A 144,179-nucleotide genomic window follows, 5' to 3' on the forward strand; every position below is an offset into this window, starting at 1 on the left:
CATCTCCTACATCTTAAATACTGAACCACCTTTAATCACCTAAATTAAAACACACTTTTTGCAACCTGTCCTCATGATTTAATCCTTCTTCCCCTTTATCATTAAGAACCCCCCCTTCTTAGAGGCATAAAGCAAAACAATACTGGAGATACCTGTGATGGTATTGATGTGCTTTTGGAGAATACTGAAGCCGTAGGCAACAGAAGCAGCACATCAGCTCACAATTATGGTGGAGTCCACAGTTGCTACAATGGCCTCATTGGCCCGCTTGGAACACTCAAATCAGAGTGGCAGTAAATCACTCTCCACCATCAATCGCTTGGACCAACCTGCACAACCCCAAACCTACCTCAGCAATGGAACACAGTGGACTATCTCTTGGATTTCCATGGACTTGTCTCTGATTGTGTAAAACAAGACATTAGTGCAAAAAAAAATCTATTCCCTTCACGGACTTGTATAATTTATATTGTGTGCTATCTGTACAGATGTGCTTCTGGTGCTTATTCCAATCTGACTCAATACACTCAGTATTGAGGATTGGAGACAAGGTCTTCACATGCATGTTGGCATATACCACTCAGGTTATTCCCCAAAATGTTCCATAAACATCATTCTGAGACACTGCCAGTCAGAAGCACGAGGGTTCCAGCCCCAGTTCTGAAGACGAACAGCACCACTGAGTGGAGCAACTGGGAACAGCAGGTGTCGTTGTTGCTAACCCCTGATTGGAAGGGGCACGATTCCACTGCAACCTTCCCCACATCAACTCCCCAGCAGATCCATCAAACAGAGGGAGAAACCTTGGGCAGATGTTCAGACACATCAAAATCAGAAGTATCCTGAAGAAGAAAAGGCAAAGAGGTTCCAAAGCTGAATTCAACCAGAGGCACAATTAAATTCCAGGCTCCAGACACTGAACCGCATCTGGGACACAATAGAGAAGATGGCCAAGGACAGACAGAGATGTTGGTCCTTCATTAATATCCTAAGCGCCAGCGGCATAAAGGGCAGTAACTAACTAACTAACTCAAGAATTACAGCATTCTGAGAGGCTTGCAAGGCTGGAGGTAATCATAGATGTAGAACACTTAATGATTTGACAAGAATGAAAATAGTAAAATTAAATCACTGCCAAATGCAAGGTTGGGGGGGAGTTGTGGGTGACGAGTGAACAGGATCCTTCATTTCCTCAAAGCACCAGCAGTTTCACAGTAAATTAATTACTTTTGAAAGGTAGGCACATTGCCAGTTCCCGAGACAGCAATGTGATAATGTGCAGTTATTTGTTTAGGTGCTGTTGGCTGAGGGATAAATATTGACCCTGAAATGTCAGGGAGAATTCCCCGGTCATCTTCTTTGAATTCTCCATACTAATCCCAAACTTACCATCAAACCTGCAGACAACAGGGGTGCCACTGAACTGCACAGTACTGACCTCTACCTTGTTTAGGTGAGATGGCAACTCTCAGACACCTCCTCATACCTACCCCTTGAAGAGGACCCCACTCCACACCATCAGAAAACTATCTCCGACACCATCACTAACCACATCAACTCTGGAGAACTCACATCCACTGCCACCAAACTCGAGAGTACCCTTACCCCGCACTGCTTGCTTCTACCTCCTACCCAAATCCACAAACCTGACTGTCCAGGTAGGCCCATTGTCTCTGCCTGCTCCTGCCCCACTGAACTTGTCATCATACCTCGACTCCATTCTACCCCCCTTGGCTCCATCCCCTTCCCATCTACATCCACGACAATTCTCCTGACTAACTTTCAACTCCCTGGCCTTGACTGCCTCATTTTCTCCATCGATGTCCAGGCAAGATACACTTCTGTCCCCTATCAAGGAGGTCTTAAAATTCTCTGGTTCTTTCTCAATAAAAGAATCAACCAGTTCCCCTCCATCACCACCCTCTTCCATCTGGCAGAAATGGTTCTTAACCTCAACAATTCTTCCTTTGGCTCCTCCAACCTTCTCCGAGGGGTAGCCTCAGGGACCTGCATGGGCCCCAGCTGTGGCTGCTTCTTCATTGGCTATGTAGAATAGGTCATGTTCCAAGCCTTCCCTGGTAATACTCCCCAGCTCTTCCTCTGCTACATTGATGACCGCATTGGTGCTGCTTTATGCACCAATGCTGAGCTCATCAATTTCATCAACTTTCCCTGGAGCTTCCACCCGCCCTTAAATTCACTCAGTCCATTTTGTTGGTCAGCAGATTCTGGTGATCCAGAGCAACACACACAAAATGCTGGAGGAACTCATCAGGTCAGGCAGTGTCTATGGAAATGAATAAACAGTCGAAGTTTTGGGCCGAGACCCTTCTTCAGCTGGAACTTATTTGCCATTTGCTGTTCTGTAACCTCCTTCATATTTTAAATTCAAGATCAAGTTCAATTTTGTTGTTATCTGACTGACATGTATACAACCAAACGAAACAATGTTCCTCTGGACCACGGTGCACCTGCAAAACATATCACAGAGAATAAAATATTACCAGAAATGAGTTTATAAAATATAATTTAATGTGCATGTAGTGTGCAGCATAGGTAAATAGTCAACAGGTTGCTGTCCTGGTGATGAGACCTCAGTGGTAGCTGGGTATTCATTAGTCTCACAGACAGAGGAAAGAAGCTGTTACCCAGTCTGGCAGTCCTAGATCTGATGTTTCTATCTCACCTTCCTCTTGGTAGTGGATCAAAGGGATTGTAGGACGGGTGGTAGGGATCCTCAAAATGCTTCAAGCCTTTCGCACTCTGTGTGTAGGAGCCATGTATCTATTTTCTATCTGTATTGTATTTTCTGGTGCATTTATGATGGTAAACTGTCACGACGGTTGGGGCGTGGTAGAAGCAAATGAGTATAGTTATGTATTCACATCTTGGCTTAGTTAGGTTAGTTTGCAAACAAGAGAAAATCTGCAGATGCTGGAAATCTGAGCGATAGACACAAAAATACTGGAGGAACTCAGCAGACAAGGCAGTATCTATGGAAAAAAAGTACAGTCGACGTTTCGGGCTGGAACCCTTCGGCAGAACTCATTTTAGTTTAGTCAGGTGGACAGGGAGTGAGCAAGCCATGGAGAATGTATTTTAGTTGACAGCTATTTTAGTTCAGCTGCTAATATCACTAATTGGAATGTTATTAGACCATTATATTGATAATTTAGCTTTGTTAGTTTTTTTTAATCATTGCAAGATTGTTCTTTTTTTGCTAGTTCCATAATAAAGGATTGAACTCACTTTTGTCAATTTGGAACTTCATTATTTGGAAGTGTCGATTACTCTGGCTTATTCTCTCAGTAGTTTTCATTTGTTTCCAGGCATCTGCTTCAGGATGGAACACTCCTGGTAAATATCACACATGGGGGCAGGGGGAGAGAGGGAGACCCCGGTGATCATTTCATTAGTTTTCACTATCCTCTGTGGGGTCATGTGATCCAATGCCTTGTAGCTTCTGTACCACATGAGCTAATGAAACAAAGGTATCTTGCAGCCAGACATGGTGCTACTGTAGAAAGTTGTTAGAATGAGACGTACAAAGCTTTCCAGAATAAGTAGGCACTGCTGTGCATTCTTGAGTAATGAGGAGACATTGGGGTCCAGGTTAGATCTTCTGTTGTGTACACAACAAAGAACTTTGTGTCCTTCACTTTCTCCATGCAGAGCCAATGATATGAAATGAGATGGCTGGCCTGTGCCTTCCTGAAGTCCACAATCATCTCTTTTGTCTTGTCCACATTGAGACTCAGGTTGTTGCTCTCACACCATTTCACAAGCCTCTCTACCTCCTCTCTGTATGCTAACTCATCATTTCATGACCGGACCAACCGTATCATCTAGCAGTGCAATTGTAGTTTAGCAGCAGCCTGAGCACTCAGCCCTGGGAGGGGTGCACCAGTGCTCAGCATGATGGAGCTTGTTCTATGGGTAGAACTCAAAAATACAAAGGGTGAAATCAGTGTGATGGAATTATATCACAGATTCCACACCCCCCCTCCCCAAGTAGGCACCAGGACATCGAGGAACAGAGGTGCAGGCAGATTAAGGAAAAGTGTAAAAACAATAGGGCTGTTGTCATGGGGACTTTTTAAACTTCCCTGATGTAAACTGCGACCTCCTTCTCGCAAGAGGTTTAGATGGGACAGCATTTGTTCGGTTCATCCAGGAGAATTTCTTAAATAAATGTGTAGATAGACCAACAGGAGGAGGCGCTGTACTGGATACGGTATTGAATAATGAGCCTGGGAGGTGACCAACCTTTCAGAGGGGGAGCAGTTAAGAACAGTGACCACAACTCCTTAAGTTTTAAGATAGTTATAGATAAAAATAAGTATGGACCTTGTGGGAGAGTATTAAACAGGAGTAGGGTAAATTGCAAGAGCGTTAGCCAAGAACTAGGGAGAGTTAATTGAGAAAAGCTGTTTATGGGCAAGTCCACATCCAGTATGTAGAGGGTGTTTAATTACCAATTGTACAGTTTTACAGGACAGGTACTTTCCAATCCAAAGGAAGGTTATGGATGGCAAAGTAAGATAACATTGGATGTCAAGGGAAGTGATGAATTTAGTCAAGAAAAAGGAAAGATATTTACCTAGGAGAGAGGCATGGATGATAGGTAGATCAATGCCAAGAGCATGAATCTGTTATAGCATTTCGAAGTAAATGAGGAGGTAGTGTTGGGTCTCTTAAAGAGCATTAAGGTAGGTAAGTCCCCAGGGCCTGATGGGATATACCCCAGGTTATCGTGAGAGGCAAGTGCAGAGGTTGCTGGAGCCTTGACCAATATCTTCGTGTCCTTTCTAGCCATTCCTGGAAGACTGGCAAGTAGCTAATATTGTTCCGTTGTTCAAGGAGGGAACCAGGGATAATCTTGGAAACTATAGACCGGTGAGTCTGTCAGTGGCAGAGCAGTTACCCGAGTGAATCTTAGGGATAGGATTTATGAACATTTAGAAAACCATGACCTAATTAGGGAGAGGCACCATGGCTTTGTGTGGGGCAAATCGTGTTTTACTAATTTGATTGAGTTTTTTGACAAGGTGATGGGAGTGACTGTTGAAGGTAGAAGTGGATATTGTCCACATGGATTTGACAAGTTCTCTTAGGGAAAGATCATCCAGCAGATTAAGATCATGGTGAATTGTGAATTGGGTTTGGATTCAGAACTGGTTTGCCCATAGAAGACTGGTAGTGACTGAAGGGACTTATTCTAGCTGGAGAACTGTGATTAGTGGCATTTGGCAGGGATCTGTACTGTAGCCTCTGCTGTTAGTGATGTAAATGACCTGAATGAAAATATAGAAGGATGGGTTAGCAAGTTTGCAGATGACATGAAGATTGGTGGTGTTGTGGAGAGTGTAGACGACTGGCAAAGAGTACAGTGGGATATAGATCAGATGCAGATTTGAGCAGAGAGATGGCAGGTGGAGTTTAACCTGGCCAGATGTGAAGTGTTGTACCTTGGTCAGTCAAATGTAAAGAGAGAGGACACTTATGGGCAAGACCCTCAACAGTGTTGACGAGCAGAGGAATCTTGGAGTCCAAGTTGACAGCTCCCTGTAAGTAGCAACACAAGTTGATTGGATGGTTAAAAAGGCATACGGCATGCTTGCCTTTATTAGTCGAGGCACTGAGTTCAAAAGTCATAGTTCGGCTGTATCTGGAGTATTGCATCCCGTTCTGGTCGCCCCGTTACAGGAAGGATGTTGTGGCTTTGAAGACAGTGCAGAAGACTTACCAGGATGCCGCCTGTAACAGAGGCAAGTGCTAAAATGAGAGGTGCTGCAGAGGCCGAGGGGAGATCTGACAAGACAGTGAGAGGAGATAATGAGATAGAGGAGACAGACAGCATCTTTTCCCCAGGGTTGAAATGTCTAATACCAGAGGGTATACCTTTAAGGTGGGGGAGGGGTAATTTCAAAGGATATGCAAGGGACAAGTTTTTTTTAAATATACATAGTAGTGGATGGTAGAATGCACTGTCTGAGGTGGTGGTAGAGGCAGATACATTAGGGACATTTAAGAGGTGTTTAGATAGGCACATGAATGTGGAAGGATATGGACATTGTGTAGGCAGAAGGGATTAGTCGGCCATTTGATTTACCTGCTTCAGCACAACATTGTGGGCTGAAGGGCCTGCTCCTGTTCTATGCTCCGCATACAAGGCAATCTGAAAGCAAATACATGGGTTAATACCAGTGGCTGTCATGAATCAATCATGAAAGCCACTTTCAGCAAATACACCCCCCACCCCCCACAAGGACCTCCAATGAATCTGTATGCAAAGCCTTCAAGTGCAAAAACAAAGATCCTGGAACTTGCAGCAAAACCTTGCAGAAGAATCAGATACATGCGAGCAGAAATTGATGCGAAGTTGCCTTGCCTTCAAAAAAAAAAATCACAGGCTTTATGGATGTTAGCAGTCTTTAAGCTGTATATAGCAACCGTGACTCAGTGAGTAGAATGAACTGTCAGCCTAGATTTGTGCACTCCCAATGAACTGTACACAAAAATCTAGTGCAGTACAGTACTCAAAGAGTACTCAATTATGCATCATCTGTACCCTGCTGCTTACAATAATACTTCAAAAAGCAGAGAAATTTTTCATAGTGCTATAGGGCCCATTAATCCTACAATCAATATTTCTGAAGCAGATTATCCACTCTTTATTACATTGTTGCTTTTCCTACAACAGCAGTGTCTTAATCACAATCATCCTCCCAACTGCCTCTATCTTCACACCGCCCTGGATCCATCTGCTTCTCATTTCGTTTGACTGCCTTCATCTATCATCCACTTGTCCTCACGTCTCCACTCCATCCCCTTTCCCACTCCTGGCTCAATACGCTCACCGTCCGTCACCCCTCCTTGGTTCACCAATCACCTCCGGACCTGCCCCCCTCCTCTTTATCCTGGCCATTGCCCCTCTGTCCTCGACCCAAAATATCAGCAACTCCTCCCACCTTCCCACCACAGATGGTGTTCAACCCACAGGTCCTCTAACAAATTGTTTGTGGCTCTCAAATATTCTATTGGTTGCAATACTTTTTGCAAGATATGGAAGATACTGTGGAAAAAGTCTTTTTATTCACTTAATACTTGCGGCTGCTCCCTCTGTTTTGAGTCCCATATCTGTGCCCAATACAAGCAACTCCTCCCTTGCATCTCATCCACAGTATCAGTGTGGAAAGCATGCATTGCATAATACACACTCAGCCCCATCTTTCTTTCCTCCCAGAGGCAGCATACTTCGGCATTGCAGAATGGGTGGGCCATCAGGTTGGCACCCAGAGTGAACTCCAAGGTCAGGGTGGCTGTAGTATCTTCCTTTGGGCGTGTCGGAAGTGTTCCATGTTAAAACAATTTTCATCACATGGAAAACATCATGGCTGTAATTACTGAGCAGGCCGAAGCTTGCAAGGATACGGTTTCAAGTGTTCTCTCACTTATGCCAAACTACTTTCACTTTAAAGAGGCCAATAGCTTAGAATAGCCAAAGAATTAGGAAGACAGGCTTATTCATTTTCCTTCAACATTTTCTATTATAAAAGATATTTCATTCTTTTCTGTCTTTTTGCTCAGCAGGAGTAGCAAATGAGAGCAGCCGAGTGTGGAGAATAGAGTTTTCTTCTCCACGTAACTGGTTAGTATGTCATTATCACTTGTATACACGCTGGTTGGGCACTATTTCAACTTCCTACTGATGCTGAGGGCAGAAAGCCAAGCTGTCATATCTTTTTTATCATTTTGAATAATACATTTGTCTGCTACTTGGGCTTACATGCACATCTTTGCTTTATTTGCACTCAACGAAAAGCACCAGATCAACTGCTCCATTCTTGCTGGAAGGGGTCTGAAATCCATCCCATTCAACTTACGGTGCTCAGAGCTTTTCTAAAAACATTTCCCTTCTTTAGGGTCATATAAGGTAAGTAAAGGCATCCATTAGTCTTGCAAGATCATGGATCTGCACCTGGAAAGTCTTCACTCTCCAGGGCGCAGGCCCATGCTGCAAGTCTCCCCTCTCCACGACACCAATGTTGTCCAAGGGAAGGGCATTAGGACCCATACAGCTTGGCACCGGTGTCGTTGCAGAGCAATGTGTGGTTAAGTGCCTTGCTCAAGGACACAACACGTTGCCTCGGGTGGGGCTCAAACTCACGACCTTCAGGACGCTAGTCCAATGCCTTAACCACTTGGCCACGTGCCCACACGTGGGTCATATATTAGAATGGATATTTAAAGATTAGAGAGAATTAGAGCACTGTGCAAGAATGGTTCATACAAAGTTAGAACTGATAGTTTAAGGACAGGAGAAGTCAGTATTTAGGAGCCACAATTTGTCAGAGGAACTGTGGGTTGAACACCATCTGTGGTGGGGAGGTGGGAGAGGTTGTCATTTTGGGTCAAAGCAATACATCAGGACAGAGGGTGATGACCAGTTTAAAGAGGGGAGCAGATCCGGAGGTGATCGGTGAACCAAGGAGGGGTGATGGATGAAGCATATTGAGCCAAGAGTGGGAAAGGGGATGGAGTGGAGACGTGGGGACAGGTGGGTGATTGATGAAGGCAGTCAAAAGAAATGAGAAGCAGGTGGATCCAGGGTGGTGTGAAGATAGAGGCAGTTGGGAGGATGATTGTGATCGAGTATTTAAGACGCTACTATTGTAGGAAATTACATGTACGAGGTTGTTAGGGGTGTGTGGTTGGAGTACTGTGGCACCATGGTAGTGCAACAGCCAGCGCGACGCTGTGACAGCTCAGGGTGTCAGAGTTCAGGGTTCAAATCCACAAGTCCTCTGTAAGCAAGTTTGTACGATCCTTCCCATGCTCAAGGGTTTCCTCCGGGTGCTCCAGTTTCCTCCCACAGTCCAAAGATGTACCGGTTAGTAGGTTAATCGGTCATTGTAAATTGTCCCATTATTGGCTAGGGTTGTTGGGTGGCTCGGTTTGAAGTGTCTGAAGGGCCTATTCCGTGTTGTATCTCTAAATAAGATAAAAGAGAAACAAGATAGACTCTGGAATAAGGATTGTTGTTCCGACCGTCAGTCTCTGCTCAATCCCGAGTTGTACAACATGCCGCTCAGATACACAAACCCCAGGAGGGAGGGAGAAGATGGCGGCATGACGCAGCGTGCACGGCCGTTCCGAATGATATCGATTATGTGTTAACTAGGGGGCCGTGCACAATTCTGATTTGATGGAGACAGATGCAAGAAGTATGGAGGAACACCTGGAGTAACTTCTGTAATGCCCGCTTCGCTGCCACTGCTACTGTGCAATTGAGAATCTCCGGAGGGGAAGACCCCAAATCCTCGGCTTTGCCTATTGCCAGGGCCGGGGTCAAAGCGCTCAGCAGAGATGGTGCTCGGTGTCGGAGAGCTGGTCGGAGGCTCGGAGTTTTTCGGACGGACTCGGACTGTGGTCGGATGCTTCCAGGATGCTGCATCGGCAAGTTTGGCGGCACTGGATGTTTACCGTCTGTGTGAGATGATGGGACTTTCGAGAGACTTTGACTGTGCCCATGGTCTGTTCTTATCAAATTACAGTATTGCTTTACACTGTTGTAACATATGTTATAATTATGTGGTTTTTGTCAGTTTTTTAAGTCGGTTTGTCATGTGTTTCTGTGATATCATTCTGGAAAAACATTGTATCATTTCTTAATGCATGCATTACCAAATGACAATAAAGAGGACTGTGTGTCCTCATAATCTAAATAAGGAGACAATATGGTTGTCTGGAATGGATGATCTGGGCAATGCAGCACAGGCAGAAAATACTGGCCTTGGACATCTCTCCCAAAACAAGAGGTTCAGTTTTAAATCATGCAAGCAAAGGTATCATGTATTCAGAAGGGCAAAAGATAAACAGCTAGTAGAGTTTTAATGAGCAAGGTTATTAAGTGGAAGCTGGAATACCAATCACTATAATCAAACTGAACTAGATCAAGTGCCGAATGGTGTCTTCCAATCCTAATGTTCCTACAAAAACATTTCATCTTCATACATCGAAAGTGAGGCAATCAAAGAAACACAGCTATATACATCCAAAAAGCAGTAAGTTCACAACCAAAACTATCAGTGAATGAACAGAATGCAGAATTTACATTTGTTCTTTATTCACAATCAGAGTCAACTATGCTTCCAAAATATCATTTCATTTGCAATGTTTAAGAGTACCCGTGTTTGACCAGGCAGTTTGTGATATATTGGAACCTTACCCTCTTGATCTAATATCACCAGTGGGCTTCTGACTGTAGGCAGGATTCATGAGCCACAACAGCTTCAGATTGCAGCTTGTTCTGATATCAATTAGACCTGATAAGTGGGTTGGGATGCTGCTCTTGGTAGGTTCTGAAGCAATGCTGTCTAACTGAACGCAAACAGCTGAACTTAGCTTCAGCACTGAAAATTACACATTGGGAAAATTATCGTGGCCAAGGAGCTCTCTGAGAAAATCAAATGATGTCCTCCCCCTATATTGCTTCCAAACACTAAGCCATCGAGTCTGTGCCAGCTGCCTGCAGGTGTAATCTAGTCAGTTCCTAATCCCAGCTCTTTCCGGTGGCTCTGCATTTTCTACACCTTGATTCCCTTTCTCCCTGCTCTCTCAGAATCCTTTGACAGCCACGCTGGAAATTGGTAAAGTAAGTGAAGAGAGAGCACATTTCATTTTGGTTCCTTTTACGAATTCCTGGATCAAAAATTCATGACAATGCCTTCTTCATTTATTAATCTGATAAATTTCAATATTTTATTTTTTACAAGTTTCTTTCTCTAGGCTTCTTTACATGGTATATTTCCAGAAAGAAAAAGTAGTTACTGCTGAAAAGCAGCAAGAAATGAAGGCCAGGTAAAACACTATTTACAAAATGTCACTGGCTTGATTAAGACAGGACTTCAACTAGTTAGTAAAACTCACATTAGAACATCTGTGATACTCAAGGAAATTGCATTCCTAAAGATATTCTATAGTACCTCAAATGTTCAGCCTCCCCTCTTCTCGTTGTTTACTAAGCTCAGGCAGATAACATCACTAACTTTAGAAGGTGAACCAAGAGGATTTGTAAAATTCTGCTTAGTGGCAAGAATAGTTCCATCATTTTAATTTTGCTAATTGTACTTCCAGAATCAAACTCAATCAGCAATTCCATGACAGTTCAATTAACAGGCAAGATGTTGAGAAGAATTTTATAACATATGCACCATATGAGATGGACAACTAAATTGTCATATGAAAGTGTTCTTTAGCATATAAGGTTTTCATTGGATTACTTTAATTGCTGCTAATATAACAGGAAACACATCTGTTCAGCTATAAATACTGCAGTTACAAACCATTATCATAAAACAAAATATTAAAAACTTGATAAACCTCCAAATTCCAGAAACACACAGAAACTGTGCATGTTTTTACCTTCAGTGAGCATTTGAGTCCAAGGTTGATCAACCCTATACTGACTGGTTCTTGTATCCCTAGCACTGGATGTTCAAAAAATTCCTCTTCTCCATCGTTGGATGGCTGAGAGCTGCAGTGCTTTGTGGGTTTTCCCCTGCAACCCGAGCCTCTTGCCCAGCACGGGAACAGTCCTGAAGGCAGCAAATGGATCTTAGTACCGCAGACTCACTTCCGCTGGACAGTGCTGAATGGTGGTGGCTGCACGGTCTGGATGGACTGAAACACCGGCTTCTTCTTCACATCTGAATTCAGGGATTTCACCGAGGGCAGTAACTGATTCCTTTTGATGATCTGTAGTGCCAACTGCGTGTTGCCTGCACCCACCAACCGAAGAAAAAAGAAAGCAAAATGTACTGACTGGTGGAATTGTTCCCAAACACAACTGCATATTCATTGTAGGCAGAGACAAGATGTAAGCAGTATTAACAGAAAATGTAAACTTACAGCAAATTAATACAATGGTCAAAGCAAGGACTACTACATCTGTACATGAGAGCAAGGCGTTAAAACTTAGAAGGCCATTCAGCCCCTTGAGCTGCTTCTGTCATTCAATGAGATCATAGCTGATACCTTAACACACCATTTTCCTGGAACCCTTCTCTGACATGAAGCTATAAATCTGTTTGAAATGGAGTTGCAGATTTTCACTGCCTGCTAAATAGGGAAATGCTTCCAAACAAAGTTCTTGAAGAGCGCGATAATGTCAAGGCAATGCTCCTTTGTTGGAGAATCGCCTGAGGTGATAATTTCTCTCTCTACTGCTTCAACCTTAAGCATTTTAATCAGATTTTCCTTAATCTTACATCCTCAAGGGAACGTAAAACTTATCTTGCCTTTCAAATCCTTTTGTAGTCTCACTCTTCTTTATCTTTGCAATCACATCCAGCCCCCTTCTGAGACCTATGCCCCAACAATTCTGTTCTCTTGAACATCTCCAGTTTTAATTGTTGCACTACTGGTAGGAGCGTTTACAACTGCCAAGACGATGTCTGGAATCACTTTCCAAAACCCTTCTCTCCTCATTTATGACATTCCTTGAAACTATCCCTTTTGGCTAGTTCCTGCCCATAGCCTTGACATCTCAATATTAATCATTTTTAGCTTTTACTCATGAAGTATATTTGATCTGTTTTTCATTCAAAACCTATTATATACTGGATATGACATTAATCTGACCAGAGACCCCGAGAAAAGTACCCATATAATGGGAAATTCATCCATGGAAAAGAGGAACACTGACAAATATGGGCTCAGTGAACCTTCGTAATTCAGAAATATGATACAGCAATTGACAATTAGACCATAAGATCAAAGGAGCAGGATTAGGCCATTCAGCCCATCGAGTCTGCTCCGCCAATCTATCATGGCTGATCTCAGATCCCACTCAACCCCACACGCCTGCCTTCTTGCCATATTCTTTGATGCCCTGACCAATCAGAAAACAATCAACTTCCACCTTAAATACACCCGTGGACTTGGCCTCCACTGCAGTCTGTGGCAGAACATTCCACAGATTCACTTCCCTCTGGCTAAAAAAAAAAATCCTCCTCACCTTTGTTCTAAAAGGTCGTCACTCAATTTTGAGGCTGTGCGCTCCAGTTCTGGATACCCCTACCATAGGAAACATCCTCTCCATATCCACCCTATCTAGTCCTTTTAACATTCAGTAGGTTTCAATGAGATCCCAGCACATTCTTCTAAATTCCAGTGAGTACAGGCCCAAACATACGCTCCTCATATGTTAACTAATTCATTTCCAGAATCATCCTTGTAAACCTCCTCTGGAACCTCTCCAATGACAACACATCCTTTGAGATACAGGGTCCAAAAATGTTGACAATACTCCAAGTACGGCCTGAGTAGTGTCTTATAAAGCCTCAGCATTATCTCCTTGCCTTTATATTCTACTCCCCTTGAAATAAATGCCAACATTGTATTTGCCTTCTTTACCACAGAGTGAATCTGTAAGTAACCTTCTGAAAGTCTTACATGAGGATTCCCAAGTCCCTCTGCACCTCTGATGTTTGAACCTTCTCCTCATTTAGATAAGAGTCCACACTACTGTTCTTTTTACCAAAATATATCATACATTTCCCAACATTGTATTCCATCTGTTATTTTTTTGGCCCAATATTCCAATTTGTCGAAGTCCTGCTGCAATCACATTGCTTCCCCAGCACTACCTACCTCTCCATCCATATTTGTATCATCTGCAAACTTTACCACAAAGCCATCAATTCCATTATCCAAATCATTGACAAACAATGTCAAAAGTAGTGATCCCAATATTGACTCCTGAGGAACACCGATAGTCACTGGCAGCCAACCAGAAAAGGCCCTCTTTATTCCAGCTCACTGCCTCCTGCTTGTCAGCCATTCCTCTATCCATGCCAATATCTTTTTTGTAACACCACAGGATTTTATCTTGTTAAGCAGCCTCATGTGTGGAACCTTATCATATGCCTTCTGAAAATCCAAGTAAATGACATCCACTGCCTCTCCTTTGTCCACCTTGCTTGTTATTTCCTCGAAGAACTCTTAACAGATCTATCAGGGAAGATTTCCTTTTACAGAAACCATGCTGACTTTGACTTATTTTATCATTAGTCTCAAAATACCCTGAAACCACATCCTTAATAAATGGACTCCAACACTTTCCCAACCACTGAGGTTGGGTTAATTGGCCTATAATTTCTCTTTTGCCTTCCTCCCTTCTTAAAGAGTGGAATGACATTTGCAATCTTCCAGTCCTCTGGGACCATGCCAGAATCAAGTGACTCTTGAAAGATCATGATTAATGCATCCATTATCCGTTCAGCAACCTCTCTCAGGACTCTGGGATGTAGTCCATCTGGTCCAGGTGACTTATCCACCTGAAGACCTTTGAGTCTGCCTAGCACTTCTTCCTTTGTAATGGCAAAAGCACTCTCTCCTGTTACCTGACACTCCTGGACCTCTGGCACACGGTTGGTGTCTTCCACAGTGAAGACTGATACAAAGTACCCAATAAGCTCATCTGCATTTCTTCGTCCCCCATTACTACCTCACCAGCATCATTTTCCTGCGGTCCAATATCAACTCTCACCTCCCTTTTACTCTTTATATAACTGAAAAAACTTCTAGTATCCTGCTTTATATTATTGGCTAGTTCGCCCTCGTATTTAATCTTTTCCTTTCTCTTAGCTTTTTCAGTTGCCTTTTTTGGATTTTAAAAGCTTCCCAATCATCCAACTTCCACTCAGTTTTGCTACCTTATATGTCCTTTCCTTGGCTTTTATGCAGTCCTTAACTTCCCTTGTCAGCCATGGTTGCCTACCCATGCCAATTGAAAACTACTTCTTCTGTGGGATATATCTATCCTGCGCCTTGTGAACTATTCCCAGAAACCTCAGCCATCTCTGCTCTGCTATCATCCCTGCCAGTATCCTCCTCCGGGCAGGATCCTCTCTCATGCCTCTTTAATTCCCTTTATTCTATTGTGATACTGATACATGTGACTTATGCTTGTCCCTCTCAAATTTCAGTATGAATTCAATCATATTATGATCACTGCCTCCTAAGGGTTCTGTTACATTAAGTTCCTAATAAGATCTGGGTTATTATATAAAACCCAATCAAAGAAAGCCTTTCTCCAAGTAGGCTCAAGTACGAGCTGCTCTAAAAAGCCACTTCATAGGCATTCAACAAATTCCCTCTGTTGCGATTTGAAACCAACCTGATTTTCCCAATCCCCTTGCATCTCGAAGTCCCCTATTACAATTGTGACATTACCCTTATTACACGCTTTTTCCAGCTCCCTGTGCAATCTCAACCCCACATCTTGGCTACTATTTGGAGGCATATATATGATTCCCATAATGCTTTTTTTTTTTAACCCTTGCCATTTCTTAACCCCACCCACAAAGATTTAACATTCTTTGACACTATGTGTCCTCTTTCTAAAGATGTAATTCCACCTCTTACCTACGGAGCCAAACCACTGCCCATGCCTACCCATCTGTCCTATCCATACAAAGTATATCTTTTGATGTTAAGCTCCCGACTATGGCTTTCTTTCAGCCATGACTCAGATGCCTATAATGTCATATCGACCAATCTCTAATGTGCCACGAGCTCATCCACCTTATTATGAATGCCACGTGCATTTAGATACTGCACTTTTAGTCCTGTATTCTTTGCCCTTTTGAATCTTGCCTTTGTGGTACAATTTAACTCTTTGCTCTGTCTGCATCTGTACCCAATCATTGGCTTGTCCTTCCTTACATTCATGTCACACCCATCATCTACTTGTAAACATAGTGGCTCATCCTCAGCTCCATCATCCTGGTTCCCATCCCCCTGCCAGATTAGTTTTGTGCCAAGAGGCCAGGGAATGAATGCGTTAAGTTTAACTTGCATTGGGAATCATACATTGGTGAACTTAAAATGAAAATTCATGTGCTTAGACAAGTCAAGAAATAGTTGCATCAAACTATTTCTCTGGCACTTCTCTCCCCAGAGAATTTATTACTGTGCATAAGCAAAGAACCAAAATTTGCTATTGAAAGATCATCCAGAGGAAAAAAAAACACTCACAACACACTGGAGGAACTCAGCAGGTCAGGCAGCATCCTTGGAAAAGATCGGTCGACGTTTCGGGCTGGAACCCTTCGTCAGGACTGTAGAGGGAAGGGGCAGAGGCCCTATAAAGAAGGTGGGGGGAGGGTGGGAAGGAGAAGGCTGGTAGGTTCCAGGTGAAAAACCAGTAAGGGGAAAGATAAAGGGGTGGGGGAGGGGAAGCAGGGAGGTGATAGGCAGGAAAGGTGAAGAAAGAATAGGGGAAAACAATGGGTAGTGGCAGGAGGAGGAACCATGAGGGAGCTGGGGGAGGGGGCATAGGGATAGAGGAAGGGAGGGGGAGGGAATTACCGGAAGTTGGAGAATTCTATGTTCATACCAAGGGGCTGGAGACTACCTAGACGGTTTATGAGGTGTTGCTCCTCCAACCTGAGTTTAGCCTCATCATGGCAGTAGAGGAGGCCATGTATGGACATATCTGAATGGGAGTGGGAAGCAGAGTTGAAGTGGGTGGCTACTGGGAGATCCTGTCTGTTGTGGCGGACTGAGCGGAGGTGCTCAACGAAGCGGTCCCCCAATCTGCGTCAGGTTTCACCGATGTAGAGGAGGCCGCACCAGGAGTACCGGATGCAATAGATGACCCAAACAGACTCACAAGTGAAGTGTTGCACAATAAAAAAGTTACTCCAATTTCTACACACTGCAACCTTAGAGATCATTATCAAACACAAACTTACCATTCTGTAGCTCAAGATAAACAGCCAGTAAGATGCCTTCTGGTGGAATCTCTTTGGGACTAATCATTGATGCAGCCTTCAATTGATAAAGGAAAACACAAATGAGCTAGTGCCCAATTACAATGTTGACAGACTTGCTTAGAAAAGGATATATTAAAACTGAAGCACTTCATTAAGGACTTCCTGAAAGCTCAAACAGTAAATACTTTGAGTCATGTTAGTACATTTGCAATGCTCTTAAAAAAAAAGCACAAGAAACATTTACAAGTAGAAAATTTGAGATCAGTGGGAAGATGAATATGAGATGGAAAAGACAAAAAACTGCCAAATGAATTAAAAAATTATCAACTTCATTAAATAAAGCAGTATATTCAAAAGTGAACAAATTACAATAGTGCAGTAGGAGAATACGTTACAGTCGGCCCTCCTTACCCGCGAGGGATTGGTTCCAGGACCCCTCACGGATACCAAAAAACAAGGATGCTCAAGTCCCTTATTCAACCTGTCTAAATGTGGTGGACCTTAGGACCCAGTGGAACCCCGGACCTTATTTAACATGTCTCAGTGAAGTGGACTTTAGGACCCGGCGGTGGAGCTCTGAATCCACAGTGTTTCTGTTCACGAAAATAATCACAATCACCATTTAAAATAAAGTGGAAATAACAAAAGCGATCGGAAAGAGATGAAATGCCATCGGTCATTGGAAAAGTCTTAGGCTACAGTCGGTCAACGATTGGAACAACTTTAAAGGATAAAGTGAGAAAGGCCCTGCCCCGATGAAAGCTACAATTATTACTAAGCAACGCAGTGGTTTAATTATTGGGTTTTGGGTTTTTGATCCTGCACATCAACCAACCCAGCACAGATGGAGAGCGTGCTCAGAAGCGGTCTGTCACTGGATCGAACTTGGGAATTTCCGTTCCTGAGCCCGGCACTGAAACATACGTTTAAGTGTTTTATATGCATGGAAAGGTAAAATATATACTATATACTAAGACAAATATTTGACTAACTGACGCTAATTAATATTGGATGTACCTGTTCCGACTTACTTAGTAAAAGGGAACTTGTGGGGTTTTTTTTCTCGATCCCGATGGATAACCTACGCACATCCTCCCGTATACTTTAACTCATCTCTAGATTACTCATAATACCTAATACAATGTAAATGCCATGTAAAATAGTTGTTTTACTGCATTGTTTAGGGAATAATGACAAGAAAAAAAAGTCCGTACATGTTCGAACAACAAGTGCTGGAACAGCATTTCCGGGTTTTCTCGATTCGTGGTTGGTTGAATTCGCGCATGCGGAACTCATGGATAAGGAGGGCCGACTGTATTTGTTCATTCAGACAAGACTATTTTCATTGGGTTCCACTGATCAGCACAAGGCCGACACGGTAGTCCAGCGGTTAATGTAACACTGTAAGAGCGCCAATTCTGCCACTGTCCGCAAAGAGTTTGTACATTCTCCCTGTGAATGCGTGGGTTTCCTCCAGGTGCTCTGGTTTCCTCCCACGTTCCATGTTAATGGGTTAACTGGTCACATGGATGTAACTGGATAGTGCGGGCTTATTGTGGCAGAAAGGCCTGCTACTATACTGCATTTCTAAACAAGTCAGTCTAAACAAGGATCAAGCTTCAAACATCCATGTACAAATAGTATGCAGCCCAGAATTCCAAAAGGCCAGTGAAACAGAGACTGAACATTATATTTAAAAATTCAATTGACAAAAAGTATGCAAAAGATTTGAGGGTAGTTAAATATTAAAAGCTCTCGTTACATGCACTTGCAGTTCAACTCTTTGAGTGATTAAACACCGAGAAGCTAATTGTGTGTCAATTGTCATAAACCTTATTCGATAAAATCAAAACACTGAGAAAGACGCTGATCAAAAAAACAAAATAGATAAGATCTAAATATTCTAAAGTTACTGAAATATACTGAGGAAATAGTGAAAATTACAAATTAAATAGGTAATATGGTTCATACAGACATCTGATAAAATATCATACAAATTAGATGGGAAGTTGCCAGCCCATGATATAAACAAGTGGAGAAGTAGCTGAAATCCAGAAAGCAAAGAATTACGCTAAACTTAAGTTTCTCAGATTGGCAGACAGCAGCTATTGGGAAACCACAGGGATAAGGATTTGTATCACCAGAGGTTAACACACATACAATTCATTCCAGGATTTTTTTTTACTGACTAGTGTCTATCTGACTAGGAATCCAATACCACAAGCCTGTTTGTTATCCGATGAATGATGTAAAGAAATGAGATGATTTTATCTGTTATTTTAATTTAAATGGGATTTAATTTGCTTTCTTTCCCCCACAGCAGGGAAAACATAGAAAATTGTTGTGTGAGATATACCAGTTCAATGTAGGTAATGCTATATTTGGAGAAATGGGCTGCAGCAACAAGCCTGGGCTTTAGTGACCAACAAGACAGTCCTAACATTTGGCAGAGCCTGGGTACACATGCTGCAGTTTGGTCACGAGCGCGTTGTAGTGATCTGTGACTGTTGTGGAGGGACATTCAAATGCCGCACATCTTGAAGTTATCTCAAACGAAGGTTAAACAACATTTTCCTCCAATGTCAATCATTAGGATTTAGAATGATTGGCTGGAAATTGAAAATAAATTCAAGTGGATAAAGATTGAAGAAAGGAAAACTAATTTTCAAATCACAGAATTTCCATCCAAAAGCAGAGTAGGAGACCGAGCAATTCACTCAGATAATCAGTAAAAGCATAAAGGACCACACAACCACTTACTATTATCCTTGACAGAAACTGTACGTATTAGTATGCTCAAATGGGATATCAGTCATCAGATAGCAGAATCAAAACACTGGGTTAAAGTGCAGGAGCAAAGTTTTCAGGAAGGCAGATCCTCAACTCCCCGAGTAGATGGGCAGTTAACAAAAATGAAACATGCAGATATAAAATGAGATTATAGTCAGTAAGGAAACAAATACATTTTACTGAAGAACAAGATTAACAAATATATCAAACTTTATTCAGGAGTGCCCAGTACAAGTGGTGACTAATCTTAAATCCTTTGCAACCTTCATGAAGGCAATGAGCTAAAGAACACTAATTTCTTTCTTGTGGAATGCAAAAAAAAATCTTAAAAGAGAATCAAAGTTCAAAATGAGGATTGAAACGTATCTCCACACCCCACTACCTCCCCCCGCTTCACACCAGCAGTCTGGTGACAACCATACAGGAACTTTTCCAGCAAGTAAAAGAACGACCTCTCAGACCACAGCTTCCACTTAAGGATTTGGATGGCGCAGTTAAAAAAAAAATGACACGCTCTTGCTTTCTCACCTGATGAAGACACTTGCGTGCCTTGTCATATTCACTGCGTAGACAATATGCACTGCCAAGGTTAAACAGCATCATTGCACGAGCTGATGTAACGGAATTAGGGTAACACTGCAGTATCTGTTTCCCAGCTGGTGAATGCACAAAATTTAGAAGAGCACGTTAGCTTCTAATCTGTTTGTTGACGACTGTCTGTAAATCATTACTTAAATCATTTCAGAAAAATCAGAATCTGGCTAGAAAGTATAGAATCAATAGAATGCAACAAAGATTTAATCTCATTGGAAGTATTCTGGTAATCACTCAGTGGAGGGAAAATACAAATTTAAGTGTTCAGAAAGATATAATTTCTGCCAACTATAGTATGTACAGTAACAAGCATACTAATGTATGAATCGAGATTCTGACTATTACGCGACACGCAGCCTGGCTTAGTTGGAGAAATATATACATTGCTTAATGGAGCAGGAAGTCTGGAAGAATACAGAGAGAGTCAGAACAAAAATTAAGTGGAAAGAATGAAATCAAAGAGTCTTTAGAAAAGTAACAGCTGAAGGCTTTTTTTAAATTACATTATATGCAACGGGACAATAAATGAAAGATTAAGGCCCATTAGGAACCAATCAATCAATAAAGTGTGGAGGTAGGGGAACGTGAACAAGGTGCTAAATGAATATTTTGCAAACGCTTTAATGAGGAATTGTCAGTGATGTTGTTATGCATTACTGAATATGATAAACACCTAAAGATGAAGACTAAGCAGTTTACATAGTCGTTAAATGGACAAACTACTAGGTTGGGATTCATGTATCTGTTAAAAACAGCGAGAGAAGAAATTGAAAAGACTAATTCAAAATTTTTTTCAATTCTCTTTGGCCAATTTAAGCAATGCCAGAGGAACTGACAACTGCTGATGTGGACATTGCTAATAAAGTTTGTTAAAGGAAGGTTAGGTGTGACTAATTTGATTCTTTGAAAAGGTAACAACAAAGAAATAGCATAGTAAAATTTGACTTTATCAACATGGATTCTAATCCATGACTGTTTCTAATACCATAACTGTTCAATAAGTAAATTCCATGGGATTCAAATGAGGGGCAAATTGGATCTGAACTTGGTTGAGGACAGGAATAGGACTGATTGATAGGTGTGTATGACTGGAAGCCTGACACCATTGGAATTCTGCAATGCTCTATTCACCAACCATGTCTATTGTGATATATATCAATTGGTAGGGGTCTAGAACTCTCTGTCCAAAGGAATGGGAGATAGAGAAGCCCTTATCACATTAAAACTGTACTCTAACATGTATTTGAACAGTTGCAGCCTGCAGGTCTGATGGCAGAGGTAGGATTAATTTAGCTATGTGCCTGCTCATTCATGAATTTATTAAATACAGTGGATTCTGGTAAATTGAGACACATCACAACCACCACATTTTGGCCAGCTTCCCCAATTTAGCCAAAGTTTCATGGAAATAGTTAAAAAGGTATAAAACAGACAAACTGAGTAACAAATTGTGTATTTAATTGAAATACAGAACAAGTTAGAACATTACCAATAGAACTGTACACTATAAAACCCTGTATTAGTTCCTAATAGTAACTGATGGAGAAATTCATCCAGTGTATGCAATGAACAAAACCAGTGCAGCTAATGGACTGCTTTCATACAATGCTATCACCGATTGCAACCTCCAGATCTTCATTTCCATTGTAATATTAAATATATTGTCGATACCTTCAAAGTCTTTGTAGTTCCTAATTTGCTGAAGTAGTGAAATTGTTTCATTTTCACTCTTGGCCGTTTCTGACATCTCCAAGCCTGAATGCTTGAAACCACAGTGAGCAAAACCATTCTCAATTGTCTAATTGCTTATTCCTCACCGACTATCAGTGACAAACATCACTGCTTTATGAACACAAACGCAGATGTAACTGATGCTATTTAAAAACTGATTGCTCTAAGCACAGTGTAATGCCCAGCAGCCACACAGATGGGTGTGACTGTTAGAACTTGTTCGGTAACAGTCTCCTGCCCAATTAAGCGGCATAGTGTCCCAAATTAACAAAGGGAATCCCGGCAATTTTCTCTTTAAATTTCTGTCCTTTAAGAGTTGTCCCAAATAAGTGGCTGCCCTGATTAACCGGAATCCACAGCCTTCAGCTGTAATATTCTCCATTGCACTGTATCAAACTAAATAAAACCTGATGAACAACTAGATGAGCCTACTAGAGATATGTCCTTAAGCATTCAACACTTGCATTCCTATATTTCTTTAATCTCTTAAACCAAATCTGAGACTGAGCCACTTCTACAAGGTAGATATTCAAATACTTGGGGTTGCGCAGTGTTTGAAGGAAAAAGTGCTGTGGGGAAGTCTTCCATAGTTTGGGGCTAAAATAACTGGAGGTAAGAGGGTCAGTGGCAGAGAGATTAAAGTCAGAATGCACAAGAGAGAAGTGCAGAGATCAGAGATTGGAGAGCAGAGGAGGTCCAAAGATTGGAAAAGTTGAAGTCATTAAGGATTTGATCAAAAGAATGAAATTATAAACCAAGGGACAGAAAAACTGGAAGCCAGATAGATCAGTCAGCAAGTGATTGTGTAAACCAAACATTAACATATTTATAAGCACTTAAATTATACGGTTGCTACCTGATAATGCAAGAAATCCAACATACAAAATCAATTACAGGCATTTTATGCTTCACACAATCACCCATTTTATATATTACACCAATGCAGGTAGCTCAAGATATTCCTAGTTAGTATTTAAAAGCCGCAACACTCAAAGCCTTTGAGCCATAAAATGCTTTAGCATTTTCTTTTTAAGAATCAGACTATTTAGAATCATTTTCTATTTTCTGATTTTCCAACACAGAGACTTCTGCAATTATTCTTCCTTTACTGCTTCACATCAGCTCTGAGACACTACTCTTAACCTGGCTCTACACTCAAAAACTGGAAAATCTCTGACCATCCTCCGATTCGGATGGGAGGTCACCAACACAAAACATCAGCTCTGCTTTACTCTACAAATAATGTCTGACGGGGTGAATGGTTTCAGCAGTTTCTAATTTTATTTCTGATTCTAACAATGGCAGTCATGTTTCTAGATGTGAATTTTTTTTTTATTAATGTACACTTACAGCTTTCCATCTGTTCATTTTCTCCTCGGTCAGAACCTGAAAAGAAATGCCAAAATGTCTCAATTCACGTCTCCTTTCAAGCAAACAGAATTTGTGTCAATTTAATTGCTGCAATGCCATTCTTCAAACTGAAGATTATTCTAGTCTTGACACAAAATGTGGTGAATTATAAACTTACGTATCACCTCCCAGCAAGGCAGTACACCCAGAAGATCCTCAGAATCAGAACCATTACAACCTGGACAAATGTCTGCCCTCAACTTCATTACTGGAATATGCTCCCCAATATTGAGAGAGCACCGTCCCCAGATGAACTTCAGCAACTCCTGAAAATTCATTTTAGAAAATAATATGGAGAAGAGAATTTAGACTTGGCTATAACTGGAGGAAGGTGAGGAGTGTGGAAAAGGAAGAGAAGTTCATTTTTAGTCACTGGGACTAAACTCATGACATCTAGTTGAACGACTGCCTGGGGATACGTCAATGGAAACAGATGTCATGCAGCAACTAACAGCCACATAAAAATTTAACATTAGAGGCCAAAGACCAATTACTCGGATGAAGCATGAGTGTCCTAGGGTTACCAGTGTCAGAAGACGGAGAGGACTACTAGGATCACTGGGAAGACATAGTTGTAACTTTTGTATCTGGGTATGTCACATTTGGAACCATGTCTAAAACTAGGAGTAATCACAACAGATTTGCAATTTCTGAAGTCAGAGGTGCAGGCCCTAGAAACACGAAATATATCAGAGCTCTTGTAAGAGAAATGGGAGTAGACAGGAGGTGAGAGAGTGTGAAGTGAAGACGGAGTACCAGAAGCATGATAAGAGGACATGTAGATTTATTTGCTAAAATCAGAGAGGAGCTAGTCACTAAACGGGTACCCTGGTTAGGGATCAGCTGCTGATATCTGCAGTTACTGAACATGAACCATTGATTCAGGGCAAATTGCTCCATTCCAAAAACCTCCAACAATAATCAACTCCATAAGCTTGTAAAATACATTTCAGACAGCATTTTAGGGAAATTCAGACAATTTTAGGGAAAATTATACTCATTTTTTTCAATTTTTAAAAAATCTTTTACATGCTACCTTTTGTTGAAAAAAACTACATATCAAAGAGAAATAACAGATGGAAAGTATTTTCAGGAAGTGTTTGAATAACGGTGAAAGCTTGCTTCAACTACTCCCAAGAAATCAATTAATTTAAGTCTCAACCTACACTTTAGGAAGAATGGCAATGCTTTGGAAGGGATGCAGACTAGATTACAGAAATTGCCCCCAGAATGATGGACTTTAGTCGTCTAGAGACTAGAGAAGCTGGAGTTGTTCTTCCTGGAGTAGGTGAGATCAAGGGGAGATTAGATCGGATTGAAAATTACTTCAAATGGCATAAAGACGGATTTCAGTGAAGTGGAATAAAAAGGGTATAAGATTTATCTTTTTATTTAAAACAGTGACTTGCAAACTGAAACTTCCTGCCAAGTAAGGAAGTAGAATATTCTTTTTAGAATTTCTCAGAAGAGAGCTGGAAAAATACTTGTAACAGAGGAAGGAAGAATGCAGGACTATGGGGAAAGAGCAGGGATTGCTGTTAATCAATAGTTCATTCCAGTATTCTGTGTGGTACCATTCCAAAACTCTACTGGATGAGGAGGGGAATAAAGGCCTTAAAATGCAATACTTCACAAGAGCATCTGATATAATATGTTCCCAAGTGGGTAAATATTTAAAACTTGAAATTATTTACCTTGGTCCTGTTCATTTGAAGAAACTCCCAAGAACACATCAGTAACATTTTCAGGATTCAAATGAGTGATGGCATCAGAGATTCTGTCCAGCGAGATGAGGGATTCTGCTGCATACAAGTGACCTAGAAACCTAAACAAAATTACACATTAGAGAATGGCTGCACAACACAGGGGAATTTCTTCCTTCCTCGCCAATCAGTCAACACCCTCCTGATTCTCCCCTGTCTGTTTATGGGTTGTGGATGTCATTGGTAGACCAGCATTTATTGCCAACCTTCATTAGTCCTTTTTCCAGTGGCTTGGCAGGTTATTCAAAGACCGGTTTAGGAATCAACCCCACAGTTGCGGATTAGTATGGCAAACTTTACTTTAAGACACTTGCAAATTCTATGATCTTGGTTGCATTTTGATCATGATACATTTTCACTCTGGATTATAACCATTTAAAATTCTCCAGCTGCTGATGTGGGACCTCATTAGTTTACCTCTCTGCAATGCTATCTATTAACTTAACCAATATGCTATTGACTTTACATTCCACCTCAACATCACCGTGTCTCTATTTTCACCTCTAAAGTTACTGAATCTTAAATGCCCATTGTCATTTCCAATTTCAACAGCAGCTTTCCTTTTTTGTCTAAAGTAATTCCCTTTTTAAAAATAGTCAGAGCTATGGGGAAAGACTAAGACTATTTGAAAATGGGCTGTTGTTTCTTTTCAAGTGAATGCCCAAGAGGCAAAGTTTAAGGAAGCACTTTTCTCATAAGGCTCAATCAATCCTGTTTTAATAATAACCACCTGGTTGCATATCTCCTGTTACTTACTTCAGAGATCCAGACAATTTGGGCTGCTGTAGAAGATTCTCTGCATGATTTAAGGCCATGAGGTTGTCACCGAGTGCAAGGGCAACATATGCACTACCAGCCAGAATGGAGCACCTGAGAAAACAGAATGCACTTGTGAAATAATCAGCCTGCAACAATATTCCATCTTTGGAGTTAAAATCTGTCCAAAACCTTATGTTGTTAATTCCACTTGGATTCCCACTATTTGGGATATATTCTATGTTTTCTCACCCCAGTAACAATTTGGTTTCCACTGCAGGGCACAAACCCTTCAGATTTATACAAAACATTGTACGAAATAACGTTAAAGAAATGGATTAGATATTGAAAAAAAAATCATCACCTCAAATTGTCTAACTCCTGCTTCCTTAATGGAGATGACGGTGGGCCTGGAACCAAGTATTTCTCCCCTTCATGAGGCTTGCCACTTGAGGATGGAATAAAATAATTTTAGCATGTTATCTGAGCTTTCTCTGGCCACAAGGCTCAAGTGTGATGGAATTCTCTTCATTTACATGGGCAGTGCACCAGTTCGATACTGTCCACGACAAAGCAGTTGTGCTTAAATGTCATCCTATCCACCACCCTAAACTTTCTCTTCCCACCCCCACCAACTTCAGTGGCTGCAGCGTACGCCACTTTCAAAATGCTTGTCAGTACGGCTGCTTCCATAACCGTCCTGCCTATAACCTCCAACACTTACAAGCATTTGGCCAGTTGTGTTTGCGGACTCTACCACTGGCAGGCTCTCTTCCAATTTACTCTAAATGTTTTTTTGCAAATATATCACTCCTGGGTGCCACAAATGAATTCTACAATTCCCTTCCCAACAACATTGTAGAAGCACATTCACTAGAAGGTCTAGTGGTTCAAGGAAGCTTCTCAAGGGCAATAGAAGTAAAAGGAAAGGGATGAAGTGCTGTTACATTAAAACAGTAGGGAAAGGATTAATATGCTTGTTCCTGTGGAGGGAGGTGAATGGAGTGGCAACGGAACAGGGTTTCTGGTGAAATCATGACAACTTGGGTCTTACTGATTCTTAACTTAAGACACTGTTCATCCATCTCGGAGTTCAGCAAAGCAGCAGCGGAAGAGAGTCAAATGGGGAAAATGGGAAATTGAAATGACAGGTTGAACACACGAATACACACACACTTTCTACCTCCTTCCTCTATCCACCTATTAGACACAACACACTGCACATTAATATTTCCAACCTTGTTTGTGATAGACACTATTGTGTGTCCACTCAATATGGGGTGTTGAGGTACAGAAACAATGGGTCTATGTATTAGCTTCTGATATTTTTAATCTAAACACATGTACTGATCCTTTTGGGAAGGGGGGCACGGGTGCTCACCAAATCTATGTGCATTAAATTCCACTCTACTCATCCACTGACCTATAAACACATCTTCCATTGTGCTGTACCTGCATGTCTCACCACTTTCATTGTTAGTTTCACTACTGCCTGACTGATTGAAATTTCTTAATCCATTATCTTTCTTCATCTCTTGTTGATCTTCAGGGAGCAGAAGCAATGCATTTCTTAGACAGATGGCCGCAAACTCCATGCTGGCTACGGGAATGGCTGAAGACTGCCCGTCACTGTGGGAAACATTAAAGGAAGCCAAGTGAATTACAGGATTCCTATTTTCACTGTCCATATTTAAATATTAATCTTAAAGGTATCCTTCACTATTCCCAACACCTGCCATAGCCTTTATATTCGGACTCCCAAGGTTCATCGCCCATTATCACGAAGTCACCCTCAGCTGAGAGAAGGAAGAATCAAAGTGATACTGCAGAACGAGCTCTTTGAGGGAGCTATTCAGTCAGTCCCATTCCCTCCCAAATAGCCCCATAGACTTCTTAAGCATTTACCGAATTCCATTTTGACAGTACTGTTTAATTTGCTTCCACCTTATTTTCAGGCAGCACAGTGCAGAGGACAACTTGAAGTACTAAATACTCGTTCCCCCATGATAGCTGTTTTCAGTCATTTTGTTAAAGTCACAATTTTGAACCAGGAAACCACAGCCAACCTCCAAAGGAAACTGAAGACAAATTTAGCTGTGATGACCGTTGCAGATGAGTGGCTCCACTCCCATCTCTCACTTAATCTCCCTCAACCACCAGAAACATGCAACACTATGCTTCCATAAAATTCTAGCAAGGTGCCCAAACCCAATAGCTCAGCAGCAGCTCTTTCTAGGATGCTCATGAAACAGTAGGAAGTAATAGTTAGATTTTTAGAAAAAAAATTTTGATGGAAGCTGGTGCAAAATACCACTTAAACTGTGTGGTCTCCGATTACAGGAAACTTCATATTTCCAATAAACAAGTCTGTTGAGCATTTCATTGTCCAATTTTTCTAATTTAAAACAAGAGAACATAAAAATTACAACCCAGAGTCCAGCATCAAGAACACAGTTGATCACTTACTCCAGTGTCATTTTCCTACACTAATTCCACCTCAACAATCTATTGACCCAACATACAAGTCAGAACCACTGCATCTACCTAGAACACAGACCATCATGTTACAAAGTTAACTTCACTAAAATCTTAAGTTTTAAAGTTTCCATGGCGATAGACTGCATACTTTAAAAATATCTAAACATTGTGTAAGTTTAATCATTTATATACTGAGATGCACGTTCACTGTTGAATCACTTATATCTGATTGCAATATAGAAATAACATTGCCCATGTACATGCTGTGATCACCCACTTGTACACAGTGTTCTGCATGGACTGTGATGCCAATACTATCTTTCGATGATAGCCTTGACCTAGAATCGATTGTACAATCCCTTTTTTACTTGGCAGCCCTCTGGTCTCTTGTTCTGACGTCTGCAGAAAAACAATGGTGAAGTTTAATTTAACAAGATGATTCAGGTATAAGGGAAGAGCTTTGGAGAAAATAAAATAGTTAGCATCTGAAGTAATCCACTCACCCCCTTGTTGGCAGCAATGCAACACTCTGCCAGCCTTAACCAAAGACGTGGGTTGGAATGGTACACCTGAACTGCCTCCATCAGGCACTCAAAAGCTGCCAAGGGCCTGCCTATGTGCAACAGTTGGATTCCACAGTTGTGCAACAATTCATAACGCTTGTTCGTCAGTAGGGAACTCATTGGTCTCCCTGAAAACTTCTTCCCTAAATCACCAACCAAACGTGAAGAAAAAGCCACAAAAAGCAAAATTTAAAAAGTTGCACTGTTCAATAAAAACATCTGAAAAACTTGCAAGTTGCAGCAAAATTGACCACCTTCATTGTGAGCTATTTCACTGTTATTTCATCAAACCACGACCAGCTAAATGGAAAGTGACTTCAAAGCCACCTTCCAAAACAAAACCAGACTGAAGTTGAAGTTCTAAAGTTCTTACTTTACTCTTGAACTTGCAAAAAGCAGTCTGCTTTGCTACAAGATTTTCTACACAAAACTGTTGAGCACAAATGAGATCAAACATCTATAGGGGAAGTATACACAAAAGAATCAGATTTATTAGCACTGACTTAGATTTGTGAAATTAAATGACCTGACATGAGATAACACTAGTCTCAACGAAGGTTCTCAGCCCAAAATGTCTGTTTATTCCCCTACCTGCCTGGCCTGAGTTCCTCCAGCATTTTGTGCCTGTTGCTCTAGATTTCCAACATCTGTTGAATCTCTTGCATCTCTAAGGTGAAATTTGTGGTTTTGTGGAAGCAGTACAGCGCAAAGATAAATAAATTACAGAGATGAATAGTGTGGGAAAAAAAGGAATAACAAGGTACTGTTCATGGACCTTTCAGAAACCTGATAGCGGAAGTGCACAATAGTAGATTATTAATTTATTTTTTAAAAAACAATGGCTGCATTTTTCACAATAGCAGGATGCCCTAAAGAAAGTTCATGCAAAGTACTGTTGAAGTGGGATCACTGCTGTAATGTAGGAAACACAACTAACTATGAACATTGCACAATTTCCCGAAAATGACCACGTAATAACAGACAGATAGTTTCTGGAAAGGCGAATATTGGACACCAGAGGGAATGAACCTTCAATTCCTACATGATGTGTGAAATCTTAAATCTGTTTGAAGTCTGAAGTACCTCGGTTTAATGTCTCTTTCGAAAGATTCTTTATTTGTTACATGCACATCGAAACATACAATGAGATGCATTGTTTGCGTCAGTGACCAACACAGTCCAAGGATGTGCTGAGGCAGCCCACTAGTGTTGCCGTGCTTCCAGCACTGACATAGCATGCCCACAAGTTACCACTCATACATATGTCTTTGGAATGTATGTGGGAAGAAACCCATGTGGTCATGGGAAGAACATACAAATTCCTTACAGATAGCGACAGAAATTGAACTCCAACTGCCAGCGTTGTAAGCGTTATGTTACCCGCTATGCTTCTGTGCTGGCAAGAAGACTGAAGTACCTTACTTTAACAACCCTCATGAAAGACAAGAATTTCTTTGATACATCACTAAGGTGGCAACCTGAATATTATGCTTGAGTTTGGGAGTGAAGTTACACCAAAATACTGACAAAAGCAAAATAGCACCACTTATTGACCAACAAGAAATATATCACAAAAGTGAGCACTAGGTGGTACAAAAAAACCTTCAACAATCTGCAGCTGGACTGCACAAGCAACAAATCAGTATCCACCAGTTGCATGCATATTTAAATTCAATTCATTGATAAAGAAATCAGTTTGATGATTTGTGTTAATTGTTTAGAGCCTTTAATGAGAAGAAACCCACCATGATCTGTGCTCGACCCTGTCAACCGCACACAGGCAACGTCATTCTCCTGCAATGCCTTTTTAAAGTAGAAAATTCCTAGATTGTGTTTTCCCATGGCAAAATGGATGCAACCAAGATTATTCCAGAACATGCACCGAATGCATTCACCTGTGGGTAAAGATTTTTAAAAGGAAAAATGTTAAAGGTGGCACTGTACAAAAAAGCAACAAATTCAACATGACAGTATTTTGGCATAAGATTTCAAGTAAATATTAAATTACTGACAGAAGGAAAAAACATATTAAACATTTTACTGGCAGGAAGCTCAGTAATCAAGAAGATGGATTCATGGAAAATAGACAACTTTTTGGCACAGTAAGGCAATCAGGAGGATTCAGCATGAAAAGGAAACTTTAAAAAAGGGGAATAGGTACATATTTGAAATTTGCAAGAAACACAAAGAATGAGGGTGTGAGGCCAATTGCAGTGATTTTTCAAGAGCTAGCAGCAGCACAAAATGTGAACTTTTGTGCTGCAACTTTCTGAAAACTAAATAAGAGTGAGCACTACTGAGGTCAATAAAAAGCATGTAAGAAAATTAATGTATTCAGTAAAAGTCACTTTCAAATGAAATGAAAAAGTCTGTGCAAATCTTAGGTAGCACTTACTGGAGATTTATTTCAATATTTCAAACATGTCTAGACTGAAATTCATATAAATAACCAGACAAGATTTTTCCCCACGTGGATGAGTAACATACTTTGGCCAAAGGGCCACATGAAGGTGGTCATGGAAACCCAACATGATGTAACCTAAAAGACGTTGTACGATACTTCAGTGACACTGAATAATGAATGAGAAAGATAAATAACTATGTTAGTTAGAAAGAAGATCCAAAATTACCTGCTACACCCACATTCAAACTTAAGTTGTAATAAGTCCCGAAACTTGCAGATGATTTTGAAATTTTCACCCTATAACCCGAGTGGTTCTCCTTCCACTCTAACACCACTAGCAGTTTATCTTTGGCCCATCTGTTTCTCATCGATATCCCAACCGCAGGGATACCATCCTGACAATATCCATTTCACAGCTCCACATCACCTCCATTTCTCCAACCTTCTGGCCATTACATACACACTAGACCAGTATGGATTATTTAGGCTACACTTTTCACAATAGTTCAACCAGTGATGACTGGAGCTCAATTCCCACTGTTGCCTGTAAGGAGTTTGTCCGTTATGCCCATGACCATGTGGGTTTTCTCACGATGCTCCAGTTTCTAAACATGTACGATTAGGACTAGTGAATTGTGGACATGCTATGCTGCCCCCACAACCCTTGATGACTGGATTTGACACAAATGTCACATTTCACTGCATGTTTTGATGTACATGTGACAAAAAATTCTAATCTTAAAAAAAAACAGAATTTCTTAAAGAAAGTTCCCGAAGTAGCGTGATCACTGATGTAATGCAGAAAATACAACAGACTGTGCATATTGCACAATTTGTCAGAAATGACCATGTGATAATAAACTGATAATTTCTTCAGAAGTGAATACTGGACACCAGAAAGACCAGGCATACAATTCACACATGAAGCTATGAAATCTTAAATATGATTCAAGACTGAAAAACCTTGATTTAATGTCCCTTATGAAAGATGGAGCTTTATTTGTCACATGTACATCAAAACACAGTGAAATGCATAATTTGCATTGATGACCAATATAGTCTGAGGATGTTCTGAGGGCAGTCACATGTGTCACTATTATCCTGCCTTGAGACACGGCTCTTTCTGTATAAGTATCACTTCCTGCTCATAAACTTTCCTTTACATCACTTTCTGCACAATTTGGATTTCAACTTGCAACAAACATGGCTGAAAGACATCCATCTCCATCCACTCTTTATTTGCCCGTGAAACAGCAAAACACTCACAGATAAAGCTTTCTTAATATTGGTAAACACTTAGTAGATGGACTTTGAAGGAAGTATTGTTTATTGTTCATCACTATTAAGCTACCATTGCAGCACGAGCTCAATCCAGACCACAATATAACTACAGAATGTTGCTTGGTGTATTACCTTGCTTAATGTCGATCAGGAGAATAATCGATAATATTAGTATATTCAAGTGCATGACTATTCTGCATTGAATCTAATAACTCATACCTAACTTCCTGCAGATTCACTATGTTTTCATATTTAAAAACGCTGAAGAAAGCTTCCGGCTTGGGTGATTTTTGAAAAGATGTTTAACTCCCTACCTAGCTTTGCACATAATGCACTGAGAGGGCTGTAGAGTGAAAAGAAATAGCTCATCTTCAAAGGCATTGCCGCAGATAGGAGATGCGTCTGAATGCCGTACGCTGCAATGTCAGCTTCTGTCTCTAACAATGTCAATTGACTAGCCCTGGAAATGAGGTCTGAATGTGGCACGTCGATTGCATCTTCGTAACACTCTAGCAAAACCACATTTAGCATAGCTGCTGCATGAGGCAGTGCCAGAAGTGAAGCAGCAAGAATGGGAACAGCACAAAGCTGAAATGCTAATTGAAAAAGCAAGCACAGACATGAAGAAAGCTCACGTAGAAGCTACACTGAACGTGCTCAACAGGAGGGTGAAGCTGCAGCTTCGGCTGCCTGTGCAGAGGCAAAGGCGTATGAAGCAGCTGCTGACTTGGACAGTGGTGGTCACGTCGATAGGAAGAGGACTGAATAACCAACCAGTGGGGCAAGTCCTTTATTATGACATGGTTACTCAGAGGATGGAATCAAAGCAGCAGACAGACAGGAACCAGTTTCCTGTCATAGTTCACATCAAATTTTTACCCAGTCCTCCTCCTGAACTTGTATCCGCTGCCTCAGATTCAAACCCAAAGAAAGATGAACCCTCATTTAAGGTATAGGTGCTCAAAGTCACCCAACTTGGAAACACATGAGTGTTCACCACTTAATAAGAGCACACAAGGGCTGAAAGTGCACCGAGTGCATCAGTGGCTCACCTTTCAACAGAAGCTACCACAGAACCAACTGCACAGCCCTCACCGACTGCACCATGCTGTGGTGATACACTCTAAAGACATGTTCAGAAGTCAACTTAAGCAGAGCCAGTGGATCTGTTGCAGAGTGAACAGAAGACATCTGCTTAATCCTGCCAGCTCTTATTGACTGGACCATATTCTCAGCAGGGACAAAAACTCAACTCCTGAAGCAGTGCACGGTCGTTCACATCCAATGGTTATAGATGACAAGATCCCCCCACTCAACTCTTCCCCTGAGATTCTCCCGTTGCTTGGCAGAGACACTATCGGTGCACACAAGTGTATGCAGAGGAAGTGCAGTTCATCACAAAGCAGGAACTTCTTCCAATCCAAAGCTACCTCAGTGAACCTGTCCCTTTCTTGACTCTGAGGGGCTGCAGCGAACTGGAAGACTTATTAAGAAGGCACAACTCACTTCACAGATACGACACATATTCGTCATTCTGGGTGAGCACCGTGTCACCGGTACGCTCATCAGATAATACCACGAGCAAGTACAGTGGATCAGCAAGGACGACATTTTCGAAGTGAGAACAGCAAGACTGCTTCAAGACTAGTCTCTGAGACTGTTCTTCTTTTGATAGACTTAACGAAATGATCATTTGAAATTTAGTTTCAGTAGTTAAGTTTGACATCATGGATGTCAGGTAGAGAGTGTTCTGTCTCTAGAAACACTATTTGTTTTGTATGCAGTTCACTTTGTACAAACATCACCTCCTGTTTGTAAGTTGAATTTTTTTTTAAAACATCATTTCCTGCAGGGGTTAATTTGAATTTTGACTTGGAGCAAAAATGGTAGAAAGATATCCATCCCCAGCAATTCCTTATTTCCCCTTGAAGCAGCAATATCTGAGAGACTTCGGCTTTCTTAATATCGATAAACATTTAGCAGATGTACTTCAAAGAAATATAATGTTTTTTGTCGTTCACTATTAAGCTATCATTGCACCACAAGTTGACTCTAGTTCATGGCGTAGCTATAGTATGTTGCACATGAGTACTACCTTACTTAATACTGATTATAAGAATAATCGATAATGTTATGTATTCAGGGCATGGCTATTCTGTATTGAATCTAATACGCATTTTGCTTAACTTGCTGCAATTTCACAAAGTTGTCTCATTAAAAACCCTGAAGAAAGTTTCCTACTTTGGTGATTTTTTGAGAGGACATTTAACTTCCTACCTAGCTTTGTACACAATGCACTTGAGGGCAGCAGTGTGTTGTTTCCAGTGGCAACACAGCATGCCCACAACTTACAACCGTACGTCTGTGGGAGGAAACGAACATCCACAGGAAACCCACATGATCACGGGAAGAACGTACAAACTCCTTACAGACAGCAGCAGTAATCAATAATGCTGTAAATCATTACACTAACCACTGCCAAGACACGAGTTTCCTTGGTATACCACTGAAGTGGTAGCCTGAATATTGTGCTATATTCCATAAAGACTAAATGAGTAAATATTCCCTGCAGCAAAATCCTATGAAGACTACAGCTTTGTCTGTAGATCTAATTCCCTAGCTCCAATCTCTAGATACCTAGCTGATCCTCTACACAGCATCATTCTGAAAATAAACTTGTTAATTCACAAATATGGGTGCCCATACAGAAATGAGCTTAAGACCCAACATGTTCACCTCCAGACAGAGACCACCTGTTTCCACTTTGCTCATCTCCATCCACATCAGCTAAACAGCTGCTGAAACAAGATTCATGCCTTTGCTAACCGAGCTGGACTAATCCAATATTATTATTCTTCCCCTCTACAAACCCGGGATCATTCCAAACTAGAGTCTGTATGCTAACTTGCAGTAAGTCCCGCTCACCCAGAAATACTGCTTTCTTTATTTATTGGGTAACATCCAACCCAACAAACCACAGGAAGGTGAAGTGAACAAGTTTTGTGAAAACAGATTAAGAAAAACACAAAAGTAGTTGATAGCTGGAACATGTCAGGGAAGGCAGTGAAACCAGAATCAATTATTACATTTATGAGGCTTTGAGACAGACACTTAAATTGTCAAGACATAGACGGACACAGTGCTAATGAAGGCAAAAGTGATTAGAGTTGATGGGGAAAGGTTTAACATGGATGTGGTAGGCTGGACAGTCATAGAGCTCATACAACATATCTCAGCACCCTTGATTTACAGACTCTCCCACTCTTTCCTAAACTCCTCCAGCCTGTAAACTCTGTCTTTCTTCCTTCAGTTCAGTCCCCTCACACATCTCCAATTTAAACTGTACACCACAGACAATAATCAACTGTCCAAACCCCAAAGCAATAGAATTACACCCATAAACACCACGATTACACTTCTTTATGTAGCTCGGTGACTTTGTCTAATGACCTGTCTCTGCAATGCCTTCAAATGGCTTGTTATGCTGAAATTACTATATCACCGCCTGCTAGCATCGGAAAGGACATCTTCTATTCAACCACTGACTGTAGAATAATAGTAACAAGGATGAACAGAACAAGCATATCTTAAGAGCTCTGGAACAAGATAGAAAGGAAATCTGTTTCCCAGAAAGCAGTTTAGGGTTTTTTTTTTCATTCCCTGGAGAACTGAAGAAAATCGACCAATCAAAATTTAGGAGCACTGTCAAGCTCTTGATTACAAATTCCATTTACCAATAATTAATTCAATGTAAAACTTGTGTTCTTTGGATTCTTACCTGTGCTGAGAAACCCAGGATGATCTGTGATGTTGGCACTGTTCAATAGTTTCACTGCTTTTCGATAATTCCCCCTTAAATATTCAAAATTGCTCTTCAGAAACAGCGATGGAGCCGACTGCAAGAGAATAAATAAAATAGATAGGTACGTACATCCACAGGCATTGTACATGTACAAATGATAAATCAAAGCCCGATTATGATAATCCACCAAAATCTACAATGATAATCCTACTGTATACACTAACTTCAAGTTTGGAAAAAAATCTATTGAATGATGCCAATTGCCAGGCACACAAAGATTACATTTCTCACAAACCTGTTCACTTATATACAAATACATCATGATTCTACTGAACACAGTCCTGTAAAATTCAAAAAGTTCTCTAAAGATTGAAATAGAAAATCTCAGTCGTCACACCCAGTATAGCACCTTTTCACATGAGCATGGAACATGTTAAAGAAGAGCAGTGGGATCTTTGCTATCTTAAAAAATATTCAGAAGATCAAAGTTGAGTTTATTGTCAAATGCACAAGTACACGTAAGCACAGATACAATGAAAAGTTTACTTGTAGTAACATCACAAGTACATAGCATTAGGGGCACCATATTCACAAGAAAAAACAAATTATGCAGAAAAGAACACAATTAGAACAATAAAAAGTCACTTGAACCTGTAATTACTGTACATAAAATCTGGGATATGGAAATATGCTGGATGGCTGTTCTTCAACATGTGAGGACAAGTTGGACCATAGGATCTTTCTGTGCCTCAAATTCCAAAGATGAGATGAACAGCCTCTGCCTGTGTTTACTTGCATTACGGTTAGTAAACAACCCAGAAAACGAGTCACTAGATACAAAGAAACTGAATATTCTGGAGGAGAGCCCAAGAAAGAGTTTGATGTGTTATCAACAACACAGGTATAGTTGAATTAAAAGCTGCATGCTCAATGCTCTGTATATTCATATTTCACAGGGGCACAGCAGCAAGTTGAACTTCACAATGAAACTGTTTGTACTGGCAGGTAGATCAGTAACCACAAGACAGACTTACAGAACAAGAAGGGCAATGGGGAATTTTAAATGCACTGATTATTATGACCCAGTTAAACTATCAGAAAGGGAAAAACAAATTCCAGAACAGCCATTTAAAAAGGAAAATTGATACTTTTATACAGCTGCAGGATGAGAGTAGGAAACTAGGATTGATTTGATAGTCCTTACAAAGAGCTGGCACAGGCACATGGGTCAAATTCCTCCTTATGGTGCGACATTTAAGGTTTTCAGATTGCCATAAAGCTCCATCCACCCATACCCAGATTTATATCAGGCAGTGAAGGAAGGAAAATGCACACAGATTGAAAGATTCCCAAGATTTATAACAGATTTGCAGAGCAGAAACAGTTATGCCTGATTTACTTACATTTCCAGCTGTATTCATAACAGATTTGATTTCTCGTTTACAAGCCTTCAAAGATTTCATCTGGACGTAAGCTCTTACTTTACACTGCAAAATGAAATGGAGATGGCCTTTGTAAACCATAAGCATTATAAATGGCATACATTTGGTCTGTTGCAGAGCATCCTGGTGTGCTTACACAAAGATGGCATTGGGTCAACCTCTCACTCTCTATCAAACAAAGATGATGCTTTCAATTGGGAAAAGATAGAAAATTACAAGCATGACAAGATAAATATACCATACCTGGTTAAGCATACACATCACATTTGCACCATCGTGAGCACAATAAATGCAAGAGAAGCTCCATTTTCTCACACCTACTTTGAACCAAGTTGGGCCAATGTCCAATTCTTACCCAATGATGAATAAAAGACTAATCTTATGGTGTGAATACACCAACTTGTTCTGGTACAATCACACAGACGCTATGGCTAAGAGAGCAAGCCAATGCCCCTGCTTCCTTAAGGCTAAGATAGTTCATCATGTCCCATGTCCATAATGACACACAGCAATTTTTTTTTACATATGCACAAATGAAAGCATCGTATCTGGTTGGTATGGCAACCAGTCTGCCCATGACCTCAAGAAATTGAGAGTTGTGAATGCAGTGAAGTCCAACACACAAACCAGCATCCCCTCTAATAACGTCACCATTCTGTCTGCAGCTCCCGCTGCCTTGGAAAGGAGTCAACACCTGACCTCTCACACCGGTCATTCCCTCTTCTGCCTCCATTGGGAAGATACAGAAGCTTGAGAGCATTATACCAGGCTGAAAGAGAGCTTCTGTCTCACCAATATCACACCCTTGATTGGACTTTTTATATGCTGAAGGTGAACTCCTGATCTCACAATCTACCTCATCGCAGCCCTTGAACTTTATCTGTCTGCCTGATCTGCACTTTCTCGTAGCTGTATTATTAAATTTTGCCTTGTTATTGCTTTTTCCTTTGTACAACTTCATTGTACTTATATTTTCAAATGATCTGTCTAGGATGGCAAACAAAAGCTTTTCACTATATCTTAGTACATGACAACAACAAATCAATTACCACTTTACAGCAAAGGCCATTCAGTCCATCATTCCCTTTACAACTACATCCCCATGGCTCTGCCTTCGTTTCCTTTAACTTTTGAGGCTTATTTTTGAAACTACTTTCACCAGCATTTCAAACACAGCTTTCAAGAAAATTAAGTCAGCTTTGGTTCTTATATTCTTCATTTTAAATCAGTGTCCTTCAACACAGTCTCACCTGCCACTGAAAACAGTGTCATAACCCTTTATCATAACCCTTCAATTTTGTTCACTTTATACATCCTGACTAATCCCCCACCACACACCACTTATATTTGAACAAAAGGAAGACCCGCTGAAGATAAGTTATTCACATACCTGATGAATTTTAGACTTGGCAGCTTCCACCATAACTCCGGCATCAACCTTCTGACTGGCGGCATCTTTGCAAGCCTTTGTTCAAATCATACAGATCAGAATCAGCTTTAATATCACCCACATATACGGTGAAACTTAACTTAGCAGCAGCAGTACAATGCAATACAGAAAAATAATAGTGTGTGTGCATGTGCGTTATAATAGTTAAATCAAAAATGGTGCAAAAACAGGGGGGAAAATTATGGCAGAGGTGAAGATGCTGTCCCTGAATTGCTGAATCTGTGCCTTCAGGCTTCTGTACCTCCTTCCTGACAGTAACAATGAGAAGAGGGTATGTCCAGGGTCTTGGGGGTCCTTAATAATGAATGCCTGAGGCACTGCTCCTTAAAGATACCTTGCCTACTGCAGAGGCTAGTACCCATGAGGAGGCTGACTAGTTTTACAATCTTCTGTAGTTTCTTACGATCCCATGCGGTAACTCCCCCAACCCTACCATACCAGACAGTGATGTAGCCTGCCAGAATGCTCTCCACATTACATCTGTAGAAGTTTGTGTTTTAGGTGACGATGTCCAAATGAAATATATACAACAGTGAGAAGTGACTAGCAAACTTTGTATTGACGCATACCACAATGAGCACACTTTGCAGGTAAGATTTAATTGAAAAAATTATTTAAAATGTTTGAAATACTTAGCAAGTCTGTGGAGAGAGGAGTTAACATTTCAGGCCGATGACCCGGTATGAGACAGGGCTGAGTACTTTTAGCATCCTGTTTTTATTTCATATTTCTTTTCATCTTGGCTGCTTTTTGACTATCTAATGCCTAATTTATTTCCTGTAACACAGCAATAAATGTCAGAACACATTCCTCCGATTCTGCTGTTCCTTAGATTTGGTCTACATTTAATTTAATTTCTGTGGACGTGAATGGGACACCCAGATGGCATGTTGCCTCCCAGGTTCCTAGGTAAGGGACACAGCATTTTAGAGAGGGAGGGACAGCAGCCAGATGTCTTGCTGCATATTGGTACCAATGACATAGGAAGAAAAACCAATGAAGACCTGAAGAGAGAATTTAGAAAGCTGGGCAGAAAGCTGAGAAGCAGCTGAGGGATGTGATGCTGAGGCTTTATAAGGCACTGGTGAGGCCTCACCTTGAGTACTGTTAACAGTTCTGGCCTCACCTTAGAAAAGATGTGCTAGCATTGGAGAGGGTTTAGAGGAGGTTCACAAGGATGATTCTGGGAATGAAAGGGTTATCATCTGAGGAACATTTGATGGCTCTGGGTCTGTACTCACAAGAATTTAGAAGGATGGGGTGGGGGAAGATCTCCCTTTCGAATATTTAAAGACCTAGACAGAGTAGAAGTGAAATGGATGTCTAATGAATGTTTCCCATGGTGGGGGAGTCTAGAACAAGAGGGCACAGCCTCAGGATAGAGGGGCATCCATTTAAAACAGAGATGGGGAGAAATTTCTTTAGCCAGAGGACAATGAATTTGTGGAATTTGTTACCACATGCAGCTGTGGAGGCCAGGCCATTGGGTGTATCTAAGGCAAAGATTGATAGGTTCTTGATTGGACATAGCATGAAAGGTTACAGGGTTACAGTGGGGGGGGGAGGGGGGGGAAGAAGGCCAGAGAATGGGGCTGAGGAGGGGAGAAAAAGGGTCAGCCATAATTGAATGGCAGTGCAGACTTGATGGCCCAAATGGCGTGATTCTGTTTCCATGACTTATGATCTAACGACCTTTAAAAAGATTTGCGAAACAAATTTGCAAATATACACAGTATCTTGTCCAAATCTATCATTGAGCAATGGTTTATTATGAAGATGATTTGGATCGGCTCATGTATAAGAAAGGTTCCCAACCTTTCAATACCAATAAGCAAAGGTTTCATGGACCCCAGGTTGGGAACCCTGGTTTGGAGGGATATGGACCAATGCAGGTAAAAGGAACTAACTCAAGGCAACTTGATCAACATGGATGAGTTGGTCCAAAGGGCCTGTTTCCAAGCTGTGGTGGTTGGCATCCATCTGTCTCAAAGGACAATGGGTGATAAACATCACCATAAGCTTGGGCGGAAGGTATGAAAATCCTGAGATGCCCAGGTATCAAGATCCCCCTCTCGGCCTCACCAGTGTAGTCCGAAGGAAAGCTTATGAAGCAGTATGTTTGGCACAGCTTGGCTGCAGGAGCTGCCAGAAAGATGTTCCAGCCTCCTTAACGGCTGTACTCTGGATTTGCTGTCTGAGTTTACCCCATAGTTTTGGTCTCCCCTGAGGATGTCCACCAGGCGACGGGCCTATTTATCCACACCTAGGGGTCTGGCTCACTAACATCAGGATGTGTCCACATAGCGGTGGGCCTGTGTGCTACATGTGCCAGAGCCAGACCTCCTCCTGACCTCCCTATTTTAGTCTGAGTCCAAAAGGAGTTCAGTTTACACGTGTTACCAGCGAGGAGGTACTACACGAGGCTTGCTGACGGAAAGACTTACATATTCAGCTCTCCCTTTCGCAAGACTGCTAACCAGTGGTGGAAGCTGAAAGGGAGAGCGACAAGCACTACCCACTACACTACCACACTAGACATATCACAACAACCATTTTGAGCTGCATTGCTCTATGAAATCTACTGGAAAGAAAATCTTTTAAGTACATCCACTCTGAACACTATCCTGCTAATGAAATCTTACTGATATTCTGATTGCCTACTTCAGGTCTTTTTCTCTTAAAGTTATTTTCATGCCTTAACATGCTGCAACACAGAACTACAAAAACCTTCTGCATGTGGCTTGTCATCACAACTACAGCCATCATCAGAGTGAAACCTTGGAATTATATAGAGATGCACATGTCGAAGGTCTTCACTGGGCAAAGTTGAGAACTGATAACATAAGACCATAAGACATAGGAGCAGAATTAGGCCATTTAGCCCATCGAGTCTGCTCCGCCATTCAATCATGGCTGATCCCTTTTCTCCTCCTCCTCAACCTCATTTCCCGGCCTTCTCCCCGTAACCTTTGATGCCATGCCCAATCACGAACCTATCAATCTCTGCCTTAAATACACCCAATAACCCGGCCTCTCAGCTGCACGTAGCAACAAATTCCACAGATTCACCACCCTCTGGCTAAAGAAATTTCTTCGCATCTCTGTTTTGAATGGACGCCCCTCTATTTTAGACTCTCCCACCATGGGAAATATCCTTTCCACATCTACTCTGTCTAGGCCTTTCAACATTCAAAAGGTTTCAATGAGATCTCCCCTGCCCCACCCTTCTACATTCCAGCAAGTACAGACCCAGAGCCATCAAACATTCCTCGTATGATAACCCTTTCATTCCTGGAATCATCCTTGTGAACCTCCTCTGGACCCTCTCCAATGCCAGCACATCTTTTTTAAGATGAGGAGCCCAAAGCTGTACACAATACTGAAGGTGAGGCCTCACCAGTGCCTTTTAAAACCTCACCTTGTCTGTCTCAGTCCTTCTGCATCCTAAACACTTACCTTCCCCTCCACCAATCTTCGTATCATCTGCAAACTCGGCAACAAAGCCATCCATTTCATCATCTAAATCATTGATATACAGCATAAAAAGAAGTGGAACCAAAACCGACCCCTGCGGAACACCACTAGTCACTGGCAGCCAACCAGACAAGGATCCTTTCATTCCCACTCGCTGTCTTCTTCCAATCAGCTAATGCTCTAACTATGTTAGTAACTTTCCCATATCATGGGCTCTTAACTTGGTAAGCAGCCTCATGTGTGGCACCTTGTCAAAGGTCTTCTGAGTGTCCAAAATACAACATCTGCTGTATCTCCCCTTTATCTATCCTGCTTGTAATCTCCTCAAAGAATTCCAACAGGTTCATCAGGCAGGATTTTCCCTTAAGGAAACTATGCTGACTTTGTCGTATCTTGTCCTGTGTCACTAAGTACTCCATCACCCCGTCCTTAACAATTGACTCTAACATCTTCCCAACCCGAGGTCAGGCTAACTGGTCTACAATTTCCTTTCTGCTGCCTTCCTCCTTTCTTAAAGAGTGGAGTGACATTTGCAATTTTCCAGTCCTCTGGCACCATGCCAGAGTCTAATGATTTTTGAAAGATCATTTCTAATGCCTCCATAATCTCTAATGCTACCTCTTTCAGAGCCCTAGGGTGCAGTTCATCTGGTCCGGGTGACTTGTGTATTTTTAGGTCTTTCGGTTTTTTGAGCACCTTCTCCCGTGTAATAGTGACATATTTACATTAAACAAGATACTATAAGTGATACCACAGAAAACATCCTACCTGATGCAACACAGCTCAGTACAGCAACTGCTCTGCCCAAGCCCACAGGGAATGCAGAGAGTTGGGGACAAGCAGCTGACTCCATCACAAAAGCCAACCTCCCTTCCATGGGGCCACCTGCACTTCCTACTGCCTCAACTAATGAAAGATCCTCCCGTCTCCGACATTCTAATTTCTCCCCCCCACCCCCCCCCGCTTCCACAAGCCAACATAATAAAAGAAAACAGCCAATGTAATAAAAGATCCCTCCCATCTCCGACACTAATTTCTCCCCCCTTCCACAAGCCAACGTAATAAAAGATCCCTCCCATCTCGGACACTCTAATTTCTCCCCCCTTCCACAAGCCAACGTAATAAAAGATCCCTCCCATCTCGGACACTAATTTCTCCCCCCTTCCACAAGCCAACGTAATAAAAGATCCCTCCCATCTCCGACACTAATTTCTCCCCCCTTCCACAAGCCAACGTAATAAAAGATCCCTCCCATCTCGGACACTAATTTCTCCCCCCTTCCACAAGCCAACGTAATAAAAGATCCCTCCCATCTCGGACACTCTAATTTCTCCCCCCTTCCACAAGCCAACGTAATAAAAGATCCCTCCCATCTCGGACACTAATTTCTCCCCCCTTCCACAAGCCAACGTAATAAAAGATCCCTCCCATCTCGGACACTAATTTCTCCCCCCTTCCACAAGCCAACGTAATAAAAGATCCCTCCCATCTCCGACATTCTAATTTCTCCCCCCTTCCACAAGCCAACGTAATAAAAGATCCCTCCCATCTCGGACACTCTAATTTTTCCCCTTCCACAAGCCAGAAGATGAACAAGCTTGAAAACATAGACCACCAGGCTCAAGAACAATTTCTATTTTGCTGTGATAGGACTCTAGAATGGACCTAGTGCATGTTAAAAATGAACATTGACCTCACATTCTACCTCATCATGGTCCTTGTTCTTCACTCTCTATCTGCACTGCAGCAGTCACACACTAGATTCTGCGTTCTGTTATTGCATTCCCCTTTCCCTTAAACTATTTATGTTTTCAAATATCTGTATGGAGAGCATGCAAAACTGTTTTTTTCCACTGCTTCTGGTATATGTGACAATAATAAACCAATTCCAATGTCAAAAATCACACAGGATCACAAAGAAAAACAATAGCGTAGATAATCAAAGATGCAGGCTTTAAGCAGCAAATTAAGAGTCTGAACAAGCAAAAGCATGGCTACTAATGAGAGTGAAGATATCCAGGGATGCACAAGAATAGGATTTCCATACTGTACACCATATGCCTCCTCAAAATGAAAGGTTTGCAAAGTAATTCCTTGCATCCGCTTCCTGATACGGAGTTTCACAGCTCATGCAGGCTCAGGTCTCCAGGAAAAGATTCACCTCTTACGTTTGCCCTCTAATAACCGATGGTGTCAATTGGACTGAGTGTTCTGAGGATCAGTGATAATACTTCATTGGTATTAATGGGGAGTAGTCAAAAAATGCTGTTTTAAAAAAAACGTAATTAATGAAAAAGATTTCTTTAATGATCAACAGATGATGTACAGTGGGGATAATCCGGGGTGGGGAGACAGGGAGACAGAAAGCGAGAGAGTGAGAACTTTCTTATAAAAGGCAATGGCTCAACACCTTCTTCTTAAGAGTTGAAGGGTGGTCAATAAAAGCTGACCATCTCATTCATGCTCACACATCACATGGATGAGTATTAAAAAAGACTGGAGACTCAGGTTGCTCAAAAACCCAAACTGATAACCCTGAATCAGCAAAATAGATTCAGAGATTAGGAATCACTTTAACCATAAAGAAATCATGCCTACGCCAAGATGTAAATAGACAAACCCCAAAGTGATAGTGGGATTAACGTGGAATGCACACTGTCTCTCCACACAGCACGGATCTCGTTACCCTGATGAAACAGAATTATTTCATGGCCTTGTTGGCATCACTTTCACACTGCAACATTAGGCCATTGAATGAACACTCAAGCCCTGCCAAGTGAATCAGTTTTGTATTGCGAACCAGCTTCATCAAATGACTCAACTCCATTTAACATCAGATTCAAACAGGGATATCTCCTCATTGAAGTTAAACACCAATGCAGATTGTGCACTCAACAGGAATCAGCCTGACAAACAAGGCATTGATCACTTAGATGAAAGGTGGAGAAATTTCTTCACTTGAGCCCCATGGCTGTTCAGAAGTCCCCATATCAGAGGCGGTAGCAACGTAATCATTCAAGGTGAGTACAGTGGTTTCCTAAAGGATTGTCTTTTGGTAGGTACTCAAGTGGCTGTAGGGTCCGATCTGATAACCACATTCTGGTGCAGTCTGGACAAGAGGAAGTGGTGGCTGTGGTCACTAGTCAAGTCCGTCAGGGGACTTTGGACACACAGCAACTCAGAATACTCAAGGGTGTAATCAGTCATTTTTCCAGGCACTCAGCTGAGGAACTGCATGATGTAAAAAATTATCCATCATCATAGTTGGAGCATTCACAATTGACTTTCTGACTCCTGCTCACATTTTTTATACTTCGTGTCAGCAATTATACTTCACCCTCTCCAGTTTGTTAAATTTCACTGTTCACCTCTCTTCAGGAAGTCTCTGTTCAATTCCAGACAGCTCAGTTATACTGACCTCACCAGACTTGCCATTCTTGTTGTTTCCTTGTGAGATCATCTTTTCCAGAACTGCAAGCAGCAACAAAGCTTTCTCAGGCTGGTATGTTAATAGATAAAGGTCAACCAGCAAGAAACACAGGGCCTGGGCAAATTTCTCTTCTGCTTAAAAGTTGGAGATAGAAACAACATAAAAATTAAATCAGATTTTAGTAAGCAGACCATTAAGCATCTCAACTCCAAAGACAGAATTCTGACAAAGTGTTACTGGCCCAGAACATGCTGCTATAATTGTTGCTAATTCAAACATAGTCTTATCAGCTCACTGGTCAAGTTTTTAAAACTGGTTTGAATCTGCATTAATTAGCCAGGTATGGGGTGATTTACACTAGCAATTTACTAGAACACAGAGTGAAAGGAGGCACACCTACCAAAGGGCTCGATGAACTGGTAAAGTTTCTCCCCAATGGATATAGCTTCAGTATACTGCCTCAGGTGGTAAAGAATAATTGCTTGGTTGTAATAGAGCATACTGTTCTCAACATCGTCCAATCCATCCATCTCTTCCACTGTGGAATGGACCTAAAACAATTGAACAGTTTGCAGGAATCAAGTGCACATTTATTCTCCCAAGCACAATTTTCTTGCAAGAAGTAGGATATCGATATACTGAAAATTCTCTTCTACCTTCCTACCTTCACCCACTACTACACCCTCAGCCTGTCTTCCTTCAACTGGTGACTTGTTCCACTTCGGCCTCAATTCAGTCCCAACGTTACAGCCTGCCCGCTTCTACCATTATTGCAACAAAGTTCACAATAGAGAATAGTAGGCTCCACTCTTGAAAGAAACGAGCATTAAATCAATGGTGGGCCTCACCAAAATTAGCATTAACAAAATATCAATAATAGACAATAGGTGCAGGAGTAGGCCATTCAGCCCTTCAAGCCAGCACTGCCATTCACTGTGATCATGGCTGATCATACACAATCAGTATCCATTTCCTGCCTTATCCCCATAACCTTTGATTCCGCTATCTTTAAGAGCTCTATCCATCTCTTTCTTGAAAGCATCCAGAGACTTGGCCTCCACAGCCTTCTGGGGCAGAGCATTCCATATATCCACCACTCTCTGGGTGAAAAAGTTTTTCCTCAACTCCGTTCTAAATGGCCTACCCCTAATTCTTAAACTGTGGCCTCTGGTTCTGGACTCACCCATCAGCAGGAACATGCTTCCTGCCTCCAGCGTGTCCAATCCCTTAATAATCTTATATGTTTCAATAAGATCCCCTCTCAGCCTTCTAAATGAAGCCAATAACAGCATTTCACAAAGAATGCCTAGGACCAGAGAACAAGGGATACAGCACACAAGAAAGAAAGCTGGCCTTGGATGAAGTGAGGTGTAGAACTAATCGAATGACATCTTAAGCACCAAGAGTTAAGCTACGAGAACAGATTTCATAAACTGTGTCTGATATCCTTCTACAAGGAAAAAGGTTTTCCAGATATTGAGGAGAACTGATAGTGTAGACAGTCTGATTGGGGAGCCCTGGACTGGAGGAGTCAGGCCTTTTCAGACATATTTCTACACCAAGTATGGAAATGGCATGGAACTATTCTACAAGCAACAATTACGCACTAGGGCAAATTTAAGACTGAGATTATTTATTAACTATTACAACAAGGATTTAAAAAAATGTAGTTAGATCATGCACCAGATACATTTGCAATGACTGATGAAACAGGAAGCAGAATAAACTCCTATTTCCGGAGAAACGACTATAGGAACTGACTTAGGATGCACTTTATTGATATTTCAAAATATGGGAAAGTCAGACAATGTTTGTAGTTCTGGGTACTTACCTGATTTTTCAGCAAGTTGAGAGTCTGCCTCAAGGTGTCCGTCAAGGTCTGCCCATTTTTATAGAATTCCACCACTGCTTTATTCAGGGATATTTTGTAATCGTCCTTGTTTAGTTCTTGCAGGTGACACAGGTACTGGAGGCAAGTGTCAAACTGTCCCGACTGAAATGAAGAAATACATAATGGCACACATAAACACAACCACCATTTGCAGCAAATTATCTTACATCGATGTTCCACAGCGCAGAGGATCAATAAACAGTCAGTGGTGGAAGCAGCAAGCAGAGCTTAGAGAGAGCAAAATGTCCACAGAAAATGGAAGAAGAAAATGAAGAAAGCCCTTAACTCCCAGTGGAGCCATCGGGACGCCGTCATGAAGCTTTCTTATTTTTACGAGGCTGAGTTGCTAGCTTGATGCTCAACCCAGCATGGATGGAAAGCGTGCAAGGGAGCCGGCTGGATTCGAACTCGGGAGCCTTCGCTCCGAAGTCCAGCGCTGATGCCACTACGCCACCAGCCAGCACAGAAAATGGCCCGTGATACAAAATTCATTCCTGGAACAAATAGTCTCATAGTTATGGTACAACATAGGACCTCTGCCCACCAAGTACATACTAACCATTAAACACTCATTTTCCCCTCTGATCTTACACTAATCCACAAACCCACCAATTCCCCCAATATTCTATCACTTGTCTACACACCTACAGCACCTTAAACCAATTACATGACCAACCTGCACACTCTGGGATGCGGGAGCAAACTGGAGCACCCAGAACAAACTCACGTTGTCAGAGGGGAATGTGCAAACTCCACACAGACAGCACTGGAGATCAAGACTGAATCTGTGTCACTGGACCCTCTCTACTAGCCATGTCATCATGCTACCCTCTTACAGTGCTATGTCAAACTTCAAAAGCTACACTTTTCATTAGCTTTAGGTAAACTAAATACTTATCCATGACACTGTCTATACGAAATGGAGAAAATCGTACAGGGGTTCTGCACTTCACCATAACAAGCACATGTAAAATGTACAACAGCCTCAGGACTCGCACCACAAGATGCAAGAACAGTTACTGCCCCACAAACATCAGGCTCTTGAACGGAAGGGAATAACTACACTCACTTGCCCATCCATTCAGATGTTCCCACAACCAATAATCTCACTGTAAGGATTCCTTATCTCATGTTCTCATTACTTATTGTTATATTTGCATAGTTTGTCTTCGGCACTCTGATTGATCTTTCATTGATCCTGTTGTAGTTACTATTCTGTAGATTTGCTGAGTATGCCCGCAGGAAAATGAATCTCAGGGTTTGCATATGGTGACATATATGCACTTTGATAATAAAATTTACTTTGAACGGCAAACTGGTCAAGGGGTGGAGGTTAGACTAAGAGTGGTCCACCAATCCTTCACTTTCAGGGGTTCAACTCAGGGCTAACAACCCTGACTGGTCAAACAAGACTGTTAGGAAACAGCAAAGAAAAGAAGCTTCAGCTTGCCACAACATTAAAGGTATCAATTACACAGGAAATTCTCTGGACAGGGGTAGAGTCAATAAGACGCTCCTGATCTCTACAGCTATTTTATGGAGCTTCACAGGTCCAGAAGTTTACATCCTTTTTTTCTTAAGCAGATCTGAAGGGCTTATAGTAATGGGCCAAAAGATTCACTTCAATCAGTGCATTTTACAGAGGATCCTCTGCTCTAGGTCATCCGTCTATAGAAGTTAAGTGATTAAGTTAGAAGGGGCACAGAAAATGTGTTGCAAGGATGTTATCAGGACTGGAAGATTTGAGCTGCAAGGAGAGACTGGGTAACCTGGAACTGCTTCCCCTGGAGTGAAGGAGGCTAACAGGTGTTTATAAAGTCATGGGAGTCACAGGTAAAGTGGATAGTCAGCTTTTTTCCCCAGGCTATGAGAGTCTAAAACCAGACGGCATAGGTTTAAGTTGAAAGGAGAAAGACTTATAGGGAACTTGAGGGACGGGTTTCCCCCATACACAGGGAGGTGTGTACATGGAATGAGTTGCCAGAGGAAATGATGCAATTACATTTAGAAGACATTTGGTCAGTGTGTAGACAGGAGAGGTTTAGAGGGATAGCGATCAACCACAGGGAATTGGGACTAGCTCAGGACACATTAGTTGGCACAGACAATTTGGGCCTAAGGGCCAGTTTCCGTGTTGCCCTTACGACAGGTTTTCCCCAAGGGCCAGTTTCCGTGTTGCCCTTACGACAGGTTTTCCCTAAGGGCCAGTTTCCGTGTTGCCCTTACGACAGGTTTTCCCTAAGGGCCAGTTTCCGTGTTGTCCTTACGACAGGTTTTCCCTAAGGGCCAGTTACCGTGTTGTCCTTACGACAAGTTTTCCCTAAGGGCCAGTTTCCATGTTGTCCTGACGACAGGTTTTCCCTAAGGGCCAGTTACCGTGTTGCCCTTACGACAGATTTTCCCCAAGGGCCAGTTTCCGTGTTGTCCTTACGACAAGTTTTCTCGCTTCTCGACATGGGAGAGCAATTAGCAAACAACATTTTTGGAGTTCCCGTGCTAATCAGCACAACAGCATGGTGTTATTTTCTTCATGTCATACTACAGCTCTTTTACAGGAACTGGTGCTTAGTAAAAGTGTATAGCAGGCAGAGACAGTAACAGCAACCCAAAAGGAAGAAATACTGGAAAACAAAAAGAGACAGTTGCTGGTAATCTGAAATAAAAACAGAAAAAATTGGGGATAATCAACAGGCCAAGTTCTGATGAAAGGTCATTATTAAACTGAAACATTAGCTCCACTTCCCCCTGCACAGGTGCTGCCTGACTTTTTGAGTATACGACAGCTACTGTTTTAGTCGTTATATCATAAAGATCAACAAATGAGAAAGAAAGGAAAGGTAAAATTTAAATATAATGCTTACAGGTATGACTTACAGCCACTGTTTCTCTGTGATTCTCAACAAGCCAATACTTACTGTGTAAGCTTGATAAGCATTGTTCGCAAGCTCCTTTTCATGGTCAGCAACTCCTGGTGACAGAGAGTTGTTCTCTGTTTTCACATCAGTGCCCTGATCTACAACGCAAAGTCAAACATTTAACAGATCAACTCTAGTGACTAGTTTCTACACATGATAAAGAGTTAATAATTTCTTTGGAAATTTAATAAATACTGTACAGCTAAACTACGGGTAAACTTTACAAACACAATAAAGTTCGTCGTAGCACTTCCTTTCCTAAGAATTCAGTGGGGTCACAGACATGAGCCATAGGGAAATAATTAATTCAGCAATTGAGAAAATCGTTTACGTGTGGCTTCTGAGGAAGATTAATAGCGGGAAAGGACGACAAATGGGTGACTACACTGGGACAACAGCGGCTCCGCTCCACACAAACTGAGAAATGGGACCAAAGGCAGCGTCCGGCTCGGGAGAGAGCGGGGATGATGTACTCAGAGGGGGAGGGCACGAGTGTCCGAGCTGCGGTGTCAGGAACGTGGATATCCGGAGCCCCGACCACAGCCCCATTTCCACGGCCCGGTGCCCACCTCCAAAGTCCCGGACCCAATCCCCGACCTCACCCCCCGTTCCCGCCGTCGCTGTAGGCTCCGCCATCACCGTCGCTAACGACCCGTTTACTGTGCACCAATCACGGGGGAGACGCAGGAAAATAACATCACTTCCTCCGAACGGCAGCGAGTCGGAGCCCCGGCTCAAAATAGCCTCGGTCCAAGCCCCGCCCCTGACCACCAAGCCCCGCCCCGCCCCCGCCCCCGCCCCCACGATCGATGGGACGGGACGTCCGGTCACTGCGCCCCGCTGTGAGAGCCCCTTAGGGGCGGTGCAATGGTCACTTCTGTCCCTGCGGTCAGGTGCCTTCGGCACTGGTGGGGGGCACAGAGGATGAAGTTCAGTTTTCTCCTCGCGTTGATTCACCCGCTGCCTCCTGCAGACCCAGTCCTGGCAGACGTCCTCAGGCCTGAGCCTGAATTTTATTCACTTGTTGAGATACAGCGAGGAACAGGTCGTTGGAGCTACCCTCCAATTTGAATCCTGGCCTAATCACAGGACAATTTACAGTGACCGGTACGTCTTTGGACTGTGGGAGGAAACTGGAGCACCCGGAGGAAACCCACACGGTCGCAGGGAGAACGTACAAACACTCTTACAGACAGTGGCGGGAATTGAACCTGGGTCTCTGGTCCTGTGAAGTGTTGTGATCACCACCACACTACCGTGCCACCATCTGAGTCTACAAATCAGTACAACGGCTCCGAAGCCATTCTGAGTGATGAATGGTGAGCTCCCTACCCAGTTACTCTCACTGGTTCTTCTGAATGTTCTTCAAGATTGAGAGGAAGTGAAAGTTGTCCTCTCCCATGCCCTGAGACTCCATGAAGGATGGAAAACAAATATGGGTGCATCTGCTCGAATCTGAAGCAAACAACAAATGCTGGAAGAACTCCCGATGGGCAGCATCTGTGGAAAGAGAAAGAGGGAAAACTTTGAGCTCTTGGCCTGAGATCTCCCTCCTGCCTAAGTCCACTGTGCCACTTGTCTGCTGGACTAGTCCTGCTGATGGCGGAGGCCATGCCCAGGGATGTGATGGAGGAGCCCAGAATATGTGAAGCTGTGACTCTGGCTGTTGCTTTGCTTGTCAGATCCAGATTCACCTATTAATCACAGGTACATCAAAGCACACAGTGAGATGGAGTTCGAGTTAACAACCGTGGGATGTGCTGGGGGCAGTTCACAAGCGTCACCTTATCTAGCGTCAACATTGCACGCCCACCATGTTCCACTGAAAAACACAAGCAAAAACAGCAATAGCGACGCAACAAACCCCTTTCTCCCGCCCCCACACACAAACAGTCTCCAACCCTGGAACACGCCATCTCTCGGCTCCCAACCTACAGTGCCTGGTCTGGACTTGCAGACATCGGGGTTTCTAATTTCCAGACTAATTGAGCATTGAACCTCGCCAACTTTAGACTTTGACCTTCGGGCTTCAACCTTTGATATCAACCCCAGGACTTGCCGATTACAGCCTGGCCTCGGACTCTGGATTTGCACAGGTTTCCAACCCCAGAATTTGCCAGCCTGAGGTATCATGCCCGACACAATTCTCAGACTTGCAGTCCCTGGGCCTCCGACTTCCGGACATGTTTCCATAGACACCACAGAGTGTATGTTCCTCCGCAGATCGAGCATTCGTAGCAAATTGCACTAGGATCTGGTTCTTCAGAAACATCTCCCAATTTATGGGAGCCTCTGTAGAATGTAGAATTTTGGAAGACAATCCCTATCACTTTCTGTTGTTTCAACTATCGTCTTTAAAACCTTCTGGGAATGAATTGGCTTCCAGTCCTTTAAGGGTTTCATAGCTAGCTTTCCTTTCCTAGTACTCCACAAAGCATACAGCCTCAAGCTGAAATCATGTCTTGCATTGGGCACTGTATCTCCAGAAATGAAACCAATGAGAGATGTGACTGAATGCCTTACAAAAGTCCATGAGGACAAAATCATCTTTCCCTTGATATGAGATTCAATGTCCTGTAATTTCCAGGATTATCCTTATTTCCCTTCTTCCTCACAGATAATCTTCATTGTACTGGAGAACCACACACACAAGTGCTTCTGTGGATAAGTAAGCCAAGTATAGCTCTCTTTGGTTAATAGACAACTGTACCATGCCCCCATAGTGCAGGTGAGTGGTAAAACTTGGGGAATGTGGGGAAATTAAAAGATTTTAAGTGCAGTATTGGTGTAGACAGGTTCCTCAAGGGCCTATTTTTGGGCTGACGGGACTATGAGACTGATTTTTTTTCTGAACAGCCGTGCAAGGCAAAATGTCCTCTTCCTGTTTCTCTCCCTTATTTTCTTATGATGAAAATGGAGGCTCTTGTGCAGCAAGGGCTGCTGAGGACAAGGTTCTCTTGCAGTCACAAACATGAAAAAATCTGCAAATGCTGGAAATCCAAAGTAACAACACACACACAATGCTGGAGGAACTCAGCAGGCCAGGTAGTATCTGTGGAAAAGAGTAAACAGTCGTCATTTCAGGCTGAGACCCTTCATCGGGACTCTGTTCTGGTCCTGATGAAAGGTCTTGGCCTGAAACGTAGCTTGTTTACTCTTTTCTATAGATGCTACCGTTGGGCTTGCAAACACGAGGAAATCTGCAGATGCTGGAATTTCAAGCAACACACATAAAAGTTGCTGGTAAACGTAGCAGGCCAGGCAGCATCTCTAGGAAGAGGTACAGTCAACGTTTCGGGCCGAGACTAGGCACATAGAAACATAGAAAATAGGTGCAGGAGTAGGCCATTCGGCCCTTCGAGCCTGCACCGCCATTTATTATGATCATGGCTGATCATCCAACTCAGAACCCCGCCCCAGCCTTCCCTCCATACCCCCTGATCCCCGTAGCCACAAGGGCCATATCTAACTAACTGAAAGAAGAGCTAGTAGCTATGTCTATCCACAGCCTCCTCTACTGTGAAGATGAAGCCACACTCAGGTTGGAGGAACAACACCTTATATTCCGTCTGGGTAGCCTCCAACCTGATGGCATGAACATTGACTTCTGAAACTTCTGCTAATGCCCCACCTCTCCCTCGTACCCTCTTGTTGAGATGCTGCCTGGCCTGCTGCGTTCACCAGCAACTTTTATGTGTGTTACTACCTTTGGACTGCTGAGTTCCTCGAGAATTTTGTGTGTGTCCTTCCGTAATGGATGCGGCCACACAATGGGGCTGATGAGCGCGGGAGAGGGCTGGCTCCTGCTGTTACAGGCGTCACCACTCGGTGGGGCTGCTGAGCAGGAAAGGCGCGTTGTGACCGGCTCCTGCTCTTACAGGCGTCACCACTACGTGGGGCTGCTGAACAAGGGGGAAAGGGGACGCGTTGTGACCGGCTCCTGCTGTTACAGGCGTCACCACTCGGTGGGGCTGCTGAGCAGGAAAGGCGCGTTGTGACCGGCTCCTGCTGTTACAGGCGTCACCACTCGGTGGGGCTGCTGAGCAGGAAAGGCGCGTTGTGACCGGCTCCTGCTGTTACAGGCGTCACCACTCGGTGGGGCTGCTGAGCAGGAAAGGCGCGTTGTGACCGGCTCCTGCTGTTACAGGCGTCACCACTCGGTGGGGCTGCTGAGCGGCTCGGACGGAGTCGTGACGCGTCTCCCAGGCTGTGAGAGTCGATCGCGATCCCGCTCTTTGAGCTTCGGTTTCTTCGCTTGGGGTCGGCTGGGCCTGGCGAGGGTGAGTCGGGGCTTGGGATGGTGGTAGCAGCCCGGCAATCAGTCTCCACCTACAGCCCAGTGGGTCTGGGCCGGGTAAGGACGGCGGTGGGCCCCGCACCTTGGGGTGAGGGCCTGTCGCCGGTGTCCCGGGGAGGGGAAGGGGGAGATGGGCTAAATTCTCGGCCTGTCCCCAGTGAAAGATCCCGCGCTACAGCTGGTGCCCGCTGATCCTGAAGGGGAGTTCCGCGGGGCGCTGCGGATATTCTGGCTTCAGGGGGGAGAGATGGCATCAGTGCAGGGCATTAACGAGGAACTGGCCTCGAGGGTACTCAACGGGGTCGAGCAGATGTTCCCTGGAGCGGAGGCTGTGAGGGGCCGATGCAGATTGACAAAGTTGATAGGGGTGGGGGCAGTAGAATGGAGACCCCCCCCCCCACGGAAGAATGTATTTTATTGTTAAACATGTACTGAGGTACAGTGAAGAAACAACTCTGCAAGCTATCCATCCAAAACATATGCTGTACCTCTTCCTAGAGATGCTGCCTGGCCTGCTGCGTTCAGCAATGATTTTTATGCGTGTTGCTATCCAAAACATAGTGTTTTGGGAGAGTACAGGGGAAATGCAGTAGCAGAATGCAGAATAAAGGTATTAATGTAGATGGGTGTAGTAGGTAGCATGAACATAATGGGCTGGCAGACATCCCACCTCTCCTGGAAGTTCCGGGAGTCTCCCGCATGTCGATAGCGGCTCCCTGATGCCGGGCAATTATATACAATATCCCGGAAATCGATTTTTTTGAGAGTGAGTGGGAGAGCGAGCATCCTGATCGGTCTCGCTTCGTGCTAAGTAGACCTATCAGTTTTCTCTGTGGGCGGGCTTTACGGTGGACCTCAAAAGTAATGACAGTGTGCCTCGCTGCACTGTTCACGACATGTGACTTTTCCATTGCCCATGATGGGTTAAAATGTAAAAGACTTGTTGAGGTGAGTTTAACACGTGTCATCTGTTCATTAGCGTAGCTAACGTTATTTAAACTGGTTGGCTAGCTAGCTGCTCTATTGATGTCCTATGTGATGAGGACAAACTCCCTTTAGACTTGCTTCAAGTCGTAATAGAATAAACATGATAATATTTTAATGTCAGATTTTCTGCATATACCTAACTTGGTTTACAGATTAGACAAAATCACTAAACAAAATATTACATTCATCCTTGGAGGTCGACCGGGGGAGGAGGGGTGCTACCTCCCTGAAATGAGTTTTTGCAGGTTGGGATATCTGGGCTGGAGGACACCACTGCATTGTGTGACTCCATGAAGAAGTGTGAGGCAGAATATTGAGTGATGTGCAGAAGCAGGGGATATCCTCAAAGGTTAATAAGAATGCTCCCTTTATTAACTGAGGTACAGAATACAGAGCTAGAAGGTCATGCTAGACCTGAATACAACTGTAGCTGGTCACAAATTGAATACAATTCTGGTCACTTTATAAAAACACTGCATCAGGTATACTGGATACATCGCTGGGGGGAAAAAAAGAATTAGCTGTAAGGAACTGGGTCATTTTGTTTTTGAAGAAGTTTAATTTAGATGTATAAAATTACTAGATGGACTAAGGTAAACTAAATATCTGAGTGGAGGAATCAAAAGCCAAACAGAATAGATGTAATTTGTAGAATAATTATTGGGGAGATGAAGAAACAAAATTGATCCGGAGAGTGGTGGGGATCTAGAATTTGCTGTCTGAAGGGGTGAGAACACCTCAGCACACCCAGATAATATTGGAGACGTACTTGAAGAGCTATACTCTGCAGGGTCAGGGACCCCCTGCTGGAAGGTGGAGTTGAAAATTGACATAAAGGACTTCTGTGCCATAAACTTTATATGAATCTGAGGTGCCAATAAAATGTCCCAACAAGTGAATGGAACAGGTGATCTGAACGTTTTACCAGAACCTGAATTTGTTGGAAAGTTGCAAGCCCCTTTAAACTGCTGTACTGTAGTCGTCACACACAAAATGCCGGAGGAACTCAGCAAGCCAGGCAGCATCTACGGAAAAGAGTAACCATAGATTCTGACTGGCCTGCTGAGTTCCTCCAGCATTTTGTGGGTGTTGCTCGGATTTCCAGCATCTGCAGATTTCCTCTTGTACTGTGGATTTCCTCTGACGGCGTGCGTATAAACACTCCTTTTTTTGGCAGGGGTAATGGCAGAAGGGAGGATTTGTGCCCTCAGTTTTCTCTCGGTATGCCTGTTGACCTTCCTTTGGAACAAGTGCAGTGGCCTTGCCGATCATGTTGCAGAATGTCCTGTGCTTGGTGAGCATAACCACATAGAGCAGCCAGATCCAACGTCTGTGGCTATGGACAGGCGCAAGGCAAAGTTTGAGCAGAAGTATTACCTGCACAAGCTGTTCAGTCAATATGGTGAAAACGGTACACTCACAATGGAGGGACTGGAGAAGTTACTGTGCAACATCGGGGTCGGAGGGATTGGGACGATGGTAACCAACCACGAGCACGTAGACCACGTCGCCAAGAAACGCACAGTGTTAGCGGAAGGAACCATCCGTCACCACTGTTGTCCCAGCTGCCGACAGATCCAGTTGAAAATCGGCTTGCAGACCACTCCCAAAGAGGTTGGGCATTTCCCAAAGTTGGTCTTGTCTAGCGATAAATCTGGAGAAGAGCAGCACGCGAGGCCGGCACGCAGCCCTCCCAGTATAGTGTCCCTGCCAACTGAACCATCGGCACCCCTTGAGCTGGGTGCCCAGCTTGCCACAACAGTTTGGTACCCCAGCAATGCAGGGAGACAACTGCCGCCTGCATATTCCACCCACGAGGTTGCCAAAGAGGCCCAGAAGAGAAATCATCTGCCTGAAGAGCATGTAGATAAAGACTTGAAGAAAGAAGAGGTAAGATTCTTGGTGTCTTTCACTCTCTTAAGAGTGTCAAAGGGTTTGTGGGGAGGAGGCAAGAGAATGGGTTGGGAGGGATAACCAACGTCAGGGATGCGTAGTAAGAGCTAGCTTTCAGTCGGGAAGGTGATCGAGATTTTAAAGGCAGAGCTTCACGGCGGCTTCTCTGAGTTGAGGAGCAACCAATTCATTAGAAAGAGCCCATTAAAACGGCGCCGGTGCAAGTGGAACGGCCGTTCCTGTGAGTGTGCCCGTGCTCAGAGTGGCTTTGGCTCACCGGGCCTGGGGGAGGTGGGTTGTCTTGCAAGTTACTCTCACTCTGTCCTTCTTTGTTCATTCATGGTCTATTATAGGGCATAATAGATTACTGAGAATAGCTCCCGGGGTAGCGTTTTGTACTGCGTGTGGGATGTGGGAAGTCTGGGAGATGTCCAGTCTCCCAGATAACCATGTCTGCACCAGGTGCAGCGAGCTGCAGCTCCTGAGAGAGTGTATTAAGGAACTGGAGCTGCAGCTCGATGACCTTCGACTCATGCGGGAGAATGAGGAGGCGATAGAGAGGAGCTACATGGAATTAGTCACCTCTAGTTTGCAGGAGAGAGGTAACTGGATGACTGTCAGGAGGAGGAGGGGAAATGCAGATCCAGCGCAGAGTAAATCTGTGGCCATTCCCCTCAATAACAAGTGTACAAGTGTAGATAATATCGAGGGGGTGGCCACCGTGACGGAGTCTCTGACGCAGTCAGCAGAGAGGTGAAGAGGACTGCGGTATTGATCAGAGATTCTGTAGTCAGAGGAACAGTGACGAGGTTCTGTGGGTCCAATAGGGGCACTCAGTGGTACGTTGCCACCCTGGTGCCAGGATCAGGGATGTCTCGGATCGGGTCCATGGCATTCCCTCAAGGGTGAGGGTGAGCAGCCAGAAGCCTTGCTGCGTATTGGCACCGATGACATAGGTAGATGAGGTGAGGGGGTCCTAAGATTTTAGAGAGTTGGGTAGAAAGCTGAGGTACAGGATCTCCAGAGTGGAAATCTCTGGATTGCTGCCCATGCCATGTGCCAGTGAGGTTAGGAATAGGACGATTTGCCAGGTGGATGCGTGGCTAAGGAACTGGTTCGGGGGACAGGGCGTCAGATTTATGGATCATTGGGACCTCTTTCGGGGAAGGTATGACCTCTACAGCTAAACCGAAGGGAGTCCAATACCCTTGCGGGCAGGTTAGCTTAAATTGTTTGGGAGGGTTTAAACTAATTTGACAGGGGCGTGGGAACCAGAGTGATAGTGGTGAAGATGGGGTAGCTGGTTTACAACAGAGGCAGTGTGTAGTGAGGAGAGGCTATTGATAGGGCAAAATTGCAGTCAGGATGAGTTGCAACATAAAAGGCAGACAAAATGGAAAAGGGTGAATACAGGACTTGAAGTTGTTTGAATGTGCGCAGTATGCGGAATAAGATAGATGAACTTGTAGCAGAGTTACAGATAAGCGTGATATTGCAGGCATCACTGAATCATGGCTGAAAGAATATTATAGCTGGGAGCTTAATGTCCAAGGATACACATTGTATCAAAAGGACAGGCAGGAAGGCAGTGGTTGCATTGTTGCTCTTTTGGTAAAAAACTAAATCAAATCATTAGAAAGAGGCGACATAGGGTCCGAAGGTGTTGAATCATTGTGGATAACTGCAAAGGTAAAAGACCCTGATGGGAGTTGTATACAGACCCCCAAACACTAGTAAGGTTGTGGTCTACAAGTTACAATGGGAGATAAGAAATTGCATGCCAAAAGGGCAATGTTACAATAGTTTTGCGGGATTTCAATATGCAGGTAGATTGGGGAAAAAAGATAGGTGTTAGATTCCAGGAGGGGGAATTTTTAGAATGCCTACAAGATGGAGATTTAGAGAGGCTCGTGGTTGAGTCCACTAGGTGATCAGCTATTCTGGATTGGGTGTTGTGCAATGAACCAGAATTGATTAGAGAGCTTAAGAAAGAAGAACCCTTAGGGAAAATTGGTCATAATATGATCAAATTGACCCTGAAATTTGAGAAGGACGAAGTAAAAGTCTGATGAATCAGTGTTACAGAGTAAAGAGAGTTGCAGAGGCATGAGAGAGGAGTTGACCAGAATTGATTGGAAAAGAACACTGGCAGGGATGATGGCAGAGCAGCAATGGCTGGAATTTCTGAAAGCAATTTGGAAGGCACAGAATATATACATCCCAAAGAGGAAGAAGTATTCTAAAGGCAAGATGACATTACCATGGCTAACAAGGGAAGTGAAAGCCAACATAAAAGCCAAAGAGGTATATAATAGAGCAAAAATTAGTGGGAAGTTTTGGGAAGACTGTAAGACCAACAGAAGGCAAGTGAATTAAGTCATTTAAGAAAGTAAACGTGGAATGTGAAAATAAGCTCACCAGTAATATTAAAGAGGATCCCAGAAGTTTCTGCAGATGCATGAAGTGTAAGAAGAGGTGAGGGTGGCTATCCAACTGCTTGAAAGTGATGCTGGAGAGGTAGTAATGGGGGACAAGGAAATTGGCAGTCAAACTAAATAAACATTTTGCATCAGTCTTCACTGTGGAAGACACTAAGAGATTTGGTGGAAGTTCCAGGTGTCGGGTCATGGGGTGTGTGAAGTTACCATTACTAAAGGGAAGGGTCTTAGGAAACTTAAAAGTTTGAAGGTAGATAAGTCACTGGGACCAGATGTTGTACACCCCAGAGTTCTGAAAGAAAAAACTGAAGAGATTGTGGGGGCATTAGTAATGCTCTTTCAAGAATTACTGGATTCTGGAATGGCTTCAGAAGACTGGAAAATTGCAATGTCACTCCACTGTTCCAGAAGGGTGAGAGGCAGAAGAAAGGAAACTATAGACCAGTTTAGTCTGACCTCAGTGGTTGGGAAGATGTTGGCATCTATTAAGCATGAGATTCCAGGGTTCTTGGAAGCACATGATAGAATAGGCCGTAGTCAGTATCCTTTCCTCAAGGATAAATCTTGCCAGCCCAATCTGTTGGAATTCTTTGAAGAAATAACAAGCAGAATAGGCAAAGGAGAATCGGTTGATGTTGTGTACTTGGATTTCTAGAAGGTCTTTGATAAGGTGCCACACAAGAGGCTGCTTGACAAGTTACGAGCCCATGGTATTACAGGAAAGTTTCTAGCATGGATAAAGCAGTGGCTGATTGGCAGGAGGCAAAGAGTGGGAATAAAAGGGGCCTTTTTTGGTAGGCTGCCAATGACTAGTGGTGGTCCACAGGGGTCTGTGTTGGAATTGATTCTTTTTATGTTATATGTCAATTATTTGGATGATGGAATTGATGGCTTTGCAGACGATAGGAAGGTGGAGGGGCAGATAGTTTTAAGGATACAGAAGGTCTTAGATTAGGAGAATGAGCAAAGAAGTGGCAGATGGAATACAGTGTCATGAAGTATATAGTCATGCACTTTGGTAGGAGAAATGAGATGATGACTAGTTTCTAACTGGAGAGAAAATACAAAAAACTGAGGTCAAAGGGACTGTGGAGTCCTTGTGCAGGATTCCCTAAAGGTTAATTTGCAGGTTGAATCTGTGGTGAGGAAGACAAGTGCAATGTTTGTATTAATGTCAAGAGGACTAGAATATAAAAGCAAAAATGTAATGTTGAGACTTTATAAAGCACTGGTGAGGCCTCACTTGGAGTATTGTGAGCAGTTTTGGGCCCCTTATCGTAGAAAAGAAGTGCTGAAACTGGAGAGGCTTCAAAGGAGGTTCACAGAAATGATTCCAGGAATGAAAGAATTGTTGTGTGAGGAGTGTTTGATGGCTGTGGGCCTATATTCACTAGAATTTAGGAGAATGACCTCATTGAAACCTATCAAATGGTGAAAGGCCTTGATAGAGTGGATGTGGAGGAGATGTTTCCTATGGTGAGAGTGTCTAAGACCAGAGGACACAGACCCCAAATAGAGCGGTGTCCTTTTAGAATGGAGATGAGAAGGAATTTCTTTAGCCAGAAAGAGGTGAATCTGTGGAATTCTTTGCCACAGGCAGCAATGGAGGCCAAGTCTTTATGTATATTTAAGGCAGAGGTTGATAGATTCTTAATTGGTCAGGGCATGAAGAGATTCGGGGAGGCAGGAAATTGGAGCTGAGAGGAAAATTGGATCAGCCCAGATGAAATGGTGGAGCAGACTCGATGGGCCAAATAGCCTAATTCTGCTTCTATGTCTTATGGTGCCTCTAACTTTGTCATCCTACAACAAAATCAGTAATTTGCATTTATATAGCACCATTAATGTGGTAGCTCACCCCCAAATGACTCCAATGTATCTGACAATGGACGATATTAGACGAACAGCCGAGGGTTTTGAGGAGTGACGGGGTTGGTTGGGGTGATGGATTTTGAGGAGTGACGGGGTTGGTTGGGGTGATGGGTTTTGAGGAGTGACGGTTGGTTGGAGTGATGGGTTTTGAGGAGTGACGGGGTTGGTTGGGGTGATGGGTTTTGAGGAGTGACGGGGTTGGTTGGAGTGATGGGTTTTGAGGAGTGACAGGGTTGGTTGGAGTGATGGATTTTGAGGAGTGACGGGGTTGGTTGGGGTGATGGGTTTTGAGGAGTGACGGGGTTGGTTGGAGTGATGGGTTTTGAGAAGTGACAGGGTTGGTTGGAGTGATGGGTTTTGAGGAGTGACGGTTGGTTGGAGTGATGGGTTTTGAGGAGTGACGGGGTTGGTTGGAGTGATGGATTTTGAGGAGTGACGGGGTTGGTTGGGGCGATGGGTTTTGAGGAGTGACGGGGTTGGTTGGAGTGATGGGTTTTGAGGAGTGACGGGGTTGGTTGGAGTGATGGGTTTTGAGGAGTGACGGGGTTGGTTGGAGTGATGGATTTTGAGGAGTGACGGGGTTGGTTGGGGTGATGGGTTTTGAGGAGTGACGGTTGGTTGGGGTGATGGATTTTGAGGAGTGACGGGGTTGGTTGGGGTGATGGGTTTTGAGGAGTGACGGTTGGTTGGGGTGATGGATTTTGAGGAGTGACGGGGTTGGTTGGAGTGATGGGTTTTGAGGAGTGACGGGGTTGGTTGGAGTGATGGATTTTGAGGAGTGACGGGGTTGGTTGGAGTGATGGATTTTGAGGAGTGACGGGGTTGGTTGGAGTGATGGATTTTGAGGAGTGACGGGGTTGGTTGGGGTGATGGGTTTTGAGGAGTGACGGTTGGTTGGAGTGATGGGTTTTGAGGAGTGACAGGGTTGGTTGGGGTGATGGGTTTTGAGGAGTGACGGGGTTGGTTGGGGTGATGGGTTTTGAGGAGTGACGGGGTTGGTTGGGGTGATGGGTTTTGAGGAGTGACGGGGTTGGTTGGAGTGATGGGTTTTGAGGAGTGACGGGGTTGGTTGGAGTGATGGGTTTTGAGGAGTGACGGGGTTGGTTGGGGTGATGGGTTTTGAGGAGTGACGGGGTTGGTTGGGGTGATGGGTTTTGAGGAGTGACAGGGTTGGTTGGGGTGATGGGTTTTGAGGAGTGACGGTTGGTTGGAGTGATGGGTTTTGAGGAGTGACAGGGTTGGTTGGAGTGATGGGTTTTGAGGAGTGACGGTTGGTTGGGGTGATGGGTTTTGAGGAGTGACGGGGTTGGTTGGAGTGATGGGTTTTGAGGAGTGACGGGGTTGGTTGGGGTGATGGGTTTTGAGGAGTGACGGGGTTGGTTGGAGTGATGGATTTTGAGGAGTGACGGGGTTGGTTGGAGTGATGGGTTTTGAGGAGTGATGGGGTTGGTTGGAGTGATGGATTTTGAGGAGTGACGGGGTTGGTTGGAGTGATGGATTTTGAGGAGTGACGGGGTTGGTTGGAGTGATGGGGTTGGTTGGGGTGATGGGTTTTGAGGAGTGACGGGGTTGGTTGGAGTGATGGATTTTGAGGAGTGACGGGGTTGGTTGGAGTGATGGGTTTTGAGGAGTGACGGGGTTGGTTGGAGTGATGGGTTTTGAGGAGTGACAGGGTTGGTTGGGGTGATGGGTTTTGAGGAGTGACAGGGTTGGTTGGGGTGATGGGTTTTGAGGAGTGACGGTTGGTTGGAGTGATGGGTTTTGAGGAGTGACGGGGTTGGTTGGAGTGATGGATTTTGAGGAGTGACGGTTGGTTGGGGTGATGGGTTTTGAGGAGTGACGGGGTTGGTTGGAGTGATGGATTTTGAGGAGTGACGGGGTTGGTTGGAGTGATGGATTTTGAGGAGTGACGGGGTTGGTTGGGGTGATGGGTTTTGAGGAGTGACGGGGTTGGTTGGAGTGATGGATTTTGAGGAGTGACGGGGTTGGTTGGAGTGATGGGTTTTGAGGAGTGACGGGGTTGGTTGGGGTGATGGGTTTTGAGGAGTGACGGGGTTGGTTGGGGTGATGGATTTTGAGGAGTGACAGGGTTGGTTGGGGTGAAGGGTTTTGAGGAGTGATGGGGTTGGTTGGGGTGATGGGTTTTGAGGAGTGACGGTTGGTTGGGGTGATGGGTTTTGAGGAGTGACAGGGTTGGTTGGAGTGATGGGTTTTGAGGAGTGACGGTTGGTTGGGGTGATGGGTTTTGAGGAGTGACGGGGTTGGTTGGAGTGATGGGTTTTGAGGAGTGACGGGGTTGGTTGGAGTGATGGGTTTTGAGGAGTGATGGGGTTGGTTGGAGTGATGGATTTTGAGGAGTGACGGGGTTGGTTGGAGTGATGGGTTTTGAGGAGTGACAGGGTTGGTTGGGGTGATGGGTTTTGAGGAGTGACGGGGTTGGTTGGAGTGATGGGTTTTGAGGAGTGACAGGGTTGGTTGGGGTGATGGGTTTTGAGGAGTGACGGGGTTGGTTGGAGTGATGGATTTTGAGGAGTGACGGGGTTGGTTGGGGTGATGGGTTTTGAGGAGTGACGGTTGGTTGGGGTGATGGGTTTTGAGGAGTGACAGGGTTGGTTGGAGTGATGGGTTTTGAGGAGTGACGGGGTTGGTTGGAGTGATGGGTTTTGAGGAGTGACGGTTGGTTGGAGTGATGGATTTTGAGGAGTGATGGGGTTGGTTGGTGTGATGGGTTTTGAGGAGTGACGGGGTTGGTTGGGGTGATGGGTTTTGAGGAGTGACGGGGTTGGTTGGGGTGATGGGTTTTGAGGAGTGACGGTTGGTTGGGGTGATGGGTTTTGAGGAGTGACGGGGTTGGTTGGAGTGATGGGTTTTGAGGAGTGACGGGGTTGGTTGGAGTGATGGGTTTTGAGGAGTGACGGGGTTGGTTGGAGTGATGGATTTTGAGGAGTGACGGGGTTGGTTGGAGTGATGGGTTTTGAGGAGTGACGGGGTTGGTTGGGGTGATGGATTTTGAGGAGTGACGGGGTTGGTTGGGGTGATGGGTTTTGAGGAGTGACAGGGTTGGTTGGGGTGATGGGTTTTGAGGAGTGACGGGGTTGGTTGGAGTGATGGGTTTTGAGGAGTGACGGGGTTGGTTGGAGTGATGGATTTTGAGGAGTGACAGGGTTGGTTGGGGTGATGGGTTTTGAGGAGTGACGGAGTTGGTTGGAATGATGGATTTTGAGGAGCGCTGAGAAGAACGGCAGAAGCAGGCATGTTTGGAATGGGATTCCCTTGGCTGTTGAAAACATGAAAAGCTGATATTGGAGGATTGCTGGGATTTTGGAATTGCAGGATTGGAGGAAGAGAGTCGGCAGGAATTTGAAAACATGGAGAATTTTAACTGTGATGCTGGAGAGCTAGAACCAGTGAAGTCGATGAGTAGGGGGCCACAGGGTAGCAGAGGTGTGGATAATGTAAGCTTCTCATATTTGTTCATGGCATGGGCAATGTGGAGACAGTTTAATGTCATCCGTGTTGGAGTCACATTAGATGAAGGGCAAGGACGTATGTGAATACGTTTGTAAATATGAGCTCATCGAAATAGAAAATGGGATTGAAAGGCCTGGATAAATTGGTGCTGGTGCTCAACAGGACGTGGGTGTCCTCGTGTACAGATCACTGAAGTTAACTTGCAAGAACAACATGCAAGTAGACAGATAAAAGAATTGCAAGAGTAATCTTGCTGCAATGATGTAGGACCCCGATGAGTCTGCTTCCGGAACTGTTTGAATAGGTCTGGTGTTCCTCTGCACTTCCCCCTGGTGGCTCTGGTTGTCGTCAGTTGCAAGAGAACATTGTGTGAGAAATTTTAAAACTCTAACTTTAATGAGCTTGAATAGATTGCAGATGGGGAGGGGTTTGAGTAGGCAGATAAGTAAGTTGATTGTTTTTGTCGGACATGCCTGTGGTACTCTTGTGTCCCTGCAGTGCCTGAATGCAGACCATTTATTCTTGTCCCATGGAATGCCCCCACATGCGACTCTGAGTGCTGAGCAGTTCAGCTACCTTTGCCCTGCCCTCCTGGATCAAATTGAAAGCAGGGCATGTATCGGACGTGAACCTGGAAAGATGTATTCCACCTATTTCATTGGGGCAGGTGAGTCACTTCATGTAATTTGGCTGAGTGCCTCCTATTGAGTGGTATACATGACTACAATACATTACTGCAATGAACAGGACTGTGGGGGTAGGGTTGTTTTTTAGTGTTTCAGGTTGAAACGCAGCATCAGCTGATGTATAATCCAGCAAATTATATATATCTCATTGTTCTGGTGAAGCTCTCCACAAAGCCTTTTAGACGTTGAGAGCTGAATTACTTCATTCAAAGATTTAGAAATATCTTGCATAACCTGCTTTTGTTTCACCATTTTTTATGAAACCAAAGGATTCATGCGTTTAACAGCTTTAGCTTAGGGAAGTAGGATTTTTTTTAAAAAAACACATTATGGTTTACAGTACCACATTATCCACTACTACAAAGGTGCATTCTTGGTGAGGAACAGGGAATAGCAAATCATTTATCAATTCACATCTTTCTATCGAATAGACTAGAATAGTGTAGTATACTTTTTACTAACCTTCCAAAGCAGTCTATTGATAAACTTCAACTTATTCAGAACGACATTGCCAGACTTTCAACTAAAATCAGGATGAGGGAGCATATCACTCCGATCCTATCTACTCTGCACGGGCTTCCTGAATCTTTTAGAATTGATTTTGAAGTTCTCTTACTTGTTTTTAAAGCTCTCAATAGTCTGGGATGGAAGTACATCACAGAATTGCTTTTGTCTTATAATCTTGCTCGAGTTCTCAAGTCGTCTTCTACCAGTCTCTTAAATTTAAACAATTTCCCTCAAAAGATAATTGGCAGGTTAGCTTTCTTGAACTACGCTCCTAATTCCATACCTAAAACTATAAGGGATAGAGATTCAGTCCAACTCAAAGCCTATTTATTTAACCTTGCTTTTAACTGACTATTTGTCTTTTGTTTTCATGTTTGCATTTTATCTCATTGTAAAGCACGTTGACCTACATTGTCCATATGAAAAGTGCTATGTAAATAAGTTATTATTATCAAATCTTATTGAAATGGTTAGAAGTTCTGTTCTTGGAAGATATAATGAAGCATTTATTTCTGCCTGTTCCTTGTTTTACGATAGCTTGGATTGGAGGATTTGTGTCTGTCACCGTCATCAGTCTGCTGTCACTTTTGGGTATCATCTTCATGCCTTTAATGAATAAGACTTTCTTCAAGTTTCTCTTGACGTTCCTGGTTGCTTTGGCTGTTGGGACACTGAGTGGGGATGCGTTTTTACATCTTTTGCCACACGTAAGTACTGTTTATATGTTGAATCTATTTTTTCAGAAGTGTAATTTTTCAAACAAAACCTAAGAGCCCACTGAGGGTGCAGCTGAAAACACTGCGAGCACTAATCTATTGGAACCATGCAACCTACTTTACAAAGGTGTACTTACTTTTGGAAACCATTTCCATATCAATATTTGTTGAGGATTTGCCTAAATTTAAGTCTCAGCATCTGAATGTTTTGCTCTAGCTGTTGACAATTCCAGGTTCTCCTAACAGCCGCTGCTCTGGGGGACTGAGTGATGAACAATAGCTAGGTCATATCAGAAGGTTGATTTGAAGGAGGGTTGTGCACCAGGTTAAGAGGTCCTTGTGCTGGCTTAAAGGGCAGTACCTCAGGTACTTTGTTACTAGATCTTGAGCAATGCTTGTGATAATCCCACCACCACCTGTACTCAAAATCCGGTATACCCATGGTCATTCTCTCTCCACCTATATGATCACCAGAATCCCAGTGAGATGTGAAACAGACATCTGCTGTGTTCAGTGCTTGTAAAGGATCCCTTGGCTTCTGTTTTGAATGAGCACAGGAGGTTTTCCCTGACATTCTTGCTGGTAATGACCCCACCACTGACATCACCCAAACAGATTACCTGGTCACCAACATTTTTGTGCAGGGTTGCTGCTGCATTCCCAATGTAATAACAGTGTCTACCCTTCAGACGTACTAAAATGATTGGGGCTAGAAATAGAATAGAAGCTGAAACTTGTGGGACTCCTTCATTACTTTGGAACTAAAAACAAGTATTCTCTTTCCAGTCTCAAGGCGTCCATCACCACAGTGCCGAACAGCATGAACACCCTGAAGAAGACCACGATCATTTGAATTATGTGTGGAAGGGGCTCACAGCTCTTGGTGGCCTTTACTTTATGTTTCTCATCGAACATTTGATAACTTTAATTAAATTGTACAAAGGGAAAAGGAAGGTAAGGCCTTTTCTGTCCCTAATATTTTAAAGAGGTTAAAGATCAGCTTTATTTGTCATATATACAGTGAAATGCGTCAAATCAAATCAGCAAGGATTGTGCTGGGGGGCAGCCCATAAGTTTTGCCATACTTCTGGTGCCAACGTAGGGGAGGGAACGTCGACTCAGACCATGGGAGGCCTGCATCGGGTGTTTTCATGCCTTACAAGGCAGAGATTGGAAGTCTGTGTGGAGCGCCACTCCTCGCACAGACACTAGAGCAATGTGTGGTTAAGTGCCTTGCCCAAGGACACAAACACGCTGCCACAGCTGAGGCTCAAACATAGAATGCCCACAACTTACTAAACCTACCCTGCAACACACGCAGAATGCTGGAGGAACTCAGCAGGCCAGGCAGCATCTATGGAAAGAGTAGAATCGATGTTTTTCTTCGGCTGTACTTTTTCCATAGAAGTTGCTCGGCCTGCTGAGCTCCTCCAGCATCTTGTGTATGTTGCTCGGATTTCCAGCATCTGCAGATTTTCTCCTGTTTGTGATTAAGCTTGCCCCGTGCGTCTTTGGAATGAGGGAGGAAACCAGAGCATCCAGAGAAAGCCGATGTGGTCAGGAGAGAACGTACAAACTCCGTACAGAATTGAACCCCTGTCTTACTACTGGCACTGTAAAGTGTTGCACCACTGTGACAAGCGGAAGGATAACTTTATTGCCATAGTAATTGTCTTGAATATTTGTCGTCTGGTTTCCTCCTTTAGGATTTTTGAATGGGAAGGTAAAACTGCCTTAGTTGTAACTTTTCATGTATGGCTAATTAATGGAGGGATTGAATCCAGATAGCAGGCAATACAGATTGTATTATAATGAGGAAATTCAGTGATACAATTGAGATTTTCAAGCAGAGAAGGTTAGGAGATTTCAGAAATATGTTTGGATGAATAAATAAAAATAAATTTTCCAGTGACAGAATTTGGCCAATGGGGCCTGGGATTGTAAGAGATTCACAGGTGAACTCTGGATTATGTGTGAATGTTTTTAACAGACCAAGTTACTTTGGCAGCAAGGAGCTGCCTGTAAAGGTGATGGAAGTGTATTTGAATGGGACCTGGTTAAGTTTTTCTCTGCTACAAGTAGGGCTCTCTCTGCCACATGTTGCCAGCATTCCTGTAATGTATTTTGCTCAGTCTTTTCAGTTTACAACATTTCACTTTTGTTTAAATCAAGGAAAAAATCTGAATATTGAAATATTTAAGGAGCTAGTGTTGATTCAGACATACACAAAATGATTTCTTTGAAGTCTTGAGTGCTTATTAGGCAGTATTGATAGAGCAAAGTATTAAAAACAGAAAGAACTGAAAATGGTCATTCGGGCAACATCAGCGGAGATAGAAACAGAGCGAATGTTTAATGTATGTTTCTGAGATCATCCTGAAACGTTAACGTTGCTCCTCTCTCCACAGATGCTGCCTGAATCTGTTTTCATAATTGCTAACAGCTCAGTTACAAAAACAATAGGTCTGAAAAATTCAGCTGATCAGACAGCATCTGAAAAAAGAAAAAGTTAAATTTGGGGTAAATGCAATGTTAAGTTGCTGAAAAGATGAGGTGGGATGCAGGGCACAAAAGGGTAGAAAACAGGAGAGAATGAATGACAAACAGTGATGGCTAATTGAGGCTTGTCGAGGCTGTCAAATAAAATATCACTCTGGGTGAAGTGTAAATAGGAGAAGTTGAATGAAACCTCAAACTGCTGGAAGTTGGGATTCTGAGAATGGGAGGACGAGTGGAGTGGCTGATTGTAATAAATTATTGTAATCAGTTTCCAGACTGAACAATGGGCTCATTGATTTCAGACAAGAATAGCACTGATAATTTCTCCACTGTGCTCATTGCAAATCTTGGCCTATTGCCCAGTCTCCACCCATCAGCAACAGCCAAAAATTGTGGTCAAACTCCTCACCACTGTGATCCAGCTACAGGTTGTCTCGATATCCCAAGCTTGCTTGGATATGCAGTACTCCAGTCGAGCTGCTCTGTGCAAGAAGTTACAGCGAAACCAACGTGGTTGTTGCTTTAGGCTGATACCTAACTCGGTAGCTGTTGTACTGACCAAATCTGCCTGAGGCATCAGCGCTTTGGGGCAGAACACTGAAACAATGAAGGCATTTGCCATTCAGAATGATTAAAATAGCAAAATATGAATCAGATTGTGAATTCTGAGGAGCATGTGGACTGGCATTCAAATCTTCAAACAGCTGTTCAAAGTGAATGGCCGAACATGATGCATGGTAGCATATTCGACTAGTCTGGTTAGATAGGGCAAACCCATCTAAATTCTAAAATATATGGTCTGGTCAAACTAACCAGAATAGTAAAATTAAATCAGAAAGGGAGAATAAAGTAACTGGAGTCAGAGTCTTAGATTGAAAAGGTGTCAAAGATTACCGCTCATTACAAATGGACGTTATAACTTCCTTACACTAATCAATTGCAGATAATAGTGTGTATTTAAAATGGAGTGAGTGTGATTGCAGTCGAAAACAAGGCATCTAATCTCTGAAATATCTGAATATCTTTAATTGTGTTTAGTGTTGAAATTTTACATGATACTGTACATTAGTATTTTGTTTGGGAGACTGGTTGGTGACACTGAATGTGTTTGGATGGCTCCACTGGGCCCCTCAAAGGCTGAGATTATAAACCGGACTGATTATACACCTATTTCTGCACCACTCTGGCTCTGGTAATGATCATGAAGATTGAACAGGGGTGCAGCCAGTCTCTGTATCCTCAGGAGCATTTCCGAAGCCACTGCCAGAATCAGCAGCCTCTCACTCTGGGGCGACTTTGACTGAGCTGGAGTTGGTAATGAATGGCAGGAGGTGGGCAGCACCCCAGTGAGTGTGAGTGACAGGTCATTGGAGCTATGTGGGTGGGGGATAGAAGGTCAGAGAGGGTGAAGTAGAAAGGTGGAATGAGAGAGAGTGAGCGGGCGAAGAGAGGTGCAGTGATGGGCTAAGAGAAGTTGGGTGAGAAAACGGTGGTGTCCAAGGAGAGGCAAGTGGAGGAAGGAGGAGGCAGGGATGTAATGGAAATCAGGGAGCTGAGCAATAGACTGAATGTTTTCTTTGTTTATCTGTGTGTAAGGATAGTGAACCTGTAGGTAAACCTGAGCTCAGTATGTTTGATGCCAAGCCTGGTCTCCAGTCAACAGAAGGGGTAAGGGTCGGCCACTCAGCTTCTCAAGCCCGTCCCACCATTTAATATGATTGTGGCTGAACTGTTCCAGGCCTCATCAACCCCAATTCCCCAATATTTCAAAAACATGTTTACGTCCTCTTTAAATAACCCCAGTGATCCTGTCTCCACAGCACTGAGGTAGAGGATTACAAACATTCACCACCTTCTGAAACTCCACCATGGACAGTCCCAAGCCCAGCTGAGAAAGGAGAATAGTTGGGTATGGGCTAACAATCCAAGCCCATAAAAACCCATTGCCACAAAACTGCTCACAAAAGCTCCCAAGACCTCATCTCCGGGAGAGGAAGGGTCTTCGCCTAGAAGACGTATGAAGTTGTAGGGTGAGAGCCGCTAGTCCGTGGAAGCCGCAGGCCAATAAGCCACCAAACTGGCCCGGGACAGAGAATTCTGGCAAGCTGCTGTCGCCCAGCCTAGGCCCCTGTACAGCTGACAGGCTTAACTAACAACCCTCTGAAGAAATCCCTGTGCACCTCAGCTTTAAATGCCTGGCCCCATATTTTGTCCTCTTGTTTAAGACTCTTCCCACTAGTGGAACCTCCTCAAAATTTACTCAGGTTTGCTGCCTAAGTATGTTTGTATAAGATCTTCGTTTTTCTAAACTTCAAAGACTACAGATCCAGCTTCTTTAGCCACTAATAATAGATAGGACAGACCTCATCCCAGACATCTGTCTGGTGAAGTAAACAATCTGCTGGGGGAGCTTAACAGGTCAGGTAGCCTCTGTGGGGGGGGGGGGGGGTGGGGGGAGTTAGCTATGTTCCACACTTAAGGTTGAACTCCTGCACAGATTCAGGACTGATGCAGAGTTTCGACCCAAAGCATTGATGACTCCTTTCCCACCTCGGATGATGCCGAACCCACTGAGTTCCTCCAGCAGGTTGCTGCTCCAGATTTCAGCATCTGCAGTCTCTTGTGCCTCCAATTAGTCTAGTGAATGTCTTTTGGCCTCCCCCCAATTCTATTATATTCTGTCTTGAACAAGAGAGCAAAATTGTATACAGTAACTTCAGGTGTAGCCTCACTTTGACTCTATAATTGTAGCAACTCCCTATTTTTAAACTGCAACTCCTTATGACAAAGGCCAATGTGTCAATTGGTGCCGCACGTCCTCTCCATCCCCCCACCTCCACTAACTTTTTATCATTTATGCACTAGAATGACTTGATCCTTCTATCCTTCATAGTTGCAATTCTTCTCCATTGAGATAATCCACTTTTGTTCCCTTTTGCCAAAGTGTGTGACCTCGCACTTTATACTTTATACTTTATTGTCGCCAAACAATTGATACTAGAACTTACAATCATCAGAGCGATATTTGATTCTGTGCTTCCCACTCCCTGGATTACAAATATTAAATATTAACAATATTAAAAATTAGTAAATATTAAAAAATTAAATTATAAATCATAAATAGAAAATAGAAAAATGGAAAGTAAGGTAGTGCAAAAAAACCGAGAGGCAGGTCCAGGTATTTGGAAGTTACAGCCCAGATCCGGGTCAGGATCCGTTCAGCAGTCTTATCACAGTTGGAAAGAAGCTGTTCCCAAATCTTTCTTACACAATCAGAACCACTGACATATAATGTGAAGTGTGTTGTTTTCTGACAATAAAAATACTATAAATTACAATAAAAAATAAATAGCGCAAAAGTAAAATGTTAAGGTAGTGTTCATGAGTTCAGAAATCTGATGGCAGAGGGGAAGAAGCTGTTCCTAAAACGTCGAGCGCGGGTCTTCCAATGTACAGGGCAATACCCCAGTCCTGCATCACCAATTGTTAATCTATCATCGTCTAAGCAAGAGACACCATAGATATCTGCATTACCTGTGTGACAAATGACCAAATTTTTCAAACTGGATGCACAGCCAATCTGAATTTAAGCAATAAACAGTAACATGATCCAATCAAGAAAGATGCAAATCCCATTGTTGCTAAACGAGGGGTGTGTGGAGCTTCCTGTGAAAGGGTGAGACAATTAAAGACACAAAAGACAACTGATCTCAAACCAACCAATAGCGTGGAAATAACTAAATCAAAATTTAAATATTGAGAAAAAACTAACTGCCTAATCCAGTTTGCTATGATTATCCAGTTGATTCCTTAACAGAAAACAAAAGCCAGTGCCAAAGGCTTCTTACCAGAAGCAGAGACATGGAGTGCCTAGTCACTTCTCAGGTCCAGTATAATTAATACTACGAAAGAGACCTTTAGCTTCTCTGCTAGAAAATACACATCCCTGTTTAACCCAGCAGCTGGTTAATCACAAACACAAGGTTTTCTTGAACTGGGATCTCCACGTTTTAAAGTAGATAAATAGCTTTTGAAAACTGCGGTGCAGGAAGTATGTAAAGAACCAGTGTAGCTGATAACTCTAGCGTATGAATTCTTCAACATTTTCCATGGTCCAAACATGAAAACCAAGAAAACAGAAGCGGTTATCAGTCCTACTGAAAGGAGCATCTCAAGATGCCCTTTAAGGTAGACTTGGTCTTTGACTTGTGTTTGTGATTCCTGCCCATAACATAATGTCATGTCTCTATCAACCCCAAGGCAAAAATGAGCAAGATCTAAACACAAATTCAGCAGATGCTGGAAATCCAGAGTAACACGTGCAAAATGCTGGAGGAACTCAGCAGGTCAGGCAGCATCTATGGAAAGGAATAAATAGTTGACGTTTTGGGCCAAGACCCTTCATCAGGACTGGAGAAGGTCCTTTCCATAGATGCTGCCTGACCTGCTGAGTTCCTCCAGCATTTTGCATATTAGAATGAGCGAGACCTTTCAACTAGATAGCCTGTCAGATTATGTACTTTCAATTATATTTGAATTAAATCTCATCTGGTTGGGGTGGTATTAAGATCTCGTCTTAAACTGAAATACTGAGCACCTCTGCTTAGCTACCCATAAGGTGATTTTCTACATTCAGCCTTGTACTTATTCTTTGTGATTTCACCAGTACTTCACAATATTTGAGATGTATTATTTTGCTTTAACAGCAAAAGAAATCTAACCAGGATGAACAGGACATGGATGTTGATAGAAATGTGGATCCCCAGGAATCACAACAGTTATCAAAGGAAGAGCCTCCATCTCTAAAACAGTTTGCAGGTAGGTTTGTGACTGCACCAATGGTAAATGAAGCATACCTTGTAAAATTTATTTTGAAGATGAGATTACTATTATCCTACACCCTGAGAAGATAACAAGAGTTTTGTATGGATGTTTAAACAAAGCTTTTTCTGGGATTGTTCTGGAAATCTTGATTCATTTTTTGTTTCGCTGGAGTGAAACTACTGAAGCTGGTAAATAGAAGAAATTATGTATTGTAGTAGAAAGGGGTGAAGAGATTGAACAAAGGAAGCAGCAGATGGAGAATTGGGAATCTAAAGATGTAGTAAGCAGAAGCTATTTCAGTCAGAAATTACTGTGTTTCAATGTATGTGTCCTAAAGATTTAGGCAATGTGGCATCCTTTTGCCTTTGGGAAAACAGATAATATTGTTTCAGCCATCAGGGTGTGTTTTCCGGTATGAGACTGTTAATTGATTCAGCTTTAAAAGGGGATCATTACATACTGTGTTGTCATTGGCCACCATCAGTGACCTTCTGCACCACATGTATGACTGGCAAGCTGACAATGAATTCACCAAGAGATTCTGCAGATGCAGCACGCATACAAAAAACACACAGGTTGGGCAGCATCTACAGAGGAGAATGAGTGTTGACGTTTTGGGCTGAGACCCTTCATCAGGGGTGGAAAGGAAGGGGGCAGAAGCCAGAATAAGAAGTCGGGGGGGAAAAGAAGGAGCAAGGAGGGGAGAGAAATTACCAAAAGTTAGAGAAATTGTTGTTCATGCCATCAGGTTGGAGGCTACACAGAAGGAAAACAAGGTGTAAGTTTTGATCAACACACATCAAAGTTGCTGGTGAACGCAGCAGGCCAGGCAGCATCTGTAGGAAGAGGTACAGTCAACATTTCAGGCCGAGACCCTTCGTCAGGACTAGGACTTCGTTAGTCCTGACGAAGTGTCTCGGCCTGAAACGTCGACTGTACCTCTTCCTACAGATGCTGCTTGGCCTGCTGTGTTCACCAGCAACTTTGATATGTGTTGCTTGAATTTCCAGCATCTGCAGAATTCCTGTTGTGAAAGTTTTGATGATTTTTTTTCCTAGAACTTTTCGGTAAAAATATCTTTTGAAGAAATACAAAGACAGGGAGCAATACATAATACTTCCCAGTTCTCATTGAAGACAGCTATGTGTAAATTCCACCCCCCACATTAAATTTCTTCTTTACTTACCTATTGGATGAAATAATTTGTATTTGTAAATGGATGTATACTAATCTGGAATTCTTGCATAATTGTTTCATATAATGTTATCACTCTGTGTGTCTTTTTGAAATGTAGAATACATGCAGTCTACCGATCTGGATGACTCTCAGGCTGAATCCAAGGATCAGTCAAACCTCCCCTCTCTGGATTACAGTCAAAACTCGCTGACTCCAGAACAAGAAGTTATGATTACCCATGCTCTTCCAGAAGGAAATTACAGCACATATGTGCCTAGAGGCTGTGAGAACAAGTGCCACTCTCACTTCCACGACACTATAGGAAACGCTGATGACTCCCATCATCACCATCACCACTACCACCACATTCTGCATCACCACCACCACCAGAACCACCACCCCCACAGTCACGGCCACTACTATTTGCAGGAGAACCTGAAGGATGCAGGAATCGCAACTCTGGCGTGGATGGTGATAATGGGTGATGGGCTTCATAACTTCAGTGATGGTTTGGCCATTGGTGAGACTCGTTTTCATTCAGTAATACAAAACTACTTCCAGTATGATGATTATCATGTGACAGAAACATAGTTGTTCTGGAAAGTTATGGTTGAAGAGAACATTTAGTTCAGGAGGGGAAATTACTCTTCATATATTCTGTGAATGTGAGAGACAACAGCTTGGGAAGGAGCAGTCAACCCATGTGTTCATTCTGTATTGACAGAGTTATAAGCATAGTGGTCTATATAGTCATAGAGCAACACAGCATGAATGCAGACCCTTTGGCCAATAATTCCAAGCCAGCCACGGTGCCCTGACAGCTAGTCCTAAACCACCTACTCAGGCGCCAGATCTCTGCAGCCTTTCCCCTCAAAGCAACCACACTACTCCCCTTGCCAGTTAATACTGAATCAACTTCTGCCCTTCAAGGCAGTATATTCGTTGCATTTTGAAAGAAGAGGTTTCCTCTCAGTTAAGACATAGAGCTGTGGACCTCAGGGCAGAATTTTAAAATATAAAATAAAATTGGCAGTAAGGATTTACGTACACAGAAGCAGGCCATTCAGCCCAACTCTTGTGTTAATGCTGCTCACAACTTCCTTCCACCCTGCACTTGCGGTATATCCTTATCCTTCCCCTTTCCCTCTGTCCATCAGCAATGAAGCCCCTCAACTACCACCACCCGGTACTGAGTTCCACCCTCCCTACTCAGTTAAAACATCCAAATTGTTCTCTGGATGAAAGTTTGGTCTTTGTAAGTTCAGATTGGTTATTATAGCGCAGGTTCAGAGTGCAGCTCTGGCTGAAAATGATGCTAATGAAATCTCTGTGTTTAACACAAGCAAATTTGGAACTGGATTTCTGGGATCCCTGTTTATCCTTCAGCATCAGAGCATGCCAGGTGTCTGTCTGTTGCCCTTCTCTACTGCATGTTGATGCAGAAACTCCACAGCACGGTGTTGTGTGGGGTGTGGGAGTTGCTGCACTGAATGCCCCTATGGACTCCTGATAGTTAACATCACATCCACGTGAGTAAAACAGTGCAGTTCTCCACAGTGGTGTGGTGGTTAGCATGACGCTATTGCAGCTCGGGGTGCTCTGGAGCGTGGAGTTCGATTCCATATTGCACTGGGTTTCCCTGGGTGCTTCAGTTTCCTCCCACAGCCCGAAGGCATATGGGGGAGGTTAATTGGTCATTGTAAATTGTCCGTGATTAGGTTAGTGTTAATTGGGGTTGTGGGGTTGCTGGGCCGGTGTGCTTTGAAGGGCCTGCTCCACACTTTATTGCTAAATAAATAAACAGGTATTCCAGCTCTCCCTACTTTCCCACTTTTACAGGTTACATAGCTCAAAAGACATTTAGACAGGTGGATGAATGGGAAAGTTGAGAGGGATTGGGCCAAAGGCAGGCAAAAGGGACCAGCTCAAGTTGGCACCTTGGTCAGCATGACTGAGTGGGGCCGAGGGCCTGCTCTCAAGCTGTGTGATTCTATAACTTCTTCTAGTCTGCCGGTTATGGCACATCAGGTGTTCTTCTTGGTACATTGTAATGGTCACTGAAAGGCTTTCTGCTTCTATCACCTGTTGCTCTGTTCAGTCCCTGTTGTTCTTTATTTGAAAAATAGATTTCCTCAACTTTTCCCTAACCTTTCTGCATCCCCAAGTCTTTGGTACTGTGAAAATTCCTGCCCATCCTAGTTAGATTACTCATGTGGCTTGTACACAGATAGGCATCTCTTGTGATTTGTTTCCATTTGACCGTGTCTGTTCGTGAGGAAAAAGATGACACTGGTTTTTAAAAAGTATGATAATAGCTAAAGGAGTCCAAGGAGCCGGAGAAGTTTATTCAGCCCCAGTGTCAGCTGTGCCCATCAGTAAAGTTACAGCTGATGTTTTATCAACACGTCTCATTATTCTCACGTACCCTGATTCTCGTAACATCTAAAAACTATAAATGTCTGCCTGTAATATACTCGCATATAGTGTCTATTTACTGAAATGGGAACATCTTCGTGGAACTTGCACTATGTAGAAGCACAGTTCAGGACTCACATTGACTGATGGGAAGTAAAGGATGAACCTGTGCAATAGATAGACTTTGCATATGTCTGTAATTATTATTCACTGTTTTCTGGTTCCACTTATCAAATGAAAACAACATCCCAGATCTGGGGTTCACATATTTGTTACCCTTTACGGATCCATTTTCTAGGCTATTTCAGAGAGCATTCTACATGCAGCTTTCAGAGCCCCACACAAGCCCAAGCATTGTGTCCCAGCTTTCCCCTACTCCCTCAGGGGACCAGCCTCCACCACAGTCAGTGATACAGTCACTCATTTGTTTCTTGTTCTGGATTATTTAGTCTCCAGGTCTGCCACAGGAACGATGGCTGAGTTTTAAATTGCTTAAATTACAGCGTATTTACAGAGAATTGATGTCCCTTTGAATACTTCGCCAGCATGTGTGAAGGAAGCGCGAGAAAAACCTGTGTTGGAGCGAAGTCTCTTCCATGGATCAATTGTAGTTCAATGGGAGTTTATTTTGGAGTGATGGTCTGAAAGTTGCTGCTTAAAATTCCTATTGAATAATGACAAATTTATTTTAATTCGAGCATAGTCACATTGATGTTATGTTTAGCTCCATCTGTTTAAAGCTAATTTTGTCTTTTGTGACTCCAGCATAATCAATGTTTCAATCTTATGTTCAGGAGCGGCTTTTACTGGAGGCTTATCCAGCGGACTGAGTACGTCGGTTGCAGTTTTTTGTCATGAACTGCCGCACGAGCTAGGTAAGTGTTTAAACCAGAACAGTCACACAATAACATACCTGGCTGTGATTGCAAAGGGGAAAATGTACAGTTCTATGCAGAAGCATTCATAGGACTTTAGGACCTTCCAATAGGGAGAGTTTCAAAGTTCAAAGTAAATTTATTACCAAAGTACATAGGTCACCATATACAACCCTGAGATTCATTTTCTTGCAAGCATTCACAGTAAATACAAAAAAAACTATAGAATTAATGAAAGAACACCTCCAACCTACGTGCAAAAGACAACAAGCTGCAAATACAAAAAGGAAAATAAGTAAGCAATAAGTATCAAGAACATAAGATAAAGAGTTAGTTTGCTTATCGAACCAGCTTGACAAAGTTTCAAAATATTTGTCACCCAACATATCATTTGTGTTATTAGAGGAGCCAACAACACACTGAACCATTGTCATACTACCATCAAGGACGCGTTCCATGTCATCCTACACTCTTTTTGAAAAGTCTGATCATTTGGCTGTACTCCCTGAGTATAGGCAGAGATTAAAGAGTGCAGCACCAGTAGGGTGGACTAAAAAGGTATAGACAAGGGAGGCAAAGGAGCACTTACAAGATTGCTTTGTATTGGTGGACTGGACAATATCCAGGGATTCATCTTTGAGTCTGAATGAATATGCCGCACTTGTCACTGACTTCATTAAAACCTGTGTGAGTCAGTGTATGCCTACAAGAACATACCGTACATACCCTAGTCAAAAGCTGTGGACAAACCAGGAGATCATGTAGAGGGCTAGATCTGTGGCATTCAATTCTGGCCACCCAGGAGATACAAGAAGGACAGATACAACTTACGGAGGGTTGTCTCAAGAGCAAAAGAACAATTCTGATTGAGGTGAGGCGGAATTGGATGCAGGTCAATTCTGACAGGCTTTTGCGGGTCATTACTTCCTACAAAGCAAAACACAACATCATGAATAGCAATGATGCTCCACCTCCCAGACGAGTTCAATGCCTTTTATGCTCGCTTAGAAAGGTAGATTAAAACTACAGCGTTCGGTGATCCAGTCATATCTGTCTCGGAGGCATGTGCGAGCGATATTAAACCTGATTCTGAGTACATGAAAGTGAGTCCATAGGTTGTGGGAACAGTTCAGTGATGGGTGAGTGAAGTTATCCCCTCCAGTTCAAGATCCTGATGGTTGAGGGGTTATAACAGTTCCTGAGCATCGTGGTGTGGGTCCTGAGACTTCTGTTCCTCCCTCCTTCCTGATGGCAGCAGCGAGAGGACAGCATGGCCTGGATGGTGGTGGTCCTTGATGGATGCTCCTTTCCTGCAACAGCTCTCCATGTAGATGTCCTCAGTGATGGGGAAGGCTTTACTTGTGATGGGCTGGGTCGTATCCATTACTTTTTGTAGGCTCTTCCAATGAAGGAAGAGCTACTGATGCTCCCAAGCTCATCTCTGTGGGTTAGAATCTTACTAATCTTCAAAGCTTCAAGGTTTTTACAGTCAGTGAAACAGGATGTAGTTGAGTCACTGATAAGAGAAAAATAAAATCAATCAATCTGTGTACAGCAGGCTTCACAGATTGCAGATCAAGTTCACATTTGTTCTTCAACCATACACATGCATACAGCTAAACAAAACATCTGCTTCTCTGGGAACAAGTGAAAAACAGTACATATAGTCACATACAGCACATATAATTACAATCCAGTACATACAGTCACAAGACCCTGAGTGACAAGGCCTGAAGATTTACGGGTTGACATTAGGTGTGAGGTGCACATTTATGTAAGACAATATAATGTTACTGACACTATAATAATAAAACATGCAGTTGTATAAATGTGAGTCGGCAGCAACGAAAAATGACCACTGTAGGGTGAACGTGTGTCTGAGTTGGGGTGCGAGGAGAGGTTGGGGAGCAGGTTGTGAATGCGTGTTGTGTGGCAGCAGCATGTTAAGTCTGGGGAAAGAAGCTGTTACCCAGCCTAACAGTTGTGATTCTTAAAAGACTGGCCAAAGGAAGTCACTGAGCCAGGTGGGATTTGGACTTACAATCTTCTTATCCATATTGAGACACCTTATCCATTGTTCCACTTGCCCAATCTGGAGCAATACACAAAGGCACTGGAGAAATTCAGCGAGTCAGGCAGCATCTGTGGAGGGAAATGAAGAGTCGATGTTTTGGGTTATGACCGTTTATCAGCACTGGTCATCTCCCCATTCCTGGTGAGGTGTCTCAACCTAAAACATCAACTGTTCGTTTCCCACCATAGATGTTTCAGTGAGGCTGGAATAAATATTCTTCCGGGACACAGTGAACTCCGTGTTCCTCTTCAGATAGTCTTGTGGAATCTTATTAAACCAAGGCCACAGATGACACAACCTGAAGGGATGCACTGAGAGTGGCGTCCAGGATTTTGTAGTCCACAGCTTTCTGACTTGGGCAAATTGTTTTCTTCACTTATTAAAAGGTGAATCGATTGTCTGAAAGCAATACATTGCACATTGAGGTGGTGTTACACAGTGTAAGACAACAAGGCCTAGAAAACACGTGGGTTTGAACAGAGAGTCCAAAATGTCTTGCACTATTTTTGCTGTAGGTTGTCTTGTCTCGGTTCGCCCTGATCATCTGCACTGACCTGTGGGCTGTTCCCAGGGCACGCACCAAGACAAATTCGAGTGCTGCCAGAGATTCACCAACTCTTGGGCTGCCTGGAACTTGTTGGTCTTCCAGAACAATAAGATAACTGTCAGGGAATGTAGCCAAAGCAAAGGCTGTGTGAGGCAGGACCACAGTCTCAGCTGCTTCAGTTACTAGACATCAACTGGACTAAGTCCATGGTAGGTGTCCCTCAAAAGCAAAGTTTATATTGTCACAGGAGTCCACATGAGCAGCAGTGGTGCTCTGTACAGAGAGTGTGCCCAGCTTGGTGTATAGAACAAATAACACTGACTGTATAGATTGAGCTACACTACAAATGTACAGATAACCTTGCACTGTATTTTTGTAATTTGTTACTTCTTGTGTATATATTTTTTTTTAATGAAAAAGATATATTTTGAAATTTTAAATAAGTCTTTGCATGCAGGAAATTTTGCTGTGCTGCTGAAGGCTGGAATGACCATCAAGCAAGCTATTCTGTATAATGTCCTGTCTGCTTTGTTGGGATACCTGGGCATGATAACAGGCACAGCCATTGGACATTACGCTGAGAATGTCTCCACGTGGATCTTTGCGATTACTGCTGGTTTGTTCTTGTACGTGGCTCTGGTCGATATGGTACGTATATATTATAGGGATTTATTTTCAAATGCACTCCAAGGAATTACATATTCATATATATTCATACCACTATAACTTATTCATAGAAAATCATCCCAGAATGGCTTAGTTAATGTTAACATCCTCTTCTAATAAAATGCAAGTGTGGTGATGTCTAACAGATCTGTTCTGTGGCAGATAGCTGATTTAAATCTGTGTGCAAATATTTACCAAGTACATGCAATACCATTAATATGCAAGTACAGCCAATAATTAGGCAAATTGCATGATGCTCACTACAGCTGAAGGGGAAAATTCAGCTGCAGTAGAACACAAGGAATGTTACATATATTTCAGGGTTTTGCTTCAAGGAGGGCTATACTGACACTGGAGACAGTCCCAGAAATATTAACCTAGTTTTGGTCTTTACTGGTGCAGTTCTCCCTTAGTACTGGATTATCAGCATAGATTCCTATGGTCATGTGCCTGGGGGAGACTTGAATCAACTACTTTCTAACTCAAGATTACTGAGTTTATCTCCTGTATCTTATCACACTTCCATTTGAAATCCACATCCCTTGTTCCTTTATTTCTCCCAAAAAAGATAATTTGTTTGCATACTTTATCCTTTACAAACCTCTATAGATTGTCCTTAATTATCTTGACTATTTTCAGTTAAGTATTAATTCTGTGTGTTGTGAGGTTTCACTGCTTATGGTGGTCTGGTTAGTCTACAGTTTAACCTCCAGCTGTTCTGGACTAATACTCCTGTCAAATTATATCTGAAAGATTGTGATCAAAACTTCTGCTAGCTTCTTGCAAGCTCTGCTCAGTAGTCCAGGGTGTTTAGGCACTAGGATTGTGTGCCTGTTCCTCCTTTGAAGTTATCAGTGACCATGCAGGTAGTCTGAGTTTTGTTCAACCCAGATTGTTGCAGCTAGAGGGAGGGGCAGAGAGAACGCATGCAGAATTGCTCCATTCTCACCCTGCAAAAGATGCCTGCACGGCCCCCTCCCCACCAGCCAGAAAATCCACCGGTCTCCCAAATGCTTATCCATAGGTACAATGTATCAAGAAATTGGGCATTCATAATTGGGGCAAGACTGCATTATCTGGGAAGAATATCAACCCTTCATCAGGGCCAGCTTGCCCCACTGCTTTGCTCTCCAGAATTATAAAATTGACACATTCTACCTGTCATCTCATTTTACAGGTTCCTGAAATGCTTCATAGTGATGCTGGTGACCATGACTACAGTCACGGAACGTACTTTCTGCTGCAGAATGCAGGAATGCTCCTGGGATTTGGCATCATGCTCCTTATTGCTGTATTTGAGCATAAAATCTTGTCTATTGTAAGACTGTAACAGTTGTTTCTTAACCGGTATTCATAATTACTGGATTGAAACTTATTTATTGGTCACGTATGTTATTGTGTGATAGTAATATGATGATGGTGAACAATAAACTCTGCCCCAATCTATCCCCCAGTCTGCACCACTCTCTTCTCCAGGCCTAAGCCACCCAGCTCATGACTTGCCCTCCAGTTCTACTTGCATCACTACATGTTCTTGTGTTAACATGGAGGCCAAGCTGAGAACAGAATCTTGGAGGAAGCAGGCATCCTAACTTGGAGCTCTGAAAGGGGTGGGGCTATCTTCTGCCAACCTACTGAAGTCAGTGGAGTCAGATGTCAGGTGAGCAGAGAGTCAGACCTCAACTTTTCACCACGACCAAAGGATAGTTTCTCCCCGCTACTCACAGTCACAGTCGGCTGAGAGACTCTCCACATTCCGCATTTCTAACAGCCTTTTGCCCTCGCTTGAAAGCTCTTAACCCAAACTTTCTGTCCTTTCCCTTCCATAGATGCTGCCAACTCACTGAGTTGCTCCAGCATTTTGTGTTGCTTCAGCCTTTCATCCCTTATGTAGGGATTAATCTTTGGCTGGATCACCTTGCCTTATGCAATCCACGTTTTAAATTTAAGGCAACCAATTAGATATGAATTCCTGAATGTATGAGATACAAACCAGATTTAGTTAATAGCTATGTTAAATGATCATTTGACTGGACAAAGGTTTTGAGACAGACAGGAAGGAAGCTGAATGTCTAATAAGTAGAAAAGGGAGATAAAGCTGAGCAGTGAAAATGTTACAGAAACAGTTTTATTTTCAATGCAGCCCCACAGGCCTTCAACTTGTCATTTCAACTAGTTTTTGTTAGCTACTAAGGTGACAGAATATTTATTTATTTATTTGATTATAACAGTCTGGATAACACTCACACATTCCACAAGCTGCCTTTATCCAAAAGAGAAATAGTTGACCAAAGCCTGCAGGATTTGTGTTGAAGTTATTGTTACAAGATGCATTGCATGTACAAATGTTACACAGTGGATATCCAATATATATTGATGCTTTTTCAGCTGTTGTGTAAAACAATTGCATTGCAGTCTCTGAGTGGGGTTGTTTAGTATGTGTGTATTTAGTAATAAGGTTGTAGATTGTTTTATTCAATTGATGCTGTTACTCTAGATTGATAATGTCCCAGATTGTAGATTTAAGTTCTTTAGCATATTCTCAGTGTTTTGAACTGTTACAAAAGAGACTGGCCCTGCAGTACCTTTCATCGACTGGGGGAATCCCAAAGCACTTTACAACCAATGAAGTACTTTTGAAATAACACAGTGAGATTACACAATTAGTAATCTGACTGTGACCAGTCCATGAATGCTGTTATTTTTACAAGGCATTCATAGATGGAAGTGTGGCACTGTAGCCATTGTGCTGCTGCTGTTATAACTGGTTCCTATGGCCTTAAAAACAGTATTGTTTAAAATAATGTTCTGAAAAACAAAGTCCACATGTTAATTATTGCAAATATTTCTTTGTCATATTTATAATCTGTATGCAATGAGATTTACAGTAGTGTGATATTCCATTTTTGTGTATGGCAGCTGTCACTGAGAAAATGTAACTATGATAAATTTTCATGTAGTCTGTGACTTGAAAACAAAACTTGAGATGAAATTTAAAGCATGGTACTGTCAGAAATAGCACCGTTGTGGTTTTACATTGAAATCTTGCTCTCAAGTTTTCCTGTAGGCTGTAGATTTACACAAGAAGACTGGGATTTTGTTTACTATTTGTGTGTTTAATAAAGTTGTAGACAGTTGTATTTAGTAAATCTTGTAACTTTTGACCAATAAAGTTCTAGACGTCGGCTATTACAAAATGGATTCACTGTACGGCATCCATGGGAAGATCAAATGAACATAGAAAACACATTTGTGAAGTAGCACTGTTCAGGAGGTGCCAATGACCATCTTGATGCAGGGTCTCCACCAGAAATTTCAACCATCTCTGCCCTAAAGGTGCTGCTAGACCCACTGTGTTACAGAGTTTTATAGGCAGATACATGGGTCTTTTGGCTCAATCACAAATGAGAAAATCTGGAGATGCTGGAAATCCGAGCAACACACAGAATGGTGGAGGAATTCAGCAGGCCAAGCAGCATCAGTAAACAGTTGACGTTTCGGGCTGAGATTCTACATCACTAATTCCCATAGATGTCTGCTCGACTGACTTCCTCCAGCATTTTGTTTGTGTTCCTTTGACTGAGCTTGTCTATGTCGACCAAGGTGTCTGCCTCCAGAGTAACATCTAAACTACTGGAGGAAGTCAGCACGTCAGGTAGCATCTAGGGAAAGGAATAAAGTCTCGGCCCAAAACGCCAACTGTTTATTCCTTCCTCTAGGTGCTGCCCGACAGCTGAGTTCCTCCAGCATTTTGTATGAGCCTACCTGAGATAGTACCATTTCCCTGCATTTGGTCCCTATCTCTAACCTTTTCTATCCATGTACCGTCTTCTATATATGGTTAATGTACCCGCCTCAACCTTTCATATACTGGCCATCCTCTACGAAGAAGGTACCCTTCGGGTTCGTATTAAAAATCTTCCCCCTCTCATTGTAAATCTATGCTCTGTAGCTTTTGATTCCCGAATGCTGGCATTCATCCTATCTGTGTCCCATGATTCTATACGCCCGTCATTCGCATACATTCCAGGGAATAAAATCCAGTGGTTTACGTCTTTGGCAAGGACCCCATTCTGCCGTCTGATTCCCCTGAAGAGCCGTGCGACCTTCCACGTCTACCCGACTGCAGGCGAGTCTCAAGCGCTTGCGGCATTGGCAGCGGATAGTCATCCCCCACTACCGCCAGCCTCAAGCTTCCAAAATAGTTCGGATCTGACACTGTGGGGACGGCGACTTTCAAACACGGCTCCCCGTTCGGATACGAGCCCTCGACTACCGGGCATTGACGGCACGGCGACAACCTCACCCACCGCCAGATCGATTGCGTGAGTCTGCCAGCCCGGCCGCGGTCGATTGGTTGCGTCTGGCCCGGCCCGGCCCGGCCCGACTCGATTGTTCAGGTTGATTGGTGGGGCCTGGCGGTGGTCTCGGACTCGGAGGCGGCGGGGCCCCACGCCTCGGTGGTAACGGGGAGTCCGGAACCGGGGCGGCTGATGATCCGCGGGGAGCCGCTGTTGCGGCGGTTCTGGGCGCTGAACAGGTGAAAGCGAGCCCATTCCTACCATTTGCTCCAGATCCCAGATTAACCCCCGACCCCCTTCCCACCTTATCCCCTGATCTGAGCACCAGCCCCCATCTCTCGAACCCTCCAAGGGACAACCCCGGGCCCCTTATACTGAAAATGCTTCATGTTGAAGCTTGTGGTCGGCATTCCGGACCCGGGCACTACATACAATGTCCGACCAAGGTCAGCATAATCACAACAGCAGAACATCAAAACTGTAGACGCTGCAAATACAGTACTCAGCAGCTCAGGCAGCTTATGTGTAGAGAGAAACAGAATCAACGTTCCAGGCCTTTCGACAGAAAGTGAGAAAACAAGAGTTTTGAAATGCTGAGAGGGAGGGATAAAACAAAGGTCAAATGTGATAGCGCAGCCAGTGTTCCCAAGCTGTTTTGTTGTTTACAGAATTGCCTGTTCAATCGTTTAAAGACTGAGAGAAAACACAAAAACGGAATATGTAAACGGCGAAGTGCAGGTCAGAGCTGTTCAACCGGACAAAAAGGAGAATGCTGGAAATGCCAACACACCAGTCAGTGTTTCTCGGGGGCTGAAATCCGTTCCCACGTGTTATTTTTAGTCCTTTGCCAGTCGTCTCCATTCAGTGTCCCCAGACTCTTGATCCCTTAGCCAGTGAGAACAACATCTGCCTACTCTGTTTATGCCTTTCTGAGCTTAAATTCTTGCAAGCTCTCTTAGAACAATTCTGGCTTCTCCAGTACATCCATTTAACTAAAGACCCTTATCCTTGGAATTATTATCATAAATCTCTTCTGCGACTGTTGTAGGTTACAACAGGACATTTTAGGGTGCAGAGCTGGCTGAGAAGTGGCATAGAGCTTAGATACTTATTAAATGGCAGAAAAACTTAATAACTATTTTGAGTCCATCTTCACCCTGGAAGACACCGCCAGTATGCCACAATTTCGAGAGTGTCAGGGGGCAGAAGTAAGTGTAGTTATTAAGGCAGAGATCCTTGGCAAGCTGAAAGGTCTGCAGGTGGATATGTCATCTGGATCAGATAAACTACACCCCAGGGTACTGAAAGAGATAGCTGAAGATATCATAGAGGCATTAGTAGTGAATTTTCAAGAATCACTAGATGCTGAAATGGTTCGAGAGGACTGGAAAATAGCAAATGTCACTCCACTCTTTAAGAAGGGAGTGAGGCAGAAGAAAGGAAACTATAGGCCAGTTAGCCTGACTTCAGTAGTGGGAAGATGTTGGAGTCGATTATTAAGGATGAGGTTTCAGAGTACTTGGAGGCACATGACAAAATAGGCCAAAGTCAGCATGGTTTCCTTAAGGGGAAATCTTGCCTGACAAATCTGTTGGAGTTCTTTGAGGGAGTAACAAAGGAGAGTTAGTGGATGTTTACCTGGATTTTCAAAAGGCCTTTGCGCTGCACATGAGGCTGCTTAACAAGATAAGAGCCCATGGTATTACAGGAGAGATACTAGCATGGATAGAAGATTAGCTGACTGGCAGGAGGCAAAGAGTGGGAATAAAGGGGCCTTTTCTGATTGGCTGCCGATGACTAGTGGTGTTCCTTAAGGGTCTGTGTTGGGACCACTTCTTTTCACGTTATATGTCAATGATTTGGATGATTGGTTTGTGGCCACGTTTGCAGGCGATACAAAGATAGGTAGAGGGGAAGGTAGTGTTGAAGCAGGGAGTTTGCAGAAGGACTTAAACAGATTAGGAGAATGGAAAAAGAAGTGGCAGATAGATATAGCGTAGGGAAGTGTATGATCACGTACTTTGGTAAAAGGAATAAAGGCATAGGTGGGGAGAAAATTCAAAAATCAGGTGCAAAAGGACTTGGGAGTCCTTATGCAGGATTCCTTTAAGGTTAACTTGCAGGCTGATTTAGTGGTAAGGAAGATAAATGCAATGTTAGCATTCATTTCAAGAGGACTAGAATATAAAAGCAAGAATGTAATACTGAACCTATATAAGGCATTGATCAGACTGCACTTGGAGTATTGTGAGCAGTTTTTGGCCCCTTATTTAAGAAAAGATAAGTTGGCATTGCAGAGGTTCCAGAGGAGGTTTATGAGAAAGATTCCAGGAATGAAAGAGTTAATGTATGAGGAGCATTTGATGGCCCTGGGCCTGTACTCGCTGGAGTTTAGAAGAACTGGTGGGCGGGGGGATCTCATTGAAACCTATCAAATATTGAAAGGCCTCAATAGAGTGGATGTGGAGAGGGTGTTTCCTTTGTGGAGGAGTCTAGGACCAGAGGGCACAACTTCAGAATAGAAGGATGTCCATTTGGAACAGAGATGAGGTGGAATTTATTTAGCCAGAGGTTTGGGAATCTGTGAAGCTCATTGCTACAGGTGGCTGTGGAGTCTATGACATTGGATATATTTAAAGCAGAGGTTGACAGATTCTTGATTAGTCAGGCATCAAAGCTTACGAGGAGAAAGCAGGAGATTGGGATTGAGTGGGATAATCAATCAGCCATAATGGAATGGTGGAGCAGAGGTCTGGTATAGAACAGTACAGCACAGAAAGAGGCCTTCAGCCCATCTAGTCCATGCCGAACTATTATTCAGTCTCACCCCATCAACCTGCACCTAGATCGTAGCCCTTCGGACCTCTCTTATCCATGTGTGGATCCAATTTTCTCTTAAATGTTGAAATCGAACTCTCACCACACTCTGAGTGAAGAAGATCCCCCTCATGTTCCTCTTAAACATCACACCTTTCGTCTTTAACCCATGACTTCTAGTTCTAGTCTCAGCCAACCTCAATGAAAAAAGACTGCATTTACCTTATCTGTGTCCCTCATAACTTGTTATACCTCTCTTTCCATTTCTTACACTCCAACCAAGCAATAAAGTCCTTACCTATACAACTTTTCAGGTCCTCAAACCTAGCAACATTCTTGTAAGTTTTCTTTGCCCTCTTTTAATTGTATTGATACATTTCGTGTAGGTTGACCAAAACTGCATGCAATACTCCAAATTAGATCTCACCAACATCTTATACAACTTCAACATAACACCCCAACTCTTGTATTCAGTACTTTGATTTATGAAGGCCCATGTGCCAAAAGCTTTCTTTATGACCCTATCTACCTGTGATGCCACTTTCAAGGAATTATGGATCTGTCTTCCCAGATCCCTTTGTTATACTGCATTCAACAGTGCCTTACCTACCGTTCACTGTGTAAGACCTACCCTGTTTGGTCCTACTGAAGTGCAACACCTCGCACTTGTCTACATTAAATTCCATTTCCCATTTTTCAACTCCTTTTTCCAACCGATGCAGATCCCTCTGCAGGCTTTGATAGTCTTCTTCGCTGTTCACTATGCAACCAGTCTTGGTGTCATCTGCAATTGCAGCTGGAGTTCAATCTGGAAAATTGTGAAATGGTTCTCTTTGGAAGGTCAAACTCGAAGGCAGAGTACAGGGTCAATGACAGGGTTCTTTAGCAGTGTGGAGAAACAGGGATTTAGAGGTTCACATCTGTAAATCCTCAAAGTTGCAGCTCAAGTTAACAGGCTGTGGAAGCTTTAGAGAGGTTGCAAAAGAAATTTATCGGGATCCCGCCTGGATTAGAGAGCGTGTCTTATGACGGTAGGTTGAATGAGCTAGGGCTTTTCTGTTTGTGAGGAGGAATATGAGAGCTGATTTGCTTTACAAAATGATAAAAGACATGGATAGAGTAGATAGCCAGAGACTTCTTGCCAGGAGAAAATGGCTATTGAAAGGAGGCATAACTTCGAAGGTGTTTGGAGGAAACTGGAATGGAGGTGGCAGAAGAATGTTTTTGACACAGAGTGGTAGGTGTGTGGCTGACGCTGCCAGGGGTGGTGATAGGGGCATATAAATTAGGGTCGTGTAAGAAACTCTTGAGGCAGACGGATGAAAGAAAAATGGAGAGCTCAGTGCAAGGAAGGGTTAGATTGATCTTAGATTTGGTTAAAGGGTCAGCACCACATTTTGGATCGAAGGGCCTGTACTCTGTTGTACTGTTCTATGTTCTAATTGTCCTTAGCCCTCTGAAAATATTTAGCCTTAGCCTGTGGTCAGTTTTCCCATACATAAACCCAGCTGGCTTTTGTTTGAGTTGAGTTCAGTTAAGGTGATCGGCCTGCAAAGCTGGGATGTTGGATATCCAACAAACACAAGTCAAAAATATCTGTCCGGATTGCTGATTTCCACTGTTGGACATGGTATGAATCTCTGATGTCTGTTATTATATGTCCTTGTGCTCAATTTGTCTCTCAGAATCCAGTATTTATCCCTTTCTGTCCTTGAGAAGGTGGGGTGGTGGGGTGAGTCGCTGCCTTCAACCAGTAAATCAGTTGTGGTGATCACACTGATTTGTTGCCTTGCCATTTCACAAGTCGTTTAAGAATCAGTCCTCTGTGTGGATCACATGGAGACCAAACTGGGTAAGGAGGGCAAATTTCTTCCCCTGAATGACGTCAGTGAACCAGATGGGTTGTTATGGCAATCCAGTAGTTTTTATGGCTTCATTACTATATTCCAAAACAATTAATCAAATTTAAGCTGCACAACTGCTGTGGTGGGATTTGAACTGGGGTCCCTATTTCTGATGACTGGCCCAGTAATGTAATTGCTGAATCACCACCACTCTTGTCCCGTGTACACTCTAGTTTGCTTTGGAAACTTCTTATTGTCGATTCGTACTCTGTTCACTTTAATTGAGGCAGCTAGCTTATCAATATCGACTGCAAGTTAAAGATTGCCAGAATTGTAGGTCTGTTTGCTGACCCCATATGTACACCCATCCTTGGGAATGTTGCCACCCGGAAAGACGGGGGTAGCAGATGCTTGAGAATACCTCCTCCTGTTGCTCTTCTCCAAGTCACCCCCATCCTGATTTGTAAATCTATTGTCGTGCCTCTCTCGTTACTGGATGTAAATCCTGGGACTCCCTCTCACACTGCACTGTGTAAGCACCTTCACCGGACTGCAGCAGTTCAAAACACGGCTCATCGCTTCCTTCTCAAGGATAGTTAAGGAATGGGGAATAAATGCCAGTCTTGACAGTGATGCTCGGGTACTGAAAAATGAGTTTTCAAAAATAATTTGATGAAAGATTTTCAATAGATTGACATTGAGGTTATCTGTAGTAATTCCTTAGAATTTTCTTCAAAATGATGCACATGTTTCATTAGGAAAAAATTAATTAAAACAAGGAAGATCCACAAATAACCATGATTTCCCTTCTTAAATCAGGCTTTGTATCACAGGAGGTAATCAACATGCTCGCTGTGTGAGAACCTTCTCCGTTACTGATGCCATGAATGCACTGAGGCCATTCTACCTCGCTGTACACCCAGATTTCTTTGGCCAACATCCGAGAGAGAGGGTAAGTGGTGTGGGTGGGTGCTGTGCTGAAGAAACTAATGCCTTGAGAGGTTTTCGAGGGCCCAGAGGCCAGTTACTGGAACAGCTTTTACTATTCCATCTATAAAATCCTTTGAGTTACAGTACTGTGCAAAAATCTTAGGCACATATATATAGCTAAGGAACCTAAGACTCCTTCACAGTATTGTATTTGTCAATGTGGGGTGGAGAACAAGTTTCTAAAATCTGGTGGGAGCAAAGGATATTGGGAATGGCAAGGGCAGAGTGCCGTGGGAGGGGTGTGGGACAAGTGGCAGAGAAGGAGTGCCAGGGGCAGGGGGTGGTGTGGGTGCAGACACACCCAGCCCTGAGACGCCAGGCAAAGTCAGTTGATTCCAGACATTGGCTTATTGATCATTTCAGAATGTTTCTCTGGTGCTTTCCACTCCCTCCTTTTCTCCCAACCACGATTCCCCTCCCACAGCCCCCTTCCCACTCTCAGCCCACCCTAGAGACTTGCATCAGAATCAGATTTATCATCACTCACATATGTCTTGAAATCTGATATTTGTGGCAGTACAGTGCAATACATAAAATTACTACAATGCTGCACAAAAATCTTGGGCACCCTAGCTATATACATGTGCCTAAGACTTTTGCACAATACTGTAGTTCTGCAAGGTGCTGTAAGAAAATCTGTTTTTTTTGTGCAGGACGTGAATGAGAATTCTCTCAAGAAGCTGAATAACCATCTGGAGTGTCTGCAGCGACCTGGGCACAGAACTCCTCAACCGACCCAGCTCACTTTCTATGTCAGAGAGACCACAGGCAATGCGAGTGTTGCTCAGTGCGTGAATACTTCAGGTCTGTCAAGTCAGTTGTCACATTGACATGATTGCACTTGCAACATGCCTGACTTAAAGCCTTTGTCAGAATGGTTTTGGTATGTGGAGTCTCAAAGCAGGACACAACTGGAGGCATAGAGCTATAGAAATGTACAGCGTGGAAACAGGCCATTCAGCCCAGCTCATCCATGCCAACCAGTGAGAACTCATCCGTATTAAGCCCTTTGCGCAGCACCTAGTCGATCGCACTCTATACCAGGTGATCCACGTGCTGATCTCGACACTTTTTACATGGTGTCGGCGACTTTACTTCCACCACTTCTGTCAGGCGGGCTCTCCAGGCACTCACTCCTCTCTGGGTAAAAAGGTTCCCCCTCAGATCCCATCTGAATCTCTTACCCCGTACCCTAAACTTGCGTGCTCCAGTATTATCTTTCTCTAATTTGGGAAACAATTCCTGTATCTATTGTATACACCTCAATTGTGGTGTACCCCTTAATCCCCTCCAATCCAGGGAGAACAGACCCAGCTTCTCGGTAACTGAACAAAGTCTGTGCCCATCACCTCTTGCCTAGCTACTGAATCAGGAATTGTTTGGTTTAAGTCCTGGTCCAGGACCATGAGCAGGATGAATGGGTCCAGTTGAAGAGTAGTCATTGGGCTGAATCGCCTCTTCTTGTGCGGATTTCGCAATGCGCTTTAGTAAGTTTGTTTTAATAAGGTTAATAAACAATTATTTTGCTTAAGCTGGAAAGTTAAAGGCAAATGATTTATTTCAGGGTTTCGAATTGTCAGCTTCACCCTTCATACTCAGGACCTTCTCAGTACTGTTGTAAATATCTTGAAATGCTGCAATTTATCCAGTGACCATGTGCAGCAGTCAGAGGTTGCTGTGGACTTCTCTCATCAAAATGGAACCATTCCATTCAGTCGACCCATCCGGTGGGATAAGACATATTACACCTTCACAGGATACCAGGACCCAGAGGAGGAGCTGGGTTCTGCTCGGCAACTGGAACCTACACTCAGGTATGAGTGCCTCCATATTCTTAGAGAAGCTAGGTTGTGCGGACGGGTCTTCATCTGGTGAGAAGTAATTCCCGTTGTTGACATTTCACGTTGGGGCTCAGTGTGCAGCATCCTTGCCTGTGGGTCAGGTTTATGTGTTTTATCTGCACTGCAGGGACTCGGACAGCCGGCCCAACCATCACCTCAGTGCTGGTGCAGAATGGAAACTGATAACCCACCCCTCTCTCAAGTGGATGTGAAAGAGTTCACAACCTCCTTAACACATAACTCGCGTGACTGGAACAGAATCTCAAGTCAGAAACCATAAGACACAAGAACACAATTAGATCATTTGGCCCATCAAGTCTATTCCACCGTTCAAGCTGATTTATTATCTCTCTCAATCCCATTCTCCTGCCTTCTTTCCACAACTTCCCGACTAATCAAGAACCGATCAACCTCAGCTCTAAATATACCCAATGACTTGTCCTCCCCAGCCATTTGTGGCAGCAGGTGCCACAGATTCTGTCCCTATGGCTAAAGAAATTCCTGCTCATCTCTGTTCTGATGGGATATGCTTGTATTCTGAGGCTGAGCCCTCTGGTCCTCGACTCTCCCACTCCCACAGGAGCAGGAGTCACCCCCTCAGGCCCCTGAAGCCTGCCTGCCATTCAGTATGATCACAGCTGATGTCTCCTGGGTCTGTGTTGGCGTTTTGAAAGGGCTCCCAGTCACCTGACAAACTTCACCCCCACTGCAACAACATGGTAACTTTGATGGCTCATGTCTATGGATTCCCAGGTCCTGCTGAACACCCAAATGGCTTGCCCTTTTAAAAAAAATTCTTCTGTTTTCTTGTCAAAGTGGATAAGTTCACATTTCACCACATTATATTCTATTTGCTGTGTTTTCTCTCTCACTCTCACTCAACCAACTTGTATCCCTTGTGGCCGCTGCACAGCCCACTTTTCTACCTAGCTTTGTATTGTCAGCAAATTAGGATACGTTCTTTAATTCCACCCTCACAGTTACTGTTACAGAATGCAGATGCTGAGGTCCCTGCACTGATCCCTGTGGCCAACTTGTTGAAATTTGGGTGACCCTCAAAACCAGAAATTAGTGTATTTGGACCAGAGAGCCTTTAAGGACCAGTGACACTGATCTTGATGTTCCTTTTGTAGGTTGTGGTTGAATAAAAATGTATCTCTCGCCTTAGAAAGACTGACTGCCAGTCTTCCACTGCGAGATGACCTTCAACGCCTAAAAACAGAGCTTTGTCAGCAACTGGAGATAACCGATATCAGGTATGTATGCTGAACACAAACTCAAGAAACAGAGAGAAACACTGTGTCATTTAGAGGTTTTTAAATGTGTCCTTGTGTGGTTTATTAATTTGTGATCTTGTGCCTCAGAAGTGCGAGCCCCATCTAGTCCTTTACCACATCCTGGACATTTCTTTGGCAAGTTCCAATTCGATGTTACATTTCAAGATGTAGGGCTGAACTAGACTTTTGCTGTCTCTTTGTCCTATTTGTAGGGCTGAACTAGACCTTTGCCGTCTCTTTGTCCTATTTAACCATGAACTAACACTCTAACCCGGATTCTGTTCCTACCCTGCCTGTTTACTGAAACCCTCGCCTGGACTCCTGTTATTTCAGAATTATCCCGCTCTGTCTCCGCTACCTGTCAACTAACTTGCCCCAGTTCCCACTTGCCCAGCACCCTCTGTGCTCATTTACGTACACCAACATCCTGATTTTAAATTGAAATTTTTAATCATTCCTTTCAAATCCCTCCATGGGCCTCTCTCTATAACCTTCTTCATGTCTCCAACTATCCATCCTGTACCACCTGGGTTTCCACCACAACTCTGTAAACTCTAAGCTTTGTCACTGCAACACGACATCACTCTTGTCTCTTTTAAGTCACTCCACAAAACCTTCACTACTAAGCTTTTGGTCAGCTTCCCTGGAGTTCCACGTGGATTCATGCAGACTTGGCTTAATGGCTTCATTATGGAATGCTGTGGAATATTTTGCCATTGTTTTATAAATATACAGCCACTCATTTATTATGTCCCAGAGTGTAGGTTTACCTGCAGTGTATAATAGTGTCTGTCAGAGTGGTGCCGGTATTGAGGGCTTCAGCTGATCATTAAGAGGCCTTCCTGTTTTCACATCACTGCAGTAAAATCCATAAAAGGATCAGGACTGATCTGGTGTCTGAATAAATGAGTCATGGCCAGTCAAGGTTAATGTTCACATAACTGCTTCAGAGAGTCTCGTGATCTCTGCCAGCTGGAAAGCTAAGGGGCAGCAGGTGCGTGGGAAGCCATCACATTCACGATTCTTCCCAGTCACACAGCAGCCTAATTTGGAAATAGGTTGTCAATCCCTGTTGCTGGGTCTGATTCTAGAACTGTCTACCTCACTGCAGCTTTCCTTACGCCTTCTCAAGGAAAAAGGTTGGGCCTTGTCGTCATGTCATTTCCCAGAAATGGACTTTAGAAACACTGTGATCAGTGGACTGGGAGGGAACTGGTATCAGTAAGGGAAACCAACTGGATCTTGCGCATATTCAAAAGTATAAAATGAAAAACTCCACTCATTGTTACATGGAAAAATCCAGCAGTCAAACTTGGCCATCAGAGAGATTCCCTTCCTTCCCTTGAAGTAAGTTGTGGAATCTCTTACCCTCTCCTGGAAGATGGCATACAGACCTCATTTAATATTTCCAGTGAAAGGCAGCCCCTCAGATTTAATGGTCAGGTCTCTGGTGTGGTGCTTTAACCCAGGGGTCCCCAACCTTTTTTGCACTGCGGACTGGTTTATTATTGATAACATTCTTGCGGACCAGCTGACCGGTGGGGGTGGGGGGTAGGGTTGCCAACAGACAAGAGTAGCAGTCAAATACGTTGTGTTAACCCCTAGAAAGACTACAATTACCATGAAGCCATGCGCGGGCACCAGTGCACATGCGCGTACGTACCAGTTTTTTTTCCCTCCAAATCGTTTTTGGCGATTCTGTTTGGGGGGGGGGTGTTAATCACGACCGGAATATAGGTGATAAGTGGCTAATACACTCAATTTTGTTTCTAAAAGGGTTTATCTAACGATTTTAATATTAAACACACAGCGCATATTTTCCTCACATGAATATAGTGATAAGTCGATTATCAGGGGAGGACAGGGGAGGTTGAAGCAAGTGTTGAATGAACTTCTAGTAGAAGTGGTAGAGGCAGGTTCAATATTATCATTTAAAGAAAAATTGGATAGCTATATGGACAGGAAAGGAATGGAGGGTTATGGGCTGAGTGCAGGTCGTGGGACTAGGTGAGAGTAAGCATTCAGCACGGACTAGAAGGGTCGAGATGGCCTGTTTCCGTGCTGTAATTGTGATTATGGTTATATAAGTCACTTATAGCATCATAACATTTTAAGTAACGTTTGGATATTAAACACACAGCACATATTTTCCTCGTAAGAACATATAAAATAATTGCAACACACCGATATCGTTGAATCAGTGGGAGCCCTGGGCTTGTTTTCCTGTAACAAGACAGTCCTATCGAGGGGTGATGGGAGACAGCGATACTCGAAGGGGGTTCCTTATGTCCAGTCTATTCCGCAATTTAGTTTTCGTTGCATTCATTGCAGAGATATAATGTTGAAAATGGAAGCAACGTTTTCAGTGCTTTCGTGGCTATCTCAGAATACTTAGCCTTGACTTTGATCCAGAATGCCGGCAGAGATGTTATGTTAAACATACTTTTCAGCCCGCCGTCATTTGCAAGCTCGTGGAGTTGATCTCCTTCCCGCCCTGACACGGATGACGTGCGGGTAACGACCTGGCATGCGTAATGGCTCAACAGTGGGTGTGACAGGGAATGAGGAAAGGTGCAGCTGACTCATATCGCCAAATCATATCGTTTCCTCGCGGCCCAGTAGCACATGCTTTGCGGCCCCTTACCGGTCTGCAACCCGGTGGTTAGGGACCGCTGCTTTAACCCACAAACTTCAGAAAAGGTGTGCTTCACTCACGCTGTCCCATGCACACACACTTTGATAAATTAAAGTTGTAAAAATGCTTCTGATCCTTTAGTGCATGGAGCTGTGCTGTGGTAAGTTGATCCTAATTTTCTTCTTGGCTTAGATGGCGGAAGAGTTGGGGAGTGGCTCATCGGTGCAGCCAGCTGCACAGCCTGAACCGATTTGCCCAGCAGAACTCTGCAGTCTTGCACAATATCAAAGGTGTGTCTTCAGATACTCACCCGCTCTCGACAGACTGATGGTATGCAAGTAAAACCTGTATCCAGAATTCATTCTGCGCCACTTAACCGCCTTTAACCACCTCCCACTGACATTGAGGCACGAGAGATGGCTGATGCTGCCGCCTGGGGCAAAAAGCAAAGTGTTGGTGGATCTCAGTGGGTCAGGCAGCATCAGTGGAGGGAAATGAATAGTTGATGTGGGTTGAGACCCTTCATCTCTTTCAGTCCACAGATGCTGTTTGACTCACTCAGTTCCTCAAGCATCTTGTTTTTACTTCCTCTGCTGACACTGTTTGATGACCTAACTGTTTGATTTGCCCCCCAGGGTTTGATTTATGTGTTTTATGAAAAATAAAACACGTAAATTGCTTCCCCAGTGTCTTTCAGCACCTCAACAAATTCCAAATTGCTATTAAGCCAATGAGTTAATGTGTGGTGTAATCACTGTTGTGACACAGGTAACATGGCAGCCATGTTATGCATAGCAAGCTCCCATAAACAGCAACGTTATAATGACCAGATAATCACTTCTAGTTTCATTAGTGTTGGCAGTACAGTAATGAGAACTTTGTTGAAATAGTCTATGGGATGTTTCTGATCACAAGTGAAGGAAGGAGTGCCTCAGTTAAATGAGTCATCCATGACACTGTGTCTTTAACAGTGTGACTCTCCCCCAGCACTGTGGCTCACATTCTGAAATGTCAGGAGTGGGACAGGACTTGATTTTGCCCTGGGGGTGAGATTGCTGACCCCTAAGCTAAACTCTCCAGAGCAGAACGTTTCCTCGGGCAGAATTGCCATGAATAAGGAGACTGGTTTCTCACAAATGAGATCAGGGAGCCCTAAAAGCAAAGGGTGACTGGAACCTGGTAATCGCTCAACCAAAGCATAGTGGGAATCAGAGGATAATCAGAATCTCCGGGAATTCGGTTGGTTTAGAGCATTGAGAAAGGTGGAGCATTGAAGGATAAACCAATTTGAGCTGCAGGTCTGCCATGATCCTTTTGAATACAGGAATGGCTTCGTGGGGCAGGAATGGCCTCTCCAAGAGCCTTTCTTCTTTCTCTTTCAGTACTTGTGCTCACTGACCGTGACTAAAGGCATTGCAGGAGGTTTGTTGGCTGTTACTGGGGTTTGTAGGGATTGAAGAGAATAAGAACATTCTCAGCCAGCTGGACAGCAGTAGACATGTCAACTGGTCCAAGTAAAGAGTCTCAACCCGAAACGTTAACTGTCCATTCCATCCCCCCCATCCCCACAGATGATGCCTGCCCACCGATTCCCTCCAGTGGAGGGGTGATGGAGGATGGTAAGGCCAGCTGTGTTGGAGGCTGAAGACTGGTTGAGGGGAGACCGTTTACCTTGGTCACTTTGGATCTATGCATGTCTTTGGCAAAGTAGCGAAGGCCAAGAGGAGACTTAGTAGAAGTATTCAAATAGTGATACAGTAAATAAGAAAAAAAAGTATCTCCTATGGTAAACGGGTTTGTAACCAGAAGGTACAGAATGAAGGAATTGGCAAAGGAAATAGGTGGCACTGAGCATTAATTTGTACAGTGATTGTGATCTGAGACATCATGGTAGGGCTGTGTGGAGAGAGGGGACTGGGAGTAACTGAGACTCTTCAAATTTTGAACAGGTAGGATGTGTGGAAAACCCTCATAATGTGCAGTATCACACTGTGATATTGTGTTTAGAAGACCTTGGTGCTGTGATGATGGAGAACTTCGGGGAAGTTCAAACAAGGCAAGTATTGGGACGTGTGGAGCCAACTGTTCACGTTTCCAGATGGGAATTAGAACAAGGTGGCAGCACTCAATTCACTCACGTACTCGGTCACAAACATCTCCTATCTGGCTGGCCTCATGCTTCCTCCTGCAGGAGGTTGCAGAGAATCTGCCTCTGTAAATCAGAACTAGTACGTGTCTGAGAACTTCCCAGGCTTTTCTCAGTTCTGACTCTTTGGGGAAATTATTGAACCAAAGGAAGTCTGAGCAGAGGAAGGGCCTTCCGCTCTTCTCTCAATGCTGTACACTTTCCCAAGCTTTTCAGTCATGCTGCAGATTCCTGTTCAAACCTAACCCTTGGGCACTAACATTGAAACCATAGGGTTTTACTGGAAATTGCAAGTGAACTTTGGTGTGCTTTTAGCTTCTTGTCCTGTAGACTGCTGCTGGCTCCATTTTCTTTGCACCAAGACACTGCTCTAATGCTTCAAATTTCCCAAGCTACCTGCCTCTTTGGAGCTAAGATATATGAGTTCATTGACTTTGATGTATAACCTTTCCTCTCTCCCTTACCCCCTTTCCTGAGCATTTTCCTTATCCCTCCTCACCTCCTTATCAATTCCACTACTTTGAGAAACAAAGAGGTGGTCAGTCCTTCGAATTCTCTCTCAACACAATGCGCTTGCTTTAATTAAACATCCCTGGAATTCTGCCCACCCCTCAAATTTGAAAATTGAAATTGACCCTCACCATCTGCAGTGTTTGGAGAGACGAGAGGAGGCGGGCAGAGAATGGGACTGGACGTGAGTTCCAGATTTGCACTGGTATGACCCTTTTATTTCCTGAATCTTGTTGTGCCTTTTGTTACTGACACCACCTGTCTCCTGACCAAGTCCTTAAATCAGATTAAACACCCTTTTAGAACTACTCCCACCCTTAGTCTTCCAAATGCAGGGACCACGCACCTGGGTGTGGAGTCCACCCTATTAGTTTATCCATTTTACTCCTGATATCCACATAATAATTCTGCACTGTGTTCCCCATAACGCCCAACTTCCTTCCTGAGATGTGGTGACCATAATCTTGAATTGGGAATAATCAATTTAAAATAGAAGTCTGTGGGGGTACATTTTCTGCATTACGTGTTGAAGTAAACTGCTTATGCTGTGTTCTGGATTTGGCTGTTTTCTGCACAGGGTGTACAATAATTTTTGCAGAGCACTCTGGAATGAATGCCGCAGGGCAGATTATGTTGGGAACTGTAGATGTCCATCATCACTGGACAAAAGTAAGTCAAACTAATTAGTAACAGCTACAAACGTTCTTAGGTACAGCTTGTGCATTTGTGTGTTCAGTATTTTGGTGCTAATTGTATTGTCTCAGCTTAGTCTGGCTGTGCCCACTTCATGTTCGTAGAGTGACAGGAAGATGCCATGCTAATTAATAAAGATTATCTGACCCTTCATCTCATTGTTACATGGGGAAACAACTTCCAGTTATACACCAAGAAATCTTTGATAGCAAGATGTGATAGCAAGGATCAATGGCTTAAAAATAGTCAAAAAGTTAACTCTTAGCAAGCGGTTTAAAAGAGAAAGGTTTAGAGAAAAAATTTCAGACGTTAGGAAATGGGCAGCTGGAGGCACCAATGGTGCAATAATTGAACTCTGGGACCTTTAGGAGGTAGAATTAAAGGAGTCCATAGATGAGCAGGTTCTTGGCCTGGATGAGTTTCTGGAGGTTGGGAAGGGTCTATCCATGGAGGACTTAAAGCCAGCATGAGACTTATTTACAATTTGTGCATTGAGCCATGATTTGATCTAGATGAGCAATGAGGAGTGAAAAGTGAACAGGACTTGGTGCTAATTATAATAGTTGGTATTAGGATGAGTACCAAATTCCGTAAGAGGTGAGAGGCAAGTAACGAATGTAACAAAGGAATAAAGTACTTGAGATATGTGTAAATACACCAAAGATTATTGCAATAAATCTTTAACCTGTTCTTACTTGAAGCTGTTGGAGAGGTTGCCTACCTACTATGATCTTCACCACCATGTTTGCTTGTTGGAAGAGAGGATCAGCTTCCTTCTGGGAGACATGGAGTTAATTTACAATGAAGACCTGCAGCCTGTGATGATGCTAGAGGATTATTACAGAATGTTAACAGTCTTCCATCAGAATTTGACTGTCAACCGACCTCTGTTTCATCCACGAAGTCTTAAAGGACTGCAGATGATTCTAGAAAAGTGAGTGACAGCAAACAAAAAGTCTGATCCATGAGTGTCTGAGCTTTGCCTCTGAAGTTGTTAGGGTACTGTGCATAACTTGCTCTGAGAGGCCGAAATAGAAAAACATAGAAAACCTACAGCACAATTCAGGCCCTTCGGCCCACAAAGCTGTGCCGAACATGTCCTTAGAAATTACCTCGGGTTACCCATAGTCCTCTATTTTTCTGAGCTCCATATACCTATCCAGCAGTCTCTTAAAAGACCCTATCTTATCCTCCTCCACCACCGTCGCCGGCGGCCCATTCCACACGTACTCACCACTCTGCGTTTTAAAAAAACCTTAACCCCTGACATCTCCTCTGTACCTACTTCCAAACACCTTAAAACTGCACTCTCTCGTGCTAGCCATTTCAGCCTCGGGGAAAAGCCTCCGACTATCCACACGATCAATGCCTCTCATCATCTTATACACCTCTATCAGGTCACCTCTCATCCTCCGTCGCTCCAAGGAGAAAAGGCCAAGTTCACTCAACCTATTCTCATAAGGCATGCTCCCCAATCCAGGCAACATCCTTGTAAATCTCCTCTGCACCCTTTCTATGGTTTCCACATCCTTCCTGTAGTGAGGTGACCAGAACTGAGCCCAGTACTTGCAAGTGGGCTCTGACCAGGGTCCTGTGTAGCTGCAACAATAGTGAATGGGTGGAGTCTGAAAAGTCCAAGGATAATTTTGCTTTGCGTGCTGCAAAAGAGTTGCCCAATCTGAGTAGGCATCTCAGCTGCATTTAACTTCAGTTGTATTTATATAATGGAGAACTTGTTTTCTACTTGTAAGCAGCAGTTACAAATGTACACAATGAAGTGGCCCCTTGATCCTGCTCAACCCACATTAATGGCTGATCTAATTGTAACCTTAGCTCCTCACTCCTGCCCCTTGCTTATGTAACCCTGCCACCGGGCTCGTATAAAAACTTGGCTTATCAGCTAACTCTGCTAACAGCCACATCACTCAGCAGTGAGGAGGCCACCTTTCATAAGCAATAAATGTATAGGGTTGGTATGATTTGGGGTTCAACCAAACAGAAAAGTTGGGATGTTCCAGTTGAGGAACTTGATGATTGTAGTGAATGCTGTGCAAATACTGCCCCGTACACAGTTATCAATTGTCCAGGAAATAACAGATCATACACTGGCATAAAATTACAAAGGAAGTGTATTTACCAATATTTCAACTTTAACAGACAGTTAACAGAAAAAGAAAAGAAAAATATAAGGGCCTATTACAGTTAAACTAGTCCAATCGTGCACATAAATGTTGGAGCTCATTACTGTGGTAGTCAGGTGTTATCGCTTTACCCACGCACTGAACCGATGTCCTGCGTGAGAGACACCAGCCACAGTCAAAACTCTCCTCGAAGACCATCTTGAACAAACTGGCTAACTCAGGAGTACTGGCACTTATTCCTTGGAACCATTTGTCTGCACAAAATACTTCTTACAGTGGGGTCTCTCCTTCGAGCAGCATTCTGCAAGCAGTTTGCCTTGTGCCCCGCTCTGCAGATCCTGCCAGAAGACCCCAAACCAGACTACTGTCTTTCAGAAACCTGATCCCGCCCAGCTCTCCCAAATCTTCCATCGCATCCCACCGAGCAGAAAGTTACAACATGAATCAAGACAAACCCGATTGTCTGACACAACATTCCTAACTAGGACAAAATGGTTCTTTATCTTTAGCCAAAGCCAAAACACTCTACAGAATACACTGCTTTACAGAAAACTATTAAAATAAAAACACCTCACAGCATAGCAATAGAAATCTTAACCAAGGCATGACACTTAACACGTGTACATCTACCTTGGTCTTAAACCCTGCTTCCACTCTCCTTTGGGGATGCCTTTCACAGACTCTGAGTCCTCCAACAGAAAAAAGAATTGCTTTGTCCCTGTCCCACCTCCAGTTCCACTGTTATTTCAAAAGTGCCAAGTTATTTTTTGGTCTCATAACTTTCACTCGGAGGAGAAATGAAAACCTTTTGCTCAAGATTCTACCAGTCTTTTGAAGAGCAAAGGACTAACTTGCATCCGAGTGAATAGTTATCTCTCCGCAGCCAAAAATAATTAACAGTTGTCCCATTGCTCTTTCTGAGCACTTGTTTCTGTAATTTGATTCTGACATTTCCTCTAATAGCTCTTTAAAAACAATACTTTGGTTGTGACGTTCTGAAGTTGAGAGAGGCAGTCAGGGTCACGTTTTAAATGTTCCTTTATACTCCTCCATTCTTTCAACTGTGTCCGCTAACCAGATGTTGTTCTGTCATTTCAGAGGCTCTTCTGCACCTATTCTTCTTAAGACAGGCCAGCTGAGAGTGCCCGTCACTTGTGACCCCACTGCCTTGCAGTGGTTTATTCTGAGCCACACACAGACAGCCAGAGATTTCCTGAGGAACGAGGAGGAGTAAGTGAAAGATTCTAACCTGTCGCACGCTGAAAATGAGAGAGTGTAACTTGAAAGCAATCCAATAGGATTGGGATATGTGATCTAGGTGTCATATTGACACACTGCATGCTTGCACATGAGGTGTGTCCAGTGTGGTTTTGGAAACTGGGTGAGTCACTTAATTGTTTCTCAGCTTGTGACTTACAGTAGAATGGAAATGGGAATCAAAACCAGTTAGTGCGCTGCTACCGATTTTAGTTATCCTCCTCAAATGATTATTTCATTGCTGTAAAAGTATATGCAACTTCAAACACTAGTGTTTGTGTTCCGCTTGTGTTTCTCTCTATAGCCTTATATTCCTTTCTCCTTCTCTGGCTTCCTCTTCAACATGTCCATGCTGTTCACCTTGATCAGTGTGATAACATTGTCCCAATTTCCTACAGATTTATCAATGACCATCTCAATTTTGACACTCTTGTGTAGCACGTTGGGATATTTACCAATGTAAAATGTTATCCACTTGCAAATTGTTGATTACCACCCATTCAGGGTGCTCTCATTAGAAGCCAGTCCATTCTAGGTCAAGGATATTACTTACTTACTGAAGTTTGTTCAAAATGAGCAAAATAGAAAATTCTGAAGATTTGCAACTTGTCTTACATCTCAGTTCCCTGAAATTGATACACAGTTTACGCCTGAAAGTCACTAATCACTCTTTTCCAACAAGTTCTAGGCCTACATGTTTTTACTCCAGAATATTATGAACTTTTTTTTCAATCCCAATAGGTTAAAAGTACAACAGGAAGATCTAATCAAATCTTGCACAGAGAGGTTTTGGCTCAAGAGACTGTACAGAGAGCAAAGTGTATCCAGCGAACAGATGATACAGTCATGTAAAAGACTGCTTGAGGAACAGATGGAGTTATCTGGGATACACCTGTGCATTTCACATTTCTACTCAGTGTTACAGGATGGTGACTTGTGCATTCCCTGGAACTGGAAACAGTAGATGGGGGAAAAAAAGCAGAGAAAACAGTTGGGTGGTTTCTGCTAGGATGGAGCAGTGCCAGGTGACTACATGAAATTCACATGTGAAAACTGGACACCTGCATTGTTTTTTTTTGGAAGTGCAGTTGACATCCAGGGCTGGGAAATCCTAGCTTGGCAACTGTATTCTGATTTGTGCAAATATAACAGCATATAATATGCCAAATGTGATGAGTCCCACCAGTTCTTCCATCTGACTCGTTGTTCTCGGTATTTCCACGAGTGCAGCCAGTTCGTACTCAGGCAAGAGGATTTGCAAGCCTCCTTCAGTGAAGGAACTACGAATGCAGGCAGTTTTTGGCTGAGATTTTGAAGCTTCACAAAGGATTGTGGAACTTACCCATTCTCTCAGCAGGAATCTTTGTGCAAGATTAGTGAAATCTTGGTGGTGATTACAGGAATGCTTACATAAGGAAGAGTACAATGATGCTTGGGCTTAGCCAATGATAGCTCAGAATTGCACTGCAAAGAAATTCCTCCAAAATCCAAAGGAGAAAATAACAGCAAATACCATCCAAAGAGGAAAGAAAGAGACATAGTACTGCAGGTGCTGTTATCTGCTGGAGGAACTCAGCAGGTTGAGCAGCATCGGAAAAATTCTTCATCTTCAGAATAAGTCCTTTCCTGATGAAGGAGCTGCAGGTACATTTGACCCTCAGACCTGGAAGCTGAGCTGTTATAACTCTTCATTGAACTGCAGTCCTTGAGGTGGTGTGTGCCCGGTCTGGGCTGGTTAGATGCCGTAGAATTGCTGCCTCTGTTGTGGTTTATTCTGTTGACTGCAATTCTTCAGCAGGACACCTTCACAAATGAAGCTAGTTATCAACTGCAAGCAGAATATATCATTACCACCAAATAGAAGTGAATGTTTAACACCCCATCACCATTCAAGGGAAGTGATTTTAGTGCTCCCTGTCCAAATAATTTTGTTACAGCACAACATATTGGATTACCTTAAAGTCACTTTCAAAGTCAAATGGTTTATTATACAGTGATTAGCAATTTGATGTAATGTACTACAGTGGATTCTGGTTACATGGGGCAGCCACTTATTTGGAACAACCCTTAAAGAACAGAATTAGGAAATAAGTCGGGATTCCCTTTGTTTATTTGGAACATTATGCTGCTTAACTGAGACAGGAGACTGTTACCAAACAGGTTTCACCTAGAATCTGTGGCATGCACTTGTGTGGCCATTAGGTATTACGTGCGTAGAGAGAACACTTCATAAATAGCATCGGATGTGTGGGTTTGTGTTCAAAAAACAGTGATTTTTGTCACTGATAGTTGGTGAGAAATAAGCAGTAAGACAATTCGGAACTGTTTTCCTCACTACAGTTTCAAACATTCAGACTTGGGGATGCCAAAAGGGGCTAGGAGTGAAAATTCAACTATTTTGCTACCAGCAAGTAGGAACTACCAAGTATTTGAAGGCAACGACAATCACCTTGAAATTTACAAAAAAAATGATTTGGAGAATACTATCGTCGAAAGCATTATACGAAGGCAGTTCATTATTTACACTAGGTGTCTGCGCTGAATTTGTTCATTTACAGTCAATCAAAAGAACACAACAGCATACACTGGATGAATTCCTCTGATAATTATGAAGTAATACAGTTTTATAGTACTGTAGCAGTATGGGTAGTGTTCTAATTTGTTCTGTATTTCATTTAAATACATAATTTGTAACTCAGATAAACGGTAGTTGTCTTTTTTATGCCTTTTTTACAAATTCCATGAAACTTAAGCTAATTAGAGCAGCCACTTAATTGGGCCAAAATCTATTGGTCCCAATGTGTCCCAATTAACCAGATTCCTCTGTATTAATGTTCAAGCTGAACTAATACCTTTGATATTATTAGCCAAAGTGCCAAACCTTGCCTCCCAACCTCATTTTCTGTTCAAGGCACCTGAGGGCAGAGGAATATTACAAACTGAAAATCTCTTCTTTTGCAATGTTGACGGTTGCGCATTTTATTTGAAGCTTTGGTTCTGAAATTCGAGTGGCTGCCAGCAGTCTGTCCACTGCTGCTGCTTATTCTCCATTTGCAAATGAACTTTCATCTTCATACCTTGAGAATACAAAAGCCAGTAAATTAAAATACCTTCTTGAATGTGAAACAACGGATATGTTCCAAAAAATGAATATCTTCTCAGCACAATCTGCTGAGACACTAGGACTCTGAATATTGCTTGCATTTGTTACTAGAAACATTTTCATTGCCAATAGCATTTCCAGTTCTAACAGGAAACAAGGAATTGGGAGTAGTTTATGTTACAGGTTGAGTACCCCTTATCTGAAATCAAGTAGGGTAAGTAGGTTGTCCCGTGATTAGGTTAGGGTTAAATCGAGGGTTGCTGGTCGCACAGCTCAAAAGGCTGGAAGAGCCTATTCTGTGCTGTATCTCTAAATAAATAAATAAGATTAAAATCTTTGGGTCCATGTTGCTCTGATTTGAATTACTGAATACATGTTCAAGAAAGAGGATTCATACAAGAATATAATAAGTAAGCCATAGAACTCTTCAAAGCTGATGTGCTATTCACCAAAGTTGTGGCCAATCAATTTCAATTCTACTTTCCTGTCCTATATAATAGTGCTCAAAAATCTGTCCGTGGCAGCCTTGGTGATCAAGAACCCACTGCCTTCTTAGGAAAGAATTCCAAAGATTCATAACATTCTGAGTGAGACTTTCCCCTAATCCCAGGCTTAAAAGCTGCAACACACTTATTTGAGATTATGACTTCCTGTGCCTGGACATTCCAATCTCTGTCAATCTTAACTAGGTAGGAAGATGCCAGCTGCTTCTTAAACCATGTGCCCACATCATGATGACCTCCACTAAGCATCTCTTCCCTTTCCCTCCTTTCAGAGGCACGTAATCTATGAGACAAAGGAACTAAAGCCACTCCATGAAAGTACAGGCAATGACCATCTCCAACAAGAGAGAATCTCACTACCTACACTTGACATTCAATACCTGACAACACTGGAGACTCGGATTCAATCCTGACCTGTCAGTGTGGAGTTTGCATGTGCTCCCTCTGAACTGCATGGGTTTCCTCTGGTTTCTCTCTACATCGCTAAGGTGAAGTGGCTGCTGTAAATTGCCCCTAGTATGTATGTGAGTGGAAGCGTCTGGGAGGAGTGGATGAGAATGTGGGAAGAATTGATTAAAAAGGTTAATGATGACCAACTCAAAGCCCTTCACCATCTACAAGGCACAAAGTCAGGTGCGTGATGGGATGCTCTTCTTTCGCTCAAATGAGTGCAGCAGAAACAACTTTCAAGGAGGTTAACACCATCTAAAAATAAAGCATACCACTTGACTGGCATCCCATCAACTGCCAAAGTATCCCCTCCCTCCACAGGCAGTGTATATTGGCTGCAGTGTGTACCCTTTACAAAATGCCCTGTAGTTACTTGCCCAAGCTCTTTTGTAACAAAATCAGCTTCACTTGTAACACCACCTTATAAACCTGCAACCTCTACCACCATGGACAAAGACAGCAGGATCTTGATTACACCAAGACTTGTAGGTTCCTTATAATTCTTAACATCATCCTGTTTTGGAAAAATATTGACCTTTCCTTTTGCTGCATCCAATCTTGGAATTCCTGCTCTAAAACATCATAGACACTTTCAGCAGAAGGACACAGGTTTTTGAAGATGGCTCAGCACCATTTTCTTGAGGGAAATAAATATCTTGTTAGCAATGCCTAGATCCTGAAAGTCAAAACAAAATAGTTCCTCCTGAACCCTGTTCCCTCTGACAATCTGTAGCAATCCAGGTGATCACTTGTACTGAATGCTATATGAAAGGCTGGATGCTTTACAGATAAGGGGCAGCCCAGTGCCACAGCTAATAAGACCATAAGACATAGGAGGAATGAGGTCATTTGGCCCATCAAGTCTGCTCCGCCATTCAATCATGGCTGATCCTCTCCTATCTCCACCTCAACCCCGGTTCCCGGCCTTCTCCCCACAACCTTTAATGCCATGTCCAATCAATCTCTGCCTTAAATACACCCAATGACCTGGCCTCCACAGCTACATGTGGCAACAAATTCCACAAATTCATCGCTCTTTGGCTAAAGAAATTTCCCTGCATCGCTGTTTTGAAAGGGTGCCCCTCTATCCTGAGGCTGTGCCTTCTTGTCCTAGACTCTCCGACTATGGGAAACATCCTTTCCACATCTACTCTGTCTAGGCTTTTCAATATTTGAAAGGTTTCAATGAGATCCCCCTCATCCTTCTGAATTCCAGCAAATACAGACCCAGAGCCACCAAATGTTCCTCATTCCTGGAATCATCCTTGTGAACCTCCTCTGGACCCTCTCCAATGCCAGCACATCTTTTGAGGGCCCAAAACTGGTCACAGTACTCAAGGTGAGGTCTCACCAGTGCCTAATAAAGCCTCAGCATCACATCCCTGCTCTTGTATTCTAGACCTCTTGAAATGAATGCTAACATGGCATTTGCCTTCCTCTTCCTCACCACCGACTCTACCTGCAAGCTAAACTTCAGGGTGTTCTGCACAAGGACTCCCAAGTCCATCTGCATCTCAGATTCCTGTATTTTCTCCCTGTTTAGAAAATAGTCCACACATTTATTTCTACTACCTAAGTACGTGACCATGCATTTTCCAACATTGTATTTCATTTGCCACTTTCTTGCCCCTTCTCCTAATCTAAGTTCTTCTGCATCCTGCCTGTTTCCTCAACAATACCCGCCCCTCCACCAATCTTTGTATAATCTGCAAACTGGGCAACAAAGCCATCTATTCTATCATCTAAATCATTTACATACAGCTTATAAAGAAGTGGTCCCAACACCGACCCCTGTGGAACACTGCTAGTCACTGTCGGCCAACCAGAAAAGAATCCTTTTACTCCAACTCGCTGCCTCCTACCAATCAGCCAATGCTCTAACTATGTTAGTAACTTTCCTGTAATACTTGGGTCTCTTAACTTGGTAAGCAGCCTCACGTGTGACACCTTGTCAAAGGCCTTCTGAAAGTCCAAGTATACAATGTCCACTGCAATCCTTTTACCTATCCTACTTGTAATCTCCTCAAAGAATTCCAACAGGTTCGTCAGGCAGGATTTTCCCTGAAGGAAACTATGCTGACTTCATACTATCTTGTCCAGTGTCACCAAGTACTCCATCACCTCATTCTTGACAATTGACTCTAACATCTTCCCAACCACTGAGGTCAGGCTAACTGGTCTATAATTTCCTTTCTGCTGCTTTCCTCCTTTTCTTAAAGAGTGGAGTGATATTTGCAATTTTCCAGTCCTTTTAACACCATGCTTGAGTCCAATGATTTTTGAGAGATTATTTCTAATGCCACCACAATCTCTAACACTACCTCTTTCAGAACCCTAGGGTGCGTTTCCTCTGGTCTGGGTGACTTATGTACCTTTAAGTCTTCCAGCTTTTTGAGCACCTTCTCTCTTGTAACAGTAACCGCACCCACTTCTCTTCCTTCACACACTACAACATCAGACATACTGCTAGTGTCTTCCAAAGTGAATACTCGTTTAGTTCATTAGCCATCTCCTTGTCCCCCATTATTATTTCCCTGGCCTCATTTTCTAATGGTCCTGTAGCCACTCTAATTTCTCTTTTATTTTTAACATACTCTGATATTATTTGCTAGCTTGCTTTCATATTTCATCTTTTCCCTTTAATGACTTTTTTTAGTTGCTCTCTGTAGGTTTTAAAAACTTCCCAATCTTCTACCTTCCCATTAATTTTTGTTTTGTTGTATGCCCTTTCTTTTGCTTTTACAATAGCTTTGACTTCCCCTGTCGATCACGGTTGTACTATTTTACCATTTGAGTATTTCTTCATTTTTGGAATACACGTGTCCTGCACCTTCCTCATTTTTCCCTAGAAATGCACACCATTGCCACTCTGCTGACATCCCTGCCAGCAGCTCCTTCCAATTTACTTTGGCCAACTCCTCTCTCATATCACTGTGATTTCCCTTACTCCACTGAAATACTGCTACTTCAGACTTCACTTTCTCCCTATAAAATTTCAAATTGAACACAATCATATTGTGCTCACTGGTTCCTAAGGGTTCTTTTACCTTGAGCTCGCTAATTGCCTCCGGTTCATTACATAACATCCAATCCAGTATAGCTGATCCCCTAGTAGGCTCAATGACAAACTACTTTAAAAAGCTATCACTTAGACATTCAACAAACTCACTCTCTTGAGATCCATTACCAACCTAATTTTCCCAATCAACCTGCATGTTAAAATCTCCCATGACAATCATAACATTGCCCTTTTGACATGCCTTTTCTATTTCTTGCTGTAATCTGTGGTCCACCTCCTAGCCACTGTTGGGAGGCCTGTATATAACTTCCATCAACGTCCCTTGTAGTTTCTTAACTCAACCCACAAGGATTCAACATCTTCCGATCCTATGTCACATCTTCCTACTGATTTGATGCCATTCTTTACCAGTAGAGCCACACCACACCTACTGCCTACCTTCCTATCCTTCCGATATAACTGGTAACCTTGGACATTCAGCTGCCAACTACAACCATCCTTCAGCCACGGCTCAGTGATTCCCACAACATCATACCTGTCAATCTGTAATAGTGCAACAAGATCATCCACCTTATTTCTTATACTCCGCACATTGAGATACAACACCTTGAGTACCATATTTGCTATCCTTTTTGATTTTGCGTCCCTAATGTACTGATACTCACTCTGTTGGCTCCGACTATGTCCCATCACCTGCCTGCCCTTCCTGACAGTCTGACTGCACGCTATCTTTACTTTTTTACCATCTGTCCTATCTTGAGTCCCTTCACTCCAGTTCCTATCCCCCTGCCAAATTACTTTAAGCCCTCCCTAACGGCTCTAACAAACCTGCCTGAGAGAATATTGGTCCTCCTCGGGTTCTGGTGCAACCCATCACTTTTGAACAGGCCATACCTCCCCCAGAAGAGATCCCAATGATCCAAGAACCTGAAGCTCTGCCCCCTGCACCAACTTCTCAGCCACGTATTGATCTGCCAAATCATCCTGTCTCAACCCTCACTGGTGCGCGGCACAGGCAGCAATCCAGAAATTACTACCGAGGAGGCCCTGCTTCTACCTAGCTCTCTAAATTCTCTTTTAAGGACCTCATTGCTTTTCCTTCCTATGTCATTGGTACCAATGTGTACCAAGACCTCTGGCTGCTCTCCCTCCCTCTCTGAAATGTGGACGGGCTCAGAGACAGCCAGTGCCTCAGTGCCAGCGACAATCCTGACATTGGGTGCTATCTGTATGAGTATGTACATTCTTGCTATGCGTTTCCTCCACATTGGTATATTAATTGGCCTCAAAATTGCTGGATATAGGTGAGTGGCAGAATCTTGGGCAGGTTGCTGGGTGTGGGGTGGGGGGGAATCAGTGGAATGTGGGGAGAATAAAATGTGATCAGTGTAAATGAGAGCTGATGCTCAGCATGAACGCTATGAGCTGAAGGGCCTGTTTTGTGCTAACTGTAATCTCTATTCTGATCAATCCAATTCCTTCTTGAAGGAACAGCATCTCAATGTACTAGCATTTAAAAATGTTTTTAAAAATCTTTTTATTGATACAATCTTCTACAGCTATAAAATGATACAAGACTTCAACAAATTGATATATATACAGTTAATGAAGCTGAAAAAATATCAAAAAATATATGATATTGAAAAAAAATTATAAAGAAGGAAAAAAGATAACCCCAACTAACTAAAAGAAAAAAACCCACTAACTACAAGAGAAAGAAAAAGAAAAAAGAAGAAAAAAAGAGAAAAAACCATTAGGATCAAACTCCTGGAGCAGTCTGTGTGTATGTATATATATGAAATATCATCAACTGCCAATTCACATTTACATAAAATAAGATTAGAAGGAAACCATATAAATTAATTCAAATATTTGGCAAAAGAGCCCCATCTTCTCTCAAAATCGAATCGAGGATCAAAAGTTCTACTAATTTTTTCCAAACTAAGACATAGCATTACTTGGGAAAACCACTGAATTAATGAAAGGACAGAGGTATTCAATAAAATAGCCCTACTTGCCAACAAAATGTTCAATAGTTTTTGAAACTTGTTTTTAAGCCAGCTAGTGTAAGGAGATGTTCTATTAAGTTAAAGGTGAGGGGAGAGAAAACAGAACTATCATGATGCTGGCTTATCTGACAGGACAATGACAGAGTGTGACAACAGTGAGTAAATATTAGTCTAAACCAGGGGTTCCCAGCCTGGGGTCCATAGACTCCTTGCTTAATGGTATTGGGCCATGGCATAAGAAAGGTTGGGAACCCCCTGTCTAAACAAACAGAGCCTATCAGAAATGAGCAGTTGACAGAACAAATTTCAGACTGAAGAAATATTTGGCCTGGGTGCACCAAACACTGCAGACTTACTCTTACACTGAGTTTTGCTTTCGGCCACAAATTGGACCTGCCCAGAGCTGTAATTACGTTTCTTCCAGTTGAAAAGTTTATGGGAATGTTCTTTGTCCTCATGAACTCTGTGCCAGAAGATGCTCCTAGACAATTATTCTGGATCCACTGATCGAGAAAGTTGTTGAAAATCCTGGTATATGGTGTTACATCCAAGGTACCTGTAAACACAAAGCACAATTTCTACATTAAAATTTCTAAAATGTTATATATTAGATTAGATTATGAGGACATGCAGTCCTCTTTTATTGTCATTTAATAATGCATGCATTAAGAAATGATACAATGTTTCTCCAGAATGATATCACAGAAACACATGACAAACCAACTGAAAAACTGACAAAAAACACATAATTGTAACATATAGTTACAACAGTGCAAAGCAATACTATAATTTGATAAAGAACAGACCATGGCACGGTAAAAAGTCTCAAAGTCTCTCGAAAGTTCTATCACCTCACGCAGATGGTAAACCTCCAGTGCCGCAAACTTGCTGATGCAGCATCCTGGAAGCATCTGACCACAGTCAGACTCAAAGTCCGTCAGAAAACTCTGAGCCTCCGACCACCTCTCCGACACCAAGCACTGAGCACCATCTCTGTCGAGCGCTTCGACCCCGGCCCCGGCAACAGGCAACAGGCAAAGCCGAGGATTTGGGGCCTTCCCCTCCGGAGATTTGCGATCGCACAGTAGCAGCGGCAGCAAAGCGGGCATTTCAGAAGTTACTCCAGATGTTCCTCCGTGCTTCTCACAGCTGTCTCCATCAAATCAGGATTGTGCACGGCCCCCTAGTTAACACATACGATACCATTCAGATCAGCCGCGCGTGCTGCGTCGCGTCGCCACCTTCTCCTCCCTCCTGCAGGGCAATGAGAAGTCATTGCTACTAAAAATACCTAACCAGCAAAGTTATATAAAATGAGTGCTGATCACCAATTGCACTAACACTTGCAGCAACACACACAAAATGCTGGAGCAAGTCAGAAGGCCAGGCAGCGTCTAGGGAGGGAGATGAAGAGTCAATGTTTTGGGCTGAGACTCTTCATCAGGTATGAATGAAGAAAAGTCAGAGGTCAGAATAGAATGGTGGGAAGAGAGAGGAGCATGGGTGACAGGTGAATCGAGGTGAGGGGGAAAGTAGGAAGGTGGGGAGATGTGAAAGGGATGACATGAGGCTGGAAGGTGAAAGGTGGAAGCAGCAGATGGCTGAAGAAGGAGGAATCTGATGTGAGTAAGGGAACCAGAAGGAAGAAGGTGTCGGTAGTGGGCATGTCGTGAAGGTGGTAGATGGGAAAGAGAAAGGGGTAAAGAGGGCAGGGGGATGAGGGAAAACAGAAGGGGATGGAGGAAACAGAGGAGAGTTGTTACTGGAAGTTGGAGAAATTAACGCACATTCAATATTTCAAGAACAGCTTCTTCCCCTCTGCCTTCAGAATTCTGAATGGTCCAAGAACACTACCTTGTTCATCATTTTATCAACATAACTAGTTTTATGTCCTGCACTGCACTACTGCTGCTAAGCAGCAACTTTCATGACATGCGTTAGTGATAATAAACTTAACTCTGATTCCATTGATGCCGTCAGGCTGAAGACTACCACGATGCAGTACGGGGTGCTGCTCCTCCAGTCTGTGTCTGGCCTCAGTAGAGGAGGCATCAGTGTGGGAATGGAAAGCGGAATTAAAGCGACCGGTGACCAGGAGATCCTAGCTGTTATGGTAGACAGAGAAAAGGTGCTCAAAGCAATCCCCAATCTGCACCGTGTCTTAGTGGTGTTGAGGAGGCCACACCGGGAACTCTGGGTACAATAAGCAACCCTGATAGGGTCACATACAGAATGCTGTCTCATCTGGAAGAACTACTTAGGCAACTGGACAGTAGTGAGGAAGGAGGCTTAGGGTATGGTTGCAGGGACAAAGGTGAGTCAAGATAAGAGGACACGAATTCAGTGAAGCAGGAGCAGGCAGAAACAATGGGCCTTCTGGAGTAGTTAGGTTTGTGGGTTTTGGAATTATAGATATTGAGGCTTGTTGAGCATCCTTGCGCCGATAGAATTTCCCTATCGGCAGCCATTTTGACTCTGCTTCCCATTCCCACACTGACACATTTGTCCACGCCCTCCTTTACTGCCACATTGAGGCCAGATGCAAATTGGAGAGGCAACACCTTATATTCTATCTTGGTAGTCTTCAATCTGACAGCATCAACAACCACCCTCCCACCTCCCCCCCAACCCCGTATTTCCCCTTATCCCTCTAACCTCTTTACCCAAGCAACACACACAAAACGCTGGAGGAACTCAGCAGATCAGGTAGCATCTGTGGAAAAGTGTAAACTGGCGACGTCCCAGGCTGAGACCCTTTATCTGGACTGGGACAAAAGGTGAGAAGTCAAAGCAAGAAGGTGGGGGGGGAGGGGAGGAAGAAGAACAAGGTGGTAGGTGAAACAAAACCGGGAAAAGGGGAGGGGCTCACCTACCATCTAACTACCTTTTACCTCTTCACCTTTCTTTCCTCTTAAGGGCCATCCTGTCACCTGTGTTGAATGGTCAACTCTTCCCACTGAGACTCTGATAACAACTTCAAATCTTTTCCCCTGTCTTCTTTTAACCATTTATCATGGTTGGAGTTTTAGGAGCCATGTGAATAATATTGCGTCCCAAGTGAGTGTCATAGGATCTCAGTTCTGGGTACATTGATCCAGGAAAGAACATTGATGTTGTTTGATTTTGCCAATGACTCTGGTGCAGGGGTTTTTTGTCATGGTCCAATACCATTGAGTAATGGGTCCGTGAACACCAGGTTAGGAACCCGTGCTCGAGAGGATTAAAGAGATAACTTTGGTTGCCTCAATCCATTCAAAGAGAAGCTTGCCAGAAGTAAAAATGTAAATTATTTCTCAGATCTCAGGAGTCACATCTCACAAAGAATGACGTAGATAATGGTGAATTTCGTTCTTTGTGAGACGTGACTCCTGAGACCTGAGAAATAACTTACATCTCTCTCCAGTCTTTGGCTGGAAATAAATTTGCTCTGCAAGTGGTTTAAGTCAAGGGGAAATCGCCAAGTTAATATCAACCCTACACCAACCAGCTTCCTCGGGTGGATGCAAGGGGCAGCTGATGCTTCTGGTCAGCACGATGAACAAGCTTGACCAGAAATATCAACAATCCCTTTCTACTACAATCGTTGCTTGATCCTGAGCTCGAGGTTGGTTTTACTTCAGATTTCAACGTGTCTCTGTGGCTTTTTCTGCATTCCTTATCTGCTCTCATATCAGTTGCTTGTCTCAAAATTATGGAGTGCCTTTATTCACTCTTTGGCCTTGCAATGCCTTACATTTGTTGTACTTTCGGTGCTTGGGCCCTCCAATTCTCTGCCTTTCCAAACCTTTGCACAGTTCCTGTTCCAAAAAACCCTTCAAGAACACTTCTGTGCTAATGATTTCTTTGATATTCTTCAGAACCACTTGCAGTCTGAAAAGTCACATGGTGTAAGAGTAAATGCAAAGGAAATGACTAAGATCATTCCATGAAATACAGGTAAGGCAGGAAGTATTTTAGTGAGTTTGAGGAAAACCCATAAGCCATAACATTTAATCTCTGTAATAGGCTTGAAGACTCACAGCTGAAAAAGGGTTGTTGCATTTGAGCAAATGCCAAATGATTCCTTTATGCGTTTGTGGATATTAGTTAAGGACAAAGTCAGGCTTGGTTGTGAACCAACTTTTCATAGAACAGTACACTGAACACAAATGAGGAACGTTATCCAGAGGAAATAACCAGAAGGTTCAGAGAACTGTACCTCTACAAGAAATAACTGCTTTCAACAATGTCAACCACAAGGGATCCGGAACCTATTAGCCTTTAGATGGATTATCCACATATGTGAAGATAAACAAGTAAGAGAAAGACATGATTAAAGACTGCAAATATTCTTGCAGTATTTGTGCCAATTAAAGCTACAATAAAATGTCCCAATATACTGAGAAGAACTAGCGTAAAGTTGCACAGCCACTGGTGTTGGCCTGGATCCTGGGTGTACCTGATTTTGTAGTCCAATCTGCAAGCCATTTAGTAACAATGTCAATACTAATATTTATCAGCCGCTTTTGCAAATTTCTAGAAAGGGACCGTGGCTCCATTACCCTTGCTTTTCATAAGATCCACTGCAATTCAAGAGGCAATCCTAAGGAGTTCACTTTGGGCATCGTAATTCTGAAGTAAACTTTGAAATAAAATTCTCATTCTGTTCCATTCTCCTTTTTCTTTATGTTGCCGTAAAACAAAATAAGATCAGAAATGAAAATAGTCAAAAATCTAGTTATACTTAATCTGCACAGTGTAGTACAGAACGCATTGCCTAATAGGTGGGAATGTGGTGATTCTATATTATATTTCCCGACCTCAAAAGTTCCAAGATATTATATAGCCAGTGAGGTGCATTTGATGGCAGTTGTTGTTATTTACAATCCTTGGCAATCAAAAAACATCACTTCCATTACAACTAGATAATACTTTGAAATGGTGAAGCACTGGGAAGAACTCGTCGTTCTTCTGTAAAATTGGTGTCACTGGTTCCTTTGCATCCATCTGGAAGGGACTCAGTACCTTGGCTTAGCATCCAGTTAACACTTCCAACAGAACAGCATTGTTTTAAAAATTAATTTTTCAATGCCTGTGTCACTAGTAAGCTAAAATTGTATCACCTATCATTAATTCTTCTTAATGACAAATTATTGTGAACCTCTGCAGCCTTAACAGAAAAGTAGTCCAACGATATCATTGGAGACAGTTTCTATGATTTCGATCTACAATAAAATGAGCATGGCAATATATGGTATCAACAGCTATAATTGAAAATAAAGGGAGTTCTAATGGAAACTGTTTTTATTCAGTTTTGGTGAAAGATGTCTCTCTAATCTCTGCCCCACCAGAAACAAAAGGCTGTTTTTTTTTTGTTTTTTTTTAAGTTTGCAGCCTTGAAAGATAAACCACCACAAAAATCAAATAGTGTTGTGACTACTGGAAATCAGACGGCAAATCGACAGTGAGTGTTGGGAGTCTCCCAGGGAGCTGGGGCAGAGGGATGTGGTGAGTGATGAAGTGGTAGCAATGGACACAAGGAAATCCAATCTTTATCCACAATGTTATTTGGAATATTTGAAATACAAATTCAAAACTCCATTTTATCTTTGATTTGTCAACAAAACCAAAGGTTTCAGCATCTACATGTAAACCTGATTTCAAAAGATTTTTAAAAAAAACTTTTCCTAGTTTTACTGAGAAATAAATATCATTACAACTAAGACTGATACAGATTAAGAGCAAACTTTATGGCAGAAATGGACAACATTATAGAATGGAAAAAGGCTAGACAGCTAGTGAAGTCTGAAGTATGATAAGTCAGAGTTAAAAATACTCTTTCTAATTTCCTCCCCAGTTTAAGCTTTCTGGCTGACGCACAGTAGTAGATTTATGGCATTTGTACCAAACAGTGTTGAGGCCAAAAAGTTCCTCTTTAGTCTCATCCAACCACACCTTCTTCCATATCTTTACAGTAACTTCTAAGAGATGCTTTGGAAAGTATTTACGGGCAAGGGTATGTTTTTTTTCAACCAGAGCTTCTTCTTAGCCACTCTTCCACCCATACCCTTTTAGTGCAAGGCCTTAGAAATTGTGGAGCCATGAACTTCATCTCCAGTTGCAGCCTCTGACTTCAGCTCACTCAGAGTCACTGCAGCCTCTCTTACAAGTGCCATTCTTCTCCAGCAACTAAGTTGATCATCATGAAAGATGCCCAAGGCTCCACTTCTTTTGGAGTTTAGAGAGATTTGGTATGTCACTAGATCTCTACAGATGCACGGTGGGTAGCATTCTGAGTGGTTACATCCTGCCTGGTGCGGAGGCTCCAGTGACCAGGACTGACAAGATGGAGTGGAATGTGAGATGAGCAATGGGGTAGTTATGGAAAGGAGAGTCTGCAGAGGGTTGCAGACTCACTCTGCTCCATCAGGGCACAACCCTCCCCGTCACTGAGGACATCTTCAAGGAGCAGTGGGTCTAGAAGGTGGCATCCATCATTAGGGACCATCACCACCAGGACGTGCCCTTTTCTCGTTACTACCATCAAAAAGGAGGCACTGGAGCCTGAAGACCCACAGTCAACGCTTTAGAAACAGCTTCTCCTCTCTGCCAGATTCCTGACGATCCATGAACGCTACCTCATTATTCCTCTTTGTCACTATTTTTTTTTGTAACTTATAGTAATTTTTATGGCCTGCACTGTACTGCTGCCACAAAACAACAAATTTCATGACAGATGCCAGTGATAATAAACCCGATTCAGATTCAAAACTGACAGAGGATGCAGTTTTAAAAGAATCACAGAGATTGAGGTAGATGATTTTTCACAATTATGTCATTGCATGCATTATCTGAGAGGTAGGTAGAAGGAGGTGCATAATTAATTTTTCAAAGGGCAGTTGGATATAGGTTTGAAATTTAAAACACTGTAGTCATGGACAAAGTGGAGTATAGGACCATTGGGAAGCTTTGTAACAGATTCTGTACACAGGGAAGTGAACTGCTGCCTCCTAGATGGAATGATTCAAAGAATACTATTCTGATAAATATTTTAAGTACTACACTTTGTGGTGTTTCAGAGAGAGATAAAATATGAGACTCTCCTTTCTATAACTACCCCATTGCTCATTTCACATTCCACTCCATCTTGTCTGTTCCTTCTCCAATTTAATTCTCTCCATGCTCCACACTCTGAATTTTAGATTATCTTCTCTTTTGCTGATTTCTAGTACATCTGCCTTTCTGCAGAACATAAACCAGCCAGTCATAGAAAGAGTAGGGAAAGCACAAGAGGGGTTAGACAGTGGTTAGATAACAGGATAAGATCCCTGTACTGTAGATTTTGTTTTGGAAAGGATAAAGATGAATACCAATTTTCACAAAGACGTGATGGTCACCAATACTGAAAAAGCAGCATACAGTAGATTGCATGTAGAAAAATTCTGATGATTGGTATGAATTAATCAGTGAGGCCATTTTTTTTTACCCCTAAAGCTCTGAGCAGGATCACGAGACATAAGCTTTAGCAGCTGATCTATAGAATGGTCCAGCATGTGTTAAGAATTTTGAGTCTGGCATAGTGGATTCATACCTAATAATTAGAATTGCACTATGTGTTCTATTAGGACATAACATTTCCAAATGTCTAATAATTATTAACAAAAACTTATGACAGTAAACATTTACCCTCACTTCAATTCCAAAACAGTTTCAGCAAGTCTAAAGCACTAAAGTAAAGGAAAAAACAGTTTGAAAGGTTTCCTAAGTTTCAAGAGAAAGGTGTTCACTTTTTGTAGGGAAGTTTCCTGTGAAAATTTCTTACTCTCTTATTTCCTGAAACAGTTTCCACGCACCACCACCTACCTGTAATTTAACAATTCTACCTGGTGTTTTGAAGCTTAAATATTCAGAATTCAGTCCAAATAAAAAGTTGTGATATTTGCAACTGATCAAATTTAATGGCTTACAATTCGACTGTAATTATTTTTAAAAACTGATACTGTTTGGTAACACACTGCCTAAGAAAGGATTCATTCATAATACCCTTTTACAACATCGGTCATGCTAAGACAGCAGGCACTGAAACATTCCAGCTCAGTGAAACAGTCAGTCATTATCCTTAGTTATTCTGCACATTATCCAATGCTGAGATACGGCGATATATTAACATTTATTAAGTACTCAACAGAATGTTCATGTTTATGGCCAGACTGAGTATTTCAAATGGGTCTTGGCACCTTTGCAACTTCAGCAATGTCAAAAGCAAGCAGTCTATTCATCACTTGACTATTCTGGTAAATGTCAGGCTGAAAAATTCTGTGGTAGTTTTGAAATATTCTTTCTGAGTAGTAAAGAAAAAAACAAATTTGTTCTTTCGTTGCTAATTTTCTCATGTTTTCATTGATATCAATTTGCTTGCTTAATGAGAGAAGACTTTCTACACCACTAACTTGGTAGGACATCGGGCCCACAAATTTTATAACAAATCTACCAAGTCTTTCCAATTAAAACAAGTCAAACTGAAGCTTGTATGTTATTGTTCCACATTAAGTTTGAATTTCACCCTTCCTTGCAAGCACTTTTCAGTTCAATTTATGTGGCTGGATCCATATAGATAATTCACCTTTGTCAACTCGTGGCAAAATTTTGACATTTTACTAATGTCTCTCCTTATACCATTAGATCATATACCATTAGGGATAGAATGATAAAGAAAAAGTTATCATGCATCTACTAATATTGGCTTTGATTCAATTATGTAATTAATTCCTTCTCTGTCACCCTGCAAAAAGCATCTGTGCAAAAGTTATCACTGAAACTACCTCTGCCTTCCTTTCAAGCAGCGTATTTCAGGTTTCAGAACATTTGAGGACAATTATTTTCTTAGTTTAGTTTCCCTTTCAAATTGAATAATGTAGCCCAGAGGAGGGGAAAAAAGACAGTTTAGTTATTTTCAAAGTTAATTCTAGATTCTTAGTTAGAGAGAATAAAGAGAGGATGGAATAAGCAAGAGAGCTAACTTTCTTTTTCAGTTTTCATTTCATGCAGTTTCTCAATAAAGTGGTTCTTGTCTTCTGTCAACTGCAATACCTGCTTCTCTTATAAACAATAGAAGATCAGTTACCATAACGTTTCCTAGGAGCTTTCTGTAAGTGTCACATGCTTTGCTCCAGATCCTTAATTACCTTGTCTTGATCTTTCAGTGGGTATTTCAACCATGACATAGTTTCAGTCTGGTTGCTAAGGTCTGTGTAGCAAGAGGCTTTCTAGCTATATGGTATTTCGGATTTTTGCCAGCTGGCTAAGCCACAGACTCGGGGTTAACAAATATATCTGACATTCATAAATGGCATGGTTAACACAATGCTTTATAGTACAAGTGACCTGGGGTCAATTCCCACCGCTGCCCGTAAGGGGTATGTACGTTCCCCCCATCACCATGTGGGTTTCCTCCAGGTGCTCTGGTTTCCTCCCACAGTCCAAAGGCGTACCAGTTGGTAGGTTAATTGGTCATTGTAAATTGTCCCATGATTAGGCTAGGATTGAATCAGGGGATTGCTGGGTGGCTTGGGTCAAAGGGCCGATTCTGCGCTGTATCTCAATAAATTAAAAATAAATAAATAAACTTCCAATATCATTAAAAAATAATCAAACTAGAATTTTTTTCGTTGATTTCCAATTAAAATACTACGATGACAATTAAAAATTAAAACACAAATACATTTCAGTAAATCCACCAAATAAGACATATTAAAAACCAGAAACACCTCTCTCCCTTGCAGTGCTTCCCCTCGCTGAAATAAAGGCTGTTACTGAAACTGCCAGGTAGTTATACAGTGTAAAGATATACTGGTGTAGGAAATATTACAGTTTTCTCAAATGGCAATGCGACAATTTTGCATTTATAACAACTTCTCAGAAAGTGGCACAGCAAACTGCACAGAGAGAGAAATGCCGATTTCCTGACACCATAAGCTTCTGAACAATCTCCACACAAAACTGAAGGTTGTAAAATGTTTGTGAAAAGTAAGTTTTCAGATGACCACTCTGAAATGTAGTGGTTCCAAAGAGGTAAATGTACACAAACTTTTCTTCATTTTCAATTCTAATGTAGGATTCACAGCACAAAACTGGAAAAATATCCAGCGTATTATAAATTACCATTGATTATAGGAATAGAAAGCATAACATTTAACTCCAAGAGCCTGCTCCAAGATTAATGTTATGTCATATTCCATAACTTGACTATTTTATTGTTCAATCCCCAAATCCCTTGATATGATGTCAAAAAATCTACTCATTTCAAAATATACTCAAGGGCAAGTGATCCATAGCAACCTGCTTTTAAAAACTTCAAAGATTGAGAATATTTTGGTGAAGAAATTTCTTATATTGGTCTCAAGCTGCTAACACCCACCACCCCCTTATTCCAAGACCAGAGTCATATTACAACACCAATTATATTTCAGTAAATTATCTATAGATTTATATATAAATTATACATAGCATAGAAACAGGTCCTTTGGTTTACCACACCCATGGCAACCTTTAATGCCACACCTCTTTGTATTTGTCTAAATGACTCTTAAGTGTGGTCATTATATCTGATTTCACTGCCTCCTCTGGTAACAAGATCCAATTATCAACCACTCTTCATGCATTAAAAAAACTTGCCCTTCGTATCAGTTTTAAAACCCTCTTGTTCCTGATATGCTGGACATGGGCTTAAGATTTGTCTGTCTACCCTTTAAATGGCTCTCATCATCTCAGCCTCCTTCACTCTAGGTAAAACAATCCCAGCTTATCCAATTTCCCCATAACTGATGTCCTCCCGTTGAGGCAACATCCTGGTGGATCTGCTCTGCACTCCCTGGGGGGCAATCACATCATTCTTATATTGCAGCACCCAGAACTGTGCTCAGCGATCCAGTACATCTCAACCAGTACTTTGTAAAGTTCCACCAAAAATATGCCAATTGTCTCCAAGTCAGAAATCCTCTGGGTATCTAAATGTCAATTCTTGTAGGGATCATTTCTCATTTCACTAAATTCTAATACAGGCCTATCAGACTAAATCTTTAAACAAAGGGAAACCATCTTATTAGTGTGAGTCAATGCTGTGCCTTCTCAGACATCAGAATAATTTTCTTTAGATTCAGAAGCTAAAGTTCCTCCGTGTGCCAATATCTACCAGAATTTTTGCCTTAATTTTTTTTTGTTAATTTCAAAGGAGTGAAGTGAATCTCATTTCCCAGCATTTGTCTAAATGCATTGCCCCTTTATGTTCCCTTTTTAGACAGCTTGCATCATCTCAAAGCTCACCTTCTCATCTAGTTTTGTAGTGGCAGAAAACCTGGACATCGCAAGCTCTATTTTCATCTCAATCCTTTATGCAGATTAATTGTAGCCCAGGGCCCAATGCAGTCTGCCAGTTTACAGCCTGACAACCTGTATAAAGACCAATATAAATACCTTTGCCTAATTTTCTATTCTTTAACCAATCCATATTCTTTGCTGACGTATTACTCCCAAATATACATCTTAATATATTGTTTTTAAAATGCAGTATTATATCAAATGAATTTTAAATATTCATAAATATTCTGTCCCCTGGTTTCTCCAGTATTTATTTACCTTGCTGGTAGCCATATTCAAAAAGTATTAAATATGACAAATGTAATTTCCTTTCATAAAACCATAGTAATTCTGTCAAATTAATTTTCTAAATGACCTTTCACTAACGATTTCTGGTTCTTTTTCAAAAACAAGCTATCTTATTACAAACATACTTCTCTGTTTCTTCTCTTCCTCCTACCCTGAATAGAGTATTAAATTTCCTAACTGAGGGGACAGTACTAAACTAGAATTTTATTAGATGACTCCTACTCTCTCTGAAGCCGGGCTTGTCATGCCTCTATGATGCATGACACCTCTGTCAGGTGTAGGGATCTTAGTATCCTTATTTTTCTCCAATATCTCCAATATATCAATTCCAATAATTTCTTCACCATCTTTCTTACTTATTGCAACACAGTTGAGGCCATCCTGCCCATCAAGACCCTGTCAACTCCTAGCAGAACAATTCCAACTTCTATCCCTTCTCATGATTCCCCTGTGGCTTATTCCTTCTCACATGCCCTTTGATTTTTATGCCACTGATGGACAATAACCCATAAAGAGGCAACCCTCGGAACGTGGGAGAGGACCGGAGGGTTTAGCAAGTACGCACACCGCCATGGGGAATCCGTGCAAAGGCACACAGAGAGCACCCCAGCAATAACATAGTGCCACCATGCCATGATGTTATTAGAGCACTGAATGCTTACTCTTTCTAGTGGAAGACCTAAAACAGAGTGATAGAGTAATGTAGCACCAAAACAGGACTTTCAATAAAACACATCAATGGCAGCCAGTGCAATTTGCCTGAGTTTGTGTCTGAAGGCAGATGCCAAGTATTTAAGCAGTAGAGCTCGGTCTCTGTCCTCGAGTCCATTTGACTCCTCTAACTTTGTAACTCTCCTTTCTCAATCAGCCGTAGTCACTCTTATAATCTTCTTACCATTTCCTGCTTAACTTACTTTAATATTCTATTGTCAATTTTTTATCAATCTTTGATCTCTTGCTGTTAGTTTATTAGAACTCTTCCAATTGTCATGCATTACTGAACTTGGTGGTATCATCATAAACAACTTCTTTTAATCTAATACTATACTTAACCACTTTATTTCATTACTGGAGGATCACTTCTACCATGAAGTTGGTATTAATTCACCAGCCATGTTCAGTAAAGGTCCCAAGCCTACCTCAGCCACCTCATCACTATTTATTCATCAATAGAAACTATCAATTTTTGTTTTGCTATTATATGCCAATTTTTTCTCAAAATAGATTTTCTCCTTTCTTATGAGCTTAAGTGTTTCACCACTGGATCCTACAAACTTCCCAGTCCTCTTTTATTAACCAGATTATGCCCCTTTGCTAAAGGAGGAATTTCTTTAGCCAGAGAGTGGTGAATCTGTGGAATTCTTTGCCACAGGCAGCTGTGGAAGCCAAGTCTGTATGTATATTTAAGGCAGAGGTTGATAGATTCTTGATTGGTCAGAGCATGAAGAGATATGGGGAGACGGCAAGAGACAGAGGTTGAGGGAAAAATGGATCATTGGAGCAGACCCGATGGGTCAAGTGGTCTAATTCTGCTCCTATGCCTTATGGTCTGATGGTCTTTCTCATAGAATGTCTCTTTCTAATTGGGATAAATTGCCATTAGGTGTGATGGAGCTGCTGTCTATTTGCCTCTGTTCATCTACTGACGTCATATTTTCACAGTCCACCTTCATACCATCATAATTGCCCTTATTTATGTTGAAGACAGTGGTTTTGGTATTGGATTCAAATGGAGTTGTAAGAAAGATAAATATTTTCTGTGTATAAGGACGCCTGGATCCCTTTCAACATTAAAACATTACCTAATTTTTCACCATTTAAAAAGTACACTTTTTCAGTTTTGTGCAACAAGCAGAAAGTGTCACATTTGTCCACATTACATTCCAGCAGCCACATGTCTACCGTTTCACTTAGCTTTACATCACCCTCCCAGCTCACAATCCAACCTAGAATTGTATTATCAGGCAACTTGAAATAGACCATTTGGTTCTCCCAACCACATCATAACTAAACCCCAGTAGCCAAAGAAAGATTCATTAATCCCCACAAAGATCCGCTTGCTCAATCATCATTATGTTCCATGTCGATTTGATATGGGCGATTGTGGGTGTTCTTAGCAATTTTGTGTAGAGATCGGTTTGCCATTGCCTTCTTCTGGGCAGTGTCTTTACAAGACCCCAGCTATTATCAATACTCTTCAGAGATTCTTTGCTGGCATCAGTGGTCACATAACCAGGACTGGTGATATGCACCAGGTGCTCACACGACCATCCACTACCTGTTCCCATGACGTCACGTCACCCTCGGGGGGCTAAGCAGGTGCTACACCTTGCCCAAGGTTAATGGAGGGAAAGAGAGCATTAACCTCCTTTGGTAGAGGCATATCTCTGCCCTGCCAGCCCTATATTAGCATACCTATTAAATATTGAAAGGCCTAGATAGAGTGATGTGGGGAGGATGTTTCCAATAGTGATGGAGTCTATGACCTGAGGGCACAGCCTGAGAATAAAAGGATGTCCCTTTACAACAGAGATGAGGAGGTATTTCTTTAGCCAGAGGGTGGTGAATTTGTGGAACTCATTGCCACAGGTGACTGTGGAGGGCAAGTCTTTGGGTATACTTAAAGCGGAGGTTGATAGGTTCTTGATTAGTAAGGGTATCAGAGGTTAAGGGGAAAAGGCAAGAGAATTGGGAAGAGAGAGAATATAAATCAGCCCTGACTGAATGACAGAGCAGATTTAAAGGGCCACATGGTCTCATTTTGCTTCTATATATTATACCTTCTCCAAACTGGTGTGCTCTAACCTGACCAACCAACCTTCCGTGTGCAATTGTATCAAAAGCCTTCTAAAACTCAAACACATCATATCCACTGACCTATTCTACTAACCACATCTTCAAAGAACTGCAATAGTTCAATTTCCTTCAATTATCCATGCTGATCTTGCGAAATCCCATTATTCTGTTCAAGGTGCTCTTTTATGAATCTCATTCATTATATTTCATTCTGCTTTCCCTTCTATTGATGTCGGCTTAACAGATCTGTTTTCTCTCCTTTTTCCATTTTAAGCAGCACTGTGACTTTCATTTTTCTCTACTCCACAGACATAATTTATGAATCTGTATTATTGCAGAAGATATAATCAGAGCATTCACCATTTCTACAGTCACCACTTTCAAAACCCTGGAATATTAAATACTTAGTCCTTAGGATCTATCAACTTTTAGTCTTTCAACTTCTTCAGTTGTAATTTTTTAAAATTAATATCTATTCCTGCAATTCCATATTCTGGCAAGACCCTTGCATCTCAAATATTTCTGTCAGGTTTTATGCCTTTTCTGCGAAGACAAAGTAGTTGATTTAATTCCTCTGCTGGTTTCTTTTTCCCCAATTATAGATTCATCCATCTATGTACATTTGCCCTAGCTTTTCTTTTAAAACTATATATGCCAGCGACAGAGATGGAGGGCATGATATGACCCCTTTGAGGTGGGATATAGAGGTTTTACTGTCCACTCACTGTGCAGAACCTACTCTTTCCTTGGCATTACAGGGGCTGCAAAGAAAACAGCCATCAGCACTATCACCATCAGGATGCTGAACAAGGCTCCAAATGGTTGTGGATCAAGAAGTGTGACCCATGGGCCAATCCTGTTAAGTTCAGGAAAGAAATAGGAGAGCTTTTCATTGTTAAATGTATATTTTTAAATGCAAGCCACCATTCTTCTAAATTCAGAGTATCTTTTAAATAATAAATATCCAGTGCCTATAAAAAGTATTCACCACCACCCCCCCCCACACACTCACAAAGGTTTCATGTTTTATTGCTTTACAATATTGAATCACAGTAGATTTAATTTGGCTTTACTAACACAGATCAACAGAAAAAGACTCTTTTGTGTCAAAGTGAAAACAGATCTCTATAAAGTGATCTAAATTAATTACAAATATAAAACACAAAGTAATTGATTGCATAAGTGTTCACCTCCATGTTGATAGGTCTCTATCAGCTTTGCGCATCTGGGCACTGAAATTTTCCCCCATTCTTCTTTATAAAACTGCTCCAGCTCTGTCAGATTGCATGGGGATTGTGAGTGAACAACCCTTTTCAAGTCCAGCGACAAATTCTCAATTGGATTGAGGTCTGGACTCTGACTTGGCCACTCCAGGATAGTAACTTTGTCTTTAAGCCGTTCCTGTGTAGCTTTGGCTTTATGCTTGTAGTCATTGTCTTGCTTGAAAGCAAAACTTCCAAGTGGCAGTTCTCTTGCAGACTGCATCAGGTTTTCCTCCAGGATTTCCCTGTATTTTGCTGCATTCATTTCACCCTTTACCTTCACAAGCCTTCCAGGGCCTGCTGCAGTGAAGCATCCCCACAGCATGATGCAGCCACCACCATGCTTCATGGTAGGGATGGTGTGTTTTTGATGATGTGCAGTGTTTGGGTAATGCCAAACATAGCATTTAGTCTGATGGCCCAAAAGCCCAATGTTCATTTCATCAGACCATAGGACCTCTTTCCAGCTGACTTCAGAGCCTCCCACATGCCATCTAGCAAAGTCTAGCTGAGCTTGAATGTTAGTTTTCTTTTCAGCAGTGGCTTTCTCTCTGTCATTCTCCCATTAAGGTGTGACTGGTGAAGTACCCAGCCAACAGTTGTTGTATGCACAGTTTCTCCCATCTCAGCCACTGAAGCTTGTAACTCCTCCAGAGTTGTCTCTAGTGAGGGATGTCTCTTGGTGGCCTCCTTCACTAGTCCCCTTCTTGCACAGTCACTCAGTTTTTGAGGACAACTTGCTCGACGCAGATTTACAGCTGTGCCATATTCTTTCCATTTCTTGATGATTAGAACATAGAACATAGAGAACATACAGCACAATACAGACCCTTCAGCCCACAAAGCTGTGCCGAACATGTCCCTACCTTAGAACTATCTAGGCTTTACCCATAACCCTCTATTTTTCTAAGCACCATGTAGCCATCCAGGAGTCTCTTAAAAGACCCTATCGTTTCTACCTTCACCACCGCCGCCAGCAGCCCATTCCACACACTCACCACTCTCTGCATAGAAAACTTACCCCTGACATCTCCTCTGTACCTACTTCCACGCACCTTAAAACTATGCCCTCTCGTGCTAGCCATTTCAGCCCTGGGGAAAAGCCTTTGACTATCCACACGATCAATGACTCTCATTATCTTACACACCTCTGTCAGGTCACCTCTCATCCTCCATCACTCCAAGGAGAAAAGGCCGAGTTCACTCAACCTATTCTCATAAGGCATGCTCCCCAATCCAGGCAACATCCTTGTAAATCTCCTCTGCACCCTTTCTATGGTTTCCACATCCTTCCTGTAGTGAGGCAATTGAATTAACTCTACTCCAAAGGAATATTCAGTGACTTGGAAATTTTCTTGTATTCAGCTCTTGACTTGTGCTTTTTAATAACCTTTTCACAGAATTGCTTGGAGTGTTCTTTAGTTTTCATGGTGTAGTTTTTGTCAGGATACTGACTCACCAGCAGGTGGCCCTTCCAGATACAGGTGTATTTTTACTACAATCAATTGAAACACCTTGACTGCACGCAGGTGATCCCCATTTAACCAATTACGTGACTTCTAAAACCAATTGACTGAACCAGTAATGATTTGGTGTGTCATATGAAAGCGGGGGGGGTGAATACTTAAGTAATCAATTATTTTGTGTTTTATATTTGTAATTAATTTCAATCACTTTGTAGAGATCTGTTTTCACTTTGACCCAAGAGTCTTTTTCTGTTGATCAGTGTCAAATTAAATCCAATGTTGTAAAACAATAAAACATGAAAGCTTCTGGGTGGGGGGGGGGCGGGAGTTATACCTTTTATAGGCACTGTACCTATTGGGCAAAACAGGTGGGATTCAGTGGAAAGTACAGGGTAGAAATCTGAAATCTGAACTGGAATCTTTGAAATACCCAGTGGATCAAGCACAACCAGTAGAGGAAAAGTAACAGTTAATAGTTCTTACTGTAAAAAAAAAATCACTGACCACAAATCACTAACATTCTCTCTTTCTTCGCACATACTGACTGACCAACTGAACATTTTGTTTATAGCTGAGCAGCTTAGCTTTCCCAAACAAAAACATTTGATCTGAAGGACGTACTCGCTTACTTACAGAAATGCAAAGACACAACACTGGCATTCACACTGTGATGGGGTCCTGAATTACCCCGATGAACTGTGTTTTTGAAAAGAGAGAGAGAGAGTTATTTACCACCAATATCTTGTTTTGAAGAGAGAGAGAGAAAGAGAGAGAGCGAGACGAAGACTAACTGTTGGACTGTCACTTTAAGGCATGAGAAAGAACTGGCTAACTTTTGGATTTCTGCTGAGTTGGAGATGGCACCGAGCAGCTCGTAAGTTGCTATGGTGACTGAAGGCGGCGTTATTTAATGGACAATTGATGTTATGATTTTTTTCGGCAGCAGGTTGATACTTCCCAAGGACATTCACTTGCTTGTGCATTTCTTACACAGAGAGAGGAAGGAGGAGTTATTTGAGTGACAGTTGATACCCAGTTCGGCAGGATAAATCAGAGGTTAGATGATATAGACCTCAGACACATGTTTTGGACACTGAATGAGCTTTGTTGTGCCCCCAGAAAAAGTGGGTTTTTGGAGGATCGATCAGGCAGATCGATCAGTCGCTCTTGCAGTGAAAAGAAAAGCCAGTGACTGGTGGGGAGTTGTCCATGTGTTCACCCTTGCCTGGGTGATAGCTCCAGCATAGAAAACTGGTCCCCTTTGTTATGGTCACAGTCGGTGACTTTTAAAGGATTTCGGAGGACAACAAGAAGATCGACGGTGTCAGCTCACTTGAAGACTCAAATCTCTCTCTCTCTCTCTCTCTCTCCGTCACTACTCAACTCAATACCACGAACTGAACTGAAATTTACTCATCATCATAAGACTGTAACTTTTTACCCCTAGACTTGAAGAAGCTTGGTTTTTCACATATATTTCCACACTTATTGATTTACTTACTTATATATGTAATCATTGCTAACCTGTTTGATTTATCTACATTTATATTACTGTATTGTGTAGTTACTAATAAATATTATTAGTTAATAGCAATACTGGACTCCAAAGTGTTTTCTATCTCTGCTGGTTCTTTATTCCCATCACGGGGTATGTGACAACACAATTTACTACAAAGCACCAAGATCAATCATGAAATACAAACTTGGATAAATCCTCACTGGGCGTACGCTATTTCTCAATGCTCACTTCCTAACTGAAGATTCTGAACCAAGTGATTTCAGAGGAGAATCATCTTCCAATTTAGGTTCACATATACAATAATACTCAGAGCTGTTGATACTGAAAGAACAATGTGTATCAAATTATTAATGCAAATAATTTGAGACCATTTTATTTTATTTGGTAGACAGGCAAGGAGAAAGAAGGATACTAGAGCATGAAATCACATGCACAATCCAGATTCCTACTCTGTAATTAAGTATTTTTTAATAGCAAACAAATCTGACAAATCTTTACCTACTTATATTCAAAGTACAGAGCTTTCATTAAACAGTACAATAAAAATATTATTATTCTATGCTGCATTGAGCACAGATTATTAATAATTAACGAGCTACCAAGGAACTCATTAATTAGAAAGACTAATGCCGTCAAGGTTAATTTTAAAGATTATTCTGTTCATCCATATTCCATTTGTGACCACACTGAAAAAGAACTTCATTGTCTGTAAAGCAAGCTGGGTCATCCTGAGACTGCACATGGTGCTTCAAAAGTACAACTCCTTTCAATTCCAGTCATACAATTTACAGCCAATATATTTCTTCTTTATTGTTATATCTTTGAACAGTCTCATACTGAACAAAATGACACAGAAAGTAAATGTGATAAATGACAATTAATCTGCTTCTGCTGTTCAATGTGATGGCTGGGACGGTTCTGATACCTGAACATTGAATAACGACGTTCAATAGCTTTATGCCCACTCGCATCAGCAGGTAAAGCACCGATTTATTGACCCACACATAAACTAGCTGCTTTGCCTTTCTTGCACCCACATTTTGAAAAGTGACCTCATGCTAAATCCAAGAATGTGCCTCTGTGCGCGAGTCCTTGCTAGAATAATACAGCAGGGAAACAGGTCTGTACTGACCATCTAGCATCGATTTTATTCTCCACATCTTCCACTCAATTCTATCCAGATTCTACACATTAGGGGCATTTACAGTGGCCAACTAACGTGCGCGCCTTTGTGTTATGGGAAGAAAGTCAGGTGGTCACAGGACAACATGTATGCTCCTGTTCCCTGTAGGAAACTCATGAGGGAAAAGGTTGATATAAAATTTTATTCCAAAGGTGGCATCTCTGATAGTACAAGTCAAAAGTGTTGCTATTTTTCATCTTAGGAGCTCAAGCCTCTGTCAAAGGCTCTGACTGAAGAAAATGATCCTACTCAGATACATTATCACTGTAATCATTTACAAATTTCAGCGTTACAAGACTGGGAGAGTTTGTGATAGGGAGGCAATACTGCAGCAGAGGGACATGGGCAGATCAGGTGTTGAATCCATCAGTTCAGAAGCAAGACAGCAGAGGATCATGAAACCCATTTGGCCAGTGCTGGCTCTTTGAAAGAATTGTCCAACTAGCCCCACTCACTTGCACTTTCCAACAGGCTTGCAATTCCTTCCCTGTTTTATAAATATATATTACCCATTTCACATCTGGAAGTTAGTATTTAATTTTGCTTTTACTACCTTTGCAGATACAGCATTCTAGATCAAAACAGATCACTGCAGGCATCAAACAACAAACTTGCAGAACAAAAAGCTATCAGGATTTTTACTGGTTAACCAGAAGAAATGAGTTGAAATCTCAGGAAGTAAAACTGAGTTGTATTGAGTGTTGTTTCATCACTAGCCTTTCACAGTTATAACGTTGTCTGCAATTCTGAGAGATATTCAGGCAATGGAAATATGTAGTAAGAGTTAACTACAAATGGGCTTCACCCCATTTATTACAATCTACAAAGTAATAATGAAGGACAGGCTCAGGTGGCCATAGTCAAGTATCCAAAATCTTCAGAAGTAAATGATTGTGCATTTGACGATTGGTGATACAGCATCAGCATAAAGCTTTAAGCCTTGTAAATGGGAGTATGCAGTTATATTGTGACATGAATATTTAATGATATGGATACAAAAGTAAAGCAGAAATCATTGGATTACCAAATTGGAAGGAGCCAAGAGAAGAGTAATTAGAAAGAAGGGAAACTATCTTACAGCAGTACATTAGTTCTTACATTCTGAATCAGTTAGGATTTCTGAAATACTTTAGCATGACCACAGTATCTCTGAAAAAGGGGAGTCTGAGAGAGTGCAACTGCATTCAAGAAATGAGAGTTCTTTATAAAAACTCAGTAATTTCACTTACAAACCTGTTCCAGTCTCTTTGCTATCCTGCTGTTCAGCCGTCTCAAAAACAAATGTAGTACCTGAATCAATCTACAAATAAAAGAGAGTTTGAATTTGATTTTAAACATGTCATTGTAAAGAATAAAGTCATGAGGGTAAGGATGCTCCCACTAAGCCATGACTGATAGCACACTTGGAATGACCAGCTCGACACAGGCAATATGTTTGTGATGTTTCAAAGCCCACCCCAGTTTTAAAGTTATATTACCTGAGACAGTGATTCTTCTTCCTTTTCAATTAAAATGGGTAGAGCAAAATCCTATTGATATTCAGGATGTCACAACACAAATTTCATGAGGATACAATATCAGCACCTAGAGTCATGTTGGCTAGGGTGTCTCTGTTACTTTCTACTTTGTCTTTAGTGGATTTTTTATTCTAAGGCAACATTTCAACATGTTAAATGGGCAATCATTTGTGTTGCATTCCTGGAGCCCGCTCTCAAAACAAATGGCAACTTCAGACCTGGCAACCCACAGGAGGAATCATAGTTCGCCACTTAATTCAATGGTGGGTCAAGTGGTAGAGAGCGGTCAACAACAACCAACTGGAAAAATTGCAAATACATTTGAAAATTCTGGGTTTTTTTCCAAAAAATATGAATTTACTGAAAAGAACAGAGCAGACACAAAATAACTAATTTAAACACAGACAACGTGATCATTCTGTATGGTACAATTCTGCTTGTGTCCAGATTCAGTTAGCTCTCCTACCCCTCAACCATCAGGCTCTTGAACCAAATGGGATAACTTCACTCAACGTCACCTGCCCCATCATTTAAATGTTCCCATGACCCATGGACTCACTTTCAAGGACTCTTCATCTCATGTGCACAATATTTATTGTTTATTTATTTATATTATTGTTTCTTCTTTTTGCATTTGCACAGTTTGTTGTCTTCTGCATTTGTTGAATGGCCTTTCATTGATTCTGATATGGTTATTATTTTACAGATTTGTGGAGTATGCCCACAAGAAAATGAGTCTCTTTTCATTGGTGACATATATGTACTTTGATAATAAATTTACATTGAACTTTCACTTACTACTGTCTTCATTTGAGAGTCCTCTTCCAAGTCATGTTTTTTACTCAAAACTCAAAGCTTCCTTAATTCTGAAATACATAAAAAGTACAAATTAGATTATGAGTTTATTGCATACTGGATGAGAATATTAGTGGCCATAACTGACAGGTGACATAGATTCCTTCTGAATTAAATGGCATGTAATATATTTGCAGATTAAGCTGTAATAAAATTTATAACATTTTTTTTGCTTTCCACTCTCCCCCCAACCTTCAGACATCTTCACCACTCCCCAATATAGAAATTTCCATTTACACTCTTTCATCTCAGCATTAAGCTTTAGGTATAAAACAAAACCCAAAGAGTTGTAGAAACTTACCATCACGTTGCAGATTGGTACTGTTTGACATGTTTCCACAGGAATCCTCCTTAGATAAGTCTACAAATTTTTAGACTTATCTAAATATAATTTCCATTTTTCAGTCTTAAGGTATTCACACTTAAAAAGAGGCAGATTTTTTTTCAAATGTTTATAAGGTAGTCACGTGATAATAAGAATACATATAATATATCCCAAGCCGTACAGAAGATTTTAAAATTCATTTTCTTGTCCATATTTCAGAGGTTCTATCATTTTGTAGGAAACTTCTAGAGGAAATCATTCTAATCTACATGGTGGCATTGCTTATTTCAAGACAGGCTAACATTTGAAAATTCTTCATCAGGGATACCTAATGTTTGAGATGATCTGAGAGCAGTCTAAGTGACAGAAAGTCAGTGGTATTGTTATGCGGGAAGTGAGGAGTCGCTCCTTAGTCGTGCATAACTAGCAGTTTATAAGGGCCAGTTATTACTGGAAGGTGACAGATTTTGGCAGCCATAAGAGGGCTGAGGAAAACAGAAACAAAATTTCTTCTTGGACTTTTTTTTAAACCTCCTGGTCCACTGTATCCAGACACAGGTGGCCAGCTCATGACGACAAGGATTCTCAATCTACTTAGCACCTCTCAATCTATACGTCTACAGTACGACACCAGGAAACTTGTACTGAGATGGGGAGATTCATTTTCACTTCCAACAGCTCTCAGTTATTCTGCTTTCACGTGATTTGCTGAAAGCTCTTACCCATCGTATCCTGTTAAACAGTGCCACAAACACCCTTCTGAGACCTCTAGGTATTCATCTATTATTCTGATTATTAGCTGAATCCTGCTCTTGGTACCAGCCTTAGAACACAATGGTCATTGTAAGAGACTAGTCTTTAATAAAATTCAAATTCCACAAAGTAGCTCTCTAAAAGAGTGAAAGCTTAAGAAGCTTCAAGTTATGAACTATTAAAGCACTAAAAAGATCCAAATAAGCAGCTGTCCTGATTAACCAATGGCCAATTAACTAGAATCCATGTTATGTACTAGGACAGGAGATTCTAATCTTCTGAAGGCTATATAGCCCAGAAGCAGAAAAGAAAGAATGAATATACATATCAAATCCAGAACCAATTGTATTTTTAGGAAAACCTAACTGTTTGTAAAGACTTTTCCTTCCCCTCCTGTTAGTCTACTGATCACCAGATGCAGAAAAATTAAGTGCAGGAACTGCACTTTCCAAGTACGAGCCTCCACAGAACTACACATTATTTTGGTCACTTATTGAAATGACACTTCTGCTGTCAATGTACACATTCAACCCGACAAGTCCCAGGTTGCAGCTGCTGGTGGAATTATCCTAATCCAATGCAGGTATTGTTACACATTGGTCATGGTGCTGTGGGATCAAATTCCGCGACATGGAAATGAATTCAATATGCTCCTGATCAATGTGAAGTCGAGTGAGTTCATGTTAGAAAAGGAGTTGGCCATGCTTCTCTTGTGAACAATACATTGCGAACGCCACCAATAAACCCTCTGAAGGCACTTTATGATGCAGACAACTATCTGTTGAAAGAAAGGCTCATCCACACCCTTCTGGAAAACAAATCATGTGAGAACTTGATAAGTCGTTCATTAGGTCTGGAAGAAGTATTGTGGAAAATTCAAGAAATACGTTAATTTCAACACAAGTTTAAATTTAAACCAACACAGGAATGAGAGACCTGAATTGGAAGTTTTCAAAAGTTTGGAATGTTCTCTTTACTATACTAGGACATAAGCTAATAGAAACTTTCAGGAGGTGAGGTATTTTAATATGCATAAAGGATGTTTTCCTTTCTTGCAAGTGAATTAATAACCAGGTCATATGTTTAAGATTATCATAAAACTTCCAGCAAAAGATGAAAATGCTTCCCCACTTGAATTTGACAGAATTCATAATACTCTGCTCAAAAAGGTCGTGGAAGCAGATTTCATAAATAATTTTGCAAAAGGGACCTGGGAGGTGCTGAGGATGAGAATCACAGGGTACAGTCAAGTACAAAGTGCACTCACAAGACTAAATACAATTGCTCTTTCGTAAGGCTAGCACAGGGACTAGGTGCTGAATGATCTCCCCAAACGCAATTAGTATGGGCAAAACATTGTGCTTCCAACTTTCCAATCTTAAAATAAATAAAAGATGTAGCTTACTCTAACAACTAATAACATTGGTATGAAAGGAAAACACTTGTGACCCTGATTTCCTCATCAAAAAACATTGCCCATGCCTGCTAACTTGAAAACAAATCCAAGAATCCAGCATAATCTCAGAACACATTGGCTCACATTTCCTTATACCTCTGGTCTTAACTACCACTGTGGGAACAAATTGGCTCTCATTTTAAAACCCTGCCTCTTTCCTCATTTGTTACAAATGTTGGCAGAAACCCTGCTGAGTTCTGTCTTCCTCGCTGTGCATCCCTCCCAAGCCCATAATGATAGTATATTCTACATCTCAGTTGCAGTCCAGACCTGAGACTACTCGGAAATGCCACTGGAAATTAGCTTACTTCATGTGATATTAACATGCATAGTCCGTCAAGCCTGCTCTGCATTCAATTAGATCGCAGTTAATCTGTAATTGAACCATATTTACCTGCTGTTGATTCATGTCCCTTGACAACCTGAAATTAATCCACTGAACCTAATGCAAATTCATCTCAGAGTAAAGAAAAGCTGAAGATGGCAAATAGCATAGAAATGTGGCTTGATGACAAATGAAGTTTTTCTTTACAATTTTCCCATAATTCAGCATAAAAATGTTAAAAGGTTTTACAGAATTTTATATACAGTAGCTTTCTCAAAGGTGGGTTACAGCTTTGCATTCTTTGTAAACAAAAACTCACCAATCTGAAGTACATTTATAGTCATTACATGAACAAATGGAAACCAGACACACACACACTCACCCAAACACACACACACACACACACACACACACACACACACACACAGACACACACACTCACACACACACTCACCCAAACACACACACACTCACGCACACACACACACACTCACCGAAACACACACACACCCACCCACACTTGGATATCGTATCATCAGAATCTTGCTGGTCTGCTCATTAAGTTTACCGTCTGCAGATTTTCCCTTCCCTTCTGTATAATCAGGGTCTTGCATTACCTCAGAGGTAATGCTGGGACTGCCACACAGCTCTGCGCCATCTTGAATCACATCAAGCACAAGAATGTCGTCTTTATAGGCCCATATAATATCAGGCACTTTGTGAGCAAAAGGTTTCTTTTCACAGTGGCAGACTTCATTGTCTCCCGTGGCTTGTTTAACAACAAAAGGTTTTTCTGAAGGTAGAAGTACTTGCTGGCTTTCTAATGAAGACATGTCTTGAGTATTTTCCCTCGGCAGAATTCAAGGTGCTTTAATATTGTATTCACTGCCTGGACGCACGGACACGGATAGTATAAATCATTTATTCCCATTGTTCTCATTATTTTCTGGAGCTAGCTGCATCAAATCCTTCAGTTTCAGTTTGTTGACTGAGTTCAACGTTAACCAGCTGACTACCATGCAACCGTGCAGAGTCATTCTGATGCACATGGCTCACCACCGGCGATTTGTCATTTAGTTCCTTCAGACGCTCTTTGTTTGAAGTAGATGTATCCCAGACCATTTTGTTTCTTTGGCAATTTAAGGCTGCTTTTCCTTCTGAACCATTGCACAAAGGAAAGTGGAGTTCTGGCCTTTTTTGCCAGGGCCAGTGTTTCACTGTAGTGGATAGATAGTCTTAACAAATTCAACTCATTTTTCCTGATTGGACATTTTGTTTCTTCAGTGATACTATTTGTCATCTTAGAGGAATTTGGGATATGAATTGTTGGAGATATTTCAGCATTATAGTCTTCTCCTTTAAACTCCCTACCACACTTATTTTGCAATGGAAAATGTACTGGCCACTCTATTTTGAAACCCCAATCCTGTTCAAAAGTTGAGCCACTGCAATTATTTTCATATATTGCTTTTTCTTCAGAATTACCTTTCTTACTCTGCTTTAATTTCAGAACTTCCAAGGACAAAGTGGAAAACAGATTTTAAAAAAACATTCTCAACTGATTCCAAATATCCTTGATTGACAGTAAAATTGCTAACAGCTTTATGACACGTTTGCAAAACCAAGCTGAGCCAAAGCAGAACCTTGTGCAAAACTTTTGTCCTTCTGAATGGCCTAGTTTGAGCACCTGTGTCCAGGGAAAAAGGAGCCGCTCCGGCACAGCCTGTAAAACTGTGGAACATGAGTTTTAGAGGGAGTGCGGTACACTCACTCACTGTTAGTTGGCCAGAAAGTCCTTTAGGCTCGTCGGGTTCCATTGATCTAACCTCAGACAATGTTATTGCTTCCTGCTCTGGAGAACTTCTTGTCACATCCGTTGTACTCTCTTTGCTCCACGCTGTAGCATTGTGACATGTATGATGGGAAACAAGATGTTGGGGGTGCCAAGATAATCCCGAAGATTTTGTTTTAGAAGGAATCTCAGGAATATTAGACATGCTTGCCTTTTCATTATCACCCGTTACAGGATCAAACTCTAACCTTAGATGCTTTAAGATTCTGTATTTTTTTCTGAGTTACTATAGACACCTCAGATGATTTATTTCCCAGCAGAGTTTTACTACAGTTGCTGGTCAACACATTTCCTGCAGTAACCTCTGCACCCAGAGATTTATTCTTGTTATGACTTCTTTCAATACATGTTAATAATTCTTCTGAAGAATTTATCTTGCTACATCTGTTTTGTAGGCTGACCTGGAGAGATTTCATGGTTGCTTTGAGCTCTGTGTTCTTCCAATTTTTTATTAATTGTATCACCAATTTCACATACCCTGTTGCTGTTACACTCCTTTCCCGTTTCCTTGCTCAGCATCTTTTGTGTTTGGGACCTGTCACTGTCTTACTGCATATGTCATTACCATGATTAAAATGGTCATACTTAGAAGACTGTGGAAGACCGCTCCCCGTAACCCTGAGCATCGGGTACCCTGCAGGGGTGTGTACTGAACCCACTTCTCTACTCTCACTTCGTCTGTGACTGCACTCCTATTCAACCACAAACTCAATCATCAAATTTGCAGACGACGCTACTCTGATTGGCCTAATCACAAACAATAATTAATCTGATTATAAAGAGGAGGTGTTGAAACTGTCCACTTGGTGCAGGAACTACAACCTATCACTCACAAGACGACAAAAGAAATGATAATTGATTTCAGGAGGGCGAGGTCCCGAACAAGCCCCACTGTTAATTAATGGCAATGCAGTGGAAAGGCCCTCTAGCTTCTCGTGTTTGGGGATTGTTACATAAACGGCAACAATGAATATCAATGGAGACAGGTTACATAAAAACAACCAAACATTTATTAAACATGGATAAACGATAAGGAAAAAAAAACAAACGAAAACTTTAACCGGAAGTTAACAGATATATAGCCGTTCGCCAACTCACCACTCGGCTCTGGTTCTTAAAGCGTTAAATGCGAAAACAGTTCTTAAAGCGATAAAGTCAGATATATTTCTTAAAGCGATAACTTCGAAAGTCCAACAGACTTATACGTTCAATTGGGAGAGACTTCTCTGGAGAAGTATTTCTTCACAGACGCAACTTTACTGCTGGTTCTGTCCACAGGATTCACGATGCCGAAAATAAACAGTTTAAGTCAACTGACCTTAAATTCCTTTAGAGAGAGAGAGAGAGAGAGAGCACCTTTTTGCATGAACTCCTTGCTCTTCCTGGCAAGAGTTATCTCGATGCAGGTAGGTACTCCTCCAATGAAGACTCAATAAGGTCGATCCTTTATTAAACTGCCAAACGATGCCGACTCCTCTCGATCCTTTGATCCTGTACTTCGATAAATTCTTCACTCTTCCTTCTAATGTTGGAATTAAATCAACACATCTAGCAAAAATTTCCAGTCCAAATAATATTGTATTTTGCAACAGAACGCACACTCCGTTTTAAAAATGAAACTGCATCACCAAAAACAAACACGCAACAGAAACAGAGATACAGCACGTTCTACCTGGACATCTACAAACTCAAAAAAACCCCTGCGTCACCTGGGTCGACCCTTATATAGTCACGGGGGGGGGGGCACATGTCATCACGTGACCTCACATCAGCAGGAAAATCACATCAGGTGACCTCCAAAAGACCATTACATCGTTCTCACAAAAAAAAACAGATCTCCTTGAGCATGTAACAGGATGAACATCACTGAGGAGCTCTCATGGTCTGTCAACAGAACCTCGATTGTAGGAAAGGTACAACAATGACTATACTTCCTGAGGTGCTTAAGGAGAGCTAATCTGCCCCAAAACTGGCCAACTTTTACTGATGTGTGACAGCGAGCATAAGGACAGATGGAGTGACAATGAGGTACTCCAGCTGCAGCAAGACAGATCACAATGCACACCAATAGGTGATTAAGACAGCACAGCACATCAATGGGACTCAACTACCAGACCTGGAGACAATCTACAACTCTTGATTCCTACAGCACCCTTGTAACATCATTAAAGACCCATCCTGGGCGTTATCTGTTATGAGGACTCAGGGTACTTGGAGGCACATGATAAAATCGGCTGTAGTCAGTGTGGTTTCCTTAAGGGAAAATCTTGCCTGACAAATCTGTTGGAATACTTTGATGAAATAACAAGCAAGGTAGACAATCGGTTGATGTTGTGTACTTGAATTTTCAGAAGGCCTTAGCCAAGATGCACCCACGAGGCTGCTTAACGGGAAATTAACGGGTATTACAGGAAAGATTCTAGCATGGATAAAGTAGTGGCTGATTGGCAGCAGGCAAAGAGTGGGAATAAAGGGAGCCTTTTCTGGTTTGCTGCTGGTGACTAGTAGTGTTCCACAGGGGTCTGTGTTGGGATCTGTTCTTTTTACGTTATATGTCAATGATTTGGATGATGGAATTGATGGCTTTGTTGCAAAGTTTTCAGATAATATAAAGATAGGTGGAGAGGCGGGGAGTTTTGAGGAAGTAGAGAAGCTACAGAGGACTTAAGCAGATTAGAAAAATGGGCAAAGAAATGGCAGATAGAATATAGTGTCAAGAAGTGTGTGGTCATGAACTTTGGTAGCAGAAATGAAAGAGCTGACTGTTCCCTAAATAGAGAGAAAATATAA

The 144,179-nt window shown here is 42.4% G+C and overlaps 3 protein-coding genes across 8 annotated transcripts; 2 read left to right on the top strand and 1 right to left on the bottom strand.

Annotated features, from left to right (window-relative positions):
* Positions 1-9,989: 9,989 nt before the first annotated feature.
* Positions 9,990-51,632, bottom strand: cnot10 (CCR4-NOT transcription complex, subunit 10). Of its 3 annotated transcripts, none has more exons than XM_072260822.1 (19): positions 51,528-51,607; positions 50,959-51,056; positions 47,984-48,145; positions 46,553-46,703; positions 46,141-46,286; positions 39,189-39,263; positions 37,760-37,843; positions 36,333-36,450; positions 30,615-30,764; positions 28,810-29,012; positions 28,584-28,705; positions 27,281-27,457; positions 26,193-26,276; positions 25,829-25,942; positions 25,004-25,134; positions 23,250-23,285; positions 20,103-20,230; positions 16,764-16,839; positions 9,990-11,783 (listed from the first exon to the last, which is right to left on the bottom strand). In XM_072260822.1, exons 1-19 carry the CDS (start codon positions 51,592-51,594, stop codon positions 11,635-11,637), a joined length of 2,271 nt encoding a protein of 756 aa, XP_072116923.1. In that variant the 5' UTR covers positions 51,595-51,607; the 3' UTR covers positions 9,990-11,634. The 3 variants fall into 3 exon arrangements, with proteins under 3 accessions (XP_072116923.1, XP_072116942.1, XP_072116933.1); XM_072260841.1 differs by having other exon boundaries at positions 9,991-11,783; positions 51,561-51,632; XM_072260832.1 differs by having other exon boundaries at positions 9,991-11,783; positions 46,141-46,283.
* Positions 51,633-55,126: 3,494 nt separating this feature from the next.
* On the top strand, positions 55,127-86,092 carry LOC140199197 (zinc transporter ZIP6-like). Its single transcript, XM_072260852.1, has 10 exons — positions 55,127-55,238; positions 57,420-58,132; positions 66,415-66,583; positions 67,647-67,816; positions 68,612-68,779; positions 75,031-75,142; positions 76,443-76,844; positions 79,534-79,614; positions 82,693-82,883; positions 84,079-86,092. Exons 2-10 carry the CDS (start codon positions 57,425-57,427, stop codon positions 84,229-84,231), a joined length of 2,154 nt encoding a protein of 717 aa, XP_072116953.1. The 5' UTR covers positions 55,127-55,238; positions 57,420-57,424; the 3' UTR covers positions 84,232-86,092.
* A 1,067-nt stretch (positions 86,093-87,159) lies between these two features.
* Positions 87,160-115,027, top strand: tcaim (T cell activation inhibitor, mitochondrial). 4 transcript variants are annotated; one of them, XM_072260886.1, is made up of 10 exons: positions 87,160-87,226; positions 92,683-92,815; positions 93,507-93,657; positions 94,418-94,667; positions 95,828-95,950; positions 98,799-98,896; positions 101,840-101,931; positions 102,657-102,889; positions 105,195-105,326; positions 106,095-108,794. In XM_072260886.1, the coding sequence occupies exons 2-10, from the start codon at positions 92,747-92,749 to the stop codon at positions 106,315-106,317; spliced, it is 1,371 nt and encodes a 456-aa protein (XP_072116987.1). In that variant the 5' UTR covers positions 87,160-87,226; positions 92,683-92,746; the 3' UTR covers positions 106,318-108,794. The 4 variants fall into 4 exon arrangements, with proteins under 4 accessions (XP_072116987.1, XP_072116977.1, XP_072116996.1 ...); XM_072260876.1 differs by lacking the exon at positions 87,160-87,226 and adding an exon at positions 87,234-87,441; XM_072260895.1 differs by lacking the exons at positions 87,160-87,226; positions 106,095-108,794 and adding exons at positions 87,526-87,648; positions 109,232-115,027.
* The last annotated feature ends 29,152 nt before the right edge of the window (positions 115,028-144,179 follow it).

The sequence above is a fragment of the Mobula birostris genome, chromosome 1 (genome assembly GCF_030028105.1).
Source record: "Mobula birostris isolate sMobBir1 chromosome 1, sMobBir1.hap1, whole genome shotgun sequence".
NCBI lineage: Eukaryota > Metazoa > Chordata > Chondrichthyes > Myliobatiformes > Myliobatidae > Mobula > Mobula birostris.

What these genes read in the sequence shown, in the direction of transcription:
- cnot10 (XM_072260822.1), bottom strand. Translation starts at nt 51,594, where the DNA reads ATGGCGGAGCCTACAGCGACGGCGGGAACGGGGGGTGAGGTCGGGGAT. An exon ending in CCAAGTCTAAAATTCATCAG is followed by an intron (nt 37,844 to 39,188) that starts GTATGTGAATAA and finishes TTCATTTTGCAG; the next exon opens with TGTAAAGTAAGAGCTTACGT. An exon ending in TTATCTTGAGCTACAGAATG is followed by an intron (nt 11,784 to 16,763) that starts GTAAGTTTGTGT and finishes TGGTGGGTGCAG; the next exon opens with GCAACACGCAGTTGGCACTA.
- LOC140199197 (XM_072260852.1), top strand. Translation starts at nt 57,425, where the DNA reads ATGGCAGAAGGGAGGATTTGTGCCCTCAGTTTTCTCTCGGTATGCCTG. An exon ending in ATCTCTAAAACAGTTTGCAG is followed by an intron (nt 75,143 to 76,442) that starts GTAGGTTTGTGA and finishes TTTGAAATGTAG; the next exon opens with AATACATGCAGTCTACCGAT. An exon ending in ACGTGGCTCTGGTCGATATG is followed by an intron (nt 82,884 to 84,078) that starts GTACGTATATAT and finishes CTCATTTTACAG; the next exon opens with GTTCCTGAAATGCTTCATAG.
- tcaim (XM_072260867.1), top strand. Translation starts at nt 87,590, where the DNA reads ATGTTGAAGCTTGTGGTCGGCATTCCGGACCCGGGCACTACATACAAT. An exon ending in GCCAACATCCGAGAGAGAGG is followed by an intron (nt 92,816 to 93,506) that starts GTAAGTGGTGTG and finishes TTTTTTGTGCAG; the next exon opens with GACGTGAATGAGAATTCTCT. An exon ending in CTGCAGATGATTCTAGAAAA is followed by an intron (nt 102,890 to 105,194) that starts GTGAGTGACAGC and finishes CTGTCATTTCAG; the next exon opens with AGGCTCTTCTGCACCTATTC.